We start from the raw sequence: 123,145 nt of genomic DNA on the forward strand, positions 1-123,145 counted from the left end.
AACGCATGTGCATAAAATAAGCAAATGCATGCAAAACGCTTGAAGCGTTTTTTGTATGCATTTGGACTGCGCATGCAGCGCAAAAAAAAGCTAGTGTGAAAGTAGCCTTACAGTAGTACAAGCAAAGTGAAGGAAATGTCTGAAATCTCATGCACACGCTGATTCCTATGGTGATGACATGGATGGTCTCACACACTGTATAACGGACTACATTAATTTCTGTGTAGACAACCCGGTACCCACAAAAGTAGTGAGGTGCTTCTTTATCAATAAACCATGGATCAGCCCCGGAATAAAGGCTCTTCTCAAAAAGAAGAAGTTGGCCTTCAGATCAGGTAACAAGGGCAGGCTGAGAGAGGTTCAGAAAGATCTGAAGAATCTAATGAGGCAGGGAAAGGCTAATTATAAGAGAAAGATTGAACTGAAATTGTCACAGAAAAGGATTCATGAAGTCTGGGAGGGTCTAAAGTCTATATCTGGGCATAGACAGACTGTCTCCAGGATGGTTGTAGATAAAGAGGGGCTTAATGAACTTAATCTATTCTTTAACAGATTTAATCACACACTGGCTGCTCCTGCCCCTGCATACCGTTCACACCTCTCTGCTACAATAACCTCACCCCCTGCTGCAACTTGTCAACTGAGCCAGGGTCTGTTCTTCACAAGTACCCAGGTTGCAAAAGAACTGGATAAGATCAAAGTTTTGAAGGCTGCAGGTCCTGACAGCATCAGTGCAAGGCTAATCAGAACCTGTTGTCACCAGCTGAGTGAGATCATTACATATCTGTTCAATATGAGCCTGAGAATAGGTATAGTACCACAACTGTGGAAATTATCGTGTGTGGTACCAGTTCCGAAGAAACCTTATCCGAAAGACCTTAATGACTATATACCTGTAGCATTGACATCACACCTGATGAAGGTACTAGAGAGATTGGTTCTCACACTTCTCCGTCCTCTAGTGAGCTCGGATATGGACCCTCTCCAGTTTGCCTACAGGCCGGGCATTGGTGTGGATGATGCCATTATCCACCTTCTAGATAGGACTCTCTCTCACCTGGAGAAACCTGGGAACACTGTGAGAATAATGTTCTTTGATTTCTCTAGCGCTTTTAATACCATACAGCCAGGTCTACTGAGAGACAAGCTGGGCCTTGTTGGCGTGGACCTCCAACTCTCCACCTGGATCCTTAACTACCTCACGAACCGACCTCAGTTTGTAAAGGTTCGGGACAGTGTGTCAGACACGGTGATCTGCAATACAGGGGCACCTCAAGGGACAGTTCTTGCCCCTTTTCTCTTCACACGGTACACTGCGGATTTTAAGTGCAACTCATCTAGCTGCTACTTGCAGAAGTATTCTGATTACTCTGCAATAGTAGGCCTCATCACAGGAGGAGATGAAAGAGAGTACAGAGATACTAACCAAGCTTTTGTGGAGTCGTGTCACAGGAACCACCTTAGGATTAATTCCGGGAAGACCAAGGAATTGGTGGTGGACTTTCGCAAGGGAAAAAATCCACAAGTAGTGGTGAACATTCAGGGAAATGACATTGAGATAGTCGACACCTATAAGTACCTTGGTGTGAGCCTCAATAATAAGCTTGACTGGGCCCATCACTTGGATGCAGTGTACAGGAAGGGCCACAGTAGGATTTATCTGCTCAGAAGGCTGAGAGCCTTCGGAGTTATGGGGGCACTCCTTGCATCCTTCTTCAACTGTTGTGGCGTGCTGGGGTAGTGGCATATCAACCAGGGACAGGAATAGGCTGGACAAACTGATTAGAAGGGCCAGCTCTGTCCTGGGGTGCCCCCTTGATCCAGTTCAGGAAGTAGGCGACAGGAGGATACTGGCCAAGGTGAGCTACATGGTGCAGAATGATTGTACTGTCAGTCACCGGCTACTTCATCCTAAATGTGAGAGGGAGCGCTATCGAAAGTCCTTCCTTCCTGCTGCAGTTAGGCTGTATAACCAGCACTGTCCAAAATGGAGAACGACCCAAACAGTGAACTGATAGATCCAAAGTTGTGATAGTCCGGTTATATCTTTTTTTTCCGTATATGTACCTACCTACTGTCAATGTAATGCCTTTATGCATCTGTATCTGTACTTGTTCCTGCCTTGCTGCTGTAATGCTCTGAATTTCCCCATGGTGGGACGATTAAAGGATTATCTTATCTTATAATTCATTGTAGATTTGGACTTTCACTGTTTTTTCAAATCTGCAGCAGGCCAATCTGTTCAGCGCTTTTGGCAGCATTTTTTTCCACATTCAAATGAAAGGGGGGTAAAAATGCATCATAAACTCGTGTATTTTTTTTCCAGCATTTTTGCTGCAGAAAAATATGTTGCAAATACTCAACATGTGCACGTTGCCTTGGGCTACTTTCACACTTGCGTCGGTACGGGCCCGTCGCAATGCGTCGGGCCGACGTACCGACGCACGTTGTGAAAGATTTGCACAACGGGGGCAGCGGATGCAGTTTTTCAACGCATCCGCTGCCCCATTGTAATGTCCAGGGAGGAGGGGGCGGAGTTTCGGCCTCGCATGCGCGGTCGAAAATGGCGGACACGACGCTCAAAAAAGTTACATGTAACTATTTTTGTGCGTCGTGGCCATCAAAACGATGCATCCGTCACACGATGGATGCGACGTGTGGCCATACGTCGCAATGCGTCGCTAATGCAAGTCTGGAGAAGAAACGCATCCTGCGGGCAACTTTGCAGAATGCGTTTTTTCTCCAAAACGGCTCATTGTGACGTACGTCACACGACGCTAGTGTGAAAGTAGCCTTACATAGGACCCGGAAACCACTTCACTTTTATCAGACATGTATCTGTGAGGGTTGAGACAAGCAAATGAAGCTGCTCTCTCCTATTCCTATTATTATTGATTTGCTATGTTAAAAATAGAGAAAAAAAGGGTGCTTCTACTCAATACTGAGCAAAGGGTCTGAATACTTATGACCATATGATATTTCAGTTTTTCAAAAATTTCTACATTTCTGTTTTTTTCAGTTGAGATGGAGTGCAGAGTGTATATTAATGAGGAAAAAAAATGAACCTTTTTGAATTTACCAAATGGCTGCAATGAAACAAAGTGAAAAATTTTAAGGGGTCTCAATACTTTTCATACCCACTGTACACCCGGCTTATTCAGAAGAGAGAAGGAATGTGAGGGGGGAAGAGGAAGCAAGAAAATAGGCAACACGAAGGTGTAGTTCGAGAACCTGAAACCCCAAATTGGAAGAACACCACTTTGAGTGGTGCCTATACACCTAACAACTGGCATGGGCATTGTCCTTTGCTGCTACCTTTTTCAGGTTTCTCTCAATTCTTCATCTACCTCCATAGGTAAACATAGTGACCTAATGACCAGGCCTACTAATCACAAAAAGTGCTGGGGATTTCGGCAGGTAGGAGACAACACCTAGGACTCCTGTCCGGCCAGACGAGGTTCTGTGAACGATTTGATCATCTCTTATTACCACCATGTTATCAGCAGATCCTGGAAGTTGTGAGATGTGACCCTCCATGGATTATACGTGATGTTCCAGCACATGCTACATATAATTGACTGGATTGAGATCTGGGGATTTGAAGACAAGTTGTCACCTCGATCTATTTGTCATGTTCCTCTAACCAATCCTGAACAATTTTTGGAGTACAGCAGTTTCATTAGCCCACAGTCATTAGGGACAGCCACTGCCATGAAAGTAGGTGGTACATGTCACATTCACACGATTGTCAAGGTTTCCAAGCAGAACTTTGCCCACTGTGTCGCCACAGCTTGTCTTTTCTCTTTGGGCATCCTGGTGCTATCTCGGACGCGCATCCAGTTGAAGTGTATTGCGATGCACAGACCGGTCGGGTCCGTGCACTACAATTCAAGCTGACGGCCAGAGGCCAGCAGCCGACGTTGGCGTGTACGAGACTGGGGGCATATGGCAATGACATCATGTGCTCACGTAGCTTGCAGGCTGAAGACAGCTGCCGGCTTCAAAAGAGGGCGTGGCGTGGAAGTGTGGCGCCCCTGAGGGTCCGGTCGCCACAGTGGTACTGCACCTCATCCAGAGGTGTGGTATCCCACCCTCGGGTAAGGAGGGAGCACCACCTGGAACTTCAACACTTGCACGCAACACACGCTAGTTCAGTCACGGCATCTGGGTGTACCATTCGGGAGGATGGCCTCATCCCAGACTGGCTAGGAAAGGGTGTTGGTAGGTGAGTGAGAAAGGTAAAGAAGAGGGAGGAGCTAAGGAAATGGGGTGACAAAGAGTGTAGCCAATCAGTGACAGAGAGGTGACAGTGAGTGGGCGGAGATAAGCCGGAGGTAAAGGATTTTTCCGCAAGATCCACTCAGTTGGTGACGGGACAGCAAAGGAGAAAGAGGAGTCAAAGCCAGAGGGAAGGAAGAATAACTGAAAGTTTAGAGAACAGAAGGAGTCCTGAGGGGCACGGGAAGTGCAATAAGCCACCCGTGGGGCCCGTATCCTGGAAAGGAAGGACTAGGTCGCAGTGAGGGTACCGGCCCCTGAACCCAGTGGAGAAGACAGACTTAGCTGGCAAGCTGGAGGCTAAGGTGACTGCAAGTACCTCAGCCACATCCACATCAATTCCCTGAAAAGATGGCCAGGTAGAGGATCCCGGGGCCTGACCCACGTCGCCCGGCAAGGTCCAAGGCTACTGGCTTAGGGACACTGTTGTGAAGGTGCTAGGCGAGAGGAAAGACCAGCACAGGGAGACGACCTGAAATAGAGGGAAGACACAAAAGGAAGTCTTGCAACAGTGTTTCCCAGATTAACAGAGTTGGCTGGACCCCTTACTCAGAGGACACTGCTAAGCAGGACACCTGAGTGCACAGGTCAAGTGTGAGTAAAAGCCATGAAACTGCACCTCACTGTGTCATTTGTGTCCCACTTGCTTAACATCGCACATAACATCACAGTCACCACCTCACCAAGTAACATCCTAGCTGCCCTGGGACACAGCTCTGCCCGTGGAGCTACACCATCTCTGCTGCCGTACCACCATTCCAGAGGATCTGTATAGCAGCGTCGGCTACCCTAGCCGAATACTACGGGTGGCGTCACGATTCCCCCTTTCCCTATAATTTTCCTACCATCTTGCCCCTCATTGAACTTCCATCTTCATTGGACACCCTGGGCCACGGACCGGGTCACTATCACCACCGTGACACACTTCCCCTTTAAAAGAGCCTGATTGGCTCGGTACCGAGTAACCCTCTGCCCTGCGGGGCGCTCCAGAAGCGTAGGTAAGGGGAGTATCATTGTTTATTTTTGTTCTATGCATTAAAGAACAGCAGCAGAACGGGGGCCATATTACCAGGATTGGGCCCAGGATAAGAGACATATATACCAGGATGAGGGACATACATACCAGAATGGAGGATTATATATATATATATATATATATATACACATTGCCCATTCTTCCTTGGCAAACAGCTCGAGCTCAGTGAGGTTTGATGGACAGCAGTTTTCAGCTCTTTCCACAGATTCTCGATTGGATTCAGGTCTGGACTTTGACTTGGCCATTCTAATACCTGGATACGTTTATTTGTGAACCATACCACTGTAGATTTTGCTTTATGTTTGGGATCATTGTCTTGTTGGAAGACAAATCTCTGTCCTAGTCTCAGGTCTTTTGCAGACTCCAACAGGTTTTCTTCAAGAATGGTCCTGTATTTGGCTCCATCCATCTTCCCATCAATTTTAACCATCTTCCCTGTCCCTGCTGAATAGCAGGCCCAAACCATGATGCTGCCACCACCATGTTTGACAGTGGGGATGGTGTGTTCAGGGTGATGAGCTGTGTTGCCTTTATGCCAAACATATCGTTTGGCACTGTTGCCAAAAAGTTCGATTTTGGTTTCATCTGACCAGAGCACCTTCTTCCACATGTTTGGTGTGTCTCCTAGGTGGCTTGTGGCAAACTTTCAACAACACTTTTTATGGATATCTTTGAGAAATGGTTTTCTTCTTGCCACTCTTCCATAAAGCCCAGATTTGTGTAGTGTACGACTGATTGTTGTCCTATGGAGACTGTCCCACCTCAGCTGTAGATCTCTGCAGTTCATGCAGAGTGATCATGGGCCTCTTGGCTGCATCTCTGATCAATAGTCTCCTTGTTTGAGATGAAAGTTTAGAGAGACGGCCGGGTCTTGGTAGATTTGCAGTTGTATGATACTCCTTCCATTTCAATATGATCGCTTGCACAGTGCTCCTTGGGATGTTTAAAGTTCTGGAAATCATTTTGTATCCAAATCTGGCTTTAATCTTCTCCACAACAGTATCACGGACCTGCCTGTTGTGTTCCTGGGTCTTCATGATGCTCTCTGTGCTTGAAACAGAACCCTCAGACTATCACAGAGCAGGTGCATTTATACAGAGACTTAATTACACACAGGTGGATTATATTTATCATCATTAGTCATTTAGGACAACATTGGATCATTCAGAGATCCACAATGAACTTCTGGAGTGAGTTTGCTGCACTGAAAGTAAAGGGGCCGAATAATATTGCACGCCCCACTTTTTTCATTTTTTTAAATTTCCACAAAAACTTAAAATAACCAATACATTTTGTTCAACTTCACAATTGTGTTCCACTTGTTGAATCTCCACCAAAAATTTACATTTGGTATCTTTATGTTTGAAGCATGATGTGTGGGAAAAGGTTGAAAAGTTCCAGGGAGCCGAATATTTTCGCAAGGCACATATATATATATATATATCTCAAAAAACTAAAGGGAACACTATTCCAGTTGCAAATTTCTATTCATTACATAGTGGAATGCGTTGAGAACAATAAAACATAAAAATGATCAATGTAAATCAAAATTAGTATCCCATGGAGTTTTGTATTTGGAATGATACTCCAAATAAAAGTAGAAAATCAATTAACAAGCTGTTTGTGTTCCCTTTTATTTCTTTGAGCAGTGTATATAGGATCCAGGTTCTCTTGCCTTGTCCATGTATGGAGAATGAAAGGGCTAAAATCCTGAGAACTGGAGAAGATATGGAAGGTGAAGGCAACAGTGATTCCAGTGGTGATAGAAGAACTTGGAGCAGTGACTCCTAAGTTGGGAAAATGGCTACAACAGATCTCAGGAGCAACATCTGGGCTCTCTGTCCAGAAAAGCGCAATGCTGGGAACTAAGATTCTGCGCAGAACCCTCAAAGTCCCAGGCCTCTGGTAGAGGACTTAAGAATGAGAAATGACAACAAAGACCATCCCCAGTGGGGGGGTGAGAGGAAGTTTTTTTCATATACACACACACACACACAGTCATTGCCAAAAGGGTTGGCACCACCCTTGAAATTGTTCCAGAAAATGCAATAATTTTCAGGGAGAAATACTTCAATTACACGTTTTGTTATGCACGTTTATTTCCCTTGTGTGTATTGGAACAACACAGAAAAAAAAGTGAAAAAAAGGCAAATTGGACATAATTTCACACAAAACCCCAAAAATGGGCCACACAAAATTACTGGCACCCTCAACGTATTTGGTTTCTCACACTTTGGACTATGTAACTGCAATCAATCGCTTCCTACAACCATCAACAAGTTTCTTACAACTCTCAACTGGAATTTTGGACCAATCTTCTTTTGCAAATGGCTCCAGGTCTCTCATAAATGAAGGCACCTTCTCCCAACGGCCATTTTAAGATCTCTCCACAGGTGTTCAAGGGGATGTAGCGCTGGCCACATCTGAACTCTCCAGCGCTTTGTTTCCATCCATTACTGTGTGCTTTTTGAAGTCTGTTTAGGGTCATTGTCCTGCTGCAACACCCATGACTTAGGACACAAACCCAGCTTTAACACTGGGCAGTATATTTTGACCCAAAATCCTTTGGTAATCATCAGATTTCATGATCCCAAAACATCTTTGACCCTCCACCCTATTTGACTGTAGGTGCTGTGTTCTTTTCTTTGTAGGCCTCATTCCGGTAAGTAGTAGAATGATGTGCTTTAGCAAAATGCTCTATCTTGGTCTCAACTGTCCATAAGACGCTTTCCCAGAAGGATTTTGAATTACTCATGTAAATCTTGGCAAACTGCAGTCTAGCTTTTTATGTCTCTGTGTCAGCAGTGGGGTCCTTCTGGGTCTCCTGCCATAGTGTTTCATTTCATTCAAATGTCGTCAGATAGTTCGCACTGACACTGATGCACCCTAAGCCAGCAAGACAGTTTGAATATCTTTGGAACTTGATTGGGGCTGATTATCCACCATCCGAACAATCCTGCTTTGCAACCTTTCATCAATTTTTCTTTGTGCTTCCACATCCAGGGAGATCAGCTACAGTGCCATGGGTTGTAAAGTTCTTGATTATGTTGCGCCCAGTGGACAAAGGAATATGAAGATCTCTGGAGATGGACTTGTAACCTTGACATTGTTGATATTGTCCAATAATTTTGGTTTTCAAGTCCTCAGACAGTTCTCTTTCTGTTCTTCATGCTTAGTGAGGCACACACAGACACACAATGCAAAGATTGTTTCTCATATTATCCACAGCTGTTACTTGCCACAGGCAAGTTTGAACAAGCATCACAAGCTTGAAACAAAGTTGTTTACTGATAATTTTGGAAAGGTGCCAACAATTTTGTCCTGTCCATTTTTGGGATTTAATGTGAAATTATGCACAATTTGCCTATTTTATTGTGTTGTTCCAATACACACAAAGGAAATAAACATGTGTATGACAAAAACATATGTAATTGCAGTAATTTTCTGGGAGAAATACTTCACTTTCTGGAACAATTTCAAGGGTGCCAATTTTCAAGGGTGCCAATCAGGGCTGTGAAGTGGGTGTCCATTTTGGAGGAGTCAGTATAAAATGCACAAACACCTAAAATATATAATAAATCGGGTTCAGGATGTGCTGTAAATGTTTTCATAATAACTTGGGAAAGTTATAAAATGTCCTATAAATGTCAGTTCCTGATCTAAGGATCTCGGCGTTTAGTTGAGATGAATCTTTATGTACATGCTCAATAGTAATGAAGGACTGTGGAGTCGGGAGTCAGGGAAATTGAGTCAGAGATTTGGCTTATTGACTCCTCAGGCCTGGTGCCAACACTTTAGTCCATGACTGTTTAAAATAATGGGGATCCTGGTCCAAATCTTGCACCGAGGTCCAACAGACTCGTTACCCCTACTGCGACCACATGATGGAAAAGAAAACGTAATTCACTAGACCATGTGTCCATCTTCTATTGAGCTGGGGTTTAGTTCTGCTGCTCCTGTGGCCATTATGGGTACATTCTGACTACTCAGCGCCATATACAACAAGCTGGCAGGTTCTGCATGATCCGACACCTTGTTACCAGCAGGATCTCTTCAGCAATTTATGCTAGAGTAACTCTCCTGTGGGATCGGACCAGACTTTGCTCCCCTCATGCATTATTTGGTAGGTACTCCCTACATAATAATCACTTTATTACCCAAACTCCCGCCCTGACAAGGGCAGTCCACAGCTAGCCCTATGCTAAACATGCCCTGCACTTTCCTTCACCAGGAATCCCAACACGTTTCTTCCAAGCAGATTCATCAGTCATAAAGATAAAGTGCTACAGTGCTAATACTGGAGGGTCATGTAATCCTTCTACTCTCTATGCTGTTTGGGGATAGATGACTGCTAGCCCCATAGGGACTGACAGGGTATTGTCATCCCCACGCTTCAAATCGGCGATCCATTCTGTGACTCAGGATTCCTAGTTTCCTGTTCATCATTTGTGGTGAGATTGTTCCTTTTTTCACCAATTTTATACCCTTCTACATTGTGGTATTATCAATGCGTTAGATTTATATGTGCAACCTTGGTTATGGTGTTGGATGATACATAAATGTACCCAGAACACTGTGCCATGGAACACATTGATTCCACTCCAGTTACCGTTTGAGTGGTTTTGTCTTGTATCCCAAGGGATTGTGTCGGCCTCAGATCTTATTGGATATTTCACTGAGGCTGGGACACACTATCTTGTTTTATTCACTGAGGGTTACAACACTTTGTGTTTCTACTACTTTAAAAGTTGTTTTAATTCTCACCTTTGCTATAACTCATACATACATACGCTCCGGTCCTGACTCAGAAACCAGCGAATTTGCTGCAGTGCGCGCGCTGGGGGGATTCAGAAGTCTGCAGTCACACACACTGACTGCAGACTTATCAGTTTGGACCGGACAACACTTTTAACACAAAATAATCAGTGTTATTCACTTCTCATGTCAGTGGTGTTGTTTTGACTGATGACCAGCAGAAGGTGCTATAACACTGGGAATATATAAAGTATATATATATATATATATATGCAAATTGCCTCTTCTGAAAGAAAGAGGACTTTTACTCTACAGCGCCACCTATTGGTAGTAGCGATCCTACAAGTCACAATCAACCCTTTAACGAGTCTTGTAGTGTGACTTAGGATACAAGCCAAATCAGAATCTCAATTTGCAGACACGGTGTTTCGAGCTGTTGGCTCTCGTCAGTGCAAAGTATGAGATCTGATTTGGCTAGGTGAGAGGCTCTGGACTAGGGTCTAAGAAGTATAGTATTTTTAGATCTATTAGATGGATGTTTCTATGGTCTCTGAAGTACAATTATCAGCATTTCATAAGTTTTTACACTTTTGACAAATACATCAACTTTATGGAAAGACTCAATGTTTACAATGTTGTCTCATATCTCCAGACATCTGCCTTTGGATATGAGATTCTGGACCAGATCGTGACTGATGACCGCCCGTTCTTGTCTAATCAGTGCTTGGAGTTTATCACAAATTCTGGGTTTTGTTTGCTGTGTAACTTTTTGAGGATCAATCACAAGTTCTCCATGGGATTGACATCTGGGGACTTTCCTGGCTATGAACCCAAAATGTCTGTGTTTTGTTCACTTAGTTATCACTTTTTCCTTGTGACATGGTCTCCATCCTGATGGAAAAAGCATTGTTCATCACCAAATTGCTCCTGGATGGTCGGGAGAAGTGGCTCTTGGGGGATGTTAGTTCTCATTCTTCATTCACTACCGTGTTCTTAGGTAAAATTGTGAGTGTGCCCCCTCCATGGATGAGAAGCCCCCACACATGAGTGGTCCCAGGATGCTCTACTGTTGGCATCACACAGGACTCATGGTAGCGCTCCCCTTTTCTTCTTCAGATAATCATTCTTACAGATGTTCTAAATAGTCTTAAGGGGCTTCATCAGAGAAAATAACTTTGCAGGAGGTAAATAGATTGGACTGCTGAGAATGGGGGGAGAGACAGTTATTTTTTTCTGATGAAGCCCCTTTAGACTATTTTGTGCATCTGGTAGAATGATTGTCTGGAAAAGTACAGGTGAGCACTACCATGAGTCCTGTGTGATGCCAACAGTAGAGCATCCTAATAACACTTGTGTGGGGGCTTCTCATCCATGGAGGGGGCGCACTCACAATTTTGCCATGAATAAAGAATGAGATCTAACATCCCCCAAGAGCCACTTCTCCTGACCATCCAGGAGCAATTTGGGGATGAACAATGCTTTTTCCACCATGATGGAGACCATGTCACAAGGCAAAAGGGATAACTAAGTGGCTCGGTGAATAAAACATTGACATTTTGTATCCATGGCCAGGGAACTCCCCAGATCTCAATCCCATTGAGAACCTGTGGACGATCCTCAAAAAGCGAAAGGACGACCAAAACCACAGAAATGATGAACAGACAAGAATGGGCGGTCATCAGCCAGGATTTGGCCCAGAAGCTGATATCCAGCTGCCATGGTGAAGGGCAGAAGTCTTGAAAACCAAGGGACAACACAGTAAATATTGAGTTTTTGCCGCAACTGACAATTAAAGTTTATAAACTTATGAAATGCTGATAATTGTATTTCAGTAACAATAGAATAAATTGACTAAAAGATCTTGAAACAGCAAATTGTGAAAGCCAAAATTTGTGTCAGTCGGTAAATGACTGTATATGGCTGACCAGCAGAGGGAGCTATAACATTATTATTCACCAAATTCGGCTCGATCTCGAGCCATGGTCACACGTGATGGATGAACGGACCTGTAGGAAGATCCATCTTGTGCAAGCCTAGCTAGGGCCACCAGGGTCGTCCCTGCTGTTACCTTGACTGTGTCAAGTATCGGGTTCCTGGTCTTCCTCTTCCTCCTTCTATTCTTCCCACCACAATGTCCTTCACCAGTGATTGCTCTTTTCGTATAATGTGTCCAAAGTAGACAAGTCATAGTTTGGAGATCATTATTTCGAGTGACATATCTGGCATGATTTGTTCCAAGATTGATTTGTTTGTTCTTTTTGCCATCCATATTGGTAAAATTCATATTGCTGAGCAGCATAGGCAGGTAGAACTTTGGGAAAGATACATATTGATAACCAGCAGAGTATAGAATAGGGAATATATAGATGACCAGGGTGCTATAACATAAGCAATATATATTTCTGACCAGCAGAGGCCACTATAACATAGTGAATATATATTGCTGACCAGCAGAGGGAGCTGTAATACAAAGAATGTAAGCAGCATGGCGCAGACCAGACAGGCTGCAGTTTCCTTGTGTGTGTTGCTGTCCTGTCGCGCACCAGCAGAGGGCGTGATCAGACGAGGCAGCGTCTTTTTCTCCAGGATTACACATAAAAGCCACACCATTTTATATAGATATAATATATATATTTGCACATATATATATTTTTATAAAAAGTCTGTTAAAATTTCCATGGAGGTGTTGAAAGAAAAGTAACACTGTTAGACGGTGACATCACATCTGCTTGAGGAGTGCTGGAGTATTTGGTAGCTTCAGGAAGTTTTGGCAAGCAGGAGGGATGGGGGGGTAACAAAACCCCCTCCCCAAACCTGATATAAACCCCATTAATGAATATTCCATAAGGAGGCAGATTATGGTACCGATCCTTGAACGACGTCTTTGCGCAAAGTCTGTCTGTAATAGGGCTTCATTGTTTCCACACTGTAAACAGGCGCCCCCTCCCCCCTTGCATGTTGGCAAATTGTGTAGTATAATGTATATGTATCCAAAGCCGGAGAATGTTGCCCACCCTCCCCTAATATCAACCAGATTAACCTAACGCCCACTCCCCGACACTCAGAAATGTAAAATCAAACCTCGTAGGAATCCCCAATAGTTGAGTAAAATCGTACCTCCCCCTCTAATATGTCTCTGCCATTGTAGACACTGAACAAGGAGGGGATGCCGGAGCAGTTTCCGATCTCTATTCCTTCCAGTACTGAACTGCAAAGCTGGGAAGTCATAAAACACACCACCCTCCCCTCCAATCTCCCATACCTAGCCCTATCCACCACGAAAGGCAATATGAAATATTGGGGACCCCTCTCAAGACCCCCCTGGGGAGTTCAGTAGTATTTCAGTCCTGAGGTAAGTTCCCCCCATACAGTACCTAACACCCCTTTCTCTTCCTGCGAACAGAGGGGCGGTGGGAGGTCAGGAGAGGCGTGAGGTGAAGGCGGCGTTCATATCTCTCCAAGCTGCGGAAGCTGAGGCCTCGTGCCGTTCCGCATTCTGAGGCAGGATGGAGCTCGTAAAGTGACTGGAGGAACAGAGGACCTGCACCATCTGTCCCGGTAATGGCCCCTTCTTGCTCCCAACAGCTTGTATAAAATGTGCGTTTGGATCTGTCTCTGCAGCCCCTGGAGCGGTTCCAACCTACGACTCCGAACTGGAGCGTGAAATGTTCTGCAGGAGGGATTTGTAAATGCCCGAATTAAGGAATCGTGGGTAAGAGTCTCTGTGCATCAGGGTGTAAATCTGCAACTGAGCGTCATCAAACGTGTGAGAGGAGGGCTCCTGCATCCGTCGGTTGATCACTTCTCTAACCCGAGAATCTAGACTGACCTGTAGGGGGTGAAAAAGAGCAAGTCAGCACAACACAATACACAAAAACATCAGAGAGCAGTATCATAGTGCTTATATACACTGCTCAGAAAAATAAGGGGAACACTCTAATAACAAATGCTAGATCTCAATGACTGAAATATTCTCACTGAATACTTTGTTCTGTACAAAGTTGAATGTGCTGACAACAAAATCACACAAAAATCATCAATGGAAATCAAATTTATTAACCAATGGAGGCCTGGATTTGGACTCACACACAAAATTAAAGTGGAATGTAATGTCCTTAAAACAAGTCAAAATGATGCTCAGTAGTGTGTGTGACCTCCTCGTGCCTGTATGACCCCCCTACTGTACAACGCCTGGGAATGCTTCTGATGAGGCGGCGGATGGTGTCCTGAGGGATCTCTTCCAAGACCTGGACTAAAGCATCCGCCAACTCCTGGACAGTCTGTGGTGCAACGTGACGTTGGTGGATGGAGCGAGACATGATGTCCCAGATGTGCTCAATCGGATTCAGGTCAGGGGAATGGGCGGGCCAGTCCATAGCTTCAATGCCTTCATCTTTCAGGAACTGCTGACACACTCCAGCCACATGAGGTCTGGCATTGTCCTGCATTAGGAGGAACCCAGGGCCAACCGCACCAGCATATGGTCTCACAAGGGGTCTGAGGATCTCATCTCGGTACATAATGGCAGTAAGACTACCTCTGACGAGCACATGAAGGGCTGTGCAGCCCTCCAAAGAAATGCCACCCCACACCATTACTGACTCACTGCCAAACCAGTCATGCTGAAGGATGTTGCAGGCTGCAGATCGCTCTCCACGGCATCTCCAGACTCTGTCACGTGTGTCACATATGCTCAGTGTGAACCTGCTTTCATCTGTGAACAGCACAGGGTGCCAGTGGTGAATTTGCCAATCCTGGTGTTCTGTGGCGAATGCCAAGCGTCCTGCACGGTGTTGGGCTGTGAGCACAACCCCCATCTGTGGACGTCGGGCCCTCAGACCATCCTCATGGAGTCAGTTTCTAACTGTTTGTGCAGAAACATGCACATTTGTGGCCTGCTGGAGGTCATTTTGCGGGGCTCTGGCAGTGCTCATCCTGTTCCTCCTTGCACAAAGGCAGAGGTAGCGGTCCTGCTGCTGGGTTGTTGCCCTCCTACGGCCCCCTCCACGTCTCCTTGTGTACTGGCCTGTCTCCTTGTAGCGGCTCCAGCCTCTGGACACTACTCTGACAGACAGCAAACCTTCTTGCCACAGCTCGCATTGATGTGCCATCCTGGATGAGCTGCACTACCTGAGCCACTTGTGTGGGTTGTAGAGTCCGTCTCATGCTACCACGAGTGTGAAAGCACAACCAACATTCAAAAGTGACCAAAACATCAGCCAAAAAGCATTGGTACTGAGATGTGGTCTTGTGGTCCCCACCTGCAGAACCACTCCTTTATTGAGGGTGTCTTGATAATTGCCAATAATTTCAATCTGTTGTCTATTCCATTTGCACAACAGCATGTGAAATTTATTGTCAATCAGTTTGATTTCACAGAAATTTGATTTACTTGGAGTTATATTCTGTTGTTTAAATGTTCCCTTTATTTTTTTGAGCAGTGTACTTGTTCATAGGGACAGGATTATAGTAGTCATATTCTTGTACATTGGGGGCAGTATTATTGTAGTTATATTCTTGTACATATGGGACAGTATTATAATAATATTCTTGTACATAGGAGGCAATATTATAGTAGTTATATTCTTGTACATAGAGGGCAGTATTATAGTAGTTATATTCTTATACCTAGGAGGCAGTATTATAGTAGTTATATTCTTGTACATAGGGGGCAGTAATATAGTAGTTATATTCTTGTACATAGGGGGCACTAATATAGTAGTTATATTCTTGTACATAGGGGCAGTATTATACTAGTTATATTCTTGTACATAGGATGCAGTATTATAGTAGATAATTGTACATAGGATGCAGTATTATATTAGTTATATTCTTGTTCATAGAGGGCAGTAATATACCGTAGTAGTTATATTCTGGCACATAGGAGCAGTATTATAGTAGTTATATTCTTATACATATAGGGCAGTATTATAGTAGTTATATTATTGTACACAGGGGGCAGTATTATAGTAGTTGTATTCTTGTACATAGCAGGCAGTATTATAGTAGTTATATTCCTGTACATAGGGGCAGTATTATAATAGGTATATTATTGTACATACGGAGCAGTATTATAGTAGTTATATTCTTTTACATAGGGGGCAGTATTATAGTAGTTATATTCTTGTACATAGGGGGCAGTATTATAGTAGTTATATTCTTGTACATAGGGGAAGTATTATAGTAGTTATATTCTTGTACATAGGGAGCAGTATTATAGTAGTTATATTCTTGTACATAGGGGCAGTATTATAGTAGTTATATTCTTGTACATAGGGGGCAGTATTATAGTAGTTATATTCTTGTACATAAAGGCAGTATTATAGTAGTCATATTCTTGTATGCAAAGGGTCAGTATAAGACAAGGGCTACACGGCAACATATGACTTGCTGTCGTAGAACTACAGTATCTTAGAGCTCGTTGCAATATATAATACTGCTAAGCTACAGGTAAGTTGCTAAAGGCCATCCATATTTAAGTACACCTTGAGGTGGTTGAATTACTTTTGGATCAAAAAATGTCAACTAAGCACCTTAAGTTTTTAAAGTTTACAGCAATATTGGAGTTCATGTGCTCTTTAATCGCAATGTGCAAATGTACAGTGCGTGTTAAGGTTTGTATATTGACCACATAGCATATTCGTGCATCTATACGTTCATTTAGTAAAATATTTCCTTTTAAAAAAGGCAGAAAATAAACCTGTTACAGTCAATCTGTGTCTAGTGAATTATAAGCAGTTAGTTAAATGGCCACAAGAGGGCGGAAGAGACTGCCAATTCCATTCCCCTGATCGATCTAACTATGGCAAACCCAAGGACGAGCCGTTCCTTTCACTGGTCGATGTTTTCTAGGCTTTGTAATGATTCATGAACCTGAATAACAAACAGCTCAATGTGGAACGAGGAAAAAAAAAAACAGGAAAGAGATGTGTCCCCAAACAACTCTGCTGTATTGTCACTGCAGTACCCGAGCATACACCCGCCGAAGACACAATGTACTCTGCCTGCGATTTGAATCCATATTCAGACGTAATATGCAAATGTTTACAACTGCATATTATTATTATACTTTACTATCTGCTGACGCTTCATAACGAGCTATTTCGCATCAAAGAGGTATTCTCATCTCCAAGATCTTATCTCAATATGTAGTAGGTGTAGTAATAATAATATTAGCAAATACCTCCAATTAGAAATATAGGACAGTTCTTCTGATTTGCTGTGTCACTTACCCCATGTGCAGGGCATTGCAGTAGCTGATGTATCCATGGTAATAACCACTAACAACTAACTGTCACTGTATAAGCGGACGTAACCATGGATACCTAAGCTACTGCAATGCCCTGCACATGGAGTAAGTGACACAGCTAATCAGAAGAATTATACTACATTTCTAATAGGAGGCAATTAATATTATTATTACTTCACCTACTACATATTAGGATAGGATCTTGGAGATGGGAATAGCCCTTTAAGTATGAAGCTACTTTTGGCTACAAAAAAAGGGGACAAACCCTTTTATGTTATCTTTTAATGTTTGTTCACATTTGCTTCTTTCCTTCTTTTGCATTGACCTGGATTAAATAATGTGTTATACTCCAGTCACATCCAGAGCTGCAGTGCAGGCGCAACTGGCTGCACTTTGGATTCTGTCAGCCTGAGTGCAGCTTTGGTTGTGAATGGAGTACAGGTCATGATCAGTCCATGGAGCTTCCTTCTCAGACAGTAGAGAGAGCTGGTACCTCTTTTGGTGACAGGATGGAGATATAATCCTCGTAGATGGTGCGTGCCTTCTCCTCGGTGCTGTGCTTACTGTTGTCCTTCTTCAGCTCCTCACACGCCAGCCAGAACAGCATGTTCTCCTCACTGTACTCTGTGCGGAGAAACTCCCGAAACACGTTGCGACCGGCCGGGTTCTTCATCAGCTTCTCGAATGAATGACCCCAGCTGTGCACCTCTTCTGAGGACGGTTTTGAGCTTTAAAATGAAGACATTTAAGACAAATCATCAGCTATCAGTAGTCACCTGACCACAATTGCCTTACAGGTCCAAGCTTAAGGCTGTGTGCACACGCTGCGGATTAGGTGCGGATTCATCCGCGCGGATTTTGTAAAATCCGCAGGTGAAACCGCAGGTCAAAATACCTGCGGTTTTACCTGCGGATTGCTCTGCGGTTTTTCATCTCCTCAATGGAGGAGATGGCAAACCGCAGGAGAATCCGCAGAAAGAATTGACATGTCAATTCTTTCTGCGGATTGAAAACCGCAGATAATCCGCGCGGAAAATTCCGCACCGTCTGCACTGCGGTTTTTGATTCCCATAGGGAATCATTGTACTGTACACCGCAGCAGAAACTGCTGCGGGTCCGCAGCGGCCAAAACCGCTGCGGAACCGCAGCAAAATCCGCAGCGTGTGCACACAGCCTAAATCCTCTGTGCTGCTTGAGAACCCCGCTCCTTACACTACAAATCTGCAGCCTCTTTTCCCCTCTGGTGATTATGGCCTGTCCTCCACTATGTGACGCTCCATCTGTAACCTCTTCTCTGTCCAACTTACCAGACCTCGCAGTGCGATACCGGCTCCAGTTTGGTGTCTCGGGATAATCTCCTGCGTCTGTTGCGATCTTCATTCCTATAAAGGAAGAGGAATTAGCATCCCTTAGACACGTCTGGTCACGGAGGGCAGAAAGGCCACTACGGAGTTAATAGTCAGTATATGGGACACAGAAGAAAGTGGAAAGAGGTGACAACACCGACACCGTCACTCACCAGGAACAGCTGCAGCAGCAACACCAGCACAGGCAGCAGGGATTGGACCGGTGGTTCCGGGTGGGCTGCTTCCTGTCATATCGTGACATGGGAGACTCGCTGGGGTCAGGCCCTGTGTACTGAGGGAGAGAATCAACACTAGCGGGAACCCCACCATTGCTGTGTACCCCATGTGTCCAAGTGTTATTGTCCGGAACCCCAGGTTTCAGCGTTGCTGTTCTGTACACCCAGTGTCACTCCCAAATGTCAGTGTTATTATCCTGTCTCCCCAAGTATCAGTGTTATCCTGCACCTCAAGTGTCAGTGTCCTGTCCCCCAAGTGTCACTGTCATTGTCCTGTTCGCCAAGTGTCAGTGTCATTATCCTGTACCCCAAGTGTCAGTGTCATTGTCCTGTACCCCAAGTGTCAGTGTCTTTATCCTGTACCCCAAGTGTCAGTGTCTTTATCCTGTACCCCAAGTGTCAGTGTCATTATCCTGTACCCCAAGTGTCAGTGTCATTATCCTGTACCCCAAGTATCAGTGTCATTGTCCTGTACCCCAAGTGTCATTATCCTGTATCCCAAGTGTCAGGTCATTGTCATGTACCCCAAGAATTAGTGTCATTGTCCTGTACCCCAAGTGTCAAGTGTAATTATCCTGCACCCCAAGTGTCAGTGTCATTGTCATGTACCCAAGTGTCAGTGTCCTGTACCCCAAGTGCCAGTGTCATTGTCCTGTACCCCAAGTGTCATTGTCCTGTACCCCAAGTGCCAGTGTCATTATCCTGTACCCCAAGTGTCAGTGTCCTGTACCCCAAGTGCCAGTGTGATTGTCCTGTACCCCAAGTGTCATTGCCCTGTACCCCAAGTGTCAGTGTCTTTATCCTGTACCCCAAGTGCCAGTGTCATTGTCCTGTACCCCAAGTGTCAAGTGTAATTATCCTGTACCCCAAGTGTCAGTGTGTCATTGTCCTGTACCCCAAGTGTCATTGTCCTGTACCCCAAGTGTCAGTGTCATTGTCCTGTACCCAAGTGTCAGTGTCATTGTCCTGCACCCCAAGTGCCAGTGTCATTGTCCTGTACCCCAAGTGTCAGTGTCATTATCCTGTACCCCAAGAATTAGTGTCATTGTCCTGTACCCCAAGTGCCAGTGTCATTGTCCTGTACCCAAGTGTCAGTGTCATTATCCTGTACCCCAAGAATTAGTGTCATTGTCCTTTACCCAAGTGTCAGTGTCATTCTTCGGTATAAAACAGAGAAATAACAAGCATTATCTGTGTGACAGTCTGACCCCAATAAGACCCGACTACACCTTAGCCCCCTGTGGTAAGACGTGATCTTTAGCGAGACAATAAATCACAGAACGTGTGGATTCTGGGCTATGACACGAAGTTCTTAGAAATCCCTCCCCAGATATTGGGCACAATACCCCTTTGTCTATATGTGTCCTCCATTCACAGAAAGTGTGAAACAACCTCCACTTCACTCCAGAATTTGATGCCAAACTGTGCAATGACTTTCCATCTAGAAGTCCAAGAAATATCCAAAGTTTTCAGCTTTCCGTTATCCTGACATCAGGGCCAGCAACCAGCATCAAAAAGAAAGCGCAGGGCCAATGATGAAGCCCCTCTAAGCTGTGGGCCCCCCGGCTGTCCCTACTTAGGGCTGCCCATGGTGGATGCCTTACCGTAGAGCCACAGTACAAACACCGGCTGCTCATCCTTCTCGTAAGACACCGGCAACGTCGGCCTTTTTATCGTCCCCTATGAAAATTTCAAGCTAATCTATGCAAATCACCCAAATGGTGCACGTGACCCACAAGTTTCCAAGTCAAATCTTTACCTAGTAATGCCTATAAAATTACAGGCAAAAACATGGTGCCCCATGGGACAGCTCCCTGTAAGTGGCAACAGATAAGCCTCGACCCTCGGTGAACATTCCCCTAAGCCCTGACTCCTAAGAAACAGTCAGGAGTCACAGGGGCGGAGCTTACTTTTCCAAGCCACCTGCAAGAAAGTAATGGTGGCAACTGGCAGATTTGACATGACCTGTCCGATTCTCCAATTACATCTTCCACTAAGAGCTGCAATAAAAATCCAGAACACGGAACAGGATGACGCATTAGCTTAAAATGGACGAAAAGGAACCCAACAGAAACACATCTGATTGGTCGTCGCCTCATGTCCGCTACTGGCGTTACCCGTCACGCTGCCAACCCTGGATTGGAAACTTATCTTTGTGAACCCAGACCACTAATAGCAAGAGGAACTTGCACAGCTTCCTCTTACAGAAAAAAAAAAAGTTAACCCATTTTTAGGTTTTCTGCTATTCTAAATTTTGCATCATTTAACACTTTAAGAGGTAGGTGCCCTTTAAAGAGGGGCATCGACAGGGTGCACACCGTGGGTGGATATGACAGCGCCACCCAATCCAGACAGGCGTCTTATGGAGGCCACTGTATCAAGCACACCCGCCTCGTGATGGAAAAGTTTGGCTGCGGGGCACAGAAGGAAGTTGGGAGAAATATTGGTGGTGTGGGAGGAATACATTGGATGGTCTCGGTTTGGGTATAATGAGTCTGATAATCGGGTCATGTTCACACAGTGCAGAAATAATTCACTGATCAGATTGTCCTCCCTTATCAGATGAAGCAGAGCTGGGTTAGTCAGGGCTCGCCATGTCATACAGCTCACAGTAGTCCCTCATCCCGAGCTGTGACGTTTTCCCGGACAAGTTGTGAGACGCCATAAGACATCATTAGATGCGATGTGGCAATGCAGTACCAACATCTCAACGGCCTGCACCAAATGGCAAACTCACCTCAGCTATACTATTGCAGATATAAATGCGCAACATAGGCGGAACAAGAAAATGTAACAGCCCAAGCTGATAAGAGGAAGCCCCTGAAAAACAGCGCCGACAACTTCCCCCAAATTTCCACCCCCTCGCTGCAGACTTGTGAACCAGAGACTGGCTCTATAGCCGTTCACTAGAAAAAACCTACAAGGTATTACTGCACTGGGGTTTGGCAGATGAAGCAGTGCAGAGTCGGGCAAGGGCAGCAGAGCAGAGTTGGGCAGGTGTAGCAGAACTGCGTTGGGCAGGTGTAGCAGAACCGAGTTGGGCAGGGTTATGTGTAGCAGAGTCAGGCAGGGGCAGAGTTGGGTAAGGGCAGGAGTGTAGAGTGGGGCAGGGGCAGCAGAACAGAGTGGGGCAGGGGGATCAGAACAGAGTGGGGCAGGGGGATCAGAACCAAGTTGGGCAGGGTTAGGTGTAGCAGAGTCGAGGAGGGGCAGCAGAACCGAGTTGGGCAGAGTTAGGTGTAGCAGAGCCTAGCAGGGGCAGCAGAGCAGAGTCGGGCAGGGGCAGCTGGGGTGAAATTGGTATTTGGCACAGTGTGTTATTTTATGTGTTCCATGTCTTTCTACTTGGACTGACAATATAAATGCTGCAGTATCATTACTCACAGTCAATATAATGCCCAAACAATGTAGTGCTAAGACATATCAAACACGTAGCGGAGCTGAATTTGTCAGATGCAACAGAATGGTCATATTCAGCACAACTCATATCAAGATATCACCGTGTCATCTGCAGTTTTCCATAGGTGTATAAAGTTATTACAAAGCAATATATTGTAGTCCCACGGAATTAACTGACAAACCCAACAATGCTACATCTGCATATAACAAATGTAGCACTGCTACATCTGCATGTAATCAATTTCCCTGACTCCCAACTTCAGACTCCGCAGCACCGGTCAGTGCAGCACAGATTCATCTCCATTATGACTCCACAGCACTGGTCACTACTGAGCATGTACATAATGTGCAGCACAGATTCATCTCCATTATGACCCCATAGCACCGGTCACTACTGAGCATGTACATAATGTGCAGCACAGATTCATCTCCACTCCGACCCCACAGCACCGATCACTACTGAGCATGTACATAAAGTGCAGCACAGATTCATCTCCATTATGACCCCACAGCACCGGTCACTACTGAGCAGGTACATAAAGTGCAGCACAGATTCATCTCCATTATGACTCCACAGCACTGGTCACTACTGAGCATGTACATAAAGTGCAGCACAGATTCATCTCCATTATGACCCCACAGCACCGGTCACTACTGAGCATGTACATAAAGTGCAGCACAGATTCATCTCCATTATGACCCCACAGCACCGGTCACTACTGAGCATGTGCATAAAGTGCAGCACAGATTCATCTCCACTCCGACCCCACAGCACCGGTCACTACTGAGCATGTACATAAAGTGCAGCACAGATTCATCTCCATTATGACTCCACAGCACTGGTCACTACTGAGCATGTACATAAAGTGCAGCACAGATTCATCTCCATTATGACCCCACAGCACCGGTCACTACTGAACATGTACATAAAGTGCAGCACAGATTCATCTCCACTCCGACCCCACAGCATCGGTCACTACTGAGCATGTACATAAAGTGCAGCACAGATTCATCTCCACTCCGACCCCACAGCACCGGTGACTACTGAGCATGTACATAAAGTGCAGCACAGATTCATCTCCACTCTGACCCCACAGCAACGGTCACTACTGAGCATGTGCATAAAGTGCAGCACAGATTCATCTCCACTCCAATATCACAGCACTGGTCACTACTGAGCATGTACATAAAGTGCAGCACAGATTCATCTCCATTATGACCCCACAGCACCGGTCACTACTGAGCATGTACATAAAGTGCAGCACAGATTCATCTCCACTCCGACCACACAGCATCGGCCACTACTGAACATGTACATAAAGTGCAGCACAGATTCATCTCCACTCTGACCCCACAGTATCGGTCACTACTGAGCATGTACATAAAGTGCAGCACAGATTCATCTCCACTCCGACCCCACAGCACCGGTGACTACTGAGCATGTACATAAAGTGCAGCACAGATTCATCTCCACTCCGACCACACAGCATCGGCCACTACTGAACATGTACATAAAGTGCAGCACAGATTCATCTCCACTCCGACCCCACAGCACCGGTGACTACTGAGCATGTACATAAAGTGCAGCACAGATTCATCTCCACTCCGACCCCACAGCACCGGTCACTACTGAGCATGTGCATAAAGTGCAGCATAGATTCATCTCCACTCTGACCCCACAGCACCGGTCACTACTGAGCATGTACATAAAGTGCAGCACAGATTCATCTCCACTGCGACTCCACAGCACCGGTCACTACTGAGCATGTGCATAAAGTGCAGCACAGATTCATCTCCATTATAACCCCACAGCACCGGTCACTACTGAGCATGTACATAAAGTGCAGCACAGATTCATCTCCACTGCGACTCCACAGCCCGGTCACTACTGAGCATGTGCATAAAGTGCAGCACAGATTCATCTCCATTATGACCCCACAGCACCGGTCACTACTGAGCATGTACATAAAGTGCAGCACAGATTCATCTCCACTCCGACCCCACAGCACCGGTCACTACTGAGCATGTACATAAAGTGCAGCACAGATTCATCTCCACTCCGACCCCACAGCACTGGTCACTACTGAGCATGTACATAAAGTGCAGCACAGATTCATCTCCACTCTGACTCCACAGCACCAGTCACTACTAAGCATGTACATAAAGTGCAGCACAGATTCATCTCCACTCCGACCCCACAGCACCGGTCACTACTGAGCATGTACATAAAGTGCAGCACAGATTCATCTCCACTCCGACCCCACAGCACCGGTCACTACTGAGTATGTACATAAAGTGCAGCATAGATTCATCTCCACTCCGACCCCACAGCACCAGTCACTACTGAGCATGTACATAAAGTGCAGCACAGATTCATCTCCACTCCGACCCCACAGCACCGGTCACTACTGAGCATGTACATAAAGTGCAGCACAGATTCATCTCCACTCCGACCCCACAGCATCGGTCACTACTGAGCATGTACATAAAGTGCAGCACAGATTCATCTCCACTGCGACTCCACAGCACCGGTCACTACTGAGCATGTGCATAAAGTGCAGCACAGATTCATCTCCATTATGACCCCACAGCACCGGTCACTACTGAGCATGTACATAAAGTGCAGCACAGATTCATCTCCACTCCGACCTCACAGCACCGGTCACTACTGAGCATGTACATAAAGTGCAGCACAGATTCATCTCCATTATGACCCCACAGCACTGGTCACTACTGATCATGTACATAAAGTGCAGCACAGATTCATCTCTATTACTACTCCACAGCATCAGTCACTACTGAGAATGTTCATAAAGTGCAGCACAGATTCATCTCCACTCCGACCCCACAGCAGCGGTCACTACTGAGCATGTACATAAAGTGCAGCACAGATTCATCTCCACTCCGACCCCACAGCACCGGTCACTACTGAGCATGTACATAAAGTGCAGCACAGATTCATCTCCACTCCGACCCCACAGCATCGGTCACTACTGAGCATGTACATAAAGTGCAGCACAGATTCATCTCCACTCTGACTCCACAGCACCAGTCACTACTGAGCATGTACATAAAGTGCAGCAAAGATTCATCTCCACTCCGACCCCACAGCACCGGTCACTACTGAGCATGTACATAAAGTGCAGCACAGATTCATCTCCACTCCGACCCCACAGCACCGGTCACTACTGATCATGTACATAAAGTGCAGCACAGATTCATCTCCATTATGACCCCACAGCATCGGACACTACTGAGCATGTACATAAAGTGCAGCACAGATTCATCTCCACTCCGACCCCACAGCACCGGTCACTACTGATCATGTACATAAAGTGCAGCATAGATTCATCTCCATTATGACCCCACAGCACCGGTCACTACTGAGCATGTACATACAGTGCAGCACAGATTCATCTCCACTCCGACCCCACAGCATCGGTCACTGCTGAGCATGTACATAAAGTGCAGCACAGATTCATCTCCACTCCGACCCCATAGCATCGGTCACTACTGAGCATGTACATAAACTGCAGCACAGATTCATCTCCACTCCGACCCCACAGCACCGGTCACTACTGAGCATGTACATAAAGTACAGCACAGATTCATCTCCACTCCGACCCCACAGCACCGGTCACTACTGAGCATGTACATAAAGTGCAGCATAGATTCATCTCCACTCCGACCCCACAGCACCGGTCACTACTGAGCATGTACATAAAGTGCAGCACAGATTCATCTCCACTCCGACCCCACAGCACCGGACACTACTGAGCATGTACATAAAGTGCAGAACAGATTCATCTCCACTCCGACCCCACAGCACCGGTCACTACTGAGCATGTGCATAAAGAGCAGCACAGATTCATCTCCACTCCGACCCCACAGCACCGGTCACTACTGATCATGTACATAAAGTGCAGCATAGATTCATCTCCATTATGACCCCACAGCACCGGTCACTACTGAGCATGTACATAAAGTGCAGCACAGATTCATCTCCATTATGACTCCACAGCACCGGTCACTACTGAGCATGTACATAAAGTGCAGCACAGATTCATCTCCACTCCGACCCCACAGTATCGGTCACTACTGAGCATGTACATAAAGTGCAGCACAGATTAATCTCCATTATGACCCCACAACACCGGTCACTACTGAGCATGTACATAAAGTGCAGCACAGATTCATCTCCATTATGACCCCACAACACCGGTCACTACTGAGCATGTACATAAAGTGCAGCACAGATTCATCTCCACTCCGACCACACAGCATCGGCCACTACTGAGCATGTACATAAAGTGCAGCACAGATTCATCTCCATTATGACCCCACAGCACCGGTCACTACTGAGCATGTACATAAAGTGCAGCACAGATTCATCTCCACTCTGACCCCACAGTATCGGTCACTACTGAGCATGTAGATAAAGTGCAGCACAGATTCATCTCCATTATGACTCCACAGCACCGGTCACTACTGAACATGTACATAAAGTGCAGCACAGATACATCTCCACTCTGACCCCATAGCACCGGTCACTACTGAACATGTACATAAAGTGCAGCACAGATACATCTCCACTCTGACCCCACAGTATCGGTCACTACTGATCATGTACATAAAGTGCAGCACAGATTCATCTCCACTCCGATCACACAGCACCGGTCACTACTGAGCATGTACATAAAGTGCAGCACAGATTCATCTCCACTCCGACCCCACAGTATCGGTCACTACTGAGCATGTACATAAAGTGCAGCATAGATTCATCTTCACTAAAAGCAGAGATCCTTAGATCAGGAACAGAACAGACACTTATAGGACATTTCATCACTTTCCCAAATTCTTATGAAAACATTTACAGTACATCCTGCATTGTACTACTGTACCCAACGTATTATATATTTTAGGAGTCAGAGTTGGTCCATTTTGTACCGACTCCGACACTACCAAAATGGACTCCGACTCCTCAGCCCTGCACAAACACAGCACTGTAACATCTGTAGGTAGCCTTAACTTAAAGTCCTGCACAAAGTACCACACAAAAACAACTTCGCTCAAGCCCCCTGAAGCCCTCCATCTAGATTCTAGGTCGGTGGCGCTTTATGCAAATCCATCTCGATGGTCCGTGAACCATGCTGAGCCCCCTCAATCCTGTGAAGACGACGGCGATCACCCACCTTGCATCCCATGGCCTGCTCTCCCAGGGGATGCATCTGTTGCCCCCGTTCTCCGACGCCCATTGAGTAGAGCAGAGAGACTGCTGCCGGCCACAGTTCTTACCCCGGCTGAGGGATGGGAGAGAATAGGAACACTAAGGGTGTGGAAGAGAAGTGATTATGACATCCTGTGGTGAGAATGCAACTTCCTGACAACTAAACTTCCGCTACAGAGCGAAACCAGCGCACAGCGAACATGTACAAAAACACCCGGCGGACTGTCCCGTGACTGGGGCGCAGTCTCTGCTGCTGACCACTAATGGTTGCGGTAGGGTAACACCAAAGACGGTCAGCCATCCATAAGGGGCAGAGGCAGGTGACAACCAGCTGTGTTAGAAACTGGAACAACAGTCACATTGGTTATCAACCTGCTTTACCACATCCCTGAAAGCCAAATCTGTCCAGTTTAGTATCTACTGCTCCTGGGTTGCATATAATCAGGTATATTTGCCTTGCAGGGCTCTGGGAAAGCTGAGTGACAGCCTATAAATCATTTATAGCCATTTACTCAGATTTACAAGGAGCAGATATAACAAAGAAATGGCTGAGAAGAATCCTTCACAGCACCGTCCTGTGTGCGGTGGTACGTGAACAATGCACAGACCCGACCGCTTCCTCCCTCGCACATTCACGCCACAGACAATGCAGTTTCCTCCTTTTTTCACACTAAGTAGAATACAGAGCCTGATCCAGCTGTGGATCAATTGCAAGCTCTTGAGAAAGTTCCTCTACCTCTTCCTTCCCTGCGCATTACAAAGTGACCGTTTCCTGTTCTACTGAAACTTCTCAGGTTTGTTCAGTCCATTATTGTCCTCGTCTTCCTCCTTCACATAAATATATATGTAACCTGCGATACCCCCAAAGATGATGGAAGAGGACTGCAATTTGAGCCCTAGTTCTCCGAGGATTCCTTGGTGGGTTCCTGTACGTCGGGTCAAGCGATGATGAGCAGTGGTCACACATCAATACCACGACATCGAAAGGGTGCCAGATCATCAAAACTGGGGGCAATGTGAGGACAGACTGTGAGCCCAATATACGGATCTTCAATCCGCAACAAATCCATCCAGAGACTTTTACGGCAAATCCGCAACAAAATCCACCCGAGTAAAGTTTTTTCACGTACGAGAAAACGGGTCCTAGTTTCGGCAGTGATTTTATTCAGCGTTTAGTCACCTTTTGCCATCAGAGTTTAATCAAAGTTTCATCTGAGTTCCATATGTTTTTCTTGAATGAGAAGCAAACAAAAAAAAAACTAAAAAAAACAACTATCAAACATGTATATGAAACACAGACAGCTCAAATGTCATCCGAGTGCTGTCAAATATTTTCGAGGACCCCATAGACTTGCGATTTGGATTCGACACTAGGATCAATATCGGACCGGGCTCTGAGGAACAAGAACAGCCCCAAAGACTACTACAGGTATGAGTGCTATCCGTACCTGTAGTAGGCTATGGAGCTGTTCTTTTCGTGTTCCTCGAAAAAATGGATGTCGAAGTGATCCCTTATCCTAAAGCCATACAAGTGAATAGAAAAAAAAAAAATCATCAATTTTTCATCTAGAAAACACTGGAGAATTTCCCTCTATACGGCCACCCGTATCACATCCATCTATACATTAGCAGAGAAAAAGCATTTAAAAGATCAAATACAGTTTCCTATGTTAGTAACGGCGACGTGTCCGGAAATGTCGGAGGCCATGTGGTGGTTCGGAAGGGATCCGATTTTTTCACGCACTCATAGACTTGTATTGGCGAGTCTCATCCAAAATACAGGGAAGACACATGCTGAGATTTTTTTTGTTGATGTAATAAAATGGTTATTGGAACAGCCCAATAATATAACATTAATCCGAGCGCTGTCTGTTTTTCCATGGACGGCACTCAGACCCAAAATAAAGTGGTGTGAACGCAGCCTTACATGCAGATGAAAAGGGGCGAAATCCGGGGTGAAAATGGTTGATAATCTTCATTGACAGCATGCAGAAAACTGTAAGGAAATGAAGAATATTAGAGAGCTGCAGACCCCGATATTATACAGGGACTGGGCTACTAACCTAATACTAGAAGACCCCTGTAATAAACCATATCACACAATACACCCAGAAATCCTCCGCCTGACGTCACGCATAACACCGGACAGGAAGTCGCCTCGGGACGCGTCGCCGTCTATTTTAAAGGGTGAAATTAAAATCTTTTTAGTGCGTCAATGTTTGTCGGCGGAGGGATCAGTGGACAGCTCTCAATGGCCCTTTATACGGTTTATAGGTTTATATAATGTGCGCATATTGCGTTTTGATCCTCTTACATTCCGGCAGCTCCCCGCATGATGGGTGTGATGCATCTTCTCCTCTCATGCCGTAAAAATGACGACTTTCACAGCGACACAGAGTATTTCAGGAATATTTCCATGCTAAACTCCAAAGCCTAAAATAGATTTACTCGTAGCCAGCAGATGCTGAATGAAAACCCCCATTATAGTAACTTTCCAAAAACCCCAAATGGCCAGACCCCTGAGCACTAATTGTCAAGAGTGCTCCTCAGGGCGTCCTGTGGGTGTGCTGGCTTCACCATGAAGTACCCGGTGGTCACATGCAGGCCCATCCTAAGCTACCTGTGAGCCTGACCACCTCTGCCAATCAAACAAATAAGGTTCTGAAAGAGTTAACACTCCACGACTGAGCACTGAATGTAGAGGCAAGAAACAGGAAACTCAGAGAAGAGAGACCAGGAAAGTGCAACTCCCTCACCCAAAGTCTGCCATGTGGGTACAGAGTTACCACCTAGGACCCCGGTACCCAACGCCACCACTTGTCAAGTCTGCAGGAAACATATTGCTTTATCTGTCCAAGACTGCGATGAGTGAGGTCAGGTTGGCGCTCATGGCTAAGTTAAAAGGGGTTGTCCAGTAAAAGAAGAGCACATAAGTGTGTGCAATTATCATATGTCATTTATATTAACACATCAGCGCGTGAATGCCAGGAAAGCCAACAATTCTGTCTATCTCAGACTCAGGCCCAGACCTAGTAGGCTGTCAGAGTCTCTAGCCTAGACAGTAACGTGATTCTCGGACCCAGACACTAAAGGACGAAATGAATCTCAGGCCAATATCCCGAAAAGGTGCCATGATTCTAGGCATTAAAGAGCCACACAATTCTTGGGCGCAGACCCCAAAGAGCCACAAGATTCTCGGGCCCAAATCCCAAAGGGGAATGCAATTCTGTGACCCAAAGCGCCATGCAATTCTCAAGACCGACCCTAAAGGGCCACACAATTCCTGGGTCCAGACAGACCCCAAAGGGCCACGTGATTCTCGGGCCCAGATCCCAAAGGGCCATGTGATTCTTGGGCCCAGAACCCAAAGGGCTACGTGATTCTTGGGTCCAGACCCCAAAGGGCTACGTGATTCTTGGGTCCAGACCCCAAAGGGCTACATGATTCTCGGACCCAGAACCCAAAGGGTCACGTGATTCTCAGGCCCAGACCCCAAAGGACCATGAGATTTTTGGGCCCAGACCCTGAAGGCCAAGCGATTCTCAGGCCCAGACCCTGAAGGCCAAGCAATTCTCAGGCCCAGACCCTGAAGGCCAAGCGATTCTCAGGCCCAGACCCTGAAGGCCAAGCGATTCTTGGGTCCAGACCCTGAAAGATCACATGATTCTCGGCAGGGATGTGGAGTCGGTGTCCATTTTGGTAGACTCAGTATAAAATGGACTGACTCCTATACTATATAATAAATTGGGCACAGTAGTACAATGCAGGAGGCGCTGTAAATGTTTCCATAAGAATTTGGGAAAGTTATGAAAAGTCCTATAAATGTCTGTTCTGTTCCTGATCTAAGGATCTCGGCTTTTAGTTGAGATGAATCTGTGCTGCACTTTATGTACATGCTCAGTAGTGACCGGTGCTGTAGGGTCGGAGTGGAGATGAATCTGTGCTGCACTTTATGTACATGCTCAGTAGTGACCGGTGCTGTGGGGTCATAATGGAGATGAATCTGTGCTGCACTTCATGTACATGCTCAGTAGTGACCGGTGCTGTGGGGTCGGAGGTGAGATGAATCTGTGCTGCACTTTATGTACATGATCAGTAGTGACCGATGCTGTGGAGTCGGAGTGGAGATGAATCTGTGCTGCACTTTATGCACATGCTCAGTAGTGACCGGTGCTGTGGGGTCAGAGTGGAGATGAATCTGTGCTGCACTTTATGTACATGCTCAGTAGTGACCGATGCTGTGGGATCGGAGTGGAGATGAATCTGTGCTGCACTTTATGTACATGCTCAGTAGTGACCGATGCTGTGGGGTCGGAGGTGAGATGAATCTGTGCTGCACTTCATGTACATGCTCAGTAGTGACCGATGCTGTGGAGTCGGAGTGGAGATGAATCTGTGCTGCACTTTATGCACATGCTCAGTAGTGACCGGTGCTGTGGGGTCAGAGTGGAGATGAATCTGTGCTGCACTTTATGTACATGCTCAGTAGTGACCGATGCTGTGGGATCGGAGTGGAGATGAATCTGTGCTGCACTTTATGTACATGCTCAGTAGTGACCGATGCTGTGGGGTCATAATGGAGATGAATCTGTGCTGCACTTTATGTACATGCTCAGTAGTGACCGGTGCTGTGGGGTCGGAGTGGAGATGAATCTGTGCTGCACTTTATGTACATGATCAGTAGTGACCGATGCTGTGGGATCGGAGTGGAGATGAATCTGTGCTGCACTTTATGTACATGCTCAGTAGTGACCGGTGCTGTGGGGTCGGAGTGGAGATGAATCTGTGCTGCACATTATGTACATGCTCAGTAGTGACCGATGCTGTGGGATCGGAGTGGAGATGAATCTGTGCTGCACTTTATGTACATGATCAGTAGTGACCGATGCTGTGGGATCGGAGTGGAGATGAATCTGTGCTGCACTTTATGTACATGCTCAGTAGTGACCGGTGCTGTGGGATCGGAGTGGAGATGAATCTGTGCTGCACTTTATGTACATGCTCAGTAGTGACCGGTGCTGTGGGATCGGAGTGGAGATAAATCTGTGCTGCACTTTATGTACATGCTCAGTAGTGACCGGTGCTGTGGGGTCGGAGTGGAGATGAATCTGTGCTGCAGTTTATGTACATGCTCAGTAGTGACCGGTGCTGTGGGATCGGAGTGGAGATGAATCTGTGCTGCACTTTATGTACATGCTCAGTAGTGACCGGTGCTGTGGGGTCGGAGTGGAGATGAATCTGTGCTGCACTTTATGTACATGCTCAGTAGTGACCGGTGCTGTGGGGTCGGAGTGGAGATGAATCTGTGCTGCACTTTATGTACATGCTCAGTAGTGACCGGTGCTGTGGGGTCGGAGTGGAGATGAATCTGTGCTGCACTTTATGTACATGCTCAGTAGTGACCGGTGCTGTGGGGTCGGAGTGGAGATAAATCTGTGCTGCACTTTATGTACATGATCAGTAGTGACCGGTGCTGTGGGGTCGGAGTGGAGATGAATCTGTGCTGCAGTTTATGTACATGCTCAGTAGTGACTTGTGCTGTGGAGTCATAATGGAGATGAATCTGTGCTGCACATTATGTACATGCTCAGTAGTGACCGATGCTGTGGGGTCGGAGTGGAGATAAATCTGTGCTGCACTTTATGTACATGATCAGTAGTGACTGGTGCTGTGGGATCGGAGTGGAGATGAATCTGTGCTGCACTTTATGTACATGCTCAGTAGTGACCGGTGCTGTGGGGTCAGAGTGGAGATGAATCTATGCTGCACTTTATGTACATGCTCAGTAGTGACTTGTGCTGTGGGATCGGAGTGGAGATGAATCTATGCTGCACTTTATGTACATGCTCAGTAGTGACTTGTGCTGTGGGATCGGAGGTGAGATGAATCTGTGCTGCACTTTATGTACATGATCAGTAGTGACAGGTGCTGTGGGGTCGGAGTGGAGATGAATCTGTGCTGCACTTTATGTACATGCTCAGTAGTGACCGGTGCTGTGGGGTCGGAGGTGAGATGAATCTGTGCTGCACTTTATGTACATGCTCAGTAGTCACCGGTGCTGTGGGGTCGGAGTGAAGATGAATCTGTGCTGCACTTTATGTACATGATCAGTAGTGACTTGTGCTGTGGGATCGGAGGTGAGATGAATCTGTGCTGCACTTTATGTACATGCTCAGTAGTCACCGGTGCTGTGGGGTTGGAGTGGAGATGAATCTGTGCTGCACTTTATGTACATGCTCAGTAGTGACCGGTGCTGTGGGGTCGGAGGTGAGATGAATCTGTGCTGCACTTTATGTACATGCTCAGTAGTCACCGATGCTGTGGGGTCGGAGTGAAGATGAATCTGTGCTGCACTTTATGTACATTCTCAGTAGTGACCGGTGCTGTGGGGTCGGAGGTGAGATGAATCTGTGCTGCACTTTATGTACATGCTCAGTAGTGACTTGTGCTGTGGAGTCATAATGGAGATGAATCTGTGCTGCACTTTATGTACATGCTCAGTAGTGACCGGTGCTGTGGGGTCGGAGTGGAGATGAATCTGTGCTGCACTTTATGTACATGCTCAGTAGTGACTGATCCTGTGGCGTTGGAAATCGGGGAAATTGAGGACTCAAAGTCGGAGGTTTGTTTTACCGTGTCCACAGCCCTGATTCTGGGGCACAGACTCTGAAATGGCCACAGCATTTTAGGGCCCAGACCCTGAAGGCCATTTTAACTTTAGGTTTTACCCAAGTCAATGGGTTTGACCCCAAACACCAAAAATAGAAGGCCTACCCTACCTGCTACTAGGTCGCAAGCAATCACACTTCTATATAAATGAACAGATCTGTAAGTCAACATTGCTTTCATGTATTACCAGTTGGGGGTGCTGATTCTAGATTGTATGATCTGAGCCGTCAGCGCATCTCCATTTTTATAAACAGGAGCGGCTGAGTATGGAGGATATTATAACATGGAGCAAAAGGCCGCACTCTTCTTGTCTTTGGTCCCTATGGAGCACAGTATTTATACCTGATCCATAAATGTGCTAAATTAGTGGTAGTGCAAAGAGGTCAAATATTAGTCCTAAAAGGGAACTTTCAGGCATTTATCAGACCCTGGCATACTACAGACATATGGCGGCCATTTACCGATTTTCAATTTGGATAAAACCCCTTTGGCGCCGGTTGGAGATTTGCGTAAGTTGCTACTTATTTAGTTACAACCCAAAACATTGCGACGTCCAACACTTTGCCTCCTGCATAACACGGCGCTGTATACACAACAAGGCACGGGACAATTACCTGCTTCACCCAACATTACAGACCTGCCAGCGGCGGCACTACAGCCTCCCCCACCTGCGCACAAGCACTACTAGCGCTGCCCATACGTGGGCACTACCCTCACATGTAGGCATCGCACCGCGCAGGACATCACCGGACCCTCACAGCTCAGACACTACGTACAGAGGCTTCCGGATTAACCCCTAGTTTTTATATAAAGAATGTAAGAAAATAACACAAGAGGCTTCAGGACCCTGAAGAATGGAAAACAAAAAAGGAAAAAATAAATAATGGGGTGGGGAGTCATGATGTATAAATGTATGAGCACAATGATGGCCTCCATTCTGGTACATTGTATCACACGCGCCATAATGAGATGCCCCCCCCCCACTACAAACTTCAAGTCCCTATACACAGGACCAGGATCGAGGGGAAGGAGCTATAGGGGTCCTGGGGGCTATTAATTTATGATTGGCTGGTAATGATGATGATGAAGGGGGTCTCCAAATTTTCACACCCCATCCCAGCCACGTACAGCGAGGAACACTGCATAACTTAGGGGTCTACCAGGACTGAGATAAAAGCCGCCAACCACTATGGTGACCCGCAGTAGTAGTTTTGGGGGTACATTAGGGTGCAATGCATGCACTGGCAGCTATTTCACGTATGAGGGTAAGTTGGAATCTAGTAGGGGAATTTTGGGGCTGGAATATAGCTTGGCATGGACGAGACTCAGGAGAATTTATGGGATGTGGGGTAGGGTAGGCGGTAATGACTGTTCTGAGAGCACTTGGGTGGGAGAGGTGTAGAGAGGCCTCCTGGCCTGGTGCTGGGGTCGTACGAAGCTGTAGTACCGGGTTAGGTAAGTGGCATTGGCGTCTGTTGTGCCTGGAGTGGTAATACGGAGGGTGCAGGTACAGGACGGTATTGCCAGTACCAGTGCCTGGCATTATGTCTGGGGAAAGTCTTAGTGGTGGGCACAGAGGGTAGCGTGTTACTTGTGCCCTGTGTGTGGGGGATTGTGTAGGGAGAAGGGATGCCTCGTATGAGCAATTAGGGCATAATTTGGGGAACTGGGGGTACTGCATAGGTATAAGTAGCACTGAAAATAGTAATACCCGCTGAGAATTACGGGGGGTATATTGGGATGCAGGGGCTACAGTGTATAAGTGACATGGAGGGTACTAACGTCTCTAGAGTGTCCAGTATGAGGGGATTTTACACATGCAGGGTGTAGTGTACGTGTGTAAGTGACCTGGAGGGTAGTAATGTCTGCCTAGAGCACAGTGAGGGTAGTTTGGAGCATGTGGACAGTGCAGGAGAAGTTTAGGACACGAGGGGGTAATTGTGTGTAGAAGCGACATTCGGACATACCGCCCAGGGGTACAGTGTGAGGTCAGGTGGCATGTAGAGAAGTTAGGTCTCTCTTGTGTAGGGGTAGTTTTGCGCACAGGAGGCAGGACACAGTGTATGCATAGATGGCCACACAGGGTGGTAGTAGTGTCTCTCATGTGCCCAGTGTGGTGTAATTTGGATTGCAAGGGTCCTGTGGGGGTAAAAAAGAAGGCAGGGTAGTCAGCTCTCTATTGTTCCCATTATGGGCCTAGTTTGTGGGACTAGGTGAACAGAGTAGTAGTAATATCACCTGCGCCCGTTGTAGAGATACTTTGGAAGTACGGTGTAAGGCTGGGTGCACAGAGCAGTAATATCTCTGTGCCCGGTGTGGGGGTAGTTTGTGGGCACGGTGTATGTCAGGCTGGGTGTACAGAGCAGTAATGTCTCTGTGCCCGGTGTGGGGGTAGTTTGTGGGCACGGTGTATGTCAGGCTGGGTGTACAGAGCAGTAATGTCTCTGTGCCCGGTGTGGGGGTAGTTTGTGGGCACGGTGTATGTCAGGCTGGGTGTACAGAGCAGTAATGTCTCTGTGCCCAGTGTGGGGGTAGTTTGGGGGCACGGTGTAAGGCTGGGTGTACAGAGCAGTAATGTCTCTGTGCCCGGTGTGGAGGTAGTTTGGGGGTACGGTGTATGTAAGGCTGGGTGTACAGAGCAGTAATATCTCTGTGCCTGGTGTGGGGGTAGTTTGTGGGCACGGTGTATGTCAGGCTGGGTGTACAGAGCAGTAATGTCTCTGTGCCCAGTGTGGGGGTAGTTTGGGGGCACGGTGTAAGGCTGGGTGTACAGAGCAGTAATGTCTCTGTGCCCGGTGTGGGGGTAGTTTGGGGGTACGGTGTATGTAAGGCTGGGTGTACAGAGCAGTAATATCTGTGCCCGGTGTGGGGGTAGTTTGGGGGTACAGTGTATGTAAGGCTGGGTGTACAGAGCAGTAATGTCTCTGTGCCCAGTGTGGGGGTAGTTTGGGGGTATGGTGTATGTAATCCTGGGTGTACAGAGCAGTAATGTCTCTGTGCCTAGTGTGGGGGTAGTTTGGGGGCACGGTGTATGTAAGGCTGGGTGTACAGAGCAGTGATGTCTCTGTGCCCGGTGTGGGGGTAGTTTGGGGGCACGGTGTATGTAAGACTGGGTGTACAGAGCAGTAATGTCTGTGCCCGGTGTGGGGGTAGTTTGGGGGCACGGTGTATGTAAGGCTGGGTGTACAGAGCAGTAATGTCTCTGTGCCCGGTGTGGGGGTAGTTTGGGGGTACGGTGTATGTAAGGCTGGGTGTACAGAGCAGTGATGTCTCTGTGCCCGGTGTAGGGGCAGTTTGGGGGCACGGTGTATGTAAGGCTGGGTGTACAGAGCAGTAATATCTGTGCCCGGTGTAGGGGTAGTTTGGGGGTACGGTGTATGTAAGGCTGGGTGTACAGAGCAGTAATGTCTCTGTGCCCGGTGTGGGGGTAGTTTGGGGGTACGGTGTAAGGCTGGGTGTACAGAGCAGTAATATCTGTGCCCGGTGTGGGGGTAGTTTGGGGGTACGGTGTATGTAAGGCTGGGTGTACAGAGCAGTAATGTCTCTGTGCCCGGTGTAGGGGTAGTTTGGGGGTACGGTGTAAGGCTGGGTGTACAGAGCAGTAATATCTGTGCCCGGTGTGGGGGTAGTTTGGGGGCACGGTGTATGTAAGGCTGGGTGTACAGAGCAGTAATGTCTCTGTGCCCGGTGTAGGGGTAGTTTGGGGGTACGGTGTAAGGCTGGGTGTACAGAGCAGTAATATCTGTGCCCGGTGTAGGGGTAGTTTGGGGGCACGGTGTATGTAAGGCTGGGTGTACAGAGCAGTAATGTCTCTGTGCCCGGTGTGGGGGTAGTTTGGGGGTACGGTGTATGTAAGGCTGGGTGTACAGAGCAGTGATGTCTCTGTGCCCGGTGTAGGGGTAGTTTGGGGGTACGGTGTAAGGCTGGGTGTACAGAGCAGTAATATCTGTGCCCGGTGTGGGGGTAGTTTGGGGGCACGGTGTATGTAAGGCTGGGTGTACAGAGCAGTAATGTCTCTGTGCCCGGTGTGGGGGTAGTTTGGGGGTACGGTGTATGTAAGGCTGGGTGTACAGAGCAGTGATGTCTCTGTGCCCGGTGTAGGGGTAGTTTGGGGGTACGGTGTAACGCTGGGTGTACAGAGCAGTAATATCTGTGCCCGGTGTGGGGGTAGTTTGGGGGCACGGTGTATGTAAGGCTGGGTGTACAGAGCAGTAATGTCTCTGTGCCCGGTGTGGGGGTAGTTTGGGGGTACGGTGTATGTAAGGCTGGGTGTACAGAGCAGTGATGTCTCTGTGCCCGGTGTAGGGGTAGTTTGGGGGCACAGTGTATGTAAGGCTGGGTGTACAGAGCAGTAATATCTGTGCCCAGTGTGGGGGTAGTTTGGGGGCACGGTGTAAGGCTGGGTGTACAGAGCAGTAATATCTGTGCCCGGTGTAGGAGTAGTTCGGGGGTACGGTGTAAGGCTGGGTGTACAGAGCAGTAATATCTGTGCCCGGTGTAGGGGTAGTTTGGGGGCACGGTGTATGTAAGGCTGGGTGTACAGAGCAGTAATGTCTCTGTGCCCGGTGTGGGGGTAGTTTGGGGGTACGGTGTATGTAAGGCTGGGTGTACAGAGCAGTGATGTCTCTGTGCCCGGTGTAGGGGTAGTTTGGGGGTACGGTGTAAGGCTGGGTGTACAGAGCAGTAATATCTGTGCCCGGTGTGGGGGTAGTTTGGGGGCACGGTGTATGTAAGGCTGGGTGTACAGAGCAGTAATGTCTCTGTGCCCGGTGTGGGGGTAGTTTGGGGGTACGGTGTATGTAAGGCTGGGTGTACAGAGCAGTAATGTCTCTGTGCCCGGTGTGGGGGTAGTTTGGGGGTACGGTGTATGTAAGGCTGGGTGTACAGAGCAGTAATGTCTCTGTGCCCAGTGTGGGGGTAGTTTGGGGGCACGGTGTAAGGCTGGGTGTACAGAGCAGTAATGTCTCTGTGCCCGGTGTGGGGGTAGTTTGGGGGCACGGTGTAAGGCTGGGTGTACAGAGCAGTGATGTCTCTGTGCCCGGTGTGGGGGTAGTTTTAGGATGCAGGGGAAGGAGGTTTAGTGCAAGTCTGGATGGGCAAAGGGGGCACAGTTACATCTTCTTCACCCTGGTAGAGAATCCCCCGCACTCGGTGACCCGTATGCCGGTGCGGGCTGCGGGAAGGATTCGGGGACCCCCTCCCGCTGCCCCATGCACTGATCTCCCATCCGCTGGGCAGCTGTTACTTACAATCTGGGCAGCACCGGAGCCCGGTCGCTTCCTGAAGCACATCCGCCTGCCTGGCTGGGGGTGGGGGGGATGGAGCCGGTACCGGGAGGGAAGGAGGGAGGGAGGGACCGGGGACCGGGACACACACGGGAGGGACCCGGGGACAGAGACACAGCCAGAGCCGCACTGCGCATGCGTCCCGCCCCCATTCACTTCCGAACTCAGCGCTGCGGCTCCACGTCAGTCACTGCCCGAGTGTAGCGTATATATGTATACTGTGTACAGTGCTATGCTATATACAGTGTACTGTACACTGTGTTATATACTGTGTACTGTGTTGTGTACTCTGCTTTATACTGTGTACTGTGCTGTATATTGTGCTATATACTGTGTACTGTGCTGTATATTGTGCTGTATTCTGTGTACTGTGCTATATACTGTGTACTGTGCTGTATACTGTGTTATATACTGTGCACAGTGCTGTATACTGTGTACTCTGCTGTATACTGCGCTGTATACTGTGTAATCTGCTGTATACTGTGCTATATACTGCGTACTGTGCTGTATACTGTGTTATATACTGTGCTGTATACTGTGCACAGTGCTATGTACTGTGTACTCTGCTGTATACTGCGCTATATACTCTGTACTGTGCTGTATACTGTGTAATCTGCTGTATACTGTGCTATATACTGTGTACTGTGCTGTATATTGTGCTGTATACTGTGTACTGTGCTGTATATTGTGCTGTATTCTGTGTACTGTGCTATATACTGTGTACTGTGCTGTATATTGTGCTGTATTCTGTGTACTGTGCTATATACTGTGTACTGTGCTGTATAATGTGTTATATACTGTGCTGTATACTGTGCACAGTGCTATGTACTGTGTACTCTGCTGTATACTGCGTTATATACTGTGTACTGTGCTGTATACTGTGTAATCTTCTGTATACTGTGCTATATACTGTGTACTGTGCTGTATACTGTGTTATATACTGTGCTGTATACTGTGCACAGTGCTGTATACTGTGTACTCTGCTGTATACTGCGCTGTATACTGGGTAATCTGCTGTATACTGTGCTATATACTGCGTACTGTGCTGTATACTGTGTTATATACTGTGCTATATACTGTGCACATTGCTGTATACTGTGTACTCTGCTGTATACTGCGCTGTATACTGTGTAATCTGCTGTATACTGTGCTATATACTGTGTACTGTGCTGTATACTGTGTTATATACTGTGCTGTATACTGTGTTATATACTGTGCTGTATACTGTGCACATTGCTGTATACTGTGTTCTATGCTGTATACTGCGCTGTATAATGTATATTCTGCTGTATACTGTGCTATATACTGCGTACTGTGCTGTATACTGTGCTATATACTGCGTACTGTGCTGTATACTGTGTTATATACTGTGCTGTATACTGTGCACAGTGCTATGTACTGTGTACTCTGCTGTATACTGCGCTATATACTCTGTACTGTGCTGTATATTGTGCTGTATACTGTGTACTGTGCTGTATATTGTGCTGTATTCTGTGTACTGTGCTATATACTGTGTACTGTGCTGTATATTGTGCTGTATACTGTGTACTGTGCTGTATATTGTGCTGTATTCTGTGTACTGTGCTATATACTGTGTACTGTGCTGTATAATGTGTTATATACTGTGCACAGTGCTATGTACTGTGCTGTATACTGTGTTATATACTGTGCTGTATACTGTGTACTCTGCTGTATACTGTGTACTGTGCTGTATATTGTGCTGTATACTGTGTACTGAGCTGTATACTGTGCTGTATACTGTGTACTGTGCTGTATATTGTGCTGTATTCTGTGTACTGTGCTGTATACTGTGTTTATACTGAGTAATGTGCTGTATGCTGTGCTTTATGCCTGAGTGCAGAATATATATATATATACATATATAGCTCTGGCAAAAATTAAAAGACCACTGCAAAATGTTCAGTTTGTCTTTATAGGTATATTTTTGAGTAAAATGTAAATTGCTCTTTTATTCTATAAACTACTGACAACATGTCTCCGAATTTCCAAGCACTAAATTTTGTATTTATTTTCAGAAAATGAGAAATGGTCAAAATAAAAACTGCAGTACTTGCAGACTTCAAATAATGCTAAGGAAACAAGTTAATAATCATTTAGAAACAACAACACTAATGTTTTTACTCAGGAAGAGTTCAGAAATCAATATTTTGTGGAATAACCATGATTTTTAATCACAGCTTTCATGCATTTGGCATGCTTTCCACCAGTCTTTCACACTGCTTTTGGGTGACCTTATGCCACTCCTGGTACAAAAATGTAAGCAGTTCTTCTTTGCTTGTGACTATCCATCTACCTATTGATTACATTCCAGAGGTTTTCAATGGGGTTCAGGTCTGGACAGAGGCGTATCCGGGGGGGGCAGCCGGGGCATATGACCCGGGCGCAGCCGACAGGGGGGGCGCCATCGGGCCGCCTGATGCGGCGGTCCAAGGAGGAGGCTTTCCGTTGGCGGCATTCTGCCGCCCGCACACTGAGATTCTCCCGTTCTCTGAACCGGCTGTCAAACTGACAGCCGGCTCAGAGAAAGTGCTGTGCGTCGGTGTACTACTATCATCTTCAGACGCTAGTACATACACGTAACTCAACTCACTCACTTGTTGATAAGCCGCCTCACTGCCCCCAGCTCTTCCTCATCAATGAAGCGCCAGCAGCGTGATCAGGTCAGATGATCACGCTGCTGACATCACATGCCGACTGGCTCTTCAGAGGCGAAGACTTTTAGGCAGTGAGGCAGTGTTGCGGTTGGTGGTAAGTGCTCCAGATGGGTAATGGAGCTGAAGACACCGGAGAAAATTATTGGTGGAAATTAGGACATACTCTGGGGGCTAGGAAGGGATGGTTGGGGTCGGGGGACGGATGCTATATGGAGGCATTGCAAGGGAATGTGTGAGATTGGGGGATGCCATGGCTGCAGACACATGGAAAGGGAGGGAGCAGGGGGGAGTAAATTGATGAGGACAGTGTGTGAGGAGCAAGGCCAGGGTGCAGACATATTCATGTGGTGTGGACGGTGAAGAAACCTGAGGACATTATGGGGGATTGGGGGCAGAAACCTGAGGACATTATGGGGGCAGAAACCTGAGGACATTTTGGGGGCAGAAACCTGAGGACATTATGTGGGCAGAAACCTGAGGACTAGAGTTGAGCGACTTTGGTCGGATCGGGTTTCGTGAAACCCGAATGAAACAAAATAAGATTCAGATGAAACTCGTCCGACTAGAGCAAAAAAAGTCGGAGTTTCGTCCGACTTTTATTTCCCATTGACTTGCATTGGGGTCGGGTTTCGGACGAAACTCCGACTTTGTTTTGCTCTAGTCGGACGAGTTTCATCTGAAACTTATTTTGTTTCATTCGGGTTTCACGAAACCCGATCCGACCAAAGTCGCTCAACTCTACTGAGGACATTATGGGGGCAGAAACATGAGGACATTATAGGGGCAGAAACGTGAGGACATTATGGGGGCAGAAACGTGAGGACATTATGGGGGCAGAAACGTGAGGACATAGGGATAAGTGGGGATAAGGGAACATGTGTGGGGAGATTTTGAGTGGTGATGGAGAAACGTAATATGTGGGGATTTGGGGTGGGGATATTTAATGTGTGGTAGGATTTGGAGTGGGGATAGGGAACATAATGTGTGGGGGAATTTTGAGTGGGGAACATAATGTGTGTGGGGACTTGGAGTAGTGATATTTAATGTGTGGGGGATTTGGAGTGGGGATGGAGGATACTTTATGTGTGGGGGATTTGGAGTGGGTATGGGGGATAGTTTATGTGTGAGGGGATTTGGAGTGGAGATGGGGGTTATTTAATGTGTGGGGGGATACATTATGTGTATGGGATTTGGAGTGGGGATGAGGGATACTTTATGTGTGGGGTATTTGTAGTGGGGATGGGGGATACTTTGTGTGGGGAGATTTGGAGTGGGGATGGGGGATACTTTGTGTGTGGGGATTTGGAGTGGGGATGGGGGATTTAATGTGTGTGGGGAGATTTGAGGACACAAGTGAAGAGTGTATGTATGAGGGCATGTATGAGGAAACAGTATGGGGGATAGTGAGTGGGAGGATGGGTGCAGACAGTATGGGGAGCCAAACGGGTAAATGTATGTGGAAACAGTATGAGTAGCGATGGGAAAGATCTATGTGGACACAGTATGGGGAGTGAGGGTGATGGGATGTGTGCAGACACAGTATGGGGAGTCGGGGGTATGTGTGAGCAGACAGTATAGAGTGCGGGGGTAAATATATGAGGAGACAGTATGGTGAACAGGTGGGATGTTAGAGGAGACAGTATGAGGAGGGAGGGGAATAGCGTGAGGTGACAGTATATTGCAGGTATTTTTATTCAGGAGCATTATAATGACACTTCTATCTTTAAGGGCATTGTGTGGACATTTCCTGCAGAAGACCGGAGAAGATGGAAGTCTGCAGAGACGGCTGTGGATGAGAAAACTCATCATGGGGTCTGGACAAGAAGAAAAAAAAGAATGACTCCAGAGACGACGTCATCTATAAGGTACCTGGATGTAAATATTATTTGTGATACTGACTTATTCTCATGTTTTTATTTACGTTAGAAACATTAAAGGGGTTGTCCAGGTTTGTGCCGAGCCTGCAGTCATACTATGTGACTGCAGACTTCTGAATTCTCACAGTGCTCACTGAACGTTGCTAGGATTCTCGCGTACTAATAATTTACATACATGCGGTCACATGCTGACTAGACATGTGTGGCCTCACTCAGTGAAAATGAACGGAGCGAGCCCGGGCACGTCTAGTCGGAGTGTGGCCAGAAGTATATAAATCACATGCTTGTGCTGACATGACGGTGTACTCTTGCCACCGGTACGAGAGAATCCTAAAAGTGTGCAGTGCATTGGTTGTGAGAATTCAGAATCCTGCAATGTCAGGATTCAGCTCTGTGGGTTCCAGTAGTCATCACATGAACACTTCACTCATATGCGATTTTCATAGTTATGGTCCTGTGACATCGAGCTTCTCTTCCTGCTTCTGTCAGTATTTCACTGAACATTGAGATTATTAGGGAGAGCAGCTCGTCGGTACATGATTAAGTGTGCAAATTGCATATGCACTGGGGGGGGGCAAACCGAATTCTTGCCCTGGGTGCTAGAAAGCCTAGATACACCTCTGGGTCTGGAGATTGAGATGGCCATGACAGGGATTTGATGTGGTGGCTCTTCATCCACATATTGATTGACCTAGCTGTGTGGCATGGCGCATTGTCCTGCTGGAAAAATCAGTCCTCAGAGATGGGGAACATTGCCTGAGCAGAAGGAATCAACTGTCTTTCCAGGATAACGTTGTATGCGGCTTGATTCATACGTCCTTCGCAAAGATTAACCTGCCCAATTCCAGCCATGCTGAAGCATCCCCAGATTATCACCGATCCTGCACCAAATTTCACAGTGTGTGCAAGACACTGTGGCTTGTATGTCTCTCCAGGTCGTCTAACCATTAGATGACCAGGTATTGGGCAAAGCTGAAAATTAGACTATCAGAGAAGATTACCTTACTCCAGTCCTCTATGGTCTTTGGCAAACTTCAGCCTGGCTCTCCTTTGCTTCTCATTGATGAAAGGCTTTTTTCTAGCTTTACATGACTTATGCATTGCATCTAGGAGCCTGTTACGAACTGTTCTTACCGTGCATTTCACCCCAGTTGCCATTTCTTTTGTAGGTCACTTGATGTCACCCTGCGGTTACTGAGTGGCATTCGAATAAGATGACTGTCATCTCGGTCAGTGGAGAGTCTTTTTCGCCCTCTCTGGGTCTGTAGCTTTGTTGTCCCCAATATCTGCTGCTTGACCTTGTTGTAATGGACTGCCGTCTTAGAAATTTTAAGGATGGAGGCAACACTATGCTCACTGTATCCCTCTGCTAGTAAAGCCAGAATTGAGCCAATCTTTTCCTCACTCAAGACTTTTCTTTTCAACTCCTTTGGCATGGTTAAAAGTTATTTTTTCATTCCTATTACTTTTGGGCTATTACTAGCACTTGTTTTGCCATCCACCTTGTCCTATTGCAAGAGGATTGTGAACACCACAGCAGGGTTTTTTATACTTTCCTTCGTTAAATAAGATTTGGTTCAGGTGATCACCTAATCAGAAGCACATTATGTAGAATGAGGTGTACTCTGGTTGTAATTCAACTGGCACTGGAATGGAATGGCTGTCAGACAGGTAGAGAAGCTGATTTTTATAAAACTGCAGTGGTCTCTTAATTTTTGCCAGAGCTGTATACTACTATACTATATACAATGCTGTGTAGTGTACTATATACTACAGTACAATGTACTGTGTTATGTACAGTACTATATACTACTATACCATATACTATACACTGTACTGTGTACTATACTATATACTATACTATATACAATATACTGTGCTGTGTACTGTACTATATACTACACTATACACTGTGCTGTGTGTTATAGTATATACTACACTATATGTGCTGTGTACTGTACTATATCCCACTACACTATATACAATATAGTGTGCTGTTTATTTTACTGTATACTACTATCCTATATACTGTGCTGTATACTGTAAGATATACTATATACTGTGTTGTGTACTATATACTACTATACTATATACTGTGGTGTGTCCTGTACTATATGCTATACACTGTGCTGTGTTATATACTACTATACTATATAATGTGCTGTATACTGTACTATATACAACTGTATTATATACTACACTATATACTGTGCTGTGTACTGTACTATATACTATATAAAATATACTGTTCTGTGTACTGAACTATATACTACACTATATACTATACACTGCTGTACACTGCACTGTATTCTAATATACCAATCACTATACACTGTACTGTACGATATACTATATACAATATACAGTGCTGTGTACTGTACTATATACTACACTATATACTGTGCTGTGTACTGTACTATTATTATTATACATTTATATAGCACCATTTATTCCATGGCGCTTTACATGTGAAAAGGGGAAATATAGACAAGTACAATAAACATGTGTAAGACAAGGGACACACAAGTACAGACGGACCCTGCCCGCGAGGGCTCACAGTCTACAGGGATGGGTGAGGATACACTAGGAGAGGGTAGATCTGGTTGTGCGGTGGTTCAGTAGACTGAGGATCATTGCAGGACTATATACAATACACTGTGCTGTGTACTATATATTATACAATACACTGCTGTATACTGTGCTATATATACTACTAGACTATATACTGTGCTGTGTACTGTACTATATACTACTAGACTATACACTGTGCTGTACTAGTATATACAGGTGCATCTCACAAAATTAGAATATCATCAAAAAGTTAATGTATTTCAGTTCTTCAGTACAAAAAGTGAATCTCATATATTATGTAGCGTCATTACTAGAGTTGAGCGATACCGTCCGATACTTCAAAGTATCGTATCGGATGGTATCGGCCGATCTTTAAAAAAAGTATCGGTATCGCCGATTCCGATACCGGAAGTCCCATTCAAGTCTATGGGACTTCCGGTATCGGAATAAGAAAAACCCTTTCCTGCCCTTGTACAGCCTCTCTGGGGTCTGTACGGGCCTTTCGGGGGGCTGTGCCGGCCTGCCAGGGGGTCTGTGCAGGCTCCGGTGGTCTGTGCCGGCCTGCCGGTGGTCTGTGCAGGCTCCGGGGGGCTGTGCCGGCCTGCCGGGGGGCTGTGCCGGCCTGCCGGGGGGCTGTGCAGGCTCCGGGGGGCTGTGCCGGCCTGCCGGGGGGCTGTGCCGGCCTGCCGGGGGGCTGTGCCGGCCTGCCGGTGGTCTGTGCAGGCTCCGGGGGTCTGTGCAGGCATCGTCCGATGGGACTACAAGTCCCATCGGGCGATGCCTGCTACCATGACAGTGATTGACACATTAGCCAATGATGGGACAGTAGTAGTCCCATCATCCGGCTAATGTGTTAAATGTAAAAAAAAAAAAAAAATTACATGCTACATACATACAACATGCATACTACATACATGCTACATTCATACTACATACTACATACATGCTACATACATACTACATATATACTACATGCATGCTACATACATACTGCATGCTACATACATACCACATACATACTACATACATACTACATACATACCACATACATGCTACATATATACTACATGCATGCTACATACATACTACATATATACTACATGCATGCTACATACATACTGCATGCTACATGCATGCTACATACATACTACATACATACTACATGCTACATACATACCACATATATACTACATACATACAATACATTCATACAATACATACATAGACATACAGTACATATAACATAGAGTAACATACTTACCAATACTTGTCACATTGTTCCCCGAAGCCATTGTCGTCTACGGAATAAATATTAACATAACAAACCACAAAAATACTCACCCACGATCCGAAGCAGTCCACGAGTGTGTCCCACGACGATCTTGGGTAGAGAACTGCAGCATCAGCTGTTGCTGCCGTTCTCTACGGGCTGCAGGAATCCAATGACGGAAGGTAGGTATCCTTCCGCACTGTATTCCTCCGCCACTTAAAAAAAAAAAAGTCCCTAGTCTCACTTTATGCCATTGCTGTGTGGGAAATTCCCACGCAGCAATGGCATAAAGTGAGACTAGGGACTTTTTTTTTTTTAAGTGGCGGAGGAATACAGTGCGGAAGGATACCTACCTTCCGTCATTGGATTCCTGCAGCCCGTAGAGAACGGCAGCATCATCTGATGCTGCAGTTCTCTACCCAAGATCGTCGTGGGACACACTCGTGGACTGCTTCGGATCGTGGGTGAGTATTTTTGTGGTTTGTTATGTTAATATTTATTCCGTAGACGACAATGGCTTCGGGGAACAATGTGACAAGTATTGGTAAGTATGTTACTCTATGTTATATGTACTGTATGTCTATGTATGTATTGTATGAATGTATTGTATGTATGTAGTATATATGTGGTATGTATGTAGCATGTAGTATGTATGTAGTATGTATGTAGCATGCATGTAGCATGCAGTATGTATGTAGCATGCATGTAGTATATATGTAGTATGTATGTAGCATGCATGTAGTATATATGCAGTATGTATGTAGCATGCATGTAGTATATATGTAGTATGTATGTAGCATGTAGCATGTATGTAGTATGTATGTGGTATGTATGTAGCATGTAGTATGTATGTAGCATGCATGTAGTATATATGTAGTATGTATGTAGTATGTATGTAGTATGTATGTAGCATGCAGTATGTATGTAGTATGTATGTAGTATATATGTAGTATGTATGTAGCATGCATGCAGTATGTATGTAGTATATATGTAGTATGTATGTAGCATGTAGTATGTATGTAGCATGCATGTAGTATGTATGTAGTATTTTTTTTTTTTTTTTTTTTTTAACATTTAACACATTAGCCGGATGATGGGACTACTACTGTCCCATCATTGGCTAATGTGTCAATCACTGTCATGGTAGCAGGCATCGCCAGATGGGACTTGTAGTCCCATCGGACGATGCTTGCACAGACCCCCGGACATCAGCACAGCCCCCCGGCAGGCCGGCACAGCCCCCCGGCAGGCCGGTACAGACCCCCACAGGGTGCACAGACCACCGGCAGGCCGGCACAGCCCCCCGGCAGGCCGGTACAGACCCCGGGCAGTCCACACAGCCCCCCGGCAGGCCGGCACAGCCCCCCGGCAGGCCGGCAGAGACCCCCGGAAGGCCCGAAATGACGGCGCATCATGATGCGCACACACCGCGCATCATGATGACGTCAGGCCGTCAATCAACTGAACTTCCGATTCCGATGCCGAATTCCGATATTGAAAAAATATCGGAAGTCGGTATCGGAATTCCGATACAGCAAGTATCGGCCGATACCCGATACTTGCGGTATCGGAATGCTCAACACTAGTCATTACAAACAGAGTGATCTGTTTCAGGTGTTTATTTCTGTTAATGTAGATGATTATGGCTTACAGCCAATGAAAACCCAAAAGTCATTATCTCAGTAAATTAGAATACTTCATAATGACTCGCCCCCAGAGGCCGTGGGGTACTCGGTGCCGGGCCCGTTGATTTCAATGACCAGTGGCAATGACCCGGTCCGTGGCCTCAGGCGGTCAATGTAAAAGGGGTAGAGTGATGGGGATAAAGTTGTTGAGATGATTCGTGACGCCACCTGTGGTTTCTGGTCAGTTTGACCAGCGCTGCAGGGTTGCCTCTCTGGGACAGATGGTGTGGTGCAGCAATGATGTTGTGGCCTCCACAGGTAGGGCTGTTGTCCCAGGGCAGTGTAGATGAGGTTGGCAAGTGGGGAGATGGTGTAAAGAAGTAGATGTAGCAGAGCCGGGTGTAAGGCGCAAGAATAAGTGGAGGACACAAGGGCATGCATTTCCATAGCTTTACTCACAGTCTGTTGCGCATATGGGTCGCCCTCCCAGGGCTGTGGGGTACTCGGTATCGGGCCCGATGAGCTTCAATGGGAGATGTCACGGCAGCTGGGACTCGGCCCGTGGCCCTGGGCGCCCATTGTAAAAAGGGGAAAGTTTATAAGTGATTCGTGACACCACCTGTGGTGTTCGGCAATGTAGATGTAAGCCGACGCTGCAGACAGATCCTCTGGGACAGATGGTGTGGTGCAGCAGTGATGTTATAGCCCTCCACAGGCAGGGCTGTAGTCCCAGGGCAGAGTAGGTGAAGTGACACTTAGATGGTGTAGTGTCGGGCGCAAGGGATGTAGCAGTGCTGGACGGGTTGGCGCTGGAATAAGTGGAGGACACCAGGGCATGTAGTTCCAAAGCTTTACTCACAGTCTGTTGTGATACAGGTGCCCGCATCTGTGCCATGTCCTCCGGGTCAGGAGCTCAGCCAACTTCCAGGCAAGATGAAGTACTCCCTTCCAACACTCCGCCAACATATGTGCCTTTTCTGAACGTCTCCTCTTATAGCGCCTTTGAGTGAAGTACTCACAGCACTGAGTTACACTGGAGTTCCTCCTGTCAGATGTTCCTATGAACTCTACTTGTAAGGCAGACAGCTGTAGCCTGCTTCGGGGACTCCTTACTGCCTAGTCCCAGCTCACTATCGTTGCTGTTGTGCCCCAAGTCTTGTGTGGGAATAAAGTGGTCACTACTTCTATTCCTCCGGTGTCTGCTGCAGGACCATTAGTATCCATACAACCTCTGGGACCGGACCCCGGCCTTGCGCTTAGAACTTGGGAAGGGTTCCCTCTTCCAACCCTGATCCTTAGTCCTCCTATTCTCCTTACGTTCCGTACTAATCCTTCTTTCCAATGGAGAATCAAGCTCCCTTTCTCTGTCTCTTTCCTGTGCCAGCAGACCCAGATCACTGTGGCCTGCTGGAGCACTTCCTTCTTCCATCCCTCTCCCGGGGATCTTCTCTTTCTCACTCTCTGTCCTTCTACATCCTCACTCACTGACTGAATGAAAGACTGACTGACTGACTGACTCAACTCTTCCCGCTCTTTTATGTGAACTAAACTCCACCCACCTCCCAGCACATTTTGTGTTCCAAGCAGGGAGCCACCAAGGGGTGCTATGCTACACTCCAAGCAGGGAGCCGCCGAAGGTGCTTTGCTACACTACTTTGTGGTGTGGGAGCAGGTGTTGGAGTGTGGTCAGGTGTCTCCACCTTACCTGGATGGTGGGGCACCACACCTCAGGAGGAGGTGCAGTACCTCTGTGGCGACTGAACCCTCAGGGGCACCACATATAGAGGTGCCCACTTCGGTGCCGTGTCCTCCAGGTCAGGGGCACAGCCAACTCCCAGGCAAGGTAGAGTACACCTTTCCAGCACTCCTCCAACATGTGCCTTCTCTGAACGTCTCCACACTAGCACCTAACCTGAAGTACTTGTATTTGCGTATTAAACTCAAGTTCCTCCTTCTTGATGTTACTTAGAACTCTACTTGTACGGCAGACAACTGTAGCCTGCTTCGGGGACTCCTTGCTATCACGGCTCATTCACGTTGCTGTTGTGCCCCCAAGTCTTAGGTGGGAATAAAGTGGTGACTACTTCTATTCCTCCGGTGTCTGCTGCAGGAACATCAGTATTCATACAACCTCGTGGACCGGACCCCGGCCATGCGCTTAGAACTTGAGGAAGGGCTCTGCTCTGATCCTAGTCCTTAGTTCTTCTTCTCCTTACATTCCATACTATACTATCTTCCTTCTGAAGAATCAGGCTTTCTATGGCTCTTTCCTGTGCCAGCAGCTCCAGGTCACAGGAGTCTGCTGCAGCACTTCCTTCACTTCATCCCTCTCAGGGGATCTTCTCTCACAGACTGACCTTTTCCTAATATTCTCCCGCTCTCTTGTGCAGTCTAAGCTCCACCCACCTACCAGCACTCTTCGTGTTCCAAGCAGGGAGCCACCAAAGGTGCTTTGCTACACTACTGGTGTGCGTGTGGGATGTAGGTGTTGGAGTGTGGTCAGGTGTCTCCACCTTACCTGGATAGTGGGGTACCACACCTCAGGAGGAGGTGCAGTACCTCTGTGGCGACTGAACCCTAAGTGGCGCCACAATAACACCACCTTGAAAAAATTATTTTAAAATCCAAAATGGTGGCCTACTGAAATGTATGTTCAGTAAATTTACTCAATACTTGTTCGGGGCTCCTTTTGCATCAGTTAGGCTAGGTTCACATTTGCGGTTGAGTGCGCAGCGTATCATCGATTGGCAAGTGCTATTTTCCCCGCGAATTTTTGAATGTACACAAGCCACGCCCCATGGGCATGTCTATGTAAATTCTTGCATATGCAAACGCAAAGCATACGCATGGGCTTGCGTACGCATGCGTTCCCATAGACTGTAATGTGTTTTTTAGACGCATTCCTTCCGCAAGCGTCTGCATACGTTTGGAGGTGGCAATTTGCCGCCTCCAAAATTGCAACATGTTGCGTTATCCGCACCCCGCCGCAAAACCCAAAACAACGCATGCGTAGTGAAATGCAGCAGAAAGCATACGAACGCATGTACCTGCGTCCACAACGTTATAGATAGGAAAACACGACGCATGCGAATGAATGAGGCATAAACGCTGCGGACACAACCGCAAATGTGAATCCAGCCTTACTGCATCAATGCGGCGTGGCATGGAGGCGATCAGCCTGTGGCACTGCTGAGGTTTTATGGAAGCCCAGGTTGCTTTGAATGTAGCCTTCGGCTTGTCTGCATTGTTGGGTCTGGTGTCTCTCATCTTCCTCTTGACAATACCCCATAGATTCTCTATGGGGTTAAGGTCAGATGAGTTTACTGGCCAATCAAGCTGTTGTTTATAAACCAAGTATTGGTACCTTTGGGAGCGTGGACAGGTGCCAAGTCCTGCTGGAGAATGAAATTTCCATCTCCAATAAGCAATTCGGAAGATGGAAGCATAAAGTGCTCTAAAATGTCCTGGTAGACGGCTACACTGACTTTGGTCTTGATAAAACACAGTGAACCTACACCAGCAGATGACATGGCTCCCCAAACCATTACTGATTGTGGATACTTCACACTAGACCTTGGAAAACAAGGTCCCGGAGTCTGGAGGAAGAATGGAGAGACCACAATCCAAGCTGCTTGAGGTCTAGTGTGAAGTTTCCACAATCAGTGCTGGTTTGAGGAGCCATGTCATCTACTGGTGTAGGTCCACTGTGTTTTATCAAGACCAAAGTCAGCACAGCCATATACCATGAAATTTTATAGCACTTCATGCTTACCTCTGCTGACAAGCTTTTTGGAGATGGAAATTTCCTTCCCCAGCAAGACTTGGCACCTGTCCACACTGCCAAAAGTACCAATACCTGGTTTAAAAACAACAGTATCACTGTGATTGATTGGCCAGCAAACTCGCTTAAAGGGAATCTGTCACCCATTTTTAGTGATATCATGTAACGATATCACCCAATTATGCGTTCCATAAGGATTCTCTTAGGACTTTTGATTCCCCCCGACCCCGCACCTTTGATGCATAAATACTTTTTTTATCTCGGTTGAGATGTATGGAAATCGCCGCGGTCCGGTCCGATGGGCAGGGCTTATTCGCCTTCTCCCCCCCCTCGGCTTGCTGAACGTAATCTTCATCTGTGAATATCACAGATGCCGTAGGTTTTCCGCGCTTCCGGTATTTTTCAGTGCGGTCTATGCCCCGGAAGTGTGTCCTGCATGTGAAGACTTCCGGGGCATAGACCGCGCTGAAAAATACCGGCGCATGCGCAGTACCGAATATATGCTTTGCCCACAGTTAGGCAAAGCATACTACGAAAGCGCCGGAGGCCTTTTCAATGCGCAAGCACAGAAAACCTACGGCATCTGTGATATTCACAGATGAAGATTACGTTCAGCAAGCCGAGGGGGGGAGGAGAAGGTGAATAAGCCCCGCCCATCGGACCGGACAGCAGCGATTTCCATACATCTCAACCGAGATAAAAAAGGTATTTATGCATCAAAGGTGCAAGGTTGGGGGGGAATCAAAAGTCCTAAGAGAATCCCTATGGGACACACAATTGGGTGATATCTTTACATGATATCACTAAAAATGGGTGACAGATTCGCTTTAACCTTAACCCCATAGAGAATCTATGGTGTATTGTCAAGAGGAACATGAGAGACACCAGACCCAACAATGCAGACGAGCTGAAGGCTGCTATCAAAGCAACCTGGGCTTCCATAACACCTCAGCAGTGCCACAGGCCCCCATGCCACACCGCATTGATGCAGTAATTGATGCCAAAGGAGCCCCGACCAAGTATTGAGTGCATTTACTGAACATACATTTCAGTAGGCCAACATTTTGGATTTTAACATCATTTTTTCAAGCTGGTGTTATAAAGTATTCTAATTTACTGAGATAATGACGTTTGAGTTTTCATTGGCTGTATGTCATAATCCTCAACATTAACAGAAAAAACACTTGAAATAGTTCACACTGTTTGTAGTGACTCTAATATATGAGGTTCACATTTTGTATTGAAGAACTGAAATAAATTAACTTTTTTATGATATTCTAATTTTGTGAGATGCACATGTACTACTATATTATATACAATATACTGTGCTGTGTACTGTACTATATACTGCTATACTATATACTATACACTGTGTTATATACTGTACTACTGTACTATATTCAGTGCTATGTACTGTACTATATACTACTATACTATATACAATACACTGTGCTGTACTATATACTACTATACTATATACAATATACTGTGCTGTGTACTGTACTATATACTACTATACAGTTGTGCTCAAAAGTTTACATACCCTCGCAGAATTTTTGCTTTATTGCCTTGTTTCAGAGAATATGAATGATAACACCAAAACTTTTTCTCTACTCACGGTTAGTGGTTGGGTGAAGCCATTTATTGTCAAACTACTGTGTTTTCTCTTTTTAAATCATAATTAGAAACAAAAACATCCAAATGACCCTGGTCAAAAGTTCACATACCCCATTTCTTAATACCGTGTATTGCCCTCTCTATCATCAATGACAGCTTGAAGTCTTTTGTGGTAGTTGTGGATAAGGTTCTTTATTTTCTCAGATGGTAAAGCTGCCTGCTCTTCTTGGCAAAAAGCTTCCAGTTCCTGTAAATTCCTGGGCTGTCTAGCATGATCTGCGCACCTGAAATCTCCCCAGAGTGGCTCAATGATATTGAGGTCAGGAGATTGAGATCACCACTCCAGAACCTTCACTTTGTTCTGCTGTAGCCAATGACAGGTCGACTTGGCCTTGTGTTTTGGATCGTTGTTATGTTGGAACGTCCAAGTACGTCCCATGCGCAGCTTCCGGGCTGATGATTGCAAATTTGCCTCCAGTATTTGCTGATACCGTGCTGCATTCATCTTTCCTTCAGCTTTGACCAAGTTTCCTGTGCCTTTGTAGCTCTCACATCCCCAAAACATCAGCTATCCACCTCCGTGCTTTACAGTAGGAATGGTGTTCCTTTCGTCATAGGATTTGGTGATCTCTCTCCAAATGTAACGTTTATGGTTATGGCCAAAAAGATTAATATTGGTCTCATCACTCCAAATTACCTTGTTCCAGAAGTGTTGAGGCTTGTCTCTGTGCTGTTATGCATATTGTAGGCGCGATACTTTGTGGCATTTGCACAGTAATGGCTTTCTTCTGGCAAGCCAACCATGCAGCCCATTTTTCTCCTTATTGTGCATCTTGAAACGGCTACACCACTAGTTTTAAGAGAGTCCAGTATTTCAGCTGATATTATTTGTGTGTTTTTCTTTGCATCCTGAACAATTTTCCTGGCAGTTGTGGACAAAATCTTTGTTGGTCTACCCGACCGTGGCTTTGTTTTTACAGGACCCCTGATTTTCCATTTGTTAATCACAGCTTGAACGCTGCTGACTAGCATCAATTCCTTGGATATCTTATTGTATCCCTTTCCTGTTTTATACAGTTCAAGTACGTTTTCCCGTAGATCCATTGACAATTCTTTTGCTTTCCCCATGACTCACAATCCAGAAACGTCAGTGGCTGGATGAAAGATGCAAGAGTCTGTCTGGATCCCAGAAACTCATTTAACTTTTATGCACACACACTGATTACAAACAAACAGATCACAGATGAGGATTTTACTTTTAGTAGCTATTCAAACCCATTTGTGTCAACTTCTGTGCATGTTATCAGGCCAAAATCACCAGGATATGTGAACTTTTGATAAGGGTCATTTGGATGTTTTGGGTTGTCATTATGATTTAAGAAGAGAAAACACAGTAGTTTGACAACAAATGGCTTCACCCAACCACTAACCTTGAGTGGAGAAAAAGTTTTGATGTTATCATTCATATTCTCTGAAAAAAAGCCAAGAAAGCAAAAATTCTGCTGGGGTATGTAAACTTTTGAGCACAATTGTATACTAAACAATGTGCTATACTAGTATATTACTATACTATACACTGTGCTATGTACTGTAATATATACTACTATATTATACACTGTTGTCACGATCCATTTTTGGATCTGTGGCAGATATGGTTCTCAGATTAAAACTTTTTTCCTTTCAGGCCATCGGGGGTTAATGTCAGTTTTTCCCCCACTGGCCTGCTGGTGTAAATGCATTGCTGCTGGGTTTGCTGATGTGCGTGGTGACCACTCCCACATCCTTTAAAAGGTCACCTGATGCATCAGCTGACTGTCAGTGTTAGTTCATTCTACAGCGACCAAGCTGCAGGAAGAAGCTCTCTGGGTGCAGTTGTGCTTTGCTGAGTTCGCTTGTCAGGTGCCTTACTCCTCTGTGTGGTGCTTTGCAGCAGAAGGAGCCAAGTGTTGGATTTTTTGTTTACGCTGTCCATTTTGGTGTCTGTCCTTACCTTTTGTTTTATTAGTGCAGCGGTGGGATCAGTGCTCTCACCTGCCAGTTTCCTACTTAGGGATAGGATTAGTTTCCTGCTCGGCGACGGGGTGAAAGAACCCGTATAGGGACGCTAGTAAGATCAGGGCACTTCCTCAGGTGAGTGCAGGAGGTGTCCATTTCCCCTGTTCCCTATCGGCAGGGCCCACTGTTGTTAAAGTTTCCCTGGTGTTCCCTTGTGTGTTGTGCCGTCCGTTGACCGACCTTTCGTGGGGTCGTGTCACACCGCTTCGGTCACATCGTTACATTAACACCGACCATTACATTTTTTCCGGTGAGCCTTGGCCCAAATGCAGGCCTTTGTCCAACTGCTTCAGACTCTTACCATTGAGCTTAAGGAGCTGCGTGGTGAGGTGGTGTAGCAGCTGCAGCAGTTATTGGGGTTCTGGGCCTCGGCTCAGATACAGGCTCAACTAGAACTCCATACACCAGCGCCAGAGCTGCAAAAAACTTATCCACTGACCGTAACGATGGAGAACCGGTCGGCAGGGAGAAGGCCCAGGATTGGGGATCACTCTTAAGAAGAGAAACGATGATTCCCATCCATTGTTCCTCACTCCCTTATGAATGAGGGTGGAGTCTGAAGTATAGCTTGCAGGCCTCCTTAAAAGCCAAAAATGTATCTCTCCCTCCAGAGAACCTGTCAGGGAGAGATATCTTGGCCTCACTCTGGGATTCTGGGAGGCTTCTTATAGCCTCATTGTGGGGTCATTCCTCGTCACTTATACTTTTGACCCTTGGCCAAGTGTGTGTGACCCTGTTGTGCCTGTGCATGGCGCCTCTGCTACTTTATACTTGTCTAGTTTTGATCTGGTTCTGTCCCCGTTACGAGTTCTTCCTGTCCCTCCTGTACTGTGCTGCTATCTCCGTGTATGACTCCTTGCCTACATTCTGACTATTCTCTGCTCGCCCCTCCTGTACTGAGCTGCTACATCTGTGTATGACTCCTTGGCTATGTTCTGACTATTCTCTGCTCTCTCCACCTGCACCGCTCCGCCCTCTCCATGTATGACCCCCGTTTGTATGACCTGACTTCCCCTCTCCTCTGCTCCGGGGTCCCTGTAGCATTCTGCACTCATCTCCAGCAGCAAGACGCTAAGTCCCGCCTCCTGTGGTCACATGACATGATCGCAGGTCCTTTTGCTTCCTGCTACCCTCAGTGTCCCCTCTCACCACGCTGCTCAGGTCCCATCTGCCTGAGTTTCCCCCGCAACATCTGACCCCGGGCCCTCCCGCAGTATGGTGAGTCACCCTGCTCAGCCGTGGAAGTTCGCCAGTGCTAACAGGATCCTGATACCATGAGTGTTGGAGTCCTCTTAGGAGAAAGGGTCAGGGGAGGGTGGTGGTTCCCTCTGTGCATAGTGTTAGTGTGTGTGGTGACACAGGGGGATGCCTCTGTTGTTGGTTCTGTAAAGAGTTCACTGTTATGAATGGGTCACCGAGGAGAAAAAAACAAAACAATCTAAGTCACAGAAAACCAGAGAGGTTGGTAAATATGCAGATCCCTGATCCTAACCATACAACTAGCAGCAGCCGTGGAGCGTACCTACAATGATCCTAGACGCTTCATCACAGCCGGAGAACTACATAAGCCTGAAGCAAGAAAAGGGGAAAACTAACTGCCCCAGAGCAGACCCCAAAAGAAAGACAGCCCCCACACATGTATTGACGGTGAAACAAGATGAAAGCACAAACACAGGCAGGAAAATAGGCTGAGCAAACAATGGGGCCCAAACTAACTAGAAAGGATAGGAAAGGAAAGACACTGTCTGCAATCTGCAAAAAACCCTACAAAAATAATGTCCAACACTTCTGGTAGCAAAATTAACCCTGAAGTCACTAGACTTCTCCCACTATATCAGCACTCTGAAATATTCTGAGACAGAGCAAAAAGGGGCCAATCTAATAAGGGACAAAAAGCAAATTGGCAAATACAGGTAAATAAGAGTGGAAATTCAGCACAGCCCCAGCCGGGGCTGGCTGACCACACAATAAACTGAATAGACCAACAAAATCAAGTGTGAACATTAGCAGAAAAACTTAGCTTTAGATGACTGGAACAGAGCTGAAAACCAAGACCTGACAAGCCAGAAAGAATCACCAGCACCAGAATAGGGAGTCGGCTGTCTTAAATCCAGTCTGAGATTCCTGAGGTCCAATCGTCATCCTCATTATCAGGTGGCAGATCTCTACTGATTAAATCAGCCTCACTACCTCCTGTTACCATCAGAGGGAGCCTGGCAGGAGAACTCACAACTGGTGGACCAGAAAATGAACTCACAACAGTACCCCCCCTTGAGGAGGGGTCACCGAACCCTCATCCACGCCACCAGGCCGATCAGGATGGGCCCGGTGAAAAGCACAAACCAATCTATTGGCATGAATATCAGAGGCAGAGACCCAAAAATTATCCTCCTTGCCATAACCCTTCCATTTGACCAAATACTGGAGTCTCCGTCTAACCAAACGAGAATCCAATAATTTCTCTACCTCATATTCCACATTGCCTTCAACCAACACAGGGTCAGGAGGTGCTGCCATAGGCACCACTGGCTCAACAAACCTCTTCAACAGAGATTTGTGAAATGCGTTATGGATCTTGAACGTAACTGGAAGAGCCAATCGAAAAGAAACAGGATTAAGAATCTCCAAAATCTTATAAGGTCCAATAAATCTTGGCTTAAATTTTGGAGATGCCACCTTCATAGGAATATTCTTAGACAACCAAACCATATCACCCACTTTAAACCGGGGACCAATGGTCCTATGCCGGTTGGAAAATCGCTGGGCCTTTTCCTGAGAGAGTGACAACTTATCCACCACTTGGTCCCATATCTGCTGCATTTTCTCAACCACAGTGTCCACACCTGGGCAGGTTGAAGATTCCAATTGCCCTGAAGAGAATCGAGGATGAAACCCAAAATTACAGGAAAAGGGTGACATCAAAGTGGCAGAACTAGCTCTATTGTTCAGTGCGAATTCGGCCAAGGGCAAAAATGAGACCCAATCATCCTGATCAGCAGATATAAAACATCTCAAATAAGACTCCAAGGTCTGCTTTGTTCTCTCAGTCTGTCCATTGGTCTGGGGATGAAACGTGGAGGAGAAGGATAACTGAATTCCCAGATTGGAACAAAAGGCTTTCCAGAATCTGGAAACAAACTGGACTCCTCTGTCGGACACAATGTTCTCAGGAATCCCATGTAACCGAACCACCTGTTGTAAAAACAAGGGCACCAACTCAGCGGAAGATGGCAACTTTGGGAGTGGTACAAGATGGACCATCTTCGAAAATCTATCACAAATCACCCAGATAACAGTCATCATCTGAGAGACAGGAAGATCAGAAATAAAATCCATTGAGATATGGGTCCATGGCCTCTTGGGCACCGGCAGGGGCATCAGCAACCCACTAGAACGAGAACAGGGTTTAGACCGAGAACAAGTCCCACAGGACTGTACAAAATTCCTGACGTCACGAGATAAGGCAGGCCACCAAAAAGACCGACTCACCAAATCTCTGGTACCAAAAATACCTGGATGACCAGCCAATGCGGAGCAATGAATTTCAGACATCACTCTCTTTCTCCACTGGTCAGGAACATTCAATTTTCCCATAGGGCAACGGTCAGGTTTATCCTCCTGAAATTCCTCCAGGGCGCGTCTCAAATCGGGCGAAATGGCAGAAAGAACTACCCCCTCACCTAGGATGGTAGTAGGCTCAGTCACACTAAGGGAATCGGCAAAGAAATTCCTAGAAAGGGCGTCTGCCTTAACATTCTTAGTGCCCGGAAGAAAAGAGACCACAAAATTAAAATGCGTGAAAAACAAGGCCCATCTAGCCTGTCTAGGATTCAAGCGTTTGGCCGACTCCAGATAAATCAAATTCTTGTGATCAGTGAGGACCACAACTTGATGTCTAGCTCCCTCCAACCAATGTCTCCACTCCTCAAATGCCCATTTCATGGCCAACAATTCCCAATTCCCCACGTCATAGTTGCGTTCAGATGGGGAGAACTTTCGAGAAAAGAAAACACAGGGATTCATCTTAGAAGTCACAGGGTCTTTTTGGGACAAAACAGCTCCTGCACCAATCTCAGAAGCATCTACCTCTACCTGAAATGGAAGTGAGACATCAGGTTGCCGTAAAACTGGAGCTGAAGTAAATCTCTGCTTAAGCTCCTGAAATGCTGAGACAGCCTCAGGAGACCAATTCAGCACATCAGCGCCCTTCTTGGTCAGATCAGTCAGTGGTTTGACAATACCAGAAAAATTACCTATAAATTTGCGATAGAAATTAGCAAAACCCAAAAACTTCTGGAGGGCCTTCAAAGAAGTAGGCCGAACCCAATCATAAATGGCTTGTACCTTGGCCGGGTCCATTTCAATAGTCGATGGAGACAAGATAAATCCCAAAAATGAAATCCTCTGTACACCAAAGAGGCATTTCGATCCCTTAATAAACAGGGAATTCTCCCTCAAAATCCGGAACACAGTCCGGACGTGTTCCACATGAGAATCCCAATCACTAGAAAAGATCAAAATATCATCCAGATAGATGATCAAAAACTTATCCACAAAGTCACGGAAAATATCATTCATAAAGGACTGGAAGACAGAAGGGGCATTAGTGAGCCCAAAAGGCATCACCAGGTACTCAAAATGTCCCTCCGGAGTATTAAACGCCGTCTTCCATTCATCCCCGTGCTTGATGCGGATAAGATTATACGCCCCCCTGAGGTCAAGCTTAGTAAACCAGCAGGCACTCTTAACTCTGGAGAATAAATCAGACATCAGAGGTAACGGGTACTGATATTTAACCGTCATCTTGTTAAGGGAACGATAATCAATACACGGTCTTAATGAACCATCTTTCTTGGCCACAAAAAAAAAGCCAGCACCTAAAGGTGACGAGGATGGTCTAATATGACCCTTCTCCAACGACTCCTTAATATAGGATCGCATAGCATCATGTTCGGGTACTGATAAGTTGAAAAGCCGACCCTTGGGAAATTTACACCCAGGCATCAACTCAATTGCACAGTCATAACTCCAATGAGGAGGCAAAGACGCAGACTTGCTCTCACTAAATACATCAGAAAAATCTGCTAGATAATCAGGAATATCATGAGACTGAGGAGAGGAGGAGAAAACAGAAGCGTCCCTAAGAACACACTGACAACCCCAACTCACCACAGACCCAGATTTCCAATCCAAAACTGGATTATGAGTTTGCAACAAAGGAAAACCCAGAACAATAGTATCATGCAAATTATGCAGCACCAAAAATTTACAATTTTCTTGGTGGTCTGGGGCAACTCGCATTGTCACCTGGGTCCAAAACTGAGGTTTATTCTCCGCCAAAGGAGTAGCATCAATACCCCTCAAAGGAATAGGCATCCGCAGAGGCGTCATGGAAAAATCACAACGTTTAGCATAGTCCAAATCCATCAGATTCAACGCTGCTCCTGAATCCACAAAAGCCTTCGTGGAAAAGGAGCAGATCAGTGTAATTGCCGAAAGAAACTTAGGTTGTACACTGCCCACAGCAAATGTGTGTGCAAAACGTTTCTCTCGTTTAGGGCAGACAGAAATAGTATGAGAGACGTCTCCACAGAAAAAACACAGCTTATTATGCCTTCTAAACTCCTGATGTTGCGCCCTAGACAAAACCCCATCACATTGCATAGGTTCAGACGTTTGTTCAAAAGGTTGCAGCGCCTCCCGTGTAGTTTTTTACGTTCACGTAAACGCCGATCAACTTGAATGGCTAATGACATAGAATCATCCAGACCAGAGGGAACAGGAAATCCCACCATAACATCTTTTACGGTCTCTGATAAACCCTTCCGAAAGAGAGCTGCCAATGCACTATCATTCCATGTAGTAAGGACCGCCCACTTTTGGAATTTTTGTCAGTATAACTCTGCAGAATCCTGACCCTGGTTTAATGCCAACAGGGTTCTCTCAGCATGATCAACAGCATTAGGTTCATCATACAACCCCAAGGCTTGAAAAAATTCATCCACATTAGTCAGAATAGGATTTTCAGGTGTCAGAGAAAAAGCCCAATCCTGGGGATCGCCGCGCAGCAAGGAGATGACAATTTTAACCTGCTGCACAAAGCTCCCCGATGAGTTAGGTTTCAAGGCAATAAATAATTTACAATTATTCTTAAAATTCAGAAATTTAGACCGATCCCCAGAAAACACAGGAGTAGGGATCTTAGGTTCAGCAGCATGTGACTGAATGAGGTAGGTGGAAATTCCCTGTACTTCAGCAGCAAGTTGCTCCACATGATCAGACAATTGCTTAATCTCCATTAGGAAAAAAAAAATTCCTCCTACGGCCCCAGAGAAAAAGAGGAAAAAATATAAAAAAAAAAAAAAATTCTGACACTTTTTTTTTTTTAACAACTTTTTCCTGCTTTTGAGTACCCTAGAATCTGCGGTATGGCTGGTGATTCTGTTATGGATGGGTCACCGAGGAGAAAAAAACAAAACAAGCTAAGTCACAGAAAACCAGAGAGGTTGGTAACTATGCAGATTGCAGATCCCTGATCCTAACCACACAACTAGCAGCAGCCGTGAAGTGTACCTACGATGATCCTAGACGCTTCGTCACAGCCGGAGAACTACATAAGCCTGAAGCAAGAAAAGGGGAAAACTAACTGCCCCAGAGCAGACCTCAAAGGAAAGACAGCCCCCACACATGTATTGACGGTGAAACAGGATGAAAGCACAAACACAGGCAGGAAAATAGGCTGAGCAAACGATGGGGCCCAAACTAACTAGAAAGGATAGGAAAGGAAAGACACTGTCTGCAATCTGCAAAAAACCCTACAAAAATAATGTCCAACACTTCTGATAGCAAAATTAACCCTGAAGTCACTAGACTTCTCCCACTATATCAGCACTCTGAAATATTCTGAGACAGAGCAAAAAGAGGCCAATCTAATAAGGGACAAAAAGCAAATTGGCAAATACAGGTAAATAAGAGTGGAAATTCAGCACAGCCCCAGCCGGGGCTGGCTGACCACACAAAAAACTGAATAGACCAACAAAATCAAGTGTGAACATCAGCAGAAAAACTTAGCTTTAGATGACTGGAACAGAGCTGAAAACCAAGACCTGACAAGCCAGAAGGAATCACCAGCACCAGAATAGGGAGTCGGCTGTCTTAAATCCAGTCTGAGATTCCTGAGGTCCAATCGTCATCCTCATTATCTGGTGGCAGATCTCTACTGATTAAATCAGCCTTACTACCTCCTGTTACCACCAGAGGGAGCCTGGCAGGAGAACTCACAACTGGTGGACCAGAAAATGAACTCACAACAGTTCACCATCTTGTGGCAGATGCATGCATTGAAATAAACATTCCGGTCCGGACCTGTGTGTGAACAAGTACGTGTGGGTGTTCACCAAAAACATCAGGTGGAAGTGTGGTACTGGGATCTGGAGTTCTAGGGTAATCAGACCGTGTCGGGTGTCGGTCATTCTCAGATCAGGGACGTACCAGCTAGAGATACCCCCAGTAATGCCCGTACAAAACTCATCCCACAGGTCGGCGCTCTGGAGATATATGGCGCCTCTGGAGCCTACATTGTTGTCATCTCCATCGTGCTGCATTCGCCGTAAACCTGAGGGTCAGGTGACTGCAGAGGTGAACTCTGGTGAATCGATTGTTTTCTGGTGAGGTCCGGTGTTGAGGGTCCAGAGGCCCCTCATTGAAAGGGGGGTACTGTCACGATCAATTTTTGGATCTGTGGCAGATTTGATTCTCAGACTAAAACTTTTTTCCCTTTCAGGCTATCGGGGGTTATTGACAGTTTTTTCCCCTGCTGGTGTAATTGCATTGCTGCTGGGTTTGCTGATGTTAGTAGGGACCACTCCCACATCGTTTAAAAGGTCACCTGATGCATCAGCTGTCGGTGTTAGTTCATTCTATAGCGACCAAGCTGCAGGAAGGAGCTCTCTGGGTGCAGTTGTGCTTTGCTGAGTTCGCCTGTCAGGTGCCTTACTCTGCTGTGCGGTGCTTTTCAGCAGAGGGAGCTAAGTGTTGCATTTTTTGTTTACCCTGTCCATTTTGGTGTCTGTCCTTACCTTTTGTTTTATTAGTGCAGCGGTGGGACCAGTGCTCTCACCTGCCAGTTCCCTACTTAGAGATAGGAGCAGGGCAAGTGAGGGATTAGGTTCCTGCTTGGCGACGGGATGAAAGAACCCATATAGGGACGCTAGTAAGATCAGGGCATTTCCTCAGGTGTAGCAGGAGGTGTCCATTTCCCCTGTTCCCTATCGACAGGGCCCACCGTTGTTAACATTTCCCTGGTGTTCCCTTGTGTGTTGTGCCATCCGTTGACATTTCGTGGTGTCATGTCACACCGCTTCGGTCACATCGTGACAACTGTGCTGTGTACTGTGCTATATACTACTGTACTATATTCAGTGCTGTGTACTGTATTATATACTACACTATACACTGTGCTGTGCACTTTATCATCTATTACTATACTATATACTGGGTGGTCGGAAATTGCGCAAGGAACTGCCAGCAGCGGATATTGATGATTTACCTGAGTGCATTCAGCGTGGCAGAACGTTCCTCAGACGATCATTAATAGCCTCATTGTTAGCAGCTGAGGCGGTAAGTGCCGGGATTTCTGCAAATGGCACTCAGACTCCTCCATACAGAATAAATTGATATTTTGAAAACAAATTTTCAATTTCTTTAACATTTCTAGATCAGTAACATGTCTATTCATCCTGGGATTTCTATAATTCCAGAACTTTTACTTCTTGGTGTTGTAATTTCAATGTTAAGGAGTGTAGATATTGTGCTGTATTCTGCACTATATACAGTATGTAGTACTAGTCACTGTCGATTGTGTATTTTATGTATCATATATGTCCTGCAGTACTATATACTCTGCTGTATATTGTACTATATATACAGTACTGTGAAATAGTTTTAGGCAGGTGTGTAAAATTGCTGCGCGATAAGTATGCTTTCAAACATAGAAGTGTTCATAGTTTATATCTATTAATAAAATACAAAGTGAATGAACAAAAGAGAACTATAAATCAAATCAATATTTGTTGTGAGTCGTAACGGCCCTTTGTTGTTCACAATCTTTGAAGAAACTCAGCATAGAGGTTGTTCCAGACATCTTGGAGAACTAACCACAGATGTCGCTTGTGCAAATCCTTGTGTCTTCTCATGTAATCCCAGACAGACTGGATGATGTTGAGACCAGGGGTCTGTGTAGCCGTATCATCACTTCCAGGACTCGTTCTTTTTTTGGCTGAATATAGTTCTTATTGACATTGGCTGTATGTTGGGGTCCATGCTTTGCTGCATAATAAATTTGGAGCCAATCAGGCCTCCCTGATGGTATTACATGGTAGGTAAGGATCTGCCTCTGTTTCTTGGCAGTGAGGACACTATTAATCATGACCAAATGCCCAACTCCATTTGCTGAAATGCAACCTTAAATTTGCCAGAAGCCTTCCCCAGGCTCCACTGCTCATTATTATTGCACTCGAGACATTCAGGGAATAAACTGCCTTCTGTTACAGCCAAATATTTCACATATTGACTCCTCATTCCAGAGCACTGCTGCCATTTTTCTGAACCCCAGTTCCTAAGTTTTTTTAATACAGTTTAGTTGCTTGGCCTTGTTTCCATATTGAAGGTTTGGCTTCTTAGCCACTATTTCTTTTTTATAAAGACCACTTCTGGCCAGACTTCTCCGAAGAGTAGATGGGTGTAGCTGGGTCCCAGTGGTTGTTGCCAGTTCTGAGCTGTTGGACCAGGCCATCAGCCTCCTCCTATTGTAAAAGAGCCCACAGGGAAAAATGCTTCTTTATTGGAGGAGGCTGCTTGGCAGGTATGGTCAAATGCTCCTCCACCGGCAGTTATTGTATGGACAGAAGTGCTGGTCAGTTGTGAGGAAAGCTGCACTAACAAGAGAAATTGGCCGACCTCTTTACCTGAGAATGGGTAAGTGAGCTCCTTCTGATAGTCTAACAGAAAAGTCTGTAACTCTTTTTTATCTGTATTTTTCTGAGCTACTCTCATCTGATTTATGGTCACAGACTACATTAATCCCTTTCCGACATCGGGCGTAATAGTACACCGATTTTGGACTGCTTCCCTTTGATGTGGGCTCCGGCTGTTTTGAACAGCTGATATGTGCCCGAACAGCCGCGGCTATTAACCTGTCAAATGCTGCTGTCAAACTCTGACAGGGGCATTTAACATGCACTTCCAGCAATCATGCCGGAAATCTGCCCAACGGTGACCCCCCGGTAGTCAGCGCTCATAGCAAGTCAGCAATTCTGCTACATACTGTACAGGCGATCTGATCATCGCCTGTATGTAGCAAAGCTGATTGGGTTATGGCAGCTTCTCTTCTCCCATGGAGACTATTGAAGCATGCCAAAAGTAAAAAAAAAAAAAAAAATGTTTTTAAAAATATAAAAAATAATATAAAAGTACAAATCACCCCCCATTCGCCCCATACAAAATAAAGCAAAAAAAATCAAACATACACATGCAGCTCTGGCAAAAATTAAGAGACCACTTTCAGATGTTCAGTTTGTCTGATTTTTCTCTTTATAGGTATATTTTTGAGTAAAATGTAATTTGTTCCTTTAGTCTATAAACTTCTGACAACATGTCTCCGAATTTCAAAGCAATAAATTTTGTATTTTTTTTCTGACAAAGAAAGGTCAAAATAAAAAAAAATCCAGTGCTTTCAGACCGCAAATATTGCAAAGAAAACAAGTTCATAACCATTTAGAAACAACAATACTAATGTTTTAACTCAGGAAGAGTTCAGGAATCAATATTTTGTGGAATAACTATGATTTTTAATCACAGCTTTCATGCGTCTTGGCATGCTTTCCACCAGTCTTTCACACTGCTTCTGGTGCAAAAATGTAAGCAGTTCTTCTTTGTTTTATGGTTTGTGACTATCCATCATCCTCTTGATTACATTCCAGAGGTTTTCAATGGGGTTCAGGTCTGGAGAATGGGCTGCCCATGACAGGGTTTTGATGTGGTGGTCTCTTAATTTTTGCCAGAGCTGTATTTGGTATCGCCGTGTTCAGAATCGCCCGATCTATCAATATAAGAAAAGAATTAACTCGATCACTAAACAGCATAACAAGAAAAAAATTCAAATCTCCAGAATTATGTTTTTTTGGTCGTCACAACATTGCATTAAAATGCAATAACTGTGCGTTCAATAGTTGATAGTAAACTTGTGTAAAACACACTGTGGATTACCTGTTTGTCTTCCCTTTGTACTGTCCCCCCATCTTTTTCTTATCTCTGCCTATGTTAAAATTTGTATTTGTTCATTATTATTGAAATTTACACCTCCCCTGCATGGTAGAACCTACCCAAAATGTTGTATACTTTCAATATCTTATTTCTAAATAAAACCTATTGAAACTAAAATGCAATAACGGGCGATCAAAAGATCATATCTGAACCAAATTGGTACATTAAAAACGTCAGCTCGGCACGCAAAAAATAAGCCCTCACCCAACCAAGATCGCGAAAAATGGAGGCTCTATGGGTATCAGAAAATGGCGCAGTTTCTTTTTTTTTTAAACAAACTTTGGAATTTTTTTCACCACTTAAAGTGAACCTGTCAGCAGTTTTGGCCGATATAAATTACGGCCATCACCTTTCAGGGCTGATAAGCATTCTATAATGCTGTATACCTTCCCCCAACCTGACCTGGAGGACAAGAAAAATAACTTTTATTATACTGACCTGCGGGGCGGTCTGGTCCGAGGGGTGTTGCTGGTCCTGGTCCAGCGCTTCCCATCTTCATGTGATGCCGTCCTCCTCTGCTCGGTGTGGATAACGCATCCCTGCGTCATCCACATAGTCTCGGCATTGTGCTCTTGCGCAGGCACACTTCTCTGCCCTGTTGAGGGCAGAGCAAAGTACTGCAGTGCACAGGCACTGGGCCTCTTTGACCTTTCCCGGCACCTGCACACTGCAGTACTTTTCTCTGCCCTCAACAGGGCAGAGAAGAACACCTACGCAGGAGCGCAACTCGAAGTTAGGAGGACGGCATTGCATGAAAATGGGAGGCGCCAGACCAAGAAGAGCATCACCCCTCGGACTGCACCTCCCTGCAGGTGAGTGTAAAGTTATTTATCTTCTCTTACAGGTCGGGTTGGGGGCAGATATACAGCATTATAAAATGTTGTATATAAGCCCTGAAATGTGATGGCCATATCTTATTTTGGCCAAAACAGATGACAGGTTCCCTTTAAATGAAAAAGAACCTAGAGATCTTTGGTGTCCATGAACTCGTAATGACCTGGAGAATCAAAATGTCAGGTTAGTTTTAGCATTTAGTGAACATGTTGAAAAAAAACAACAATTGTGGGATTGCACTTTTTTTTGCAATTTCCCCGCACTTAAAATTTTTTTTCCCCATTATCGAGTACACGACATGGTAAAACCAATGGTGTTATTCAAAAGTACAACTCGTCTCACCAATAACAAGCCCTCACATGGCCATTTTGACCCCCCAAAAAAGTTATGGCTCTGAGAGTAAGGGAAGCAAAAAATAAAAATGCAAAACCAAAAATACCTCTGGTCTTTAAGAGGTTAAAGCGAACCTCTCAGTAGGATTGTGCACAGGAACCTACAGACAGTGTCAGGTTGACACCATTATACTGATTAAGATGATACATTGGTTGATGAAATCCATCTTGAGGTTGTAGTTTAATCTTTATTTTCATCTTTGAGTTAATAATATGCTCGTGCTCCAGGTAGGCCTGTGTGTGTTCATGTGGTGCTCTGATTAGCTATTCTTCTGTATGGCTTCTGACAGGTCACTGATCCCTCACTGACCTGCCTGCTATTTCCTATATACATCGTGAATGTTACATATACAGTATATCTTAAAAAAAAATTCCCTTCTGTAGGCATGTTATCACATGAACAACCCCCATAGGCCGCCCGAAGCATAAGCATATCATTAACTCAAAACTGACAATAAAAATTAAACAACATCCACAAGACGGATTTAATCAACCAATGTATCATTTTAATCAGTATAACAGCGCCAACCTGACAATGTCTGTAGGTTACTGTGCACAATCCTGCTGGCAGGTTCCCTTTAAAGTACAATGTGCAAAGAGACAAACAGCCAGTGAAAGCCAAATAAAGTAAAATTTGCAATAAAATCCAATTGGAAAACGATTTTTAGCTCTAACCACATGTATTTAAGTAAAACAAATAAAACAAAATGGCCCCAAAGTTGACTATCCCTTTTAAGAACTATCTTCTGGGTAAAGAAAAACACTGAGTCCTGGAAGTGACGACACGGCTCCACATAGCCATGACCTCAACATCATTGAGTCTGTCTCTGCTGCAGAAGATAAGTTCATCAGAGTTGTCAGCCTCAGAAACTGGAAATTGACAGGACCTCAAATAAAAGCCCATGTAAATATTGCACAGACATCAAGTAGCATTCACATCTCAACATCAACTGTCCATAGGAGACTGTGAAAACCAGACCTTTATAGTTGAATTGCTGCAAAAAAAAAAACACTACTGAGGAGCACAAACAAGAAGAAGAGATTTGTTTGTGCCAAGAAACACAAGATCTGGACATTAGATTAGTGGAAATCTTTACTCTTTTCTGAGGAGTAAATTTTGATACCAACTGCTATGTTTCTATGAGACGCAGGAAAGGTCAGCGGATGATTTCTACATGTATTATGCCAATGTTAAGTATGGAGTAGAAGGTATGATGCTGTGCGGTTGATTTGCTGGTGTCTTATTACAAATTCAAGGCACATTTACCCCACATGGCTACCACAGCATTGTGCAATGACATGGCATCCCATCTGATTTTCTTTTAGTGGAACCATCATTTGTGTGGCAACAGGACAAAGACCCAAACAATCCAAGGCTATGTAAGTGCTATGTGACCAAGAGGGAAAGCTATTGACTGCTGCATAAGATGACATGACCTCCACAATCACCTGACCTCAACCCTATCAAGATGGTTTGGGATGAGTTGGATGCAGAGTGAAGGCAAAGCATTCAAGTGCAAACTCATTTGAGGAAGCCATTACAGGTGACGACCAGCTGAAGCTGCTTGAAAGAATGCAATGGAGGTGTAAAGCTGTCATCAGCGTAAGGGCTCATACTCACTTGCGAGTGACTCGCACAATTCTCGTGCGAGTCTCTAGCATGAAAACCTGGCATTGCTGTCGGCACTCGGACCGGAGCGTGCGGCTACATGTATTTCTATGCAGCCGCACGGTCCGGTCCAAGTGCCGGTGGCAGTCCTAGGTTTTCATGCTAGAGACTCGCACGAGAATCGTGTGAGTCTCTCGCAAGTGAGTATGAGCCCTAAAAGTGAGAGGATTCTAAGGTTTGACACATATTTTGGTTTGTTTCACATGTGTTTCTTTACTACTCATTTCCATATGTGTTATTTTTCAGTTTTTCTGGCTGAATCTACAGTGTGCACATTCCAATAATAACAAAAAATCTATTGCATTAACAGGTGTGGCTAAACTTTTGGCAGAATTATTAGGTAAATGAAGTAATTTGACTATATCACCATTTCTATGCATATTTGCCAGCTCCAAGCTGTATAAATTTGAATGCTTATCGGATTAAGCAGCTCAGGTGATGTGTATTTGTGTAACGAGGGGGGGTGAGGCCTAAGGATACAACACGCCTTATTAAGGTGTTCAGAATTATTAGGCAGCTTGCTTTCTTCAGGTAAAATGGGCAAAATATTGTTACAAGCCTTACAGAGGGATGCAGAACTCTTGAAATTGTATAGATATTGGGGACAGACAGGATGGATGTACTCATGGCGGAATGAGTAATGCACTTGGGCAAATCGTCAAGATCCTCCCCTGGCAGCTCCCTGTGCAATTGCCAACCAAGGACATCCCTGATGTTCTTGATGGGAGACAATTCTGGAGATGCTGCTGGTCATGGTAGCATATTTAGGCTGCACAGTGGCACAAGTAACCTGAGGCATTTTCATATTGAAAAATGGGTCCTGGGACACTTTGGAGAAGTGTACAGTGTACCACTTGTTCAATGTAAGTCTGAGCTGATATTGTACCTAAAATAAATACTAGAGTGGTCCAACTACTGTACATTAACCCACCCAACACCATAATCCCAGTAATGATGTTCCCTGTTGAAAGCCTCTTCATGGCTCACATGGTCACCAGATGAAGACTAGAGGCTGGAATGGAGGTCTATCTTCTTTAAAGTAAAGTTCCACTTTTATCTTCGACACAGTAATAGCCAGAAATTGGTATGGGGAACACATGTGCAAAGCTATGAAGAGGTCATCACAGGAGACCAAACCACTCCTACTCCTGGGATTATGGTATAGGGTGGCATAATGTTTGGTAGCCAGATCCTTGTAGTCTTTGTCCAGGTACACTAAAAGCTCAGCAGTATGTTGATTTGGTCGTGGAACCAGTGGTACAGAAATTTCTTCAAAATGTCTCATCAAGACAATGCCAGGCCACATTTTGCTCATACTGCTGTGAATAGCCTGCATGGCCTAAACGTGATACCATGGCCTGCAACGTCTCTGGACTTGTCTCTCATTGAGTACAATTGGGATATCATTAGTCAGCAATTACACAGGGAGCTGCCTGCAGCGGATCTGATCAGTTGTCCAAGTGCTTTCAGCGCAGCAGAACATTCCTGAGACAACCATTAATAACCAGACAAGGCTGTAAGTGCGGGGATTTCTGTGTGTGGCGATTATACTCTATTACTAAATAAATCGACATGTTTTGAAAATGCAGTTTCCATTTTTTCAGCATTTGCATACAGTACCATTAACATGTCTGTCTAACCCGTAATAGCCATAAATTCATGAATTTTCCTTGGTGTTGCAATTTCATTGACAAGGAGTTTATATACAGTGGGGAAAAAATATTTAGTTAGCCACCAATTCTGCAAGTTCTCCCACTTAAAAAGATGAGAGAGGCCTGTAATTGACATCATAGGTTGACCACAACTATGAGAGTCAAAATGAGAAAACAAATCCAGAAAATCACCTTGTCTGATTTGGCAAGATTTATTTTGCAAATTATGGTGGAAAATAAGTATTTGGTCATTAACAAAAGTTCATCTCAATATTTTGTTATATATCCTTTGTTGGCAATAGCAGAGGTCAAAGTTTTCTGTAAGTCTTCACAAGGTTGGCACACACTGTTGGTGGTATGTTGGCCCATTCCTCCATGTAGATCTCTAGAGCAGTGATGTTTCTGGCCTGTCGCTGGGCAGCACGGACTTTCAAATCCCTCCAAAGGTTTTCTATGGGGTTGAGATCTGGAGACTGGCTAGGCCACTCCAGGACCTTCATATGCTTCTTTTGAAGCCACTCCTTCGCTGCCATGGAAGTGTGCTGGGGATCATTATCATGCTGAAAGACCCATCCAAGTTTCATCTCCAATGCCCTTGCTGATGGAAGGAGGTTTGCATTCAAAATCTCGCGATAAATGGCTCCATTCATTCTTTCATGTACATGGATCAGTCGTCCTGGTCCCTTTGCAGAGAAACAGCCCCAAAGCATGATGTTGCCACTCCCATGTTTCACAGTAGGTATGGTGTTCTTTGGATGCAACTCAGCATTCTGCTTCCTCCAAACACGACGAGTTTTGCTTCTACCAATCAGTTCTACTTTGGTTTCATCAGACCATATGACATTCTCCCAATACTCTTCTGGATAATCCAAATGCTCTCTAGTAAACTTCAGATGGACCCGGACATATACTGGCTAAAGCAGGGGGAGATGTCTGGCACTGCAGGATGAGTCCCTGGAGGCGTAGTGTGTTACTGATGGTAGCCTTTGTTATGTTGGTCGCAGATCTATGCAGGTCATTTAATAGGTCCCCACCGTGTGGTTCTGGGATTTTTGGTCACCGTTCTTGTGATCATTTTGACCCCACGGGGTGAGATCTTGCATGGAGCCCCAGATCGAGGGAGATTATCAGTGGTCTTGTATGTCTTCCATTTTCTTATTATTGCTCCCACAGTTGATTTCATCACACCAAGCTGCTTGCCTATTGCAGATTCAGTCTTCCCAGCCTGGTGCAGGGCTACAATTTTGTTTCTGGTGTCCTTCGACACCTCTTTGGTCTTCACCATAGTGGAGTTTGGAGTCAGACTGTTTGAGGTTGTGGATGGGTGTCTTTTATACTGATAACAAGTTCAAACAGGTGCCTTTACTACAGGTAATGAGTGGAGGACAGAGGAGTTTCTTAAAGAAGAAAAATGAATGGAGGTATCACTTATGTGCTGCTGAGATGCAATATCCTTAAAATAAAAACATTTATTAGAACAGGTTAAAAGTTGAAACGCGTCACGCGAACCTCCGTGGTCAGCCGGGGACTCCGCGCAGCCTCATTGATTACCGCTGACGTCACTGAGGCTGCGCGGAGTCCCCGGCTGACCAGATGTGAACTGACACCCCATTGTCATTGAATAAGACCCAATTGCGCTTTTTTCTTTTCCCAGTTTTTATTCATATTTATTAAAGAAGAAGCTACAGGTCTGTGAGAGCCAGAAATCTTGCATGTTTTTAGGTGACCAAATACTTATTTTCCACCATAATTTGCGAAATAAATCTTGCTAAATCAGACAAGGTGATTTTCTGGATTTGTTTTCTCATTTTGACTCTCATAATTGTGGTCAACCTATGGGAGAACTTGCACAATTGGTGGCTGACTAAATACTTTTTTTCCCCACTGTACAGTCATATGTAAAAGTTTGGGCACCCCTATTAATGTTAACCTTTTTTCTTTATAACAATTTTGGTTTTTGCAACAGGTATTTCAGTTTCATATATCTAATAACTGATGGACTCAGTTATATTTCTGGATTCAAATGAGGTTTATTGTACTAACAGAAAATGTGCAATCTGCATTTAAAATGTACTTTTTTCACTTACAAATGGTGTCTTTCCCTCATCCTTCAAACATACCTCAATCACACCCATCCTCAAAAAGCCCTCCCTTGATCCATCCTCTGTGTCTAACTATCGCCCGATATCTCTTCTCCCTTATGCCTCAAAACTACTGGAACAGCATGTATATTTTGAACTGTCCTCCCACCTCTCCTCCTGTTCCCTCTTTGACCGGTTACAATCTGGCTTCCGACTGCATCACTCAACTGAAACTGCCCTAATTAAAGTCACTAACGACTTACTAACCGCCAAGAGCAAGCGACACTACTCTGTCCTCCTTCTCCTGGACCTGTCCTCTGCCTTCAACACCGTAGACCATTCCCTCCTGCTACAGACTCTCTCATCTCTTGGCATCACAGACTTGGCCCTATCCTGGATCTCCTGATAAACTTCTTGAATGAGGTTTTGAGCACCTTCAGGGGTGCCGTTTTTAGAATTGTGTCACTTTTGGGTATTTATCATATAGACCCCTCAAAGTGACTTCAAATGTGATGTGGTCCCTAAAAAATAATGGTGTTTTAAAAATGAGAAATCACTGTTTAACTTTTAACCCTTATAACTTCCTAACAAAAAAATTTTGATTCCAAAATTGTGCTGATGTAAAGTAAACATGTAGGAAATGTTACTTATTAAGTTTTTTTGTGTGCCATATCTCTGTGATTTAAGGGCAGGAAAATTCAAAGTTGGAAAATTGCGAAATTTTCAAAATTTTCGCCAAATTTCGTTTTTTTCCACAAATAAACGCAAGTCATATCAAAGAAATTTTACCACTGTGATGAAGTACAATATGTCACGAGAAAACGATGTCAGAATCACCGGGATCCATGGAAGCGTTTCAGAGTTATAACCTCATAAAGGGACAGTGGTCAGAATTGTAAAAATTGGCCTGGTCATTAACATGCAAACCACCCTTGGAGGTAAAGGGGTTAATAATGCCAGCCTATTGTAAGTACTACAACTTTTGGGGCCCAATTTCTCCTGTTACCCTTGGGAAAATAAAAAAAATTGGATCTGAAGTACATTTTTGGTGAAAAGAAGTTAAACGTTCATTTTTTTTAAACATTCAAAAAATTCTTGTGAAGCACCTGGGATAGATTAGGTTAATGTGTTGAGGCGGTAGGCCAGTCTGAATAAATGCGTTTTCAGGGCACGCTTAAAATTGTGGGGATTGGGGACTAATCGTATTGACTTGGGAAGTGCATTCCAAAGAATTAGCGCAGCACGTGTAAAGTCTTGGAGACGGGAGTGGGAGGTTCTGATTATTGAGGATGCTAACCTCAGGTCATCAGCAGAATGGAGGGCGCGGGTAGGGTGGTATACTGAAACAAGGGAGGAGATGTAGGGTGGTGCTGAGCCATGGAGGGCTTTGTGGGTGAGGGTAATAAGTTTGTACTGGATTCTGGAGTGGATGGGTAACCAGTGTAATGACTGGCACAAGGCAGAGGCATCGGTGTAACGATTGGTGAGGAATATGATCTTGGCTGCAGCATTCAAGACAGATTGGAGAGGGGAGAGTTTGGTAAGAGGGAGACCGATTAAAAGAGAGTTACAATAGTCGAGATGAGAATGAATAAGAGAAACAGTAAGAATTTTTGCAGAGTCAAAAGTAAGAAAAGGTTGAATTCTAGAAATGTTTTTGAGGTGCAGATGACAAGAGCGAGCCAGTGATCGAATGTGGGGGCAAAGGAAAGCTCGGAGTCAAGTATGACCCCAAGACAGCGGGCATGTTGCTGGGGAGTAGTAGTGGAACCACACACAGAAATGGCAATGTCGGGTATAGGTACATTAGTAGAGGAAGGAAACACAAGGAGTTCAGTCTTTGACAGGTTTAGTTTCAGATATAGTGAGGACATGATGTTAGACACAGCGTTTAGACAATCGCCGGTGTTTTCTAGAAAGGCTGGCGTGATGTCAGGAGAAGAAGCGTATAATTGGGTGTCATCAGCATAGAGATGGTACTGGAAACCAAATCTACTGATTGTTTGACCAATAGCGGCAGTGTACAAGGAGAAGAGGAGGGGGCCTAGAACTGATCCTTGAGGAACCCCAACAGTAAGGGGAAGGTGAGAGGGGGAGGAACCGGCAAAAGATACAGTAAAGGAGTGGTCAGAGAGATAGGAGGAGAACCAGGAGAGAACAGTGTCCTTGAGGCCAATGGAACGGAGCATAGTGAGGAGGAGTTGATGATCCACAGTGAATTCTTCCACATAATTTGCCTCCACAATACCAATCGCACGCACAGAATGATGACAGCATAGCAAGCCCCCACAGCTTGATGCCCCCTTAGTCTATCCCAAAAAGAATAATTCCTACACAGTGGTCCCCACCCAACAGTTTGAAGCCCACATAGTTCCCTCGCAACACTGAAGCCCATAAAGTACATCCCCCCACAGTATAATGCCTACACAGTGATTCACCTCTACATTAAGATGTCCCCAAAGAAACTCCCACCACAGTATGATGGACCTCTAAAGTTCCCCCCAAAGTATGATGAACCCAAAGATTTATTGTCCCAACATTTCTTCAAACAGTATGATGGTCCCACAATATTTTGGCTCCTCAGCCCCTAAAATAGCATGATCCTCTTAGCCCCCACACATTATGATGATCTCACAGCTTGCTTAGCAGTATGATGTTCCCACATTATTATGACTCCCCCAGCCGCATTAACAATATGATTGGCTCCACAGCCCCCCAAACACTAGGATGGTCCCATATTATGATTGACTTCACAACTTTTCCAAACATTGTGAGGCACTCACAGCCCCCCAAACAGTATGACGGTGTCCACTTCCACCCAAACAGTATGCTGGTCCCACAGCCCCCACAAAGTATGATGTCCCCACAGTTTCACCACACACACACAGTATAAAGCCCCTACAGTATATCCCCCACAGAATAATGTATACACAGTGATCCACCCCACAGTACATCCTCCATGCACTTTGATGCCCTGACAGTATATCCCTCACAGTATATTAGCCCCACCAGTATGATGGACTCAGTTCCTCCCTACATAGTATGATGTCCCCCACAACCCATGATGATGTACATATTGAAATTCTTAGCCCAATAGTGGCAGTACGGTCTGCCGTTCTGAGTGGTACAGCCTTGACTGTGGTTAATACACTACTTTTTCTTCCACAATTCGAAATTATTGCTCTGGTATTTAAGATGTATTTCATGTTGCACTAGTTCTCCGAAATGCCTTACCCTGGACGATCAGGCTAAATGGATTTTATCAAAGCTATTTTTTTCTTTTGTTAAAAAGCATGCAGCTGGCTCCAATGCAATAAAAAAATAAATGATACTCTCATTACAAATCTCTGCTGCTCCTCCTGTAACCCTGCCAGGTCAATGTCTATAAATACTCTATAAATACTCTTCTGGCCGTAAAAGACATGAGACTGCTGCAGGCAATCACTGGCAATTGCAGAGACGTGTTGATCTCTGCTTCAGACAATGATTAAATGCAGCAGTCACATACTGGTCGCAACCAGAAGGGAAATCAAGGAGACCAACTATAGAAGAGGAGTGTTGGTGATTGGTAAGGAAAGTATATATATATATATATTTAAGACAAGGCTAGTGATGATTGAGCGTGCTTGCCACTGCGCGAGGTGATCGGGTCCGCTTGTTACTCATTTGATTATCGAGGGTGTTCTAGCGCCATGCTCAAGTGCCCGCCCCCATGTTTTCATGGCCATGCAGGGATTTCCTGCCATACTTGGTAATGTCATAGCCATGTTGAAAGACCCTGCCATAGCCATGTTGAAAGACCCGGTGAAGCGATGCTCAGCACACTCTACTCTGGAAGCAATTCAGGAATAGTTGTTATAGGAGGGAGAGCTTATAGGCAGTGTTTTATATTGCTATTGCAGTACTTGTATACCACTGCTGCACCATTAACCCCTTTGTGACATGCGCCGTACTAGTATGGCGCATGTCACATCTCCCCCTTTGAAGTGAGTTCCGGTGGTGAGCCCACCTCAGAGCTGGGACATGTCAGCTGTTTTGAACAGCTGACATGTGCCCGCAATAGCCGCGGGTGGAATTGCGATCCACCCGCGGCTATGAACTAGTTCAATGCTGCTGTCAAACTCTGACAGCGGCATTTAACAAGCGCTTCCGGCCGTCGGGCTGGAAATACATGCACCGCTAACCCCGTCACGTGATGTGGGGTCATCGGTGCATCGTCATAACAACCAAAGGTCTCCTTGAGACCTCTATGGTTGTTGATGCCGGATTGCTATGAGCGCCACCCTGTGGTCAGCGCTCATAGCAATGCTGTCATTCTTCTACATAGAGGTGATCTGAGCATTACCTCTATGTAGAAGAGCCGATCATGCTATGGCAGCTTCTAGCCTCCCATGGAGGCTATTGAAGCATTTCAAAAGTTTTTAAAAAAAAGGTTTTTTTTTAAATATTTAAAAAATACAAAAGTTCAAATCACTCCCTTTTGCCCGATTCAAAATAAAACAACAAAAAATTCAAACATACACATATTTGGTATCGTCGCGTTCAGAATCGCCCGATATATCAATAAAAAAGGGTTAACCCGACCGGTAAATGGCGTAGCGAGAAAAAAATTCAAAACGCCAGAATTACGATTTTTTTGGTCCCCTCGACATTGTGTTAAAATGGAATAACGGGAGCTCAAAAGAACATATCTGCACCAAAATGGTATCATTAAAAACATCAGCCCGGCACGCAAAAAATAAGCCCTCACCCAACCCGAGATCACGAAAAATGGAGATGCTACAGGTATCGGAAAATGGCACAATTTTTTTTTTTTAACAAAGTTTTGAATTTTTTTTCACCACTTAGCTAAAAATGAACCTAGACATATTTGGTGTCTATGAACTCGTAATGACCTGGAGAATCATAATGGCAGGTCAGTTTTATCATTTGGTGAACATGGTGAAAAAAAAACACAAAAAAACAAGTGTGGGATTGCACTTTTTTTTGCAATTATACCACACTTGGAATTTTTTCCCGTTTTTGAGTACAAAATATGGTAAAACCAATGGTGTTGTTCAAAAGTACAACTCGTCCCACAAAAAAAGCCCTCACATGGCCATATAGACGGAAAAATAAAAAAGCTATGGCTCCAGGAAGAAGGGAGGCGAAAAACAGAAACACAAAAATGAAAATGGGCTCCGGCGTGAAGGGGTTAAAACAAAAGTCCTTTTCAGGGCTACATACTGTCCTTTCTCTAGTAAATCCGCTGTTACCTTCATTCAGTGTAGGCATAACTGGTGGAGGAGGGATAGCTTTGGATTATTGCCTTACAGTCCATCTATAGGTTAAAGCTGCTGCAACCTATAAAAAGGTCCTTTCTCTAATAAAACCACTGTCACCTGTATTCAGTGTAGGGATAGCTTGTGGAGACCTTTTGAGGGCTAAATATTTTCTTTTCCCTATTAATACCGGAAAATTTGCAGACATATAATATATAACTAATTTAAAATGCGCAAGCAAGGTGTGCGGTACATGCACATGATGGTGCATACAGAACCATGGGCCAATTTAAATTATGCTTGTTGCGAGAGCACAAAAAAACACACTTATCAACGAGAACTGCCTTTCTGTCCCACTTTGCAAGGGGGCATGTGACACCACTTTTGAAGCCAGAACAATGCAAACAGGTGGTTGGCTGGATGTCAGACAATACTTCCAATATGTTTCGCAGCACCACTTTGTCTTCCACATCATCCAGTCTCATAGAGTCTGGGCTGCATAATTCTCACCCTGATCCTCCCACCATGGCGAGTCCCAGGAGACAAGTGATCCCACACTCAGACACTCTGAGGACCTCTTTATATTTCCATTTATTGATTCTGGACTTTCCCTGCACGTTTCAAGAGGGACGTGAGGAGATCATGTGTAATGATGCCCAAATATTTGAGCAGCCACGGTCCGAAGACAATGACGATGAAGTCACTGACTCAACCTGGAAAGGTACCATGCAGAGTCAAGACAGCAGTGCAGAGGGGGAGGAATCCACAGCACCATAACAGGCAGAAAGAGGCACTGGGGTGGCCAGAGGGAGATGGCTGGCAACTGTTACCCAGAGCACCCATATGCAGAAAGTACCCCGGCCAAGGGTTAGGTGGTCCCCAGACTGGCACTTTTCTAAAGAAAGTACGGAATATAAAAGACCAGTCATTTGCAACCTGTGCTTTACCAAGATCAGCAGGGGCCTGATCACTCACAGCCTGACCACCACCAGCATGCTCAGGCACATGTCATCAAAGCACCAGACTAGGTGGGCTGTTGTGAACTCATTTTCTGGTTTACCTCTGGCTTCTGGTGAGGGTGGTGGAGATGGCTGTGTTGACAGAGGAGTCGTTAGTTCTCCATCCGGGCTCCCTCTAGTGGTGACAGCAGGTAATTAAGCTGATCTAAATTGCAGAGACCTGCCACCTGAGGAGGAGGACTGTGAGTGGACATCAGGAGTCTCTGACTGGATTTAAGACAGCCGACTCCCTAATTTTGTGCTGGTGATTTTCTCCTGCCCTGAGGTTCTGGCTTCCAGTTCTGTTCCTGCCTTCTCAAGCTAAGTGTGCTCTGCTATTTTTCACATGAGATTTTGTCTGGTTTACTCAGTTTTTGTGGTCAGCCAGCCCCTGCTGGGGCTGTGCTGAATTTCAATTCTTATGTCTCTGTTTATGCCAGTTTGCTTTTTGTTCCTGATCAGATTGGTCTCTTTTTGCTCTGTCTTCAGAATATACCAGAGTGCTTATATAGGGAATTGAAGTCTAGCGACTTCAGGGTTTTTGTTATCATAAAGTGTTGGCCATTTTTTGGCAGGGTTTTGTGCGTAATTGCAGACAGCATCTTTCCTTTCCTGTCCTTTCTTGTTAGTGTGGGCCCCATCGTTTGCTCAGCCTATTTTTCTATCTGTGTTTGTGTTTTCATCTTGTCTCACCATCAATACATGCCTGGGGCTGTCTATTGGTTTGGGGTATGCTCTGGGGCAGTTTAGATTTCCCCTTTTCTTGCTTTAGGCTTATTTAGTTCTCCGGCTGTGATGAGGCAACTAGGATCATCGTAGGTACGCTCCACAGCTACTACTAGTTGTGTGGATAGGATCAGGGGTCTGCAATCTGCTTCGTTACCAACCTCTCTGGTTTTCTGGGGCTTAGCTTGTTTTTGTTTTTCCTCCTCAGTGACTCATTCAAAACAGTGGGCCAAATGCCTGGGTCCAACATCAGTGTATGTGGGTTACACCACTGCCTCTTCCCCTCTTCCCCTGTGCAACATGCTTGCCAGTCCCCTGTCTAGGAAGCATCTGTCGTTGCAGATTCACAATCACAATCAACAACCATGACCAATTCTTTGTCTCAACGTAGCATTCAGCTGTCCCTTCCCCACTCTACACTAAACGGGCACATTACCAGACTGCTTGCCCTGGAAATGTTACCATTTAGACTTATGGACACTGAGAAGGTCCACTTAATGATCGACATGTGGACTAGTGCTCTTGGCTGGGGATGCAACATTTCCCTGATGGCACACTGGGTGAACCTTGTGGAGGCTGGGATGGAGTCAGACCCTGGGATGGCACAAGTACCACCAACACCAAGGATTATGGCCGCTAGTTCCATCAGGGTTTCCTCAACCTCTTACACCAGTTCCTGCACCCTCTCCTTCTCCTCCATATCCGAATTGTCATCTTGGAGCACTGTCGTTCATATCAGTCACAAGCTGGAAACACTGCAGCACTATCTCGGTTGGTGAAAGTGCAACAGGCTCTGCTGAAACTAATTTGTTTAGGTGACCAACAGCACATCACCCGAAAGGTATAACAGACCAGACAGATCTGTGGCTCTTGCTGCTGAACCTACAACCAGGCATGGTTGGGTGTGATAATGGCCATAACCTCGTGGTGGCTCTGAAGCTTGGCAGGCTCTCACATTTACTTTGCTTGGCCCACGTGCTCAACATAGTGGTTCAGCGGATTCTGAAAACCTACCCAGATTTGTCTTAGCTACTTGTATGGTATGCTGCATGTGTGCCCATTTCTGCAAGTCAGCCATAGCTGTTGCCGGTCTAGCAGTGCTGCAGCAGCAATTGCAAGTGCCATCTCACCAGCAGGTGTGTGATGTGACCACGAGCTGGAACTCCACATTACACATGTTGGCAAGGCTTTGTGAGTAGCAGAGAGCAGTAGTTGAATACTAGCTACAACATGCCCATTGGTAGTTGGGTCAGCCTTCGCACATAACAACCAAAACTGGATGTCTGACATCTGTGAGGTTCTCCAAATCTTTGAGGCATTAACCAAACATGGTAAGCGGCGATGCTGCCATAATCAGCGTAACCATCCCGTTTTTGTGTTGTGATAAAACACTCCGGGATTGCCTTTGCTGGAGTCAAAGGTCACGTGCGTTCAGCATGAAACTCAGGCGCACAGCCGGGGTCCGGGTATAACTGACACTGGGTCAGGTTTATTAAAGGTGAAAGCAATGCATAAAGGAAAAAAAACATAAAACAAATCCTTGCCTGTCCGGCACTAACTAAACAAGGTACAACCTAACTACCTACTGGCGGGCTTCTCCCGTCCAGCCAAACCACAGTTACAATGGGCACTGCTTTCATTCACGGGTGTCTCTCACACAGACAGGCTCTCTGTGTCCCCAGGCTGAGACACTCACACAACCACCTGGCATCCTTTTATATCCGCCTTCCATTATTCATTAGTAACCAGGTGATATACTGACCAGACTAGGCCACATAGGAAAGGTATCTGGGTGAGATATACCTGCCCTCATCCACTATTCCCACATGATTCTCACATATCCCCCCCCTCTGCTCAGACCACTCCGGTCGAGCAATGACACCCGCCAAACAGTGCATTCGGGACAGGGCATCTGCATTCCCCATCCGTACCCCCGGGCGGTGCTCCACCGTAAAAGTGTAGGCCTGCAGGGCAAGGAACCACCGGGTCACCCGGCTATTCCGTTCCTTGTGCAAGTGCATCCACTAGAGAGGGGCATGGTCAGTGATCAGCCTGAACTTTCGGCCCACCAGGTAATATTTGAGGGCCTCTAGAGCCCACTTAATGGCTAGGCACTCTTTTTCTACGACTGCATACTTTTGCTCATGTTTATTCAGCTTCCTGCTGAGATAGAGGACTGGGTGTTCCACTCCGTCCCTCTCTTGGGACAGTACGGCCCCGATACCGGTTTCAGAGGCATCAGTTTGTACCACAAACTCGTTGCAGAAGTCCGGAGTCACCAGTACGGGTTGAGAGCTAAGTGCCCGTTTTAGGCTATGGAAGGCGTCTTCAGCCGCTAAATTCCATTTAATCATGACGGAGTCTTTCCCTTTGGTAAGATCCGTCAGGGGGGTAGCGATGGCTGCAAAATTGGGTATGAACCGACGATAATAGCCGGCGATCCCCAGAAAGGCTTGCACCTGCTTCTTGTTGACAGGTTGTGGCAAGTCCTGAACCGCTTGAATCTTATCGACCTGGGGTTTAACAACACCCCTCCCAATTACATACCCCAAATACCGGGCTTCTTCTAGCCCGATGTGACATTTCTTGGGGTTCGCGGTTAGACCTGCCTCCCACAGGTCGTCAATCACAGCTTGTACTTTCTGGAGATGAGTCTCCCAGTCCAAGCTGTAAATGACAATGTCATCCAAATAGGCCGAAGCGTACTGCCTATGTGGCCTCAGGACTCGATCCATCAGTCTCTGGAAGGTCGCCGGTGCTCCGTGCAGTCCAAACGGCATATACACATACTGAAATAAACCTTCCGGCGTAGCAAATGCCGTCTTTTCTCTGGCAGCCTCCGCCAGAGGGATCTGCCTATACCCCTTTGTTAGGTCTAGGGTCGTAATATACCGGGCTTTTCCTAACCGATCTATTAACTCGTCGACCCAGGGCATAGGGTATGCATCCAATTTTGAGACCGCATTCAGTTTCCTGAAGTCATTGCAGAACCGGATGGTGCCGTCCGGTTTAGGAATTAACACAATCGGGCTGGACCAAGCACTGTGCGATTCCTCAATGACACCTAACTCTAACATTGCCTTCACTTCTCTGGAAACGGCTTCACGGAGCGCTTCCGGAATTCTGTAGGGTTTCACGTGAACTGTGACACCAGGTTCCGTTACGATGTCATGTTTCATTAGCGTAGTCTGCCCGGGTTTTTCTGAGAAAAACTTTTGGTTGCGAAGTAGAAACTGCCTGACCTCAGTCTTTTGCCGCTTCGAGAGAGTCTCTGCAACCCGTACCTCCGGTACGGTATGCGAGCAGACGGGCCAGCTCTGCTGACAAGGCAGACCGATCTTTCCAGGGTTTTATCAGATTTACATGATAAACCTGTTCAGGTTTCCGTTTACCTGCCTGGTATACTTTGTAGTTTACTTCATCAACTCTTTCCTTAATCTCAAAGGGGCCCTGCCATTTTGCTAGGAACTTACTGTCCACCGTGGGGACCAGGATCAACACCCTATCTCCGGGTGCAAACGTACGGATCTTGGCGCCCTTATCATAGATTCTTTTTTGGGCTCCTTGAGCCTGCATCATGTGTTCTTTGACAATAGGCATAACAGCCGCAATATGGTCCTGCATTTGGGATACGTGATCTATCACCGTTTTAAACGGAGTGACCTGACCCTCCCAGGATTCTTTGGCGACGTCTAACAGTCCGCGAGGACGTCGGGCGTACAATAACTCGAAAGGCGAGAACCCCGTGGAAGACTGGGGCACTTCCCTGATGGCAAAAAGCAAATACGGAAGTAAATAGTCCCAGTTCTTCCCATCCTTGTCTATCGCCTTTCTCAGCATCTGCCTCAGAGTTTTATTGAACCATTCGACCAACCCGTCTGTTTGAGGGTGATACACGGATGTGCGTAACAGTTCGATTTGTAACAACCGGCAGAGCTCCTTCATTACCCTGGACATAAAGGGAGTCCCCTGGTTGGTGAGTATCTGTTTTGGTATACCGACCCGACTAAACACATGCACCAGTTCCTTGGCAATCGTCTTGGTGGCCGTGTTACGCAAAGGGATGGCCTCCGGGCAGGGCCGCCATCAGGGCATGACAGCCCTTACAAGTGTATGGGGCCCCAGTGATTAGGGGGGGCCCGCCCGGCGCCCGAGCACACTGGCAGCCCGAGCTCTGTCTGCTGTGTGCGCACAGGACCTGTGATGAGGTCACAAGATGGGAGGAGTCCGGTGTCACATGATCAGGGCCCTGGACGTATTCAGGACTCTGCTGTGCTTGTTGTCTACTGCTGGATGAGGTAAAGTTTCTGTGCGGGGACCCTGGTGATTAGGGGGGCCCGGTGCCCGCCCGGCGCCTGAGAACAATGGCAGCCCGGTCCACGCTCGGCCCGGGCCCCCCTACATTTTGTTCAGGCTCCTCCAGCTCCGTCTGCTGTGTGCGCACAGGACCTGTGATGAGGTCACAGGAGGGGTGGAGTCAGGGGTCACATGATCAGGGGCCTCATGTCTGCAGGACTCTGCTGTGCTGGTTGTCATGGTGTACTGCTGGATGAGGTAAAGTTTCTGTGTGGGTTCAGGAGGGGTTTACAGGGTGGATGTAGCAGAGCTGTGTGTGTGAGGTGTACGGAGCGGAGCCGTGTGTGTACGAGGAGTACGGAGCGGAGCCGTACGTGTACGAGGTGTACGGAGCGGAGCCGCGCATGTACGAGGTGTACGGAGCGGAGCCGCGCGTGTACGAGGTGTACGGAGCGAAGCCGCGCGTGTACGAGGTGTACGGAGCGAAGCCGCGCGTGTACGAGGTGTACGGAGCGAAGCCGCGCGTGTACGAGGTGTACGGAGCGAAGCCGCGCGTGTACGAGGTGTACGGAGCGAAGCCGCGCGTGTACGAGGTGTACGGAGAGGAGCCGCGCGTGTACGAGGTGTACGGAGAGGAGCCGCGCGTGTACGAGGTGTACGGAGAGGAGCCGCGCGTGTACGAGGTGTACGGAGAGGAGCCGCGCGAGTACGAGGAGTACGGAGAGGAGCCGCGCGTGTACGAGGAGTACGGAGAGGAGCCGCGCGTGTACGAGGAGTACGGAGAGGAGCCGCGCGTGTACGAGGAGTACGGAGAGGAGCCGCGCGTGTACGAGGAGTACGGAGAGGAGCCGCGCGTGTACGAGGAGTACGGAGAGGAGCCGCGCGTGTACGAGGAGTACGGAGAGGAGCCGCGCGTGTACGAGGAGTACGGAGAGGAGCCGTGTGTACGAGATGTACGGAGCGGAGCCGTGTGTACGAGGAGTACGGAGCGGAGCCGTGTGTACGAGGTGTACGGAGCGGAGCCGTGTGCATGAGGAGTACGGAGCGGAGCCGTGTGTACGAGGTGTACAGAGCCGCTTGTGCATTTTGGCATTGGGGGGCCCATTAGAAAGTTGTTATGCAACGTCGGCGGCGGGAGCTTATGGCCGTGTGAAGGGGATAAGGGAAACCGCGCTTCAGATAGGAGTTCTGCAGCAGCTGCGATATGACTGCGGCTCTCATGCTGGGAGAGCAAGGCTCTGTGGGGCAGCGGTTCCGACCAGCTCAATAAACCTGTCTCCCCCTGAGGGGCTGCAGTGCCATTGTGGGGTTGGGAGCCTTAGGGTACATCCCCGTGTTGTACCCCACAGGGGCAGACTCCCACCCACCTGCCCTATATTCTCTGCTGCAGAGCCAGCTTCTTCCCACTTACCCTACTGTTTCAGGTTGCCCTATGTGCATGAGATGTCATCTTCTAGGGGTCTTTCACTTGTCCCCAGATGACTCCCAATACAGTAAATAAAGCCCCCCAGTCCTCTCCCTCCCCTGCACTAGCTGAAGGGTTCAGAGTCAGACATAGGGGAGGGGGTAATATTATCTAGTCTTTTCTTACCTCAGGGATTTTTTGGGGTCACCTTTTGACAACTCTTATAAAGTCACCTGCTCTATTCTCACAATGTGCAAGGCAGTGGAGAAGTCTGTAGTGTAAAATTGACTGGGGGCTTTATAGTCCCACTGGTTCTCAGTCCACTCTGTGCCATTTTTAGGGTCAGGGCTCTTTTGCAGGGTTTTGACAGAACAGATTTTTGATGGTAATGTAACATAAAGCGCAGTCCTGGGACCATTAGATACTTATAAATATGCATTTCTATTCCTCCAGGAAATGTGTGAGGAAATACAAATGAGTGGGAGATTCCCACTCAAATGTGCATTTTAAAATCCACAGTGTGTCACTTGTATGTGACAAGATCCACACGTGCCACATGATTTTGTTGAGGAAAGTCCACATTGAATGTGCTGCTCGTGCGCTTACTCTCTTACCCTTACTCTTACCCTCACTACAGGTCTAGTGCTGAACATTGGGGATTTTCCAGTTCCCCTATGTCAATGTCATTCAGGTAAATTGATCTGATTGGCAGTTCACTATCAGATCTGTAGCAGTGGGGACATATTAGTCAGGGACATGGCAGCCCCTCCATTCTCATCTTGTCATCTTTGACTGCTGGGACCTCGGATACCAGTGTCAGTGCTGATCACTGGCGATTTGTTAGCACAGTCCGTGTCTACAGAAGCATGTCTGGTCTGAAGTGCTGATATCTGCGATCTCATGTTTTGGTGTGCACATACACCTTACATAGCTGGCAGCCAAAAGCCCTTTTCTGAGAAGTTGGGGTCCTAAAGCCATGTTTGAATGGAGCATGAGGGATTTTGTGTGACCATCACCCATAGGCTGTGCCAGCGCGCCACGTGGTGGGACCAGGCTGGGAGCAGAAGATGGTGACCGTGGACGGCAGCGGGACGGTGGATGGCGAGGCGCAGACGGTAGGCACTGGCAGACCAGTCACGAGGCGGCGAGCGAGCAGGGTGAGTAGACTGTCTGTCTCTGACTCTCTCCGATGTCTCCGTCTCCGGTGGCATGGTGGCGGTGCCCAAAGAGCCATGACGGGAGAGGGAACAGAATCTGGGGGTCTCATGGGGGGTACAATTACATTGACTTAATATGTGACCAACCTAATATAAGGTACTGCCTTTGCCACCTTGCTGGAGTATGTTAGAGTTAGATGGGCACTGACTCAGTATCATCTGGTCATTGTCTGAAGATGGATGCACAATAATGGTTAAAAAAAGTTACCAAATGTTTAATAGGTTAGAGTAGAGTAGGGCCCTGTCAATAGAGTCTACCTTGTCATGGTGGCAGGCTTAAAAAATCTTTTGGTCAAAACTAAAGCTGATGGCTATGTATGTGATATGGTGTTGATGTGAGATTGGTGAGGGTGTGGTGTAGAAGTGAAGTTTTTCCAAGAAAGGGCGGAGGGATTTTGGAAGGTTCGCATGGTGGAGGAGGAGCTAGGGTGGAGGCGGAGCTGGGGGTGGAGCCTGGGCGGAGTCTCAAAGGGGGCCCCATAAATTTTGCCAGTATGGGGCCCTGAAATTCCTAGTGGCAGCCCTGCCTCCGGGTAACGAGTGGCATAATCCAAGAGGACCAGGATATGTTGGTGTCCACGTGCAGACCGTGGAAGGGGCCCAACTAAATCCATCCCAATCCTCTCAAACGGGACCTCAATAATAGGTAGGGGTACCAAAGGGCTACAGAACCGGGGCTTAGGCGCAGAGGCTTGGCAGTCAGGACAAGACTCACAATATACACGAATATCGTGATGCATGCCTGGCCAAACAAAAGTGTTATATCCTTTCGGAGGTTTTCTGGACTCCCAGATGACCTCCCATCACATGTCCGTGGGCCAGGTCCAGCACCTGCCGCCTGTAGGGTTTTGGCACGACTAATAGTTGCACCGTGTCTTCCCCCTTTTTCTCTATCTGATATAGTAAATCATTCTCCAGAACCATATAAGGATATGCCAGCCTAGAGCCAGGTTCTACGGGTACCCCATTTATCACTTTTACATTTGTCCTAGCCTGAGAAAGGGTAGGATCCTTTATTTGCTCGCTTTGGAAGTCATCTTTCTGAACTTCCAAATCCGGCAAACGGGGAGGTGGATGGCTGTCGGCCTCCTCCTCTTCCCTGGTCTCCTCCGTATCACCCGCCATGACTGAAAGCGGGAACTGCAGGTCATTTCCAGCAGACTCTTCCCCCGAGTCTTCCGGGGGGGACCTCTTCCAGGGGTTCGGGACCCACACGCACCCTGGGAGAAGAATCATGTACACTATTACCAGGGGGCATCAACTGATTCTCCCACAATTGCCAGAAGTGGGGAAAATCCCGGCCCAAGATAACATCATGCAATAACGCAGGGACGAGTCCCACTTTATGTTGCACAGACCCATAGGAAGTAGTAATGCATATGACCGTGGTGAGGTACGAACAGGTGTCTCCATGCACACACGTTACAGAAAATTTGTCTGATGGTCCAGTCGGGGCTGACACCAGATTGGCCTTCACCAGAGTCACCACACTTCCCGAGTCTAACAATGTCACCACATTTTTGCCATCAACAGTTAAATCACACAAGTGTTTTTCCACATCCTTTTGACCGGCATTCACACTCACTACCCGTGCAACCATAGACATGCGGTTTTTAGAGTCTGTGACGTCGCACTGCATGGGTTCAGTAGTGACTGGACAGTTCACAGCAATGTGGCCCATCTCTTGGCAGCGGAAACACCTAACGGGCCCCTTGCTTAGACCATAGTTCGTTACTCTCGGCCTTGCATTGCGGGCAGTCCCAATTTCCTCCCCCACTGTCTTAGGGATTTTTCCTTCTCCCCTACTCCATGGAACAGTCTTACCGATTCCACGTGGAGATGATGAAGAACGAGGAGGGGTAGCGTCGTCTGAGTCCTTCCGCCACGGAGTAACGTTCAACCAGATCCACCAGTTGATCTGCCGTCGTAGGATTTCCATGGCTTACCCACTTCCTCAGGGCTGGTGGTAGAGCTCTCAGATACTTGTCCATGACGACTCTCTGGATTATCTCTCAAAAGGTCAAAAGTCAAAAGGTATCAACTACTGAGGACTCTCAATCCTGAATATTTTTCTATCCACTGGCTAACACGGTACAAAGATATACATCTTTCCTGGATTATCTCTGGCGCTGTCAGCACCTCGGGTTGTAGCCACTTCTTCGTCACGTGGATCAGGTCGAACATCTGTGACCGCGGTGGTTTATCCGGCTGATAAGTCCATTGATGCACTCTCTGTGCACGGACAGCGGTCGTCACTCTCAGCCGGGCCAAGATCTCGGCTTTCAGTTTGTCAAAGTCCTGCGCGGCTTCAGGTTCTAGGTCATAGTAAGCCTTTTGGGCCTCACCGGAAAGAAACGGGGCAATCAGGTCGGCCCATCGTGCCTTTGGCCATTTTTCTCGCACCGCCGTCCGTTCGAACGTGGTCAGGTATGCCTTGACGTCATCTTCGGTCGTCATCTTCTGCCAGTACCGACTCACGTGAATCACTCGACTCGGCTTCCAGGTTAACCTCAGGTAAGCTTGCCAGGCGCTGCTGGAGAAGCGAACGATCGGTAGCTGTCATGTCCACTAACTCCATCAGCTGGGCCATCATCACCCGATTAGCTTCTTGCTGGACGGCGGTAGACTGTACCAGCGCTTTCACCACGTCCTCCATGTTCATGCTTCCAACGTGATGCCCGCATTCTCCACCACAATGTGATAAAACACTCCGGGATCGCCTTTGCTGGGGTCAAAGGTCATGTGCGTTCAGCATGAAACTCAGGCGCACAGCCGGGGTCCGGGTATAACTGACACTGGGTCAGGGATATTAAAGGTGAAAGCAATGCATAAAGGAAAAAAAACATAAAACAAATCCTTGCCTGTCCGGCACTAACTAAACAAGGTACAACCTAACTACCTACTGGCGGGCTTCTCCTGTCCAGCCAAACCACAGTTACAGTGGGCACTGCTTTCATTCATGGGTGTCTCTCACACAGACAGGCTCTCTGTGTCCCCAGGCTGAGACACTCACACAACCACCTGGCATCCTTTTATATTCGCCTCCCATTATTCATTAGTAACCAGGTGATATACTGACCAGACTAGGCCACATAGGAAAGGTATCTGGGTGAGATATACCTGCCCTCATCCACTATTCCCACATGATTCTCACAGTGTCTACTCAAATGCTCGCTCCTCACAGTTACAGCTCCAAATTTTTTAGAGGGTAATCATGCGCTTCTGGCTCTTAATTTCCAGAGTGCTTATGAGGCCCTCCTTCATAAATTGTACAGGATGTGTTTGAGGCCTACCTCTACAATTCTCATATAAATGAATGTATGGATAAATGTTTTTCAGCTCTTGCACTTAGTGCATAGGCTTTACCAGTCTAGGAGTCTCACTCCTTAATAATGGGAAAAAAAAGTTGTTTTTTTTTAGGTCCTCCTCTACATGTCTTCCAGGGTGTACTGTAGTCCATCCTTCTAACTTTTGTCAGCTCTTGCATTTAGTGAATAGGCTTTATAAGTCTAGGAATATCACTTTCTAATCATGTTAACAGAACTTGTAGGAGGCAATCCTTTATGTCTAAAACAGGCTGTATCGGAGTGCCTCTTCCTTCTAAGTTTTTGCAGTTCGCAAAGGCTGTGTGTTTCAGAGTCCCTCCTTCATATATTAAACAGAATGTGTCTGACCATGTCACACACACCACATGCCCAGATAAGGTTGTAAAATGTTAAAATTACATTAGGTGACGGGGAAATACGGTGAGAAATGGCCCAGATATTAAGAGGTAGAGGAGGCATTGTTTTTTTTCCCCTTTTTTTAATTAAAGTTATGTAAAGGAAATAATGTTTCCTAACATTTTTTCCTGTAAAATCAAATTTATCTTCGGTTTTGTATGTTTTATTTTTGTCAGTAAAAGTAAAGTAATACTCCGATAACATTGTTCCCAGCAGCGACCTGGGAGTCAGAGATGTGTCCAGGAATCTTCCCCAAGCTGTTCCTATTCCATTTGAGTGCTGTTTCCATCCATTTCAGTGATTTTCCTGGCTCCCCAGCCCTACTGTTAGGGTCTTCCAGAAAAACGTTCACGTTTCCCATTGACTTCCATTATACAAGTCAATACAATAGAACTTTAAAAAGGAAACATGAAATACTTGGCGGCAACACAAACCTGAAGGCCACTGGATGAATTCTTTTGGCAGGTTCTAAAATAATTTGTTTATAAAAATATCAATTTTTTGGAAGAGTCATGTAATTTGGTGGATAGCCATTCCAATTCCAAGGATTTAAAGATGACACTGAATCACTGAGAGTTCTCTCCAAAGATGCTATCCCTAGGAGTAATTTCACATTTTTCCAAAAGAGAGCACAAGAGATGCAATTGGCTACTGACTCATAGGACATGTAGGATAGAAAGGTGATTAATCACCATAATTGAACAAAGTAGGGAAGGGTAATGGTTTAAGAAAATTCACCCATTGCAGTTATCTTGATCACCTAATAAATCCATGCACAGACATTTTAAGTCAAAATATTTGTCTGTCAGTTAGATTAGGGTTGATACGTAGAAGAAAAATTGAGTCTGATGTAGAAATTACAGGGACACTACCAGAATATAGCTGTAAATTGCATCCAACAAAGTTCAGGATAACCAGGCTATATATATTCATTAGTGAACCAGAGTAAAGAGGAAGGTAGATTTCAAAAGAGTGGCAATTTGCATTAACTCTAACTGGTCACATAAATTGCCAAAAATATTGCAAAGTCATTCCTTCCATGTAAATTAAATCAATCACAAAAAAAAACCATTTTCCCTGAATTTCAGGCCTGCCACAAAATGACTGGCTATAATCTTTTCAGCTATCTTAGCTCAGGAGAAAGCGTTAACAAGGACAAGGCAACTGATATCGCTCTGGCATGATGACTGAATTATGAGAGCAGTCTTGTTGCTTGATTAGGGGGATGGAGCTTTAAATCATTGTTGTCTTCTGTTAAACAAAATTACCTTCATGAAAACACATGTAGCTATCACTGCTTTACTTCTAAATTACTTTACAGGCAAGGACATTGCTACTTGTAAGATTGCCTCTATGGCAACCATTTGTCAGATCATCAGGAATTTCAAAGTGAGAGATTCCATTGCTGTAAAGAAGGATTCAGATCACCCAAGAAATTCCAGCAAGTGCCAGGAACATCTCCTAAATGATTCAGCTAAAGTTCAACACTAGTGCAGAGCTTGCTCTTGAATGGCAGCTGGCAGGAATCAGTGCATCTGCATGCACAGTGAAATTAAACCCTTTGGAGACTGCCTGGTGCCAATAAGGGCAGCAAAGAAGCCCCTTTTCTCCAAGAAAAACCATCAAGGGCAGACTTTCTGTAGGAAGTACAGGAATTTGACTGCAGATGTCTATTTTCTCTGAAGCTCCCCTGAGACTATTTGGGACATAAGGAAGAATAATTGTCTGGACAAGAAAAGGTGAGCGCTACCATGACTCCTGTGTAAAGCGAACAGTAAACATCCTGAGACCATTCATCTGCAGGGGCTTTTCATCCATGGAGAGGGCTTATTCACAATTTTTACTAAGAACACTGTTATGACTAAAGAGTGGGATTTATACATCTTCCAAGAGAAACTTCGCTCAACTATCCAGGAGCACTTATGTGATGAACAATGCTTTTACTAGTACGATGAAGTCTATCAGACAAGTCAAAAGTGAAAACTACCGCATTTTTTGGATTATAAGACGCACTCCCCCCAAAATTTTTTTTGGGGAAAATGGGGAGCGTCTTCTTATCCGAATTGTAGCTGTGATGGAGCTTACCAGCTGCAGTGGAGCGGGGTTGCAAGGTCGCTGCTGCTGGAAGCCTCTGGCAGCGGCGAATGCAGGAGTCAGGCGATGGCTGCGGGCCCCAGGCTAATACGGTGAGGTGTTCACCGGTGTGGGTTCTCCATCATCATTTTGTGAAAGCCTGTAGCCCCGCACTTTCCACACTCTTCTTTGCGGTGAACTCCGTAAAAATGGATCTTATAATACGGTAAGTGGCTCTGTGAGTAAGTTAAATTTGTCTTCATAGCAAGGAAACACCCCAGATTTCAATACCATTGAGAATTTGTGATTAATCCTCAATCAGTATAACAAAGCATAATAAATACTGATAAATAAAACAGTGGGTGGACAAAGGAAAACACAGACATTGGGGAAGACTCCAAGCACTGATTAGACAAAAATTGTCATTGTAAATATTGAATCTTTCCATAAACTTGATGTATTTGTCAATAAAAATGTAAAAACTTATTAGATAAGTTATGCTGATAATTGTACTTCAGTAATTATAGAAACATCCGACAAAGGCCGGCGTCACACTAGAGAGAAATACGGACGAGTGAGAGGCGTAAAAACAACGCATTGCACATGGACCAATGTTTCTCTTTGGGGCAGCTCCCATCAGCCGTATATATTTCTTGGCCGTATTTTACGGGCCGAGACAATCGCAGCATGCTGCGATTGTCAGCGTATTACGGGCAAAATACGCCAATGCAAGTCTATGGAGGCGAGAAAAATACAGATTACACATGGACCAGACATGTGACTTGCGAGAAATACGCACCGGTGTCCTTTACCAAAAGCTGGCAATTCATTTTGCGATACAGTAAAATCACACTGACATGTTTAACAAAGAAACGAAAGAATAGATATATACACATAGAATACATATATACATATATATATATATATATATATATATACACACACACATGTCATTGAGACACATATATATATATTTATATTTCATAGAGTTCAACATAGCAGAATAGCCGCTAATTCAATTGCTGGCTTCTTTGAAATCATTCTAAAACCAGACATGAAATGACGCATGGTTTGCATACATTAAACCATTTCATTTCATTTATTTTTTTATATGTGTTTGACTAATTTTTTTCCCACGCTCATCAGTTCACCTCAGGTCAGCCAGGGACTCCCTGGCTGATCAGAGGTGAACTGATGAGCATGGGAAAAAAATCAGAAACTTTCCCACGCTCATTAGTTCATCTCTGGCCAGCCGGGGAGGCTGCGCAGTGATGAACTAAGTTATTCTGGCAGTGGTTTACAGCGGGCTGGTCGCATTAGCACCAGTCCCATTGTAAACCAGTTAACCCCTTCTGATAGATTGCAGCGGGGGACCTGACTGACCAGCGGGGAGGTAAGTATATTGTTGCTTTTTTGTTTTAATGCTTTTACAGGACCATGGTTTTTTTATGGATTAGCAGAGGAATAAATTTGGTCAAAAACTTTGTGTCTTTATTTCCATAAAAGAATTTTTAATTAATGTCTGTGTGTTTTTTAACCCTTTACTAGTCTAGGGTTAATAATGGAGAGGTGTCTTATTGACACCTCTCCATTATTAATCTGGCTTAATGTCACCTTCCAATAGCAAGATGACATTAACCATTCTTATTAACCCATTAGCCACCACTACAGGTCAATGGGAATAGAGAGGCTAAGTGCCAGAAATGGCACATCTTATAGAAGCGCCTTTTCTGGGGTGTCTGGGGGCAGATTTTTGTAGCCGGGGGGGGGGGGGGGGGGCAAAAACAATGGTCCCTCTCAAGGCTATTAAAATCTGCCCTCACTCACTGGCTTTCCCTCTCTGGTTGCGAATTCACCGTGGGAGCCCACACAATTTTTTCCACGAACTAACCCCTTTATTTAATACCTACATGTCCTAAATTTTACACACAATCCCTAAGCTAATTATTAGTCAAAGACATATAAAAAGTTAAATTAAATTAAATGGTTTACTGTATGTAAACCATGTGTCATTTTATGTTGGGATTTGGAATGATTTCACAGGAGCCGTCAATTGAATTAGCGGCTATTCAGCTATGTAGAACTCTATGAAATATAACTATCTATCTATATATACTGTATATATGTGTCTTAATGACATGTGTATATATATATATATATATATATGTTTACGGATGCCTACATGCGCAAAAATCGCAGCCACGCCTTGCCAACAGATGACATATGGATCACTGTTCAGGGAACATTTCTGCGTATTACGACCGTAAAATATGGTCCGTATTTTTATACGTTGTGTCTGACTCCAGCCTAAGGATATGTTCACATGTGGCAGTTTTCAGGTTTTGCTTGCGTTTTCTGCTGCATTTTTTGTCATGCTACATTTGTCTCTTGTGCATGCTGATACAGTTTAGTGACAAAAAAATCATATTGAACTTCATTAAGGTTTTGGCACAAGAAAGGCAGCAAAACCTGATACCTGCGTTTTTCACCACCCATTACTTTCAAAAAAATGATGAAAGAAGTGACATGCTCTATTCTGTAAAAACCAAGCAAATCACAAAATATTGAGGATAAAAAAAACCCCAAGCTGTTTGCCTGAGAGTTCTGGTAGACTTTGCTGGTACTGTAAAACGCAGCTAAAAATTTGCATTAAAAAAACATAAGAAAATGCAGCAAAAACGCCTAGTGTGAACATACCCTAAGGGGTCTGAAAACATCGTGAAAACCAAAATTTAGGTCAGTTTTGAAACTTTTGGCCAGACTGTACATTATAAAAATTAAGTACTTACTTGAATTGTGACATTCTAGTATGAATTAGCAGGACTGTCATTATTAATCATAGGCCAAGCTATTAATGTGATTTATTAAAAACTACCACATATATATCTACACTCCTCAACATTGAAACTGGAACTTCAAGAAGGAAAAGTCATGGAATTATGGAAATCACAGGATGAATAGATATGTTAATGATATGTAAATGATAAAAAAATGGAAAGAAAAAGTTTTCAAAGCATTTAAATTTTTTCAGTATGGAGTATGAGCCACGAAGAGAAATCCTGGGACATAAGTGAGGTTATTAATGGTTGTGTGGGGAATGTCGTGCAGCTCTGAATGCACTCTGGGAACTCACCAAGATCCGCTGCTGGCAGCTCCTTGTGCAGTTGCCGACCAATCACATCGCACATGATGGGAGACAAGTCCAGAGAAGCTGTAAACCATGTTTGCATGTATAGGTCTTGACTTCTCACAGGAGCACAAGTATCATGTGGTCTAGGGTTGTCGTATTGAAAAACGGCTCCTGGGACAGTATGGAGAAATTCACTGCTTGTCAATTTATGTTGTGTAATAGTCATGTCTTGTTGTTTGGTTACCACAAGGAAGCCATGGCAGTGCTGGATGATTTTCTGCTGTAAATTTGTATGAAGATGTATATGGATTTGTTGAGGAATTTGTTTGCAGCAAATCTGCTACGTGTGAACATAACCTTTGTGGTAGTGATAGCATTGTGCACAGAAAAAAGTATTAAATGGATCCTGAGAGTTGATAGATGCCTGATCCAAGGGCAGCATGTATGAAATGCTGGGTGTATGACTGCAGCAACATATGTTTAAGGCCGGGGTCAGACCTGCGAGTACAATGCGAGAAACTCACGCAAGTCTCTCGCATCAATACCCGGCACTGCTGCCGGCACTTGAACCGGAGTTTGTGGCTGCATAGAAATACATGCAGCCGCACACTCCAGTCCGAGTGCTGGCGGCAGTGGCGGATTAAGTGGACTATGGGCCCGGGGCTGTTCATAAAACCTGGGCCCCTGTACCCCCCTTCCCACCTGAGCGCTGCGGTCCCCGTGCGGGAATTGACAGCCGTACGGACCGCAGCACTTGGTTTGCTGCGGGTCCATACGGAAAACCCGCCACCATTCCACCACGTGTGGACATGGCCTAAAAAGACGTTGCACATAAGCTGTAGGCCTACGGCCAATACGCACAAAATCGCCCAACGTGATCCTGGCCATAGGGGATCCACTTTAATATCCCCACTTTAATTTGAAGTCCCCTTACTTCATCCATTGCAGTCCCCTATCACCCACTCACTTCATCTGCAGTGCCGCTTCATCATTTGCAGCCCCTTGACCCCCCTTCCATTTCATCATGTGCAGTCCCCTTCCCCCCCAACTTCATGTGCAGCCCCACTCCCCCATCATCATGTGCAGTTAATTTTACCCCCACATCATGTGCAGTCCCCCTTACCCCCATTTCATGTGCAGTGCCCCTTACCCCCAATTCATCATGTGCAGTCCCCCTTACCCCCAATTCATCATGTGCAGTCCCCCTTACCCCCAATTCATCATGTTCAGTCCCACTTACCCCTTAATTCATCATGTGCAGTTCCCCTTACCCCCAATTCATCATGTGCAGTCCCACTTACCCCTTAATTCATCATGTGCAGTCCCACTTACCCCTTAATTCATCATGTGCAGTCCCACTTACCCCTTAATTCATCATGTGCAGTCCCACTTACCCCTTAATTCATCATGTGCAGTCCCCCTTATCCCCCACTTCATCATGTGCAGCCCCACTTATCCCCCACTTCATCATGTGCAGCCCCACTCACCCCCCCCTTCATCATATGCAGCCCCACTCACCCCCCTTCATCATGTGAAGCCCCCACTCATCCCCCCTTCATCCTGTGAAGCTCCCACTCACCCCCTTCATCCTGTACAACCCCAGTCACCCCCCTTCATCATATACAGCCCCCAGTCACCCCCGTCATCATATACAGCCCCCAGTCACCCCCCCGTCATCATATACAGCCCCCAGTCACCCCCCCGTCATCATATACAGCCCCCAGTCACCCCCCTTCATCATATACAGGCCCCAGTCACCCCCCGTCATCATATACAGCCCCCAGTCACCCCCCGTCATCATATACAGCCCCCAGTCACCCCCCCGTCATCATATACAGCCCCCAGTCACCCCCCCGTCATCATATACAGCCCCGTCACCCCCCTTCATCATATACAGCCCCCAGTCACCCCCCCTTAATAATAATAATTTTTATTTTTATAGCGCCGACATATTCCGCAGCACTTTACATTTCAGAGGGGATTTGTACAGACAATAGACATTACAGCATAACAATAATCACATACAGTAGATTATAACAAATACCAAGAGGAGTGAGGGCCCTGCTCGCAAGCTTACAGTCTATGAGGAAAGAGGTAGACACGAAAGGTGGGTGGTAACAGTTGCCCTGATTGTATGGACCAGCCATAATGTTAAGTGTGTAACAGTACAGACACAGAGGGCTAATGGATGCATAAAGCATGTGGGAACATGATGCTGGGAACCTGGTTATGGTAAAATTTTTGGCTCTGCCACACAGGGATAGGTTAGGTTAATGTGTTGAGGCGATAGGCCAGTCTGAATAAATGCGTTTTCAGGACACGCTTAAAATTGTGGGGATTGGGGACTAATCGTATTGACCTGGGAAGTGCATTCCAAAGAATTGGCGCGGCACGTGTAAAGTCTTGGAGACGGGAGTGGGAGGTTCTGACTATTGAGGATACTAACCTCAGGTCATCAGCAGAACGGAGGGCGCGGGTAGGGTGGTATACTGAAACAAGGGAGGAGATGTAGGGTGGTGCTGAGCCATGGAGGGCTTTGTGGGTGAGGGTAATAAGTTTATACTGAATTCTGGAGTGGATGGGTAGCCAGTGTAATGACTGGCACAAGGTAGAGGCATCGGTGTAACGATTGGTGAGGAATATGATCCTGGCTGCAGCATTCAAGACAGATTGGAGAGGGGAGAGTTTGGTAAGAGGGAGACCGATTAGAAGAGAGTTACAATAGTCGAGACGAGAATGAATAAGAGAAACAGTAAGAGTTTTTGCAGAGTCAAAAGTAAGAAAAGGTCGAATTCTAGAAATGTTTTTGAGGTGCAGATGACAAGAGCGAGCCAGTGATCGAATGTGGGGGGCAAAGGAAAGCTCGGAATCAAGTATGACCCCAAGACAGCGGGCATGTTGCTGGGGAGTAATAGTGGAACCACAGACGGAAATGGCAATGTCGGGTGTAGGTACATTAGTAGCGGGAGGAAACACAAGGAGTTCAGTCTTTGACAGGTTCAGTTTCAGATATAGTGAGGACATGATATTAGACACAGCGTTTAGACAATCGCCAGTGTTTTCTAGAAAGGCTGACGTGATGTCAGGAGAAGAAGCGTATAATTGGGTGTCATCAGCATAGAGATGGTACTGGAAACCAAATCTACTGATTGTTTGACCAATAGGGGCAGTATACAAGGAGAAGAGGAGGGGGCCTAGAACCGATCCTTGAGGAACCCCAACAGTAAGGGGAAGGTGAGAGGAGGAGGAACCGGCAAAAGAAACAGTAAAGGAGCGGTCGGAGAGATAGGAGGAGAACCAGGAGAGAACGGTGTCCTTGAGGCCAATGGAATGGAGCATAGTGAGGAGGAGCTGATGATCCACAGTGTCGAATGCTGCAGAGAGATCCAAGAGAATTAGCATGGAGTAATGACCATTTGATTTAGCTGTTAGCAGATCATTAGAGACTTTAGTGAGGGCAGTTTCAGTGGAGTGTAAAGAGCGGAAACCGGATTGGAGAGGGTCGAGAACAGAGTTTTCTGAGAGATAGTGGATAAGACGGGAGTGGACCAGGCGTTCCAGGAGTTTAGAGATGAAGGGAAGATTAGAGACAGGTCTATAGTTAGCGGCACAATTTTGGTCGAGGGATGGTTTTTTAAGTAGTGGATGTATGATGGCATGCTTAAATGAGGAGGGAAAAATACCAGAAGAGAGAGAGAGGTTAAATATTTTAGTTAGGTGAGGGGTGACAGCAGGGGAAAGGGACTGGAGGAGATGTGACGGAAATGGGTCACTGGTGCAAGTAGTTGGGCGAGAAGATGCAAGGAGCCTGCTTACTTCTTCTTCTGTGACTGGTTCAAAATCAGAGAGTGAGTTAGATGCAGTGGGGGAGGGAGGACAGTGCATGGTATGAGGGGATTTGGAGATAATTTCCTGTCGGATCTGGTCAATTTTTTCTTTGAAGTAATTGGCCAGATCGTCAGCTCGGAGCTCAGTGGTTGGGGCCTGTACTCTTGGATTGAGTAGAGAATGAAAAGTGTCAAAGAGACGTTTCGGGTTATTGGACAGTGAGATGATGAGGGTGTTGAAATAGGTTTGTTTGGAGAGGTGAAGGGCAGTGTTGTATGTTCTAAGCATAAACTTAAAATGGATGAAATCTTCGTGTAGATTGGATTTTCTCCACAGATGTTCGGCGCAGCTGGAGCACCGCTGCAGGAAACGTGTTTGCACCGTGTGCCAGGGTTGTCGCCGTCTGCGTTGTGGTGTTCTATTTATAGGGGGTGCAAATTCATCCAGGGCAGTTTGAAGTGTTTCATTGTAATGCTTCAATGCAGAATCAGGACATGAGAGGGAGGAGATAGGGGCCAATGAAGACTGCAAGTTCTTCAGAAGTTTCTGGGTGTTAATGGCCTGTGTGTTTCTATAAGTCTGGACAGTGGGGGTGACCTGAACAGCCTGGCAGTTCTTTATAGAGAATGAAAGAAGATTGTGGTCAGAGAGCGGGAGAGGGGAGTTTGCAAAATCATCCACTGCACAAAGCCGAGAGAAGACCAAGTCGAGGGAGTTTCCGTCTTCATGCGTTGGAGAATTAGTAAGCTGCAAAAGGCCAAATGAGGAGGTTAGAGATAAAAGGTGAGTAGCAGATGGGGAGAGGGGAAGAGCAATGGGGATGTTGAAATCTCCCATGAGGAGGGTAGGGATGTCACAGGAGAGAAAATGTGGAAGCCAAGTGGCAAAATGATCCAGGAACTGATGGGAGGGGCCGGGAGGACGATATACCACCGCCACTCGCATGGAGAAGGGGGTGTAGAGTCTGACGGCATGGACCTCAAAAGAAGGGAAGACAAGTGAGGGTACTTGAGGGATAACCTGAAAGGTACATTTTGGTGATAGGAGCAGACCAACGCCTCCACCAGCTCTATTGTCTGATCTTGGGGTATGAGAGAAGTGTAGCCCCCCGTATGAAAGAGCAGCAGCAGCGGTAGTATCTGACTGCTGGATCCAGGTTTCAGTAAGAGCCAGAAGGTTAAGAGAATTAGAAAGGAAGAAGTCATGAATGAAGGAGAGTTTGTTACACACTGAGCGAGAATTCCAAAGTGCACAATTAAGAGAGACAGATGGCATGCAGGGAATATTAATAAGATTAGAGGGGTTTCTGAGTGTAGCAGTGGGGGGGTTTGACTTTCTATAACATGGGGGACCAGGGTTGGGAGCAATGTCTCCTGCAACTAGGAGAAGGAGGATAGAAAGAGTGAGCAGATGGTTAAGTGATTTGTGAGAGCGTCTCTGGTGTTGAATGGTGGGACTGGCTGGATCTGTGCAATTTAACAATGTGAAAAGAGCATGAGTGCTATACATAGGAGAGGAAAGGAGCGAGGGGCCAATATGGATGGAGTGTGGAGAGTTAATGCCAGGGCGGTGGATGTGTGTGAATGCAGCGGCCAGGATATAAATTACACAAATGCATATGGTATATATTTGTTGTACTCCAAATGTACAGAGAGTAGATGTATATAAATGTCTTACCTGTCTAACTGCCATGTTATAACTGCCAATAGTACTTCGATTACATGTGCATAAATGCCACCCCTGCATAAATGCTCCCCCTAGCTAGGTCTGAATATATAGGAGGTTAAGGCTAAGTTTTTTTTTTTTTTTTTTGGCTCTCTCTTCTCGTTAATCAATCACACTAAATTGAGACACCAGGACCCAATAAAATGTTGTGGTCAAATAAACACATGTCCAGCACTACAGGGATCATAAAGCACTTTGAAAAGTTTCTTGACCTCACAACATAAGGGGACAAGCAGAGTAAGTTGAAATAACTATATACCAGATATAAGCTTGCAGAGTTGAAAACACATAGATAGCATTCAGGATTAACTGCTTGCTGACATTGAATGGAGACACAGGAGTGGATTCAGAGCAGAGATTGGAAAAGCTGGTTACCAGATATAAGCTTGCAGAGTTGAAAACACATAGATAGCATTCAGGATTAACTGCTTCATCATATACAGGCCCCAGTCACCCCCCCTTCATCATATACAGGCCCCAGTCACCCCCCCTTCATCATATACAGGCCCCAGTCACCCCCCCTTCATTGTGTACAGCCCCCACTCACCCCCTCCCCCATTTAATTCATTTTATAAATAAAAAAAGTTCCCCATACTTACCTCACAGCCGGCTCGCTCCCCAGCAGCGCATCTGCTTTCAGCATCCTCCGGGACATGTCGGCGCGTGCACGATGACGTCATCGCGCACGCCCGACATCTGACCCGGAAGTACAGCCGGAGGGAGCCGGAGCTGAGCAGCCGTCAAGGTGACGGCCGTGCACAGCTCCCGGCCCCTCATAGAATGTGACGCGGGCGGCTGTCTGCTGCTGGCGGCGTCACAGCACAGGGCACGGCCGGCCCTGTACAGGTGCTGGGGGAGCGGTCCGGGGGGCATTTGCCTCTCTGCCACCCGGCCCAGCCCGCCCCTGCCCCTGGGCCCCCAAAAAACCTTGGGCCCGGGGCGACCGCCCCATCCGCCCCTATTAAGATCCGCCATTGGCTGGCGGCGGTGCCGGGTATTGATGCGAGAGACTTGTGCAAGTTTCTCGCATTGTACTCGCAAGTCTGACCCCAGCCTAACTCTGAAACACTGCAGTGTTTCAGAGAAAGACATGGATTAATAGTCCTCAAGGACCGAGACACTTGGCAGAACAGAAGATTCCCAGTGGCTTCTCCTTGCCCTCTCCATATGAAGGACAGGTCACTCCCTACACAATGCTGCATTAGATATTTTCTTGTACATAGGGAGCAGTATTATAGTAGTTATATTCTTGTACATAGGGGCAGTATTATAGTAGTTATAGTCTTGTACATAGGGGGCAGTATTATAGTAGTTATATTCTTGTACATAGGGGGCAGTGTTATAGTAGTTATATTCTTGTTCATAGGGGACAGTATTATACTAGTTATATTCTTGTACATAGGGGCAGTATTATAGTAGTTATATTCTTATACATAGGGGGTAGTGTTATAGTAGTTATATTCTTGTTCATAGGGGGCAGTATTATAGTAGTTATATTCCTGTACATAGGGGGCAGTATTATAGTAGTTATATTCTTGTACATAGGGGGCAGTATTATAGTAGTTATATTCTTGTACATAGGGGCAGTATTATAGTAGTTATATTCTTGTACATAGGGGGCAGTATTATAGTAGTTATATTCTTGTACATAGGGGCAGTATTATAGTAGTTATATTCTTGTACATAGGGGCAGTATTATAGTAGTTATATTCTTGTACATAGTGGGCAGTATTATAATAGTTATATTCTTGCACATAGTAGTATTATACTAGTTATTTTCTTGTACATAGGAGGCAGTATTATAGTAGCTATATTCTTGTACATAGGGGCAGTATTATAGTAGTTATATTCTTGTACATAGGGGCAGTATTATAGTAGTTATATTCTTGTACATAGGGTAGAGTATTATAATAGTTATATTCTTATACATAGGGACAGTATTATAGTAGTTATATTCTTGTACATAGGGGGCAGTATTATAGTAGTTATATTCTTGTACATAGGGGCAGTATTATAGTAGTTATATTCTTGTACATAGGGGCAGTATTATAGTAGTTATATTCTTGTACATAGGGTGGAGTATTATAATAGTTATATTCTTATGCATAGGGACAGTATTATAGTAGTTATATTCTTGGACATAGGGGGCAGTATTATAGTAGTTATATTCTTATACATAGGGGTAGTATTATAGTAGTTATATTCGTGTACATAGGAGGGCAGTATTATAGTAGTTATATTCTTGTACATGGGGTGGTATAATATTAGTTACACACATTGTCAAAATTGTTGGCACCCCTCATTTAATGACAGAAAAACCCACAATGGTCACAGAAATAACTTGAATCTGACAAAAGTAATAATAAATCAAAAATCTATGAAAATGAACAAATGAAAGTCAGACATTGCTTTTCAACCATGCTTCCACAGAATTAAAAAAAAAATAAAACTCATGAAATAGCCCTGGATATTCTGTCATTAAACGAGGGGTACCAATAATTTTGACCACGTGTGTATATTCTGGATAGAAGGAAGTATAATAGTAGCTATATCATTGTACATGGTAATAGTATTATATTAGCTGTATTCTTGTACATAGAATAGATGTCACTCTTCATCCCAATACGCTCAATCAATAGAGGGCAACAAAAAAGAGATGAGTAAAAAAAAAAAATAAAAGTAAAAAATAGTGTAAAATATTTACTTTGGGAATGTTTATGGTATATTTATATGGTTATTCCCCAAAAAGAAGTTATAAAGGTTAACTAACTGATGATAGTCCGACCACTGAGACCCCCAGGAATCCCAAGATCAGGGCTCTGCAGCTCTAGTGATTGCTATGGCACTGCTGTAAGTAGCTGAAGGCTGTATTCGACAGTCCTTTGGCCAAGGAATGGAGCGGAGGTCAAGCATGCGCACCTCCACTCTATTCAGGATGGGTCGCATGAGCTCCATTCTTTGGATTCCAGAGTAGGATCTCAGGATCATTGTGGGCCTAGGGGATGGATCCCTCAGCGATCAGCACGTTATCCTACATCCAATGGATAGGCAGTAGCTTGATTTTTTTGGGAGTAATCCTTTAATGCTATTATGTTTCTACTTGGAGTTTCCTTTTAAGTTGTTTGTAAATGTTTTAGTAGTGCCATCTAGCAATATACTGATTATGATCTGTGTTAAGCACTTCCCAGGCTGTTTCTCTGTTCTACAAACTGTAACAAGTTATTAAAAAAAGAAGAGCAGATCTTTATCTCTGCAGTGGTCAGATTACATCTCCGCATTTCCTCTTTTTCCTTCCTGGATGTGTTGTGCTAAATAACGGACCCATGTTCAAAGTTTCATCTGTATTTTAATTAAGTATTCAGGATTTGGGGTGGTCGCTTATCTGCTATCCCGGCTGGGATTTGCACATTTTGCTAACGCCATGGATAATGGTCAACAACTAGCTGTTGTCATACAGGTGTAAGACAGAAGTGATCATCTGACTAGTTACTATGACGTAGAGCAGAGAAGGTTCACCACGACCATCTCCACTGATCCTGGCCTCTTTCCCTTGACAGAATACCAGTGCTGTAAGTGGCACGCTTTACATTGCCCTTGGCATGCTGTCTGCAAAAACTATGCATGGAGCCTTTTAATTGAAAGGAGAATACTTTTTAGTTATTTTCTGACGTGTCATTATTGGTTTGTGAGCTAGGACCTTCTACTGAGTTCCAGAATAAAGGGAACATAAAGCCATGCAAAGACCCTGAGACATTACATTGCCTGTGGTCCCAACATTTTCTAGCATCTACATCAAGGGCACACTTTTTTTTCCCATCTAAGGACTACATTGCTGGATTGGACCATCCCCAAGGATGGTCCAATAAAACTTTAAGGGGTATTCCCTTTTGAGACACATTGACATTGTATGCCATAAACATCGGGTAAGCTTTCAATTTCTTAAATATTTGGTGGGCCCGTGTTTTCCTTTTTGGAACACTAATAAAATGAGTCAAAGTGACCTCCCACAAGTGCAACTACCACTTTTGTAGTTTGTGTATTACCACGTGCACCATTCCTTTTTCTCTCTAGAGCACCAAATATAAAAGAGGTCCCAAATGTTGGTGCGCCAGATCTCACTGGGGGACGCACAGATCGGAATCATGGGACACAAAGTCGCCGCTGCGTCGGTTATGTACCACCCGATATACATCATTGTCGATGTTCAGTGCCAATACTGAAGAGGTTCAGACTGAGCAACACATTTCTGTCATTCTGGGAATGAGCAGGGGGTCTCCACTAATGTAATCTTAATTAAAGGTGTTGTCCGCTTTAACTTAACAAGAAAAGCAGGTACCTGCCCTCCCCAGTTCTAGCTGCAGCTCTAGGTCCCCGTCCATCTTAGTGTTTTGGCTGCATTAGTGGCATGACATCAACAGCTCCCATCACTGCTGCAGACAATCACTGAGCTCAGCTCATGTAGAAGGCATTAGCACCTGCTGCATTTCATATATTTGGGATCTACATTTTTAAGTGAAAACCCCCTTTAAGCCAGAGATTTGCATGTCAAAATAGTCATTTGCGTATGGAAATCTGATACAGTGTTTCAGCCAGGTGCCTTGTGGACACTTTGGATACTTTTGTGGTTTTCTTTGATCACAAAGCCATAACTGTATTGTCACTGATGTAAAGGTTGCACACACGGCCTGCACTAGGAACATGGTAGCTCATTATGGAAATTTTTTAGTATCTAGTTAAACAAATGAAAGAACAAAGGGTCCACACAGTTGCTTTACTTTCATGGCTTTTGAGGGAACACGCAAAGGTAGATTATTAGATTGGGAAATTGATAGTGTAAGAGGAAATCTGGAATTAATCAAAAATGCAATTTATCACTCATCTCAAAATTACACTTGGAACCTGGAATACATATGTTGGGGGTTCTTTTGTCCAACGAACGAGCACCTCGATATGGTTAGCCTTGTTATCTACACAAGAGCAGAGATCAAGATAAGTTAGAGCTTTGTCATTTCAGTAGTTGCAGTGACAAACTTTTCTCGCCTTTTGCATAAGCCGCCATAGACGGTCACTCACTGGTGAGCGAAATCTTGTTCCCTCACAGACTGGCCCAATATTACGACTCTGGTGCCTCAATGCAAAATCTGTAACATCTCCCATTACAAACTAACTACTGCCGTTTACAATACAGGTGTTTCGTTATTTGGCTGGTAGGGCTTTGGGTCCCCTTAGACACCAAGTATCAGGTGTAATTGCCATCTCTGCACCCCCAAAGCTATGCTCGCTGTAGCTGCTAGACAGACACACACACTTTGAAGGCCACTGGTATGGAGAAAAAAGGCAGCAATCACAGTGGCTTATTCATAGTAGGATCACAAGCCACACTAATACCCGTCTAACTTTTGCCCAGAGTTACTCTTTAATCGGACAGCAAAGGAACAAAACCATAACTTAGTGATTCCTACCTTCCCTGCCGTTACCCACCAGTTTTGTAGGTTTGATTTTTGCCTCTTAATACTCAAGACTGCAGAACACCAGCTAATTCGACAAACGTCTACAGACTGGTATAGAAGTTAACTATCCTCATATTTATGGTGTCTTGAATTCATTTAAAGTACATGTATGTCCCCAAATGACCACATAGAAGGCCTAAAGTGCCCGACCCCTAAGTCACCAACAAACATATTTCAGTGCATTCCTACAACGCGAGTTAAGACAAAGATGTGCCTACCTGAACGGATTGCAGGGCATGGGCAATGTTGGAGGATGATGGCTTCCGAGCAGACACAAGATTAGGCAGTATCGGCTGAAAACCCACAGCTTGCTGTATGAGTGGCAAGGGTTAATGATTGCAGCACAGGGGGCAGGGTACCCAATTTTTATTCCACTTCCTCCTTCTGGCTTTATGTTTCTCTAGTTTCATAGATCAGACACCTCAGCCAGTCATCCAGCCATGTGCCCAATCAGCTTTTTTTGGTTCCTGCACTTATTGCAAAATTCATAAATGGTTATTTCTGCAGCAACAGCAAAAAAGCCTAAAAGTTATTCAGCACCAAACCCAATAGAGGCAGTACCCCACATTCTATATAATTTCACAATAATGTCGCTGGCTTGTACAGACTGGACAGGCTGCATTATCAGTGAGATATTAAAGAGCAATTCTAGTTACACATGAAAACTGTCCTGTTATCATAGTTATATTTTTTTCCATAATAATTCCATAATACATTCTTGTTCATAGGGGACAGTATTATACTAGTTATATTCTTGTACGTAGGGGCAGTATTATAGTAGTTATATTCTTGTACGTAGGGGCAGTATTAAAGTAGTTATATTCTTAAACACAGGGGCAGTATTATAGTAGTTATATTCTTGTACATAGGGGCAGTATTATAGTAGTTATGTTCTTGTACATAGGGGGCAGTATTATAGTAGTTATGTTCTTGTACATAGGGGGCAGTATTATAATAGTTATATTCTTAAACATAGGGACAATATTATATTTGATATATTCTTGTACAAAGGGGACAGTATTATTATTTATTGTTATAGCGCCATTTATTCCATGGCACTTTACATGTGAGGAGGGGTATACATAATAAAAACAAGTACAATAATGTTAAACAATACAAGTCATAACTGGTACAGGAGGAGAGAGGACCCTGCCCGCGAAGGCTTACAATCTACAAGGGATGGGTGAGAATACAGTAGGCGAGGGTAGAGCTGGTCATGCAGCGGTTTGGTGGATCGGTGGTTACTGCAGGTTGTAGGCTTGTCGGAAGAGGTAGGTCTTCAGGCTCTTTTTGAAGGTTTAGATGGTAGGTGAGAGTCTGATATGTTGTGGTAGAGAGTTCCAGAGTAGGGGTGATGCACGAGAGAAATCTTGTATGCGATTGTGGGAAGAGGAGATAAGAGGGGAGTAGAGAAGGAGATCTTGTGAGGATCGGAGGTTGCGTGCAGGAAAGTACCGGGAGACGAGGTCACAGATGTATGGAGGAGACAGGTTGTGGATGGCTTTGTATGTCATGGTTAGGGTTTTGTACTGGAGTCTCTGGGCAACGGGGAGCCAGTGAAGGGATTGACAGAGGGGAGAAGCTGGGGAATAGCGGGGGGACAGGTGGATTAGTCAGGCAGCAGAGTTTAGAATAGATTGGAGGGGTGCTAGAGTGTTCGAGGGGAGGCCATAGAGCAGGAGGTTGCAGTAGTCAAGATGAGAGATGATGAGGGCATGGACTAGGGTTTTTGCAGATTTTTGGTTGAGGAATGAACGTATTCGTGAAATATTTTTGAGTTTAAGTCGGCAGGAAGTGGAAAGGGCTTGGATATGTGGTTTGAAGGAGAGATCAGCGTCAAGGATTACCCCGAGGCAGCGAGCTTGTGGGATTGGGGAGAGTGGGCAGCCATTTACTGTAATGGATAGGTTCGTTGGGGGGGGTCACGTGAGATGGGGGAAATATGATGAATTCCGTTTTGTCCATGTTAAATTTCAGAAATCTAGCGGAGAAGAAGGATGAAATAGTGGACAGACATTGAGGGATTCTGGTTAGTAGGGAGGTGATATCTGGTCCAGAGATGTAGATCTGCGTGTCATCAGCATAGAGATGATACTGAAAGCCATGAGATTCTATGAGCTGTCCCAGGCCAAAGGTGTAAATGGAGAAGAGCAGGGGTCCTAGGACTGAACCTTGTGGGACTCTGACAGATAGGGGGCGAGGTGAGGAGGTGGTGTGTGAGTGGGAGATGCTGAATGTCTGGTCTGTTAGGTATGATGAGATCCAGGATAGGATCAGTATTATATATACAGTATTATAGTAGTTATATTTTTGCACATCAGGGTAGTATTACAAAAGATAGATTCTTGCACGTAGGGGGAATATTATAGCAGTTATATTCCTGTACATAGGAGGCAGTATTATAGTAGTTAGATTCCTGTACATAGGGCAGTATTATAGTAGTTATATTTATATACATAATGGCTGTATTATAGTAGTTATATTCTTATAGATAATAATATTATAGTAGTTACAGTATTGCACATAGGGGCAGTAATATAGTATTTATGTACACTAGTTATTTTCTTGTTTTATTAAAGTAGTTTTTAACCAAATTGCAAAATTATAAAAGTTATATATTTATCCGTGTTAGTATTTTAGTAATGAACTTATTGTACATAGTAGGCAATATTCTAGTAGTTATTTTCTTATTTATAGATGGTAGTAATAAGAGTTTTCTTAAACACTGTTTTAATTGTATTTTCAATTCAGCATAAGAAAAATAGAGTTCAATCAATGTGGTTCAAATAAAGATGTGAGACACACATGAATAGTGAGTAACATTATGGGTAATTCATCATTCATTGTTATTAGCAGGCAAGCCTACCATATGAAAAGATCAGATACCAAGCGACTGTTGGTGATAGAATAAAAAGTAATCATAGATTCCACTAGTCAAGAATATCGGCACATTTGCGTTTGGAGGCGCGGCAGGGGGCGGAGCTTCACGGCAAGCGTCCGCTGCGCCTCCAAACGCAAATGTTAAGCCAGCCTTCGGTAAATCAAAAGGCAAGTCTCCACTGTTGGCTTTCCTGACCTTCACATTCTCCAGATCTTAATCTTACAGTACATATCTTGGACAAGCTAGAACGGCTGAACAGAGCATGTCCGTACCTCCGTTCAATATGTGGCAAGTGGAAAAAGTTGTCCTGTCAAATGGGCCAATATTCTTGATTAGTGGAATCTATGATTACTTTTTATTCTATCCGGTCAGCTCCACCTATAGGCGCATGCCGCTGCATGCGGCCTGTGTACCCTATCTTTAGCATTGGGTACGCAGGCCGTGCGCAGGTATGCTTTTGCCACCACATGCGTCGTTTTGATGGTGCGGCTACCTACGCCGAACACAATGTGTTGCATTTTGGAGTGGTCTCCGCACCGTCAAAAGGACGCATGCGGCGGCAAAAGCATACCTGCGCATGGCCTGCGTACCCAATGCTAAAGATAGGGTACGCAGGCCACATGCAGCGGCATGCGCCCATAGGTGGAGCTGACCGGAGGAGGCGTGGCAGGGGGCGGAGCTTCATGGCGAGTGTCCGCTGTGCCTACAAGCGCAAATGTGAAACTAGCCTTGGGGGTTTGTTCAGATGAGTGCATTATATGGACATGTGCTGTCTGTGTTAACATCAGATGGCTCACGGAGCAATGTTATTCAATAGGGCTGTTCAGGTGAGAGTTTTTTCAAACAGAACGAGTGTGCACTAGTCTTCCATTTTTCAGATGAGACTCGCTTGTTCAAATCTATGGGTGGATCCCATATGGATCATTCGTATTGCATTTGTTTTTTAACATAGGAAATTATATTTGGTCATGTACATTTTATAAATAATTGATGTGTAAAACCAATGCCATAAGGATGAAAATAACGGAAGAAAATACAGATGAAAATTGTCAGTTTTGTTCTAGATGAAAAACAGACAATTTTTCCAATGCTCATCTGTATCTGGCTTCAGACAAGAGTGATAAAAATGTAGTCAGTCACATCTTGAAATTAAAGACATGATTAGATCCATGTATGGCATTGCGGATGGGTTAGGAGGCTTTTTTATGCACCTTTCTGGTCCATAAACCAGACCAGAAAAGTGCATACTGCGATTTATTTTCCACACAGGCTATCTAGGTTGCATCAAGGTTGTTCACTACCCAGAAAATCCCTTCTTACATGCAATAGGGTCCCATACACAATAAAAAAAATCTTACACTCACCTCCCACACAGGCGCCATTCCAGTTGTGGCTAATAGATTGCAGAACTCACATTTCCCTCAGATTAATGTGAGATGTCTGGAGGGAAGTGTGAAAACTGCAGCCCATCAGCGTCTGCTGCTATGCTACAGGAGCACTGCAGCCTAACAAGGTCCCGCGATCGCTGGGACATTGCTGGAATGGTATTGATGCAGAACATGAATATAAGGCTTTTTTATTTTAAACTGGTGGAATATATGATTTAAAAAGGATTTCCATGTAATGGACAACTCATTTAATACTGGTCAGTCTGTCATCTGCTACATGCAAAGACAGCACACTGATCGAAAATACGTTCATCTGATCGAAGCCTTAGATTAACTGCTTGGCTGTTGTTATATCCCAACTATTCTCACTATGAGGGCTCATACTCACTTGCGAGAGACTCGCACGATTCTCGTGAGAGTCTCTCGCATGAAAACCTGGCACTGCCGCCGGCACTCGGACCGGAGCGTGCAGTTACATGTATTTCTATGCAGCCGCACGCTCCGGTCCCAGTGCCGGCGGCAGAGCCAGGTTTTCATGCAAGAGACTCTCACGAGAATCGTGCGAGTCTCTCACAAGTGAGTATGAGCCCTGAGTTGTACATTCGGACATGGTAGTTTGGGTACTATGATTGCATTTCGATGCAATGTCTTTGGATGAGTGACGCCTGTTCATCAGAACAATTCTTAACATCCTCCTCTGACCGCATTTATTGACGAATTGCTTATGCCCACTGAATCCACTTTTGCTGGATGTTTTACCTCAATCATGCCTATATTGCTATAGTCTTGAAACCTAACAAAGTTTGCAGTTTTTGAGATACTAGCCCCAGCTAGTCTATCACCATGACCGTGCCTTGCTCAAAGACCTTCAGGATAGAAAGTTTCCAAGTAACTTTGGTAATCTCCATCCAAGAAAGAAGAGCTGGGCACTTGTGTGATGTCATCTCACCTTCAAGGAGCATAACTATCAGGGTAATGCAGGGTCTACACCTGTAATAACTGTCAGCTGTACGCTCATTTTCAATGGGGAAAGAAAAAGAAATTTCCAGAGACAATTGCACCATGAGATATTCCTTCTAATGTTGGCCTGTCATTGTACGGAGGAGACCTTTACATCACCTTAATAAGCCCCCTTCATTATTAGTTTGGCTGCCTGTTTAAAATTTGGGAGCCTGGTGTGGCCCAAATTAATTATTTTGTTGCGCCTGGTAAGTAGAAAAAAGGTTGGCCCTTTCAAAATAAAAATGCTCTTTTCTTGTGCTGGGTTAAGCCACCAAAGTCTAGGGAACTCCTGTTTCCTTCCCTTCCTTGTAGGCACTGAAGGTAAATTGACCCGTGGGGCTAGGACAATGATAAAAAAAAGTAAAAGGGGATTGGATTAAAAAACAGCTTAGACCTCTGCAGTGTTGGACTGGAGCACCTTGGGCCCAACAGAGAAAATTATTCTTGGGGCCCACTATGTAGCTACATAGAAATAAATACAAGACCACCAATTGTGCGGTAAAACGAGCTAATATCAGGGTATAGTATAAGGTAGTGCACGTCTTAATTATGTAGCAGGGGTTGGGGTAGCCTCCCTCATAGAATATAATGCAGCCCCCTCATAGGGTATAACGCAGCATCCACAAAATATAATGTTGCCCTCCCATAGAAAATAATGTAGCATCCTCATATGGTATAATGTAGCCCCCTTCATATAGTATAATGCAGCCCCTCCACAGAATATAATGTAGCTCCCCTTACAGTATAATGCAACCCCCTCATAAGGCATCCCCCCATAGAATATACTGTCACCCCCTCATAAAGCATAATGCAGCCCCCACCCTACAGAATATAATGCAGCCCCCCTCCACCCCGTCATTGTCCTCCTCATCACCACCTCCATCTTTGCCCATTCCACCACCTCTATCATTGCCTGCTCTCCCACCACCATTGATCTTTCCACCACAACCATCATTGCTTTCTCCTCCACCACTGCTCTCTCCATCACCCACATAGAATCTCCAGTACACACACAGCATCGCACCTCTCACACACACAAACAAAGCACTGCACCACATACACACACACGCACGCACGTAGACAAACACAGCACCACTCACCTCTCCGCACGTTCCCCGCAGTCACCCTACATCCAGGCAGCTTTCTCTCGGAAACAGCCATGCTGAATGACATCATCCAGCTGTGCTGTGTCAAACAAAGTGCTGGGCAGGAAGCAAGACGGCATCAGATCTCTCCCTGCCCGGCGATTGCCCTCAGGGTTAGCCGCCCTGAAGGGGCCCACCTCCAGGGCTCCGATGCAGCCGCACCAACTTTACATGCGGGCAGTGTTACGGGAAGCATGAATATTCATTTCTCTTTAGCAGTGGGGACAGGCTTGTCTCCAGCTGCTGCTCCGCTAGCACCGGGAGGGCCCCCCTGACTCAGGGGCCCCATAGCAGCTGGGTGTGCCGCTATTAGCAACACGCCACCGGCTGGGGGCCCCTGGAGCAGTGGGGGCTTTAGGCAGCTCCTGGCCAGTATGCCAGCAGGTGTCAGTACCTGGGCCCACTGGAGGATCCTCCGGTGGGCCAGTCCGACCCAGGGCCTCTGTGTCGTATAGAGACACTTGGACTCTGCAATTGCTTATTTATTTATTTTAGAAGGATCTGTATTAGATTTGTGGTAACATTATGTAAGTGTAAATGGCAGTAGCATGTTCCCTCGTTCCTCGGCCCCCGCTGTAGGAATATTCTCGGCAGTGGATATTTCGCTGCTCTTTAAATCATTTGCTATTTTAACAAGAATAGCTTTAAGTGTCCAGATAAGATTCATCCAATTATAGACAACTTCCTGCCGGCTGATTCCGGGAAAGCATACAGTGTAGTCTCTGAAGGAATCCGAGGAAGACTACACATAATAGGTCTAGAGCCTACAACTCAGAACATAACTTCACACATCAGGCGGCGAGATCAGAAAACAGTATCACACATGAAAGGCTTATGCTGACCATGCACATTAGATACCTGTTGGCTATATCTCCAGAGTGTGCATGTGTTTGAGCGTTCATGCATTATGGGTCGGAAGAAGGTAGTACACTGCTTCCAGGCTCATCCGGCGGCTGATTATCCCCAAGAAAAAAAAATCAGATTGTTGTTATCAAGCTGCCTGATCCTTATCTTCTCCGACATCTGTTGTAGGAAAGTCAGAATGCACCCATACACATCAGATGGTCATCTGCTACTGCCAACATACATTAAGACTGTGTGCACACGTAAGCGTTTTTTAAGCGTTTTTACCGGCAAAAATGCTTAAAAAACGAAGCATCCCATTCATTTTAATGAATTCTGCACTTTTTGTGCATATTGATGCGTTTTTTCTCGCGAAAAAAACGCATCACAGTAAAAAAACGCAGCATGATCATTAATTTTGCGAAAAAATCCGCATTTCTAGCTATTTTCTAGGAGACTGGGGACGCGCGGAAAAAAACGCATAAAAAACGCGCGTTTTCTGGGAAGGAGTCCGGTTTTCATGCAGAAATTTTCTGCATACGTGTGCACATAGCCTGAAAGTGACTTGTTTTTTTTCTGTTCATTTCACATCCCGGAGTGGTATTACTAATCCATATTGCAGGCCCATAGTAAAATACTTACCAGCTGTCATCTTCTTCTGTTCTCGGCGCTGCTCCGGTTGTCTTCTGATGTTTGCAACTGTCAATAATTCCTGGGTGACCTGGAGATCACTTCTCAATGTAAGTCTGAGAGCCAGAAAGTGGCCAGAATGAAGCTCTCATAGACTTACACTAGAAGCTTGGGATCATTAGCTGTGACATCTGGTGACTCAGGAGCTGCAGTCACAAGGATGGCGGAGTGGGATAGGAGTGGTGCTGGGAAGAGAAGAAGACGGCGGCTAGTAAGTATATTACCAGAGGAAGGGAATATGTGTTAGTAATACCATAATACATTTAAAAAAATCCTGGAGTGCTCCAATATGTATTCTTTAGGCCTCATTCAGACATCTGTGACTCACATACATGTTCTATTTGTGGTTTTTACAACTAGAACACATAGCCATTATAGTCTGTGACGCTGTTCACATGTCCGTGTTTTTTTTTTGTCCACAAAAACAACAAAGACTCGTCTGATTCTGTTCTGTTGCACATTGGAGTTGATGGTTCTCCAAAAAGCTCGGACAGCGCCCGGATACCATCTGTGTTGCATCTGAGGGTACGTGCACACGCTGCGGATTGATGCACGCGGATTTAGCAAAATCCACGGTTTATCTGCGGATTAGCCTGCGGTTTTGCCCTGCGGTTTATCACCTCTACAATGGAGGAGATGGCAAACCGCAGCAGAATCCACAGAAAGAATTGACATGTTAATTCTTTCTGCGGATTAGAAACTGCAGCAAAACGGCGTGGAAAAATCCGCACCCTCTGCACTGCGGTTTCCATTTCCCATAGGCTATAAAGGTACTGTACACCAAAAACCTCTGCGGATCCACAACAGAATCCGCAGCGTATGCACACACCCTAAGTGTAGTTTTCTTTTTCTGTTGCAGATGAGAGAAATGAATTCCACCCAAATAGTGAAAATAGAAATATGCAGCAACGTAAATGAAAATCAGATAAAAACAATTATTGAAATTATTCGGCATTTCTCACGCTCAAAATAAAACCTACTGATATCTACATGTGGCCTTAAAAACACAGCTTGTTAGTATCACACAAACTACGGGGAGATACACGATTGTGGATAAACTAGTTTAGCAGACAGTATCAAACATAATAAGCTCAGATACACCAGCTAACATGCACCATACCGCAGGCTCGCTCGACAGGCAGATGTTCCTGCAGTCTACACCGTAAACACACCCGTGGTTTTTACCAACAATTCTGGGTGCAGCTTTAAATGTGATTGGAGCACATCATAAGGAAAATTACATGATCATTCAGTACTAAAGGAAGTATATAAGCACACTACGTATCTCCAGGAGGACGAACCTAAGTTCTCCAAAACGGAAGAAGCTTCATGAAATGCTGTCATTTTTTTCCTGAAGCATCTTTAGCGGTTTTTTTTTGCTTTTTCCTAAACACTTTTACACCTTTTTTTTGCTTTTTTTTTTAAAAATGATTTTAGTAATGATTTTCCAGATTTTTTTTTAACTCTATTTAACAATGAAGAATCTGCTAGTGATGTTTCAATCGAAACCGCTGGTAAAACTATGAAAATGGCATTTTCTGGGCATCTTCTGAGCCTTCCCATTGGCTTCTATTATAAAGTATTGAGCGTCTTCAGAGTGGGAAACGCCAGAAGAATGGTCGGGTCACTTCTTTTAACCGCTTAGCGTCTTTGAAACCCTGAAGTTGTTTAAAAGACGTTCAAAAGCCTGAACATAAGAACTGAGAGCCGTTTTCATGTGGGCCTTGATATGTTCATTCTTTTGAGAGTTTTCTGGGTTCTTCTGCAGAATTGCCTGAAAAAGTCACTGGGGCCGATTCACCAAAGCTTCAACGCCACAAAAGTGTCGTAAAAGATTTGAAAAATTGCAAAATGTTTGTGTGACGATGAATCGCTTAACAATTTTTGCGATTTTTGGTGTTTTTATGCTAGTTTGGATAGTAAGGAACGTGGCCACGAGCGCCCATCAAATGTGTCGGTATTTTGTATGCCAGAAATGTTACTCCTGACTGGAGTAGCATTTCTGGCATGGCATACTTCACCAAGAAGGGCCGCCAAATTTATTAAGTGGCATGCGTCTCTTAATGAATTTGGCATCTTCTTCTTCGGTAAGACTAAAGGCCCCATCTCACATAGCGAGATCGCTGAAACGTCACCGATTTTGTGACGCAACAGCGACCTCACTACATGTGACACATAGCGGCAACCGCCCCCCGCTGGATATCGCTGATCGTGCTCGAATGTCCCAGGCCATTTTTTGATCGCTGGTGTCCTGCTGGCCAGCACGCATTTTTGTGTTTGACGTCGACGAGCGACCTCGTTGGCGACGCAGAACTCAGGGACGCAGGCGTGAGTCGTCAGAGAAGCTGCTGTGTGACAAGGTCCCAACAACCGCCGAGGTCGTTATACGGATCGCTGCTGCTTTGTTGAGTAGATCTGTCTGTTTGCAGCTTACTAGCGACCATTTAGCGACGCACCAGCGATCCTTACCAGGTCGTATTGTTGTCGGGATCGCTGGAGTGTCGCTTAGTGTAACGGTACCCTTAGGGCAGTTTCACACGTCAGTGTCTCCGGTACGTGTAGTGACAGCTTTCTCACGTACCGGAGACACTGACACACGTAGACACATTCTCATGAATGTGTCTATGCAGATGTCAGCGTGTTTTCATGGACCGTGTGTCCGTGTGCAAAACACGCTGCCATGTCCGTTTTTGTGCAACAGCACGGATCACACGGACCCATACAAGTCAATGGGTCCGTGTAAACACGTACCACACACGGATGCTGTCCGTGTGCGTTTTTAAAAGTCAAAGGGTTAACATTAAAAATTTTTCAAAAACACGGACAGCATACGGATGGTACACACGGACAGCACACGGATGTCACACGGATGACCTCCGTATGCACACGGATAGCTCCGGTACCGTTTTTTCCGGTACTGGAATTATCTGGACATGTGAAACTGCCCTTAGGCAGTATTTGTGATGTTTTACCTTTTCTAAACTTCACATGAATACATCTATAGAAGACTCTCTAATTTTCCAGGCTGGTCACTATTGACATGGGCCTCCCGTTGCTTTCTGATCGGCCTCAACATAAATCCCTACGTTGCCTGATCCCATTTATCTTGGTGTAATAATCCTGGCCTGTCATTGTAAAGTCTTTATCTCATTATTAGCTGAGGACAACAGCAGCAGATCATTATCAGGCTGATTATAAAGGGTCAGATGAAAGACGTTGAGATGGTACATGGTGGAGCGTTTTCCTCTTGATGACACAGCTGGGAGGGGGGTTGCAGTATCTTTAGTTATGGGGACAGGGTGATAATTGGATAACATAGAAGCTGACCTACATATAGTTGTCCAGCTAATTTTGCATCCTCTCTTTTCCACATTCCACTACAGTTCTAGTAAAAATAATATCATGTCCTCTGGAAAAAAAATAAACAACAGTTTTGTCAAACTGCCAGAAATGTTCCAGAATGAGCAGAATTTTAATGAAGTCGATTGTTTAGAAAATGAATTTTAGGAGGAAACATAGCTGCTTTCCCCAAGACACGGTACCACACTTGTATACCGGATGCATTTGGTTCTGCAGCACAACATTATTTCGGCCTCGGGTGTAAACCACATACAATCTGTGGACAAGTGTGGAGCTGTACCTGGAGGACAGTGGGCCAGATTTTATAATCTTATACAAACCATTTAAGGGGCTCTTCTACTTTGGACAATCCCCTTGTCACAGTGTACCTCCTCTTTACTGTTGGAAATCCAATAGCATTGTAAAGCAGAGCAAAACAATATCACTGTCAGAATAGGCGTCCATGTTTGCTGGTGTAAAACGATCTCTTCTTGTCATATAGCCATACTGAAAACTAGTCAGATCTGCCGAAATGGCCGTTTATTTCTCATTTCAGATGATTATTGTCAATATTAGGTCCAAATGATTGCTTATTTACTTGAAGAATTATTGCTTTGGTTAAATTCACCCTTTTTGATTAACTTTGTGGCGATTTGTATGGTCTTCATTACCTTCCATCATACTGCAGGAATGTGATTGGCTCCGGATGGGAGGGGGTAAAGAATCTGCGGTGTTACCTTCATACAATCACTTTTCCTGTGAACACAGCCTCTCGCAGTGCTCTCACAGCGCAAAGGGTGCACAATCCGTAAGTGGAAAATGGACCATCCGTTCAATTTGAAGACTGATACAAATTTTGGTTTTCAGAAAGTTTGCAGCGTCGGTGTTGTTGTTTTTTTTTTTTATTACCCTTTAGGCCTGTTTCACACTTCCGTTTTTGACCATCAGTCAAAATCCGCCGGTTTTTGAAAAAAACGGATCTGCCATTTCTTTTGGCGGATCCGTTTTTTCCCCCATTGAGTTGCATTACCGGCTGATCTTGACGGATGGCCATCCGTTGTATCGGTTTTTTTGTGGATCCGCCAAATTTTTTTCGTCTGCCGACATGCCTGGACGGACCCCGCAACGTTTTTTTGGCTGCAGGATCCGCATTTTACATTGCGCATGCACGGAGAAAGGAAGTCAGCCGGTAATTTAACCCTGAAATCCTTTCTGGCGGACTAAAAAAAATTTCTCTCTCTCTCTCCTTCGGCCTGTTTCACACTTCAGTTTTTTGTGTCAGTCAAAATCCGCCAAAAAGGCGGAAAGCGGATCCGTTCCTAACTGATGTGAACGGATGCCACCGGATCCGTTTTTTTGATGGATTCGCCGAATGAAGAATTTTAAAGGAACCGCTGCCCGGGAGCTAGATGTTTCTATGATTACTGAAGTGCAATTATCAGCATTTCATGTTTTCACATTTGTATTGACAAATACATCAAGTTTATGGAAAGACTGAATATTAACAGTATTGACTCATTTTTTTAAAGACTTCTGACTGTCGTATGACATGCTGGAGTGGAGGCTTAATCAGCAGAAAACATTTTGCAGGAAGTACATAGAGTGCACGGCAGAGGCCTGGGGGAAAGTTCTTTCATCTAATGAAGCCCCCTTTAGACTGTTTGGGAAATCTGTATTAATGAGTCTCCAGAGAAGAAAAGTTGAGCGTTACCATGAGTCCTGTGTAATGCCAACAGTAGAGATCCTGAGATCACTCATGTGTGGGGGCTTCTCATCCATGGAGGGGGCGCACTCACAATTTTTCTTATAAACACGGCCATGAATAAAGAATGAGATCTAACATCCTCCAAGAGAAACTTCTTCGGACCATCAAGTAGCAATTTGGTGATGAACAATGCTTTTACCAGTATTATCGAGACCATGTCACAAATTAAAAGTGATAATTAAGTAGAAACATTGACATTTTTAGTCCATGCCAAGGAAACTCCCCAGATCTCAATCACATAAAAAATGGCAGCATATCGAATAACCCCCTGACCTGTTGATCATCTGAAATAATCCATATCTCCCCTACATGACTTAATTCTTACTGTCTGATCAAAAGTGGCTGAAACAGCAGGGAAAGAACGGCTATAATATTTATATAATATTATATATTTGAACAACGGCAAAGCAAGGTCCAGCAATAACGTGAGCAATCCAGGATGCTGTTAAAAAATTTTTCTTTCTTTTTATTCCTAAATCCATTAAAATGCAATGGTCCAAGCAGTTCAAAACAGCAATAACGCAGGAAAGTAGTGCAGACAGGACTACGCGTTTCAGCGGTAGAACCCGTCTTCTTCACAGTCCAGAATCACCCTCCAGATTCTGGACCGTGAAGAAGGCGGGTTCTACCGCTGAAACGCGTAGTCCTATCTGCACTACTTTCCTGCGTTATTGCTGTTTTGAACTGCTTGGACCATTGCATTTTAATGGATTTATGAATAAAAAGAAAGAAAAATTTTTTTAACAGCATCCTGGATTGCTCACGTTATTGCTGGACCTTGCTTTGCCGTTGTTCACATTTGTATGGATGGACTCCTACATCCAGATCTGGGCACAACGGAGTTAACCAGGTCAGCTGAGGTTCCAGGTGGTTCACAGGAGTGAGCTGGTCTACTTTGTTGGATTTACAATATTATATATTTATAATGTTTCTAATGTGACAAGCTGGACTTACCATTCATTCCCGAATCCCTTAATTTGGGCAAAAGTCCAGATGATTAATAATCTGGACAATAGCCCAAGTTATGTATTTCCATACAGAGATATTTTACTAGGATTGGCAAAGGAAAAAAATCCTATCCAGGCAAAAGAAATTTGTGGGTTTTTTTTTTCTGCGATGCAAATGCAGTTATTTCAATAGAGAGGGGAAGATAAGTGTTAAAAAATGCAGGCCCCACTTAGCTCTAGGAATAAGGTATATGATCAGCCAGGTTAAACTCCGCTCAGCAACACCCTTGTTTTACAGCAATGGGGGGTTGTCAGACTGAACCCACCTACAGTTGAAACCAGGGATGAGGAGT

At 45.4% G+C, this 123,145-nt stretch overlaps 1 protein-coding gene across 5 annotated transcripts; it reads right to left on the reverse strand.

Annotated features, from left to right (window-relative positions):
• Positions 1-12,678: 12,678 nt before the first annotated feature.
• Positions 12,679-109,032, reverse strand: RGS19 (regulator of G protein signaling 19). Of its 5 annotated transcripts, none has more exons than XM_073580855.1 (6): positions 39,445-39,662; positions 29,454-29,522; positions 18,838-18,956; positions 18,626-18,700; positions 17,812-18,046; positions 12,679-13,898 (listed from the first exon to the last, which is right to left on the reverse strand). In XM_073580855.1, the coding sequence occupies exons 3-6, from the start codon at positions 18,924-18,926 to the stop codon at positions 13,710-13,712; spliced, it is 588 nt and encodes a 195-aa protein (XP_073436956.1). In that variant the 5' UTR covers positions 18,927-18,956; positions 29,454-29,522; positions 39,445-39,662; the 3' UTR covers positions 12,679-13,709. The 5 variants fall into 5 exon arrangements, with proteins under 5 accessions (XP_073436956.1, XP_073436958.1, XP_073436957.1 ...); XM_073580857.1 differs by lacking the exon at positions 29,454-29,522 and having other exon boundaries at positions 39,445-39,494; positions 39,527-39,632; XM_073580856.1 differs by lacking the exons at positions 29,454-29,522; positions 39,445-39,662 and adding an exon at positions 109,011-109,032.
• Between the last annotated feature and the right edge of the window lie 14,113 nt (positions 109,033-123,145).

Source organism: Dendrobates tinctorius, unplaced genomic scaffold, assembly GCF_039654945.1.
Source record: "Dendrobates tinctorius isolate UK_male_01 unplaced genomic scaffold, ASM3965494v1 ptg000065l, whole genome shotgun sequence".
Lineage (NCBI taxonomy): Eukaryota > Metazoa > Chordata > Amphibia > Anura > Dendrobatidae > Dendrobates > Dendrobates tinctorius.

Coding starts and splice junctions, on each gene's coding strand:
- RGS19 (XM_073580857.1), bottom strand. CDS start 39,632: ATGGGGGCGGGACGCATGCGCAGTGCGGCTCTGGCTGTGTCTCTGTCC. Junction 39,495..39,526: donor CCCTCCCTCCTTCCCTCCCG/GTACCGGCTCCA, acceptor ACCCCCAGCCAG/GCAGGCGGATGTGCTTCAGG. Junction 18,701..18,837: donor TGCTGCTGCAGCTGTTCCTG/GTGAGTGACGGT, acceptor CTTCCTTTATAG/GAATGAAGATCGCAACAGAC.